The sequence below is a fragment of the Urocitellus parryii genome, chromosome 5 (assembly GCF_045843805.1).
Source record: "Urocitellus parryii isolate mUroPar1 chromosome 5, mUroPar1.hap1, whole genome shotgun sequence".
In the NCBI taxonomy this organism is placed as follows: Eukaryota; Metazoa; Chordata; class Mammalia; order Rodentia; family Sciuridae; genus Urocitellus; species Urocitellus parryii.
Window position 1 is genome coordinate 192929330 of NC_135535.1, and position 138690 is coordinate 193068019.

At 40.7% G+C, this 138690-nt stretch overlaps 2 protein-coding genes and 3 pseudogenes across 3 annotated transcripts; 3 read left to right on the top strand and 2 right to left on the bottom strand.

The window, feature by feature from the left end:
- The first annotated feature begins 23042 nt into the window (after window positions 1-23042).
- Dusp5 (dual specificity phosphatase 5) lies at window positions 23043-35321 on the top strand. The gene is made up of 4 exons (XM_026389196.2): window positions 23043-23436; window positions 27769-27917; window positions 31934-32153; window positions 34915-35321. Exons 1-4 carry the CDS (start codon window positions 23058-23060, stop codon window positions 35319-35321), a joined length of 1155 nt encoding a protein of 384 aa, XP_026244981.2. The 5' UTR covers window positions 23043-23057.
- Window positions 35322-44043: 8722 nt separating this feature from the next.
- LOC113182979 (myosin light polypeptide 6 pseudogene) lies at window positions 44044-45833 on the bottom strand (annotated as a pseudogene).
- Window positions 45834-54587: 8754 nt separating this feature from the next.
- Window positions 54588-55135, top strand: LOC144255101 (citrate synthase-lysine N-methyltransferase CSKMT, mitochondrial pseudogene; annotated as a pseudogene).
- Window positions 55136-70691: 15556 nt separating this feature from the next.
- On the bottom strand, window positions 70692-71608 carry LOC113182980 (DNA-directed RNA polymerase II subunit RPB3 pseudogene; annotated as a pseudogene).
- A 9516-nt stretch (window positions 71609-81124) lies between these two features.
- Smc3 (structural maintenance of chromosomes 3) lies at window positions 81125-113749 on the top strand. Of its 2 annotated transcripts, XM_026389201.2 has the most exons (29): window positions 81125-81256; window positions 82276-82351; window positions 87314-87352; window positions 88999-89066; window positions 90298-90369; window positions 90734-90813; window positions 91078-91156; window positions 92983-93100; window positions 94083-94258; window positions 95009-95089; window positions 95547-95711; window positions 96010-96131; window positions 97109-97322; window positions 100583-100686; window positions 100871-100970; window positions 101388-101548; window positions 101898-102039; window positions 103366-103516; window positions 105893-106045; window positions 106945-107096; window positions 108238-108396; window positions 109103-109210; window positions 109684-109792; window positions 110492-110739; window positions 110828-111040; window positions 111327-111518; window positions 111675-111852; window positions 112724-112830; window positions 113397-113749. In XM_026389201.2, the coding sequence occupies exons 1-29, from the start codon at window positions 81242-81244 to the stop codon at window positions 113466-113468; spliced, it is 3654 nt and encodes a 1217-aa protein (XP_026244986.1). In that variant the 5' UTR covers window positions 81125-81241; the 3' UTR covers window positions 113469-113749. The 2 variants fall into 2 exon arrangements, with proteins under 2 accessions (XP_026244986.1, XP_026244987.1); XM_026389202.2 differs by lacking the exons at window positions 81125-81256; window positions 82276-82351; window positions 87314-87352; ... (1 more) ...; window positions 90298-90369; window positions 90734-90813 and having other exon boundaries at window positions 91106-91167.
- The last annotated feature ends 24941 nt before the right edge of the window (window positions 113750-138690 follow it).

Below are 138690 nucleotides of genomic sequence, written 5' to 3' on the forward strand. Positions count from 1 at the left end.
TGTTCATAATGGTATAATTATGACCAACCCAGATGTCCACCACCTGGAGAAGGAATGAATTGTTAAGTATGTTCCATTCCCATAATTTAACATTACACAGAATTTGAAAATGAATGAATGAGAGACACGTTAGATAAGATAGAAGAATCTTAGAAATAAATGATGCATGAAAAAGCAAGTTTTAAAGGACTACAACACTCTATACCACTTTTTTTTCCTAAAGCTTAACTACAAGCAAAGTTCTACAACACTTTCTAAAAAAAGCATACAAATGGGGCTGGGGTTGTATCTCAGTGGCAGAGCACTTGCCTAGCATATGTGAGGCACTGGGTTCGATTCTTAGCACCACATAAAAATAAACCAACAAAATAAAGGCATGCTGTTCATCTGCAACTATAAATTTTTTTTAAAGGTACAAATGTCTTAAATGTTTTTTAGAGCAAAAAAATAATGAGCATAATGTTTAAGATAGTTATTACCCCACAGGACTAACAGCATATGGGACAGGAGAGGCACCCACAGGTAGGGTCAACAGCTTTAGTCACATTATAGTTTGGGGGCCACATAGTGAATTCCAAGTCTTTGTTCCATTTTTATGTCTTATTAATTCCATATATTATTTTATACTAAAAATATATGGTAAACATTTCTTAAAAAGAAATAACGCATAACTCATGTTCTGAAGGAGATTGCTATCTATTTGGGAAGACAAAAGTACAGACTCCCCGAAAATGCATTTTATATGTCATAACACAAGACAACATCCCTCCTTATGTCTTGTATGTATTTGGGCTCTTAACCGTAAATGACTGAAACCAATTTCAAACTAGTTCAAGCAAAGGTAACAAGCAAATAAATAATGAATCTGGCTTGGGGACTCTAAGGAAACAATGAGCAACTCGCTCTTCACTTTTTTTTTGCTTCCCTCTGTGTGATGGCCTCATTTTTTTTCCTACTGTAAATGGGCAGCCTCCATTTGTGGCAGAAGAGAAGCAGGGACGCAGATAGCCCCAGCCTGGCTTGTATTACTGCAGTTTAGCAGACCCAAAGGACAGAGAGGGACCTTTTTTCCTCCCTTTGCTCCATATACAAAGTCCCAGGCAAGGCTTCTGATTGGCCTGGTTTGAGTCACATGTCTATCCCTGAACCAATCACCGTGGCCAGAAGAAAAGGTATTGTGTGATTGGTGGTTCCACCTGATGTCCTTGACTAGAGACAAGAAGAGCTGTCATCAGAGGAAGGGAGGAAAGGAAAGCTCAGTAGGCAAACATGACAGATGCCTGCTCCAGTGGCTTAGCACAGAGGAGTGGGACAGAATGAGGCTTTGGAAGAGAAGGTCCTAATAGTGACACTAGAAGAGAACCTGGAGCCTTTGGGGAGGGAGAAAGGGAGGCCCCTGCTAGACTCTGGAGGCAGAGGACTTACTATGTAAAGCAGGAATGGCTCTGGGGGAGCCTGGGGGAGCCATTTTAATTGTTCTATGGGCTGGTGTGCTCCAGCATGTGAAAACAAACCAGAGAGGAGGGATTCCCTGGGAATGGAAAAGAGGTTCACAGAAGGCAGAACACAGGATGTTGCGGAAGCCCAGAGGACGCCCCCACACAGGCCTGGGGCTGACTCAAGTGGTTGTCTGGGGCTGAGGAGGGGGCAGACTGGAGGCAGGCTGGGAACAGAACACAGCTCTGGGCCAGGAACTCTTCCTTCTAGAGGGAAGTGTCCAGAAGGATGGTTTCCAGCCGGGCTGATCTGGCTCACCACCCCAGATCACAGTCCTCAGCAATCCCACACTCAGTTGATGTTACAGGGAGATGCCTTTGGTATGGGGACCATGCTGGGGCATATATATATATATATATATATATATATATATATATATATATATATGCTTAAGAGTCCAGGGCTCCTAGCTAGGTGTGGTGACACATGCCAGTAATCCCTGCAACTTGGAAGGCAGAGGCAGGAAGATCACAAATTCAAGGCCAGCCTGGGCAATTTAGCAAGACCCTGTCTCAAAACAATATAACATTTAAGGGCTGGGGATGTGGCTCAAGTGGTAGCGCGCTCACCTGGCTTGCGTGCGGCCTGGGTTCGATCCTCAGCACCACATACAAACAAAGATGTTGTGTCCGCCGAAATCTAAAGAATAAATACTAAAAACATTCTTTTTCTCTCCCTCTCTCTCTCTCTCTCACTCTCTCTTAAAAAAAAAAGTGTTTAAAAAAATATAACATTTAAAAAGGGCTAGGGGCTAGGTATGTAGTTCAGTGATAGAGCATTGTGGCCAGAAGAAAAGGTATTGTGTGATTGGTGGCCTAGCATGTGCAAGGTCCTGGGTTCAAGTCCTAGCACCACAAAGAGAGAGAAATAATCCAGGGCCTTAGAATTTCCCCTGGATTCAAATCCCTGTTCTCTTGCTTAACAAGTATGTGACCTGGGCAACTTGCTTTACTCTGTGTCTCAGCATCCCTATCAATAAAATACCCCTAAGTCAGTAGTAGTAGGACCTACCTGAGGAGCAATATGAAGTTCAAGTGAGACAAAGTTTTCGTGATGTGCGGTTGTCCGTTGAGCTTTGCCATAGTGACAGTCATGATTTCCTGCTTACAGAGTCCTGGAGGTCAGGACTGTGAGCCCTCTGAGAGTGCCAAGAGCCACCAGGAGGCCAAATGATCCCTCATTGAGGACATCCTGCATTATGTTTGAAGCACTTTTCTGTGGTCTTTGCATTCTGCGTGGCTGGTTCCTCATATCCAGGCTTAGGATAAATGTCACCACCCCAAAAAATCCTTCCCTGCCCTTTGTTCCCTTACTCATCCATGACGTTCCTCTCAGCACCTCTGATATTAATTTATGTAATTTGTCCTGTTCACTCCAGCGTAAGCTCACTGAGTATGAACACCTGCATTACTGTCCTATTCCTAGCCTGGCATATGACACATGCTTAAATACTAATGGACTGACTTGTAACTTGCAGGCCTTGCATTTCAAACCAGACTCAGAGAGGTTGAGTGTGTCCAGAGACTATAGACACTGAGCCCTCATATCTCCCATGGTCTTCCTTGCATCTGGCTTCTCAGGGGTCCTGGCTATGATGCCCTCGTTCAGGTGAAGCCTTGGAGATACCCTAGCTGGGTACCACCTTGGACCCCATTCCTTCCTAGGATGTGTACCACCCAGAACCTCTATATAGGGCTGGGGCTAGTCAGCTGGGGCTTGGCTAGAAAATTGATCTTGTCTATATCAATCAATATTTGCAGATAGTGTCCTGCAGATCCACCTCAGGCCTAAGGTGAGGGCAGAGTGCCTTGGCAGGCTGCCACTGGGGAGAGACCTGAGATGACCTGGTGGAGGCAGATTCTACTGGATGCCCTCTTTGGCCAGCTGTGCTAAAACCTCCCCATGTCACTGGGTGCTTTAATGTCTAGATGTCTAACCCTGAATAACGATTTATGATTTCACACTGAAAACTGATAGTCTAGTATGCTGATCAGCGTGACCATCTCCCTAACAGTGTTTTCAGACAGGTCTTTGTCTATAGACCCTCTGCAATAAATCATGAGATGTTTCTTAAAAGAAAAAAAAAAAAAAGCTGATCCCTAGCCAGTCCAGACTTGCTGAATTAGAATCTCTGCAGCGAGTCTGGAGATCTGGATTTTTCTCAAGATTAAATAACTGTCCTGACATTTTCCAACCAGTTATTGGCAAAGGAACATTTGTGCCCAGACAGTTGGGCTCCAGAACCTGTGCTCCTAACTTTCGCCCAGTGGTGCCTCTCAGTTTCCTGCCCTGCTTGGGGACTCTACAAAGGACCCCCTCTCTAACTTCCACCTGCACTCTTCCAGCAAGTGAGGCTGATCCTCCTTCCGATGGCCTTTTCTCTGATTGCATGTGATGAAATCATTGGCAGGTCTGCCTGAATCCTCCAGAAGCTTAGAGGGCAGGAAGTTATTTGGGTCACTTCTGCATCTCTGGAAGCCAGTACATGGCCTGGCCCAGACCCGTGCCAATCCCTGTGGGTTGCAACAAGCTTTAATTAATCCAACCAATATTTCTTGTGCCTACCTCCTGCGTGCCAGGTCCTTTCTAGGCATTTTGGATTCAGTGGTGTCAAATCAGACAAAAAAAATCCCTTCCCTCAAAGAGCTTACATTCTATGTGGGAAATATATGCAATCATAATGGCTTCTGCAAGGCCTACTGGGAAGTAAAGAGGCTTTAAATGTAGAACAGGTAAGAATGCTGTGGGCTGAAGGAATCGGGGAGGGTTTCCTGCAAGAGGCTTCACTGGCACTACCTTCCTGATTGTTGAAATCACCTGAGACAAGGTCAGTGGAGAATGGGCTTTTCTCCCTACAGCCTCACTCCCTGTGGTCAATACTGTGGTCCTGGTGTATCAGGCACAATTCCCTGGTTCATATACCATGATCAGAGTCTGCAGGGAAGGTGTAGGAGTAGGAACAATAAGAGAAGGAGGTGCAGTAGAGTGACTAGCAGAAGTAGTGGTGTCACCTCAAGAAAAATCATTGTTCTGGAATCCAGTCCTGACCTGCTTTTTCTGGTTCGAATTATCTTAAGCAAATGACTTTTCTTATTGAGCCTCAGTGTCTGCATCTGTAAAATGAAAACCATAAGCCCAACCAATGGGATTGTTGTGAGGATTAAATGCTTATCTCAGGTAAAGAAGCAGTCAATCTTTGGAAGCCAGTGTTGCTGTTTTGAGTAGAAAACACACTCAAATAGTCCTCACCCAGGATGAGGGGTGCTCAGAAAATAATCTGAGCACCCCTTTGGGGACATTTGAAGCCCAACCAAGTTTGGTGGACTCCTGGATCTTTGGTTTCCTGCTGGTGATATCTTAAGGAGATAATCTGAGCCTCAATTTCCCTATCCATGAAATGGAATGAAGAGTTCCTTCTAGGGTTATGTAAGGTTTAAAACCACAGATTAAAAAGTCCCAGATTTGGTGCTTCGCATTTAGTAGGTGCCAAATCAACACTTCCATCCCTGTTGGATTTCCCTTCACGCACTGGTCCCTTAAGCAGCTAAGATAACATGATGGGAGTTTCCCTCAGGGTGACAGGATCCTTACTGCACTAGAATTAGCCAGACATTCACTCTCACCTCTAGGCTGATCCTGGAGAAGGCCATCCAGCTCAGGCCCCACCTAGGCCCTTGGGCCAAAGATTTTCTAATTAGAAGACTGTTTTTTGGGGGCTGGGGATGTGGCTCAAGCGGTAGCGCGCTCGCCTGGCATGCGTGTGGCCCGGGTTCGATCCTCAGCACCACATACCAACAAAGATGTTGTGTCCGCCGAGAACTAAAAAATAAATATTAAAAATTCTCTCTCTCTCTCTCTCTCCTCTCTCACTCTCTCTTTAAAAAAAAAAAAAAAAAAAAAAAAAGACTGTTTTTATCCAATTGAAAGAAGACAGGAAATATCTGGAGGCCCTCCAGCCAGCTTATTTCCATGCCCTACAGTGATTCACAGGCCTGATTTAAGTTCCAACTGCAAGCTGGAGTTGCCAGGGTTTCAGCCTCAGCCACTGTCATGGGCTCAAGTCATTACAGCCTGCTGCCCATCTGTAACTCCACCTGTCTATAAAGCCAATGTATCTGTTTCCTATTGCTGCTGTAACAAAAAGACCCCAGACTCGGTGGCTTAAAACAACATGGATACTTTATTTTTATAATTCTGGAGATCAGAAATCCAAAATGAGCTTTACGGGCTAACAGCAAGTATCAGCAGGACTGTGTTCCTTCTGAAGGCTCTGAGGGGAAGCCAGCTCCTTGCCTTTCCCAGTTCTGGAGAATGTCTGATTCCTTGACTAGTGGATCCCCTCCCTTTTCTTTAAAGTCAGCTTAAAATACCTAAAACACTGAAAGATGAATGTAGAAAACACACACACACACACACACACACACAGAATTCTTGGTTTCTGTTCACGGAAGGGGAATCTGAATGCTTACCAGTCAGATCCCCTTGAGCCTAGCCTGTGCTGCTGTGGGAGAGACAGATGGAGAAGCTCAGTACTTCTAGAAGCTCAGGCCCATGAAGGAGCAGTGTGACAAAAGGAAGAAAAAGGTGAGAAGTGGCATGCAAGGCCTTTCTGGTAAGTTCTGCAGAAACTCCACACATCAGAGCTTAGGACCTGGGAACCTAGAGAGGGCTGAGCTGCCCTCTCAAAAAGATATTACCTATGAGGATTGGTTCTTTCTCCAGAGGCTGGGGAAAAAGGACCAGAGAGAGCTCTCAAGGCTCTTTTTGAGAGACAATCCCAGTTAATGCAAGAAATTTTATCTAAAATCTACAAATACCCAAGGATCCCACTTTTGCCCCAAGTAGTTTGCAATATAGTTGTGGGGACAGCAGCAGAATACATAGTGGGGCATCAGAAGGGAGGCAGTTTAGGGAACCGTTTAAAAACTTGGGCTTCAGGGTCAGTAAGCCTAAGTCTGCATCCACACTCTGCCACAGAGTAATGGGCCTCAGTTTCCTTATAAGAATTTTACTTCGGTTTGTATGTGGTGCTGAGGATCCAACCCAGGCCGCACGCATGCCAGGCGAGTGGGCTACCGCTTGAGCCACATCCCCAGCCCCATAAGAATTTTACTTCTGGGACTGGGGTTGGAGCTCAGTGGTAGAGCACTTGCCTAGCACATACGAGGCACTGAGTTTGATCCTCAGCACCATATAAACATAAAAAATAAAACAAAGTATTGCATCCATCTACAGCTAAAAAAAAGAATTTTACTTCCTTCACCAGGCTGCTATAAGGTTTAAAAAAGATAAAAAATGTAAAATGCTTCTTATGAGTCCTACACTCAGGAAGAATTCAATATAGGCAGCTATGATTAAAATACATAGATGTGCCCAGCAGGCACAGTGGCTCACACCTGTAATCCCAGTGGCTTGAGGGGCTGAGACAGGAGAATCATAGCCAGCCTCAGCAACTTCAAGGCACTAAGCAATGCAGTGAGACCCTCACTCTAAATGAAATACAAAATAGGGTTGGTGATGTGGCTCAGTGGTCCCTGGTACCAAAACAATAAAATAAAATATATAGATGTGTCACTGGACAGAACTTGTAGTATTTTTGAGATTCTAGGGGCTAAATGGGAGCTCAATATGGCCAAAGGTGAGGTCTTCATCATAGACAATCCACAAAGCCAGTGCTTGTGCAGGTGAAGTCCCCAGTAGACCACGCTAGGGAGCGGTAAGGCAAAGTCTTACAAAGGTGGTAGGACCCAGAAATGTGTAGTCTAAGAGAGAGGGGAGAGAGAGGGAGAGAGAGAGAGAGAGAGAGAGAGAGAGAGAGAGAGAGAGAGAGAGAGAGAGAGAGAATTCTCAATATTTATTTTCTAGTTCTCGGCGGACACAACATTCTTGTTTGTATGTGGTGCTGAGGATCGAATCCGGGCCGCACGCATGCCAGGCGAGCGCGCTACCGCTTGAGCCACATCCCCAGCCCCGCACCATTTGAGATCAGATGCATAGATCCCACCTGCAGTTTCCTGGAGCTGGACTTCACAATGTGCAGTCAGAGACACCCCTGGTTTGCAGGTCCCTGGGCTGCACAACATGCAGGTTCCTGGACTAGATCCAGGCCTTCTGAATAAGGAGCCCTAAGAATGTGGCCAGACATCTACACAGTGGAGCCCCTGAGAACACTGACTCATTTTGCCTTTCCTCCGTAATTCCACCTCCTATGCTCCTGTGTCTTTCAAGGCCTCTCCACCACCACTGCTGGTGCCACTGACTGCCCACCTCTTTCCCAATGCCCATCCCCCATATGTAACTGCACTTACCTCCTCATACTGTGGGAGTGTGCTGGAGTGTCATCTCTGGCCAGCACAAACTCCCTCCCTTGCATGCTTACATTCTTTTGCCCCTCCAATCTCAGTTCCTGGCAGCCAGTGTGCACTCAGCAGCTGCTCCCTGAAAGTCTCATGCATCAAGTTGGGGTTTCATCTTTCTCCCTCCTCTTCATCCCTCATTACATTAAAAATGCTGAGAAAACAAGGTGTGTAAGCAAACACTTGCTGTGCACCACGGCCAGCCTCCAGCCTCCACTTGGTGACAGGAGATCCTGCTTTGGTGAAGTCCCGACTTCCCATGATGCCTAGCGATTGTGGAAGGCTGGGCCATTCCTGAAGAATCAAGAGGGATAATTTTCTAACAAAGCAAGGTAGTTGTTTTTTTTTTTTTTTTAATGGTTGTTGTTTTGGGTACCAGGGATTTAACTTGGGGGTTCTCTACCACTGAGTCCCAGCCCTATTTTGTATTTTATTTAGAGACAGGGTCTCACTGAGTTGCTTAGCGCCTCACTTTTGCTGAGGCTGGCTTTGAACTAGTGATCCTCCTATCTCAGTCTCCTGAGGCCCTGGAATTACAGGTATGCACCACTGCACCTGGCCACAAAGCAAGGTTTTAACCCGAAGATGGAGTCCTACTTAATAATTGGAAATAATCCTGTCTTCCACTTTCCAGTTCCTGATGTGTGCCCACTCACAGGAAGCCAGTGCCTAGAACCAAGATCAAGGACAGCCTGTTATTCCTCTCCCTGTCTGTGACCTGGAAATTCCACCAGCTCAACATCATCATTGTGCTTAAGCCAATAATCAATGATTTCTTATCCAGTCTAGAGTAAAAACTGAAGTCCTTGGAATGTCTACAGGCTTTTGGCATTCTGCCTCCCCATACCCTAGCCCCCATGCCCTCACTTCTTATCTCTCTGACATCACCTCCACAAGTCTAAGTTTAGACTTGGTTTTCTCAATCCTGCTACTCTTGACATTTTGGAATCCAATAACCCTTTGTAGGAGGGGAGGCTGTGTTGTGCATCAAAGGATGTTGAACAGCATCTCCCATATTTACCCACTGGACACTAGTAGGACACACACCCCTCTGATTCAGTTGTGACAAACAAAAATGTCGCCGGATACTGCCATATGTCCCTGAGGGAGAGAAGAGGCCCCTTGTTGAAGACCATTGTTCCAGACCCCTCTGTTGCAGCCTTGCTGCCCTCTGTACTCTTCTGATCCTATATACAGGTCTTTGCACTTCCTTTCCCTCTGCCTGATATCTGCAGGGGTCTCTGGTCTTCCAGGTATTCGTTCAAATATCATCTGCTCAGCAAGACCTTCCTCATCATACTATTTAAAATGGCAACCAGGCCTGGTGGCACACACCTGTAATTTCAGGATTACAGTCTGAGGCCAACCTCAGCAACATAGCGAGACCCTGTCTCAAAATAAAAAAATTTAAAAAGGGCTGGAAAGGAGCTCAGTGGTAGAAGGCCCTTGGGTACAATCCCTGGTACCACAAACAAACAAACAAACAAACAAACAAACAAACCAAATAAATAAGATAAAATAAAATTGCAATCTATACCAAAAACTCCTAAAATTGCTCCTTGCTAAGTTTTTCTCCATAGCATTTATCACTCTTTAGCATACTGAAGTGGCACCTCCTTTCTCCAAAGAAAAGTCTTAACTTGGCTTCTCCAGAAATCTTCACCATGGCTGATTTTAGGACTGTCAGCAAAAGAGTCTCTGCAAAAGAGTTCAATGTAGATAAACTTCCTATTTTCATGTTGCCCTGTTTTACTTGGCCACTAGCCGGGAACATACCAGCACTCCAGGTGCTGGACACTCTTTTGCTAGTTTTTCACAAATGTATCCAGTATAGTAGTTTGTAGAAATGTCCTCTGGCCTTGAGCTGGGCCTCACAGACATGTCTACATTTTTAAGATAAGTTACCAATTGGCTCCATGGTAACAGCTGGCAGGGGGAGGAAAGAAAGGGAAGAAGAAGCTCTCTCCTTCTCAGGTGCTGTCCTTGAAGGGTTAACTTGCCCAAAACAGTGAAAGAAAAAGCTGCTTTTATGTGAACTTCTGCAGGTTGTGAACTTCTGAGCCCCTCCCCTTACATGCTGGGTATAAAACTCTGAAATTACCTGAACTCTGGGTTCAGGGGATTAATTGATTACAGCAAAAGCTGTGCCCTCTGAACCTGGCTGCAGTCAAATAAACCTGTTTCCTGTGGTGCCTTGCCTCATTTGTCTCTACAACACTACCATAGATCTCACTCATTTTTATCGCCTGTCTATTTCCATAAGAGTGTGAGTGCCTGAAGATGAGCTTTTGTTTATTTGATGTTTTGTTTTGTTCTTCTTGGGCTGCTTGTCTCCTTGGGCACGCAACACCTATTCACTGGGTAGTGAATGAATGGGACAACTCTACCTCCTTCCCACCTTAGAAGCTCCTGGGTCAAGACAGAAGACAAATCCATGTCCTTTCTCCAACCTCCTCACCAGCTAGTTCATGTTGGGTGCTGGGGTAGACTCTTCACTGGGTCTTTGCCACCTCCTATGCTTGTGTTTTCATCTTGAAAACTTCTCAAGAACTGCCCTTCTTGAGAGAAAAGTGCAACATCATGGTGCAGGGGCTTACAGAGCTGCCTACCAGTCCTCCTTTTCCTTCCTTCCTTTCTCACGTCTCTTTTCATGACTGTAGGCATTTTAGGAGTGCAGTGCACCCACATACCCTTGCCCTTTGGTAGAGGAGCCCATGTTTCCGTATACACACAAATAAAGGTTGATATACTTTGGGGATGGGTTTTTCCTTTTGTTTGGCGTGGTTTGGTACATAGGATTAAACTCAGGGGCTCTCTGCTACTGAACAACATTCCCAGCCCTTTTTAATTTTTATTTTTGAGACAATGTCTCACTAAGTTGCTAAGGTTGGTCTGGAACTGGCAATTCTCCTGTTTCAGCCTCCCAAGTTGGCTGGAAGATTACAGCCAGGTGCCACTGCTCCCACCTGACATTATACCAGTAATAATAATAGTTGATCTTTTCTGAGTGTTTACTGAACATAAATTTCATTTCACCCTCCAAACAACTCTTTAGATCAGTTTTATTATTATTGTCACCTCACTTTTACACTGATCTGCAAGAACTCCAGTGTTAGAGACACATACATTCGAGTTTGAAGTAAACAACATGGTCACATTCCAATCTCCCTCTCATTCCTAACTATTGCAATAACTGCCTTTCTCAAAAGTCACGCTTACCAGAGCAATTAGGCAAGAGAAGGAAATAAAAAGGATAAAAATAGTAAAAGAAAAAGTCATACTATCACTACCTGCAGATGATATGATCCTATATTTAGAAGTTAAAAAAAAACACATAAAAACACTCCACCAAAAGACCACTGGGGTTAATAAACAAATTCAGCAAAGTAGCAGGTTACAAAATTAACATATAAAAGTCAATGTTTTCCTATATACCAACAATGAATCTGCCAAGAGAGAAATCAGGAAAACAATTCCATTCACAATAGCTTAAAAAATATATATAAAATGAGGAATAAATCTAACCAAGGAAATGAAAGACCTCTACAATGAAAACAATAGAACAATGAAGAAAAAAAATCAAAGATCTTAGAAAACGGAAAGACCTCCCATGTTCATGGACAGGCAGAATTAATATTGTCAAAATGGTTATACTAGAAGGGTTATGGAAAATCATATTCTTATAAGACAACTCCCTAGGAAAAATGGAGGGACAGTGTGACTTGGGAGGAGGGAGGGGAAATTAGTCAAACATTAAACCTCTCCTGTCAAGAGCCATTTGTGAAATGTGCATGGACCAGATGGGCAAGGAAACCACTGAGTGGGAAAGTCTGGATCTGGGAACTTACAGCAGCATTCCTGCTGGTGAGATGGACCAAATACATGTGAACTCCCACCCAGCTCTGTCAAAGGTCCTGCGCAGCACCGGAGATGGGGTGACCTGCTGCAGCCACACAGACACACAGCCGCTCAGAGATGGGTGTGGTCTGCCAAGATGCCAATCAATCTGTTTGCGGCAAGTCCCCTGCCACACGGAGAAGCAAGACTCTTCCTGCCGAAACCTTATCCCTGCCTTAGATGTACTCCCTTAATTAAAGGACTGGAGCCATTTTCTAGTCATCCTGTTCCAGCTCCTGCATGGGCTGGAAGAAACTATCCGGCGCTCCATCCCTTTTAAAACTATTTCCTGGCTCTGACTCTTATTTCTTCACTATTTCAGACTTTATTTTTTCTCAGGTGGCTTATCCCCTTCTGAGCAGGCAAAATTTACCCTAGCAGGGTGCTGACTGCCCCACAGTACTCTCTCAATACATCCTTTCCCAGTAATAATGAACCCCAAGGGAAAAAGTCAACTTTCACCCCTTCCAGGGTTCATCCCCAGCATCTCCATCAAAAGTAAACATTTACCCCTTCCCAACCACAATGGGTCCTGAAGGAAGAAGGCAGATACTGAAATGCTGGACTCTGGACTTTTACCCTTTCCCATTGCAGATGAGCCTTGGAAGAAGAAAAGCAAATAGTGAAACTCCAGGTAACAATGGATCCCAGAGGAAGGAAGATAAGCAGTGAACACTGAGTGGTGTGCTTTTTTTTTTCCCCAAACTTTTACAACTGCCTTCCTGAGTTAAAATTTTAACCTGCACAACTAGTCCCTGACTGTCCAAACTGCACATCAACAGTGTCCAATGATTAATTCACCCTCATCGTAAACTATAAAACCCAGACTCCTTCTGTAACTGGAGGGTCATTTCCTGTACCCAGAAAATGAGCCCTCCTGTGCCTGACTGACGGACTCCACTGCAGAATAAAGGAAAACTTGTTGATCCGAGGTTTGCTTCCATCATTTGAGGGCCATATGCTTACAATACTACCAAAAGCAGTATACAGATTCAACTCAATCCCCATCAAAGCACCAATGACATCCTTCACAGAACTAGGAAAAAAACAATCTAAATATTCATTTGGAAGAATAAAAGACCCAAAATAGCCAAAGCAACCCTAAGCCAAAAAAGCAATGCTGGGGGCATCACAGTGCCTGGCTTCAAATTGTACTACAGAGCTATAATAACAAAAATTGCATAGTACTGGCATAAAAACAGACACGGAGACCAATGGTACAGCATAGAATACGCAGAGAAAAACACACATTTCCAGTCATCTGATCCTTGACAAAGGTGCCCAAAACGTACATTGGAGAAAATATAGTCTATTTAACAAATGGAGCAAAGTTTGAAATCTTCTAACTCTGGCCCTCGTTGTCCATATGTAGAAGAAAGAAACTAGACCCTTATCTCTCACCTTGCCCATAAGTCAACTCAAAATGGATCAAAGACCTAGGAACTAGACCAGAAACTATGCATACTCCTAGAAGAAAATGTAGGGTCAACACTCGAACATATAGGCACCTGCAATGACTCTCACTAGGACCCCTAAAGCTCAGGAAATAAAGCCAAGAGTTAATAAATGTGAAGGCATCAAATTAAGAAGCTTCTACATAGCAAAGGAAACAATTAAGAATGTGAAAAAATACCTACAAAATGGGAGAAAATCTTTGCTAGCTACTCTTCTGACAGAGGAGTAATATCTTGAATATGTAAATAACTTTAAAAAACTTCATACCAAAAAGTAAAATAACCCAATTAACAAATGGGTAAATGAATTAAATAGACACTTCTCAAAAGAAGAAATACAAATGGACAACAAATACACGAAAAATGTTCAGTATCATTAGCAATTGGGGAAATGCAAATCAAAACCACACTGAGATTTTATCTCACAGCAGTCAGAATGGCAGTTATCAAGAATACAAACAATAATAAATGCAAGAAAGGCTGCAGAGAAAAAGGAACACTCTTACAGTGTTGGGGGGATTGTAAATTAGTACAACCACTATGGAAATCAGTATGGAGGTTCCTCAAAAGACTAGGAATGGAACCACCATATGACCCACTTATACCACTTCTTAGTATTTATCCCAAAGAAATAAAGTCACCAGACTATAATGATACATGAATACCCATGTTTATGGCAGCACGATTCACAGTAGCAAAACTATGGAAACAGCCTAGGTATCCATCAATCGATGAATGGATAAAGAAAACATGCTATATATACACAATGGAGTTTTAGTCAGCCATATAGAATGAAATTATGTCATTTGTAGGAAAATGGATGGTACTTGAGACCATTACGTTAAGTGAAATAAGTCAAACTCAGAAGGTCAAAGGTCTTATGTTTTTTTCTTATATGTGGAAGCTGGAAAAGAGGCACTGGGGTTGTGGCTCAGTGGTACAGCACTTGCCTAGTATGTGTGAGGCACTGGGTTTGGTCCTCAGCAACGCATAAAAATAAATAAATAAAGGTATTGTGTCCATCTACTACAAAAAATATTTTAAAAAGGAAAAGAAAAGTGAGGGAGGGGGCAGGAATCCAATTAAAAGTCAAAGGGAGACCAATAGAGAAAAGGGATCATGGGGTGGGAGGAAGGGAGGAAGTGTTGGGGAGTGATATTGGTCAATTATATTATTATATTGTGTGCATATATAAATATGTAACAATGAATCCCATCATTATGCACAACTATAATACACCCATAAGAAATGGGGAAAGAGACCTGGCACAGTGGCACAGGCCTGAAATCCTAGCAGCTTGGGAGGCTGAGACAGGAGAATTGCTATTTAAAGCCAGCCTCAGCAATGGCGAGGTGCTAAGCAACTCAGTGAGACCCTGTCTCTAAATAAAACACAAAAGAGGGCTTGGGATGTGGCTCAGTGGTCAAGTGCCCCTGAGTTCAATCCCCAATTACCACCTCCCCCCTCCAAAAAAAAATGGGGAAAGAAAAAAATAGCTATGCTCATTATCAGGAAGTCAAACTATAAACAAAATAAATAGGGAGAGCCCTCCCTATGCCCCCAAAGGAACAAACACAGTTAACACTTTTAGACTGGCAGAACTTTTTATATCTAGAGAATGTAAATATATTAAAAGAATGTACACACACACACACACACACACACACACCTGGACATCTTAATTTCCTATGACAGTGCTAGACCTTTAGTTCCACTTAGTTTTTTCACTCTCTAATAATACATTTTGAACTAGACCTTTAAACTTTGCTAAGTTATAAAGAAAGACGTGTTACTAATTAAAACAAATAAAAAAATTTTTTTAAATAAATAAAATTTCATTTGATTGATGCCTCCCTTCTTAGAAAGGAGGATCCCTAATTAGATTGAGATTCTGTCTGTTGAACCTAAGGATGAAGAGATATGAACATAAAGGTATGTGTGTGGGGGGGTTTGGGGATGTGGCTCAAGCGGTACCGTGCTCGCCTGGCATGTGTGCGGCCCGGGTTCGATCCTCAGCACCACATACAAACAAATATGTTGTGTCTGCCGAAAACTAAAAAATAAATATTAAAAAAAAATTCTCTTAAAAAAAAAGGGTATGTGGGGAGGTGGGTTCATAATGTGCTGGCCTGTAGAGCCCCCAAACAGGTGGGACTCCTGCTTGTTCAGGAACTACCTTCATTAATGGGTGTTTGCTTGCTGCTGTTTTTAGTTAGTTGGCTTCAAGCTACCATCTCACTGTCTGAGAAATGAATGGGCTTCCCTACCTGGATCAGAGGTCCTCAAAGCAAAGCTCTCCTGGCAGCCCCAGGTAAACCTAGAGATAAAGGGAGCCAAAGGGCTTCCGTTCTTAGGATCCTTGAGGTATAGGCCCTGTGCCAGGTGCCAAATTCATTGTTGTAGTTCATGCTATCTGCACAACCCTATCAGGTCTCACTGTTCCTTTCTTACTGATGAGAAACTGTGCTCAGAGATGTGAATAACTCATCCAGGATCACACAGCTAGTTAAGAGGTGGAGCTGTATCTGTTATGAGGCCTTAAGGAATCATAGAAGAAGGCTGGAGCAGTTTGAAATCTTCTAACTCTGGCCCTTATTTCACATAAATGAAGCACAGCAGCACACAGTCCCTACAAAGTTGGCTGCAGGCCACACAGCAGGTGTCAGGAATTGGCGGAGGTTCTGGGTTTTCAAATGACATTTGCTTAAAACACCTCCAGGGGAGCTGGGAAAGTGGAGTCAGTTCTGCATCCTGGTGCCCCACAGGCATTGGAATAACTGTCTTCCGGAAGAGGATTTGCCCAGAGCTAAACTGAATTAAGTTGCATGTCAATATGAATCAAGGGTGGGGGACACTAATCTCCACTTCCTCCAAGGAGAAAAGCCCCAGACCTGCCCAAATGGTCTGCTGATGGGGCTGCCCTAAAGGGAGAAGTGAAGTATGGGAAATATCATCAGAAAACTGATCCTTCAAGGTTTTTTGTTTTTTTTTTTCCTTTCTTCAGTGTTGGGAATGGAACCCAGGACCTCTTTAATGCTAAGCAAGTACTGTCCCACCAGCCCTCACTAGTCCCTAGACTCCCATTTCTAATCACAGGGACCATCTTTCTATCTGCAGTCTCCTACATCCCACAATTTGCCAAAGCCACAAATATAGCCATCTCTAAGTCCTTTTTGCTTTAGTCCCTTCTGTTAAAAACACACAAAACCCTCCGCCCAAAGGGGTATAAGCAAGGATGCTCCGTGCAGGATTGATTGTCTTAGTGAAAAATTAGAAATCTTCACAATGTGCTTCAAGAGGGGACCCAGGTAAATACATTCTGCCTAATCTATATCATGGAACAGCCGCCTCCCCCCAAAAGATGGAATGGTACCTGGAAGACAAGGTCACTGAGACCTACTGGTAAATGAAATAACAAAGCAAAACAAGCTGCAGAATGCTGAGCATAATAACAGAAAACTAGAAAAACTGTATACAAAAAGTATCACTTCATAATGAAAAATTTATATCAGGGAATCACTCTCTCTGAATCTCCTGTTCTAAAAAACAAAAAACCAATCCCTTATTATATTCGATGCATTTCTCAGGTCTCATTGTTGGATATGGTCCTACAGGTGGTTGGAACACACTGGAATAACACCAGACTGGAATCCCAGCTCGGCTACCTCCACCCTCCTGCCCTATAACCCCTTAGTCTCCAAATCTGTTACAGGCAAGTATTTTTTTTCTTGTAGTTGTAGATGGACAGCATGCCTTTATTTTATCATCTCTGTGTTACTGTGTGAATAAAATAAGACCAAATACAGGAAGCACTCTGGTGGGAACCTAGGAAATACCTCAATAAATGACAGCTGTTGTGGTTATTGTAACCTGCCCATTCCCTTAACATTTAAGCATAATTTACTTGGAATGTTATTCTGTATTGGAGAACATCACATTTAATGGCTGCTATGTATACTAGTTTCCTTGTCATTCTCTCTCTCTCTCTCTCTCTCTCATTTGGTTGTAGATAGACACGATACCTTCATTTTATTCATTTATTTTTATGTTGGTGATGTGGATCAAACCCAGTGCCTCACAGTGCAAGGCAAGCGCTCCACCACTGAGCTACTACCCCAGTCCACTTTGGCATTCTCTTTAAGAAAAATGTTTTGGCTGCTTCCATTTTTACCTTGTTATAAATAGCTCCGTGATGAACACTGTTGCGGATATGTCTTTACCTCCCCTGAGCTTTGAAGATTTTTCCTTAAGATTATTTCCCAGAAGTGGAATTACTAGGCCAAAGGGTAATCAATATTTTTGCACTTTTGTAATGACATTGCACCAAGCAGGTGTTATTTCTCATACCTAACCTCCCCCACCTTCTTACCATAGCCGGAAGAACTTCCCTGCCCCCACCCCATGGTGGTCTCCTCCTCCCTGGAAATGGGCTATTTCCTACTGCCACTCCCTGCACAGCCAACTCCCCTGTCTCTAGCAGCTACAGAATCTTTGCCCTTCCTCTGCCTGAGAAAATCCTCCTGGGCTTTCAACCCCTACTCTTTCTCCAGCCCTGCTTGAGGTGAGGAAGGAGGTTTTGGGTGACTCTTCCTTCTGCACCCAGCAGATGTCCCAATTTTGTTTATTCCTTGGGCAAACTGTCTTCCTAGGTCCAGCTGAGGTCCAGGCTAGGGAATGTGGCTGCAGAGGTCCGGGAGAGACCGAGCAATAAATAATCAAGTGAAACCAGAAAGGACAGGGGCTTTGGAGCAAGTTCACAAACACAGGAGAGGGATGGGATGGTCACTCAACCTGCGGAACTTTGCTCAGGGGGTGATACTTATTGAATGTCTGATGTGACCATGAGCAAGTCACTATGGTTCTGAGAGGGTCAGTGATTCTCAACAGTCACACTGCAACTGCTGTCTGTACCCCCAAGTGAACACCGTATTTGCTCCATTCTAGGATTCTGGGAAGGGGAGAGAAGGGAGATGGGAAGGTCACAGGGCAAGAAAAGGCATTCTACCTATTTTAGATAAATGAATAAAAAGTGGCAATAGAGATTTGATGGGAATGCAGATCTTTGATTCCTTAGCGTAGTGTTATTTCCTTTATCAGAGATGGCGGGAAGCAATTCTAGATCTGTCTGCAGCTTTGATTTAGGGTCTTAAACCTGAAAAGCAGTTATCTCCCCTCCCCCAAAAAACATTCTTTTCATTTCTTTGCTTTTCCCACAACAAACATGCATTGCTCCCGGAATGAGAAACAAACAGGTAAATACACAAAGGGGACCAAATGCAACCATGGTTAGAGAGGAACCCTGGGTCCACTTTGGGACTGCTCTGGGGCCCTACTTTGTGGGCGCTCTCTGACCCATTCCTACTTACAGGCCAGGAAGAGCCTGGGAAGAGTCTCAGAGGCTCTGAATGAGGCTGCAATGACCAGGGACTACTGTAGGAGTTCCCAGGATATTCTACAGGTCTGTAAACTCCCTGAAACTGTAAGCTGAACTCTGGGCATGCAGTTCCCAAGAGACTTTTATAAAGAAACACACATGGCCTTCCAAAGGATGCTGCAGATTACAATGACAGGGTCAAACAAGAGCCAAGAACACTAAAAACGTCCTTGCCTCCCTTTGAGAATTACCGGTGTGGGTGGGGAGAAATGGATAAGGTCCTGCCTCATGGATTCACAATGTTAATTTTAACTGTTTTTTTTTTCTTTGAGCTTACCCTCACCCCATTCCAAAGCAGTGAGGGGGATAAGTGTGATTATTATGCCATTAAGGCCTTCCAAACTGACACTCTCCTCTTCCTCCTAGACTATAGCCATGAACCTTAGTTCCTAATCCTGTGGACTGTGTGTGTCCACAGCTTTCTGTCTTGCTTCCCTGGTTTATGCTGATACTAACTTTCTCTCTAGGTCCTTCCCAAAGGGTCAGTTGCTCTAAGTCTCATCAAGCACTGAATTCCATTCCGTCAATACTGATCTAGCTCCTGCCATGCGGGTGTTAGGAGGGGGATGCAGACTCTCAGATAAGTACCCCCTTCCCTCAGCAGCTGCAGGCTAATGGCAGGACAGATAACAGGGTCAATCTGGGGGAAGGGGCAGGGGCTAAGATGTGGCTTCTTGGAGGTATAACAGTAGCTGGAGTTGTATGAAGGTTCCTGTACAAAGGAGGGGGGTGCTGGGAAGGAAGGGGAGAAGCAGTATTAGAGATGAGTAAAGACCAACTGGTCAGAACAAGAACCTTTGTTTTCCACTAAGGAATTTGAATTTTATCAGTTAGTGTGTAGGTGGTACCAAAGAGTCTTGAGCAGAGCAGGTGGACTCCACACAGATCTACATCTAAGATCATGTTGCAACTGGGTGTGGACAGCCTGCATGCCTGTAATCCCAGAGATTTAGGAGGCTGAGGCAGGAGGATTGCAAATTCAAGGCCAGTCCGGGCAATCTAGCAAGACTCTCAACAACTTAATGTCTTGAAATTAAAAGAGCTAGGAATGTACCTCAGTGGTATAGTGTCCCTGGGTTCAAGCCCCACTATTAAAAAAATAAATGAATAAATAAAGTTTGAGACTGGGAAACAAAATGCTACTTGTAAGCACAGTCTAGTTGCTGGGGTTGATGGCAGGGAGATTTAATGAGGACCTTTAAATCTTTAACTTAGGCCTTTAATGAGACCTTTTAACTACAGCCATGAGCAGGACCAGCTACATAGTTTGCAAATCCGTAGTGCAAAGAGAAAAATGTAGGGTCTCCTGTACAAAAATTAAGAATTTCAAGAAAGTGATAGCAGAGCATTGGGGGCCCTTTCAAGTACACAGCCCTGTGCAGCTGCACAAGTCATACACCCATGAAGCCAGCCCTGGCCACAGGACCAGAAAGGGCAGGTCAGAAGACAGATGTAGAAAGCAGAGTCCCAGGAATTGGAGATCTGTTGGACATGGGAAGAGAGGGAACAATCAGCAAGACAACCAACAGATGACCTTCCTACATGCTTTATAGATCACTCATCTGCTTGCTGAACATTCGTTTTGGGTGACCATGATCAGCTCTAACTTTTTTTTTTTTTAAGAAAGAGAATTTTTTTTAACATTTATTTTCCAGTTTTCGGTGGACATATTTTTTTTTTAATTTTTTAATTTTTTATTTATTTTTTTTTTAAAGAGAGAGTGAGAGAGGGGAGAGAGAGAGAGAGAGAGAGAGAGAGAGAGAGAGAGAGAGAATTTTTAATATTTATTTTTTAGTTCTCGGTGGACACAACATCTTTGTTGGTATGTGGTGCTGAGGATCGAACCCGGGCCGCACGCATGCCAGGCGAGCGCGCTACCGCTTGAGCCACATCCCCAGCCCAGCTCTCATTTATTAACATGTCTAAAACTCACCCCTCTTCCTCTCTTCTACCACCAGACCTGTTACTGAAGAGCCTGCAACTAAAGGTACCACCATTCACCTTGTCACCCTAGTTAAAAGACGCTAGAGTCACCCTCCCAAGGATGCTTCCCTCCACTGTTCTCTGCCCATCAGGTAATTTACTTGTAAATGTTCTCCCATCCACGTGGCCTCTTCACAACTGTACCACTGCCAAATCCCAGTAGGTCCTTCTTAGTTTAGGCCTAGATTACCTATGAAAGCCTCCTGTCCCTTTCCCTGTCTCAGTCTGGACTCCACCCTCACATCCATATAAAACATTCGTCCTCCACAGCGCTTCTTCAGTGGTGTTCCCAAACACTAACCTGACCAGTTCACTGAATAAATAAGACCCAAAGGATAAGATCCAAGTGCCTTAAATGGTACACAAGGCCCTCTGCCACTTAACCCTGCTTTGTTTTCCAATAAATGCCAGAAACTGCTATGATCTCCCACACACCTTCAGCACACACCCCACAGGTTGGTTTTTCCTTTACCTTAGGCGGTTTTCTCTGCCTGGAATGCCTTACCTTCCCCTTCAGGGCCTGGCTAAGGTCAAATCCTTGGAAGTCTGCCTCAGCCCCCATCTCTGGAGACCTTCTCCATCCCCCATCCTCACTCTACCCCATCCACACAGACTCTGGGTGACCCTCCTCACTGACCACTGAACTGTAAAGAGGCCTGTGTGCAGCTGGCTTCCCCTCTGGGCTGGTGCGTGGGGGAGGGGGGAATAGCTAGAGGAGACAGCAAATCTTGCTCATTGGTGCCTCCAGCACCTAACACAGAGAGTCCATGAGGGTATTCCCCATATGTGTGGTGTTCTGGGCTGAAAGGTCTGGGGTAGGATAGTGCCAGTAACAGAGACAGAACAGGTTGGAAGAGGAGCGGTTTTCAGGGGAGGCTGACACAGATAACCCCAAAGATAAAAAATAAAAATAAAAATAAATACCTCACATCATGTTATCAAGACCCCACAGGCAGAGCTAGGACAGTGCCTTTGACTGAATGCAGCTGTGACCAAGAAGCAATGACAGCTATGCTGGTGTTGGGGTTGACTGCATTTGGTTTCAGAATTTGGTTAATTTTCTTCTAAAAACCCCATTCCCTTATGTCAGCTGTAAACAAGCCCCTCTCTAGAGGAGGAAGGCTGTTTTCCACCAGGTAGCTCCAGCCCAACCAATGATAAAATGGTTGGCGGTGAGCTGGGGGCAGAGATGTACTTCAATCCCATGTGTCCCTGCAGGCAGAGAAGCCCTGTACAGAGACGGCCTTCAATAAATACTTGCAGAGGAGGTGAATCGTGCTCAGTTCCCCAAGAGTGGGGGTGGGAAGCCTGAAGCTCCTGGGGAATGGTGGGGGCAGACAGCCTGGGATTATACTTGATCCACAGATAATCTCCCAAATCCAGAAGCCACCTGGACAGCAGTTTAATGGACTGAGGCCCATCGTTGTATACATGTTGATGTTGCTGCTGAATTCACAACAGGTTTACAGGGACCAGAGAGGGATTCCTCCACACGCCGGTTTATTATTCTCCTTATGGGAGAGGAACAGAGAGCTATCAATCCTTTTGAGAGCAGAATCTATTGGAGAGGATCAACTAATCAATTAATGAATTAATCAGTCTCCCTTTCCCTCTTAACTTTTAGAAAGTTTTATTATGGAAATCTCAAATATACATAAAAAAAGTGGAGAAAACGATATAATGAACCCCCAGTATCCAGCATCCAGCTTCAAGAATCACCAACACTTGCCCGATCTAGAGTCATCCATACCCCATCCCTTGAGGCAGATCTCGGATATCATCTTACATGCTTAAACACTTCGGTCACGACGGGAATCCATTCCGGATTCATCTGGGGGGCAAGGGCCGGTTCCTTGCCCCGCTCAACCCCCCCCCCGCAGGTTCTCAGCCCACGTCTCTAAAACTGAAAGCGGATAGTGGGGCGCCGGCGCCGCCCCCTCCTCTGCTTCCTCCTCTTCCCGCACAGCGTGGGTCATCTCGGTCCTGCGGCTTTCCTGACATCCCACCCGCAGCCCGGGTGATGCGAGAGTGAGTCCCTCCGCGCTACGCCGCGGAGAGAGCCAGGAGGCGCCTTCCACTTCCTCTTTCTCCCTCTGACTAACCCTCGGCGCCCGCCCCGCCCCTGTGGGCGTGACCACGACAGAAGGGGCGGGGAAATACCCATATTTGGCCTTATATGGGCAGCCACGTCACAGGCCGCACACTCATTCACATAAAACGCGGCGCTGCCGGCGGAATCCCCGGCTTCTGGGGCAGCAAGTGGCCGGGCCGGGTGCCGAGCGCGCGGGGCGGGAAAGAGCACTGAGCGGCCCCTCCGGCGCTGGGCTCCTTCGGCCGGCCTCAGCCCCGCGGTGGCCCTCCCGTGCCTAGCCCGCGGGTACCCTGGCCGTGGGCACCGGCGGGGCGCTCGGCGCGGGGCCGCTGGGCAGTGGCGGCATGAAGGTCACGTCGCTCGACGGGCGCCAGCTGCGCAAGATGCTCCGCAAGGAGGCGGCGGCGCGCTGCGTGGTGCTCGACTGCCGGCCCTACCTGGCCTTCGCCGCCTCGAGCGTGCGCGGCTCGCTCAATGTCAACCTCAACTCGGTGGTGCTGCGGCGGGCCCGGGGCGGCGCGGTGTCGGCGCGCTACGTGCTGCCCGACGAGGCGGCTCGCGCGCGGCTGCTGCAGGAAGGCGGCGGCGGCGTGGCGGCAGTGGTAGTGCTGGACCAGGGCAGCCGCCACTGGCAGAAGCTGCGGGAGGAGAGCGCCGCACGCGTAGTGCTCAACTCGCTGCTGGCCTGCCTGCCCGCGGGCCCGCGGGTCTACTTCCTCAAAGGTGAGTGCGGCGGGCAGCCGGGCCCCTGATACCCTACCACAATCCAGCACCGGGATTCCCGGGTCTTGCGTTACCCCTCCTTGCTTGGGGCGCCCTCCGGCATCCTGGACCCGGCAAAGTCAGCCACTTGCGGGACTCTGCACAGTGGGGCTTGACGTGCGCTTGGGAGGGCACCCGCCTCAGAGCTTCCCCCTCTCCACCAGCGTTCTTCGAAAGCGTCTGGCAGCCAGTCTGTCCGCCAGGCTGGGTGAGACTGGTTGTGCTGCGGAGAGGTGCTCCTTAGCAGTTTGGGGGCCTTGAGCTCGTGCAGGGCGCAGGCGCCTTTTCCTGACACTGGGTTCACCGCTCTCGCTGGGGACTGGGCTCCGAGCCTTGCTGATGTATCTAGCATGATCTGCAGGTCGAGACCCTCCCTCCCCCTAGCGTGGCGCCTTGGTGTCCCCCTTCCTCCCTCCTAGACAATTACAGTGCTTTAGGCTGTGTCTTTACCAACCCCTCATGCCTTTTTGACCCTGGTGAGTCCCTCCCCCTTCCTTTCCTTTTTATTTTATTGCTTTTTATTGTTTTCCTCTGGCCTCCTCCCCTCCTGGTCCTAGGCCTTTCTCAAGCCTAATTTGGAGCTGACAGCTTTCCCACCCCTTTGACCTCCTGCCTTCCTGGGGCTGAGATTATCCCTGGGACTGGTCCTGAGCTACTACTACTGGGTGGGAGGCCGCCAGACAGCCAGTGCTGGGGGTTGGGGGCGGGGATGGGGAAGGGAGACAGGCAGTGGTGATGGGGGCAATGTGATGTAGAGGTTCTGTGACCTTTGATTGGAGACCTCCAAGAGCTTCCACCAGGCCTGCCCATTTCACCTGCTGGGAACATAACTCTAGCTTCCTGTTGTGGGTGGGTGATTGACTCTCAAACTCCAGAGCATTGATTTCTGGGTCACTTCCTGTGACTGCTCCTGCCTTGTAACCTCAAATGTATGGGAACCTTGGTTCTGGTGCAGAGATGAGAGCTTAAGTTGGACCGGGCCCCCAAGGTCCTATCAGCCTTATTACTGGACACCTTGGACTGTAACACTGATGTGGTTCCATACTCAGGTGCAACTGAGTTTCAAGGCAACCCAACTTGGGGAATTTCACACACCTCAGAGGCTCGTGGGTAGCTCCCCATCTATTAGCACCTCTTGGTGACTGTCCCTTCTTCCCACTGGGAAGATAACAGAGGTGGATGGTAATCCTCCTCCTTACTGCCCCAGCCCCCTGGGGTGCGGGGGAGTGGAAAATGGCCTTTTCCAGCTCTACAGAGGTCTTACTGTTGGCTCTAAATCGCCTTCTCTTCCTGATGTCATTTTTTGATTTAGTCTTTTTACTTAGCAATGCATATAGGAAAAGCTTCTGCCTCCCCAGCAGCAGTGAAGATGTTCCAGGAACCCTCTTGGTCCTGCCTCTGATCCCCACCCTTCTCCAAGAGGGCTGTGGACTGTTGACCAGTTATTGCTACAGGAAGTAGTCAGCTTGGTGGACTCTGAAAAATTATGTTTAAATTTTTTTTTAATGAAATAACATATCCAGGACAAAATTTAAACAGGTCAAAATTTGAAAATTTCATTGCCTGTGTGATGAAAATTGGGTCTTCCACACACCCTTAAACTCCATTCTACTCCCCAGACAGCCACCAACTATTTCTTATTTGTCATTATTTCCCACAAGTATCTTTTTATTTTAATTTTTTGTAGTTGTAGATGAACAGAATGCCTTTATTTTATTTGTTTTTTATTTTTCTGTGTTGCTGAGGATCAAACCCAGTGCCTCATGTGTGCTCTGCCACTGAGCTACAGCCCCAGCCCTCCCACAAGTATCTTTAAAAAAAAAAATTTATTTTAAATATATTCCCTGTATCTAGATCTTAGACACTTGTCCACATCAGGACATACATGTCCCTTCACTTGTGATGACCCTGACCCTTGATCATCACTGGTGATGGCCAGCAGGTTGCTTCCAGCCTTACTGTTTGAAGCAGTGAGATAGAGGATACCTTTGCCCATATATTCTTGTATGTGCACTATCTTATCTTTCCATAAAATGATAAGAATTACTAGGTCAAATTTGTGTGCATTTGAGATTTCAGTAGAAATTCCTACCCTTATAACACCCTGTACTTCAAACTGTTTTTTTTTTTTTTTTTTTTTTTGCCAGAGGAAAAATTCTTTATCTTGCCTAACTCATGTCTAGATATGAGTTCAGATTTTAACCTGGTGGCGTTCAGATCCTGGGGCAATGCCTTTTATACTCTCTAAACCCCCCTCCAAAACCAAGACTCACTGCAATGAGATGGTGATTGACTGAATTGTGTGGCCAGTGCTTATTTATATATAGTGTCTACTCACTGCCTCTGTTCCTCTGGCAATGTGGTGATGATTGAAAGCAGACTCACTCTGAGGAAGGTTGAAGCCCTAAGAATTGCCATGGCTCTTGCAACGGGAGTGAGGCACCGGAGAGGAATGTTCTGTCTCCACACCTCTGATGGGAGTGGGTGGAAGACCCATCTAATCTCCTGACCCCAGCTTGAAGAGGCAGGGCCCAGTTTATCTGTCCCTCTACTACACTGAGACGCCTTGTCTGCCTGCCTTATTTTGTCAACAGGCAAGCAGGATCTAGCCCACACCCACATCTCTCCAACTGACAGCCAGCTTTTAAATGATCTGTTTGAAGCCCAGACATAGGGTGGCCCAAAGGCTTCTTTTCACCAAGTCTCATCTCTCGAAGTTTTGGAGGGACTAGACCCATCTGGATGCAAATGCTTGCTCCCAATCACTTGTTTTATCTCCTAGAATCAAAGTGTTGAGACCTGGCATGGGAAATGATCAGGTGGTTGACTGACTAGGGACACCTCCTCTGGGGAAGATGTGGGCCAGTGTTAAGTCTGGCACACTCTACCTCCTAGAAGGGAAGGGGGCTGGGGGACATGAGGGAGAGGAAGCTACACCACCAAACCTCTATTTCTGCCCCCCTTTATCCATACTCCAGCTGGGCCTCCTGTCACCATGACAGGGAACATGGTCATTGTGGAGGACCAGAAACTCATCCGGGGAGGTACGGTGGGCTATTTGTTGAAATGACCATGGGAGAGATTCGGGTATACTAAATGGGGGCAGGGGCAGTTCCAGCAAGCTGAGAGGAAGCAGTAATGGCAAGATGACTCATTCTAGGAATTGGCTGCAGCTTCTGGGAGAGAGTTGCAGATTGCCATGTAATCCATTAACCATTTGTTGACTGCAGTGTTGAAAAAAGACAGCACCTCCTCCATTGAGGGTCCATCACAATACCAAAACGCAAAAGAAAAAAGGAGTTTTTTTGGAAATGGCATGATCTCAGAATGCGTATTTAATTCATGATTTGATACTAAGTGAATTCTCTGGGCCATTAAAAGACAAGTGGGCTTTCTAGAGGCTCTCGGAAGTGCCTGAGGTTGCTCTGGTTGGAAATAGAGTTCCTAAGCAAAGCTGGCCTGTTCACCCACTAGCCCTTGGCTTCCTGAGCGGCCCTCGGCCATTTTTCATTTGGTTCTTCCCCACTTGAGTATAATGGCCTTGAGAAGACAAATTTCTGTGACCTAGAGAGAGTGGTTTTTAGCCTAAGTCATCAGTCTGGAGAAGTTTAAATGTAATGCTAAGATTCTTAATGCTCTTAGTCGATGTATCCTTTTGGAGCCTTGGAGAAAGGTTGTGGGGAGGATAATAAATAAGATAGAAAGGGTAGTAGTCACAAAGGAACAGAGACAGGCTTTACTTATGGGGGCTGGGAATTTAGTTCAGAAGTCCTCATTCCTCCCATTTGGCCTAGAAGGTAATTAACTGGATTGATGGCTCTAAATTGGACCTAGGGAAGGGATTGTCAGCAGAGTTCTTAACACCTCGAGGGTGAGAAGGGGCAAGGCTGGTTTACTGTTCTGATTTGAATCCTTGCATGAGTCCCTATTCTCTTATAAATGATAGGGTGCCATCTGTAATCCTGCTTAGAGCAAATGCGCTGGGGAAAAACAGTTTAAAAGAATTTCTTATAAATTAATGAAGTTTTTCATAATCACACCTTCATTTTGAATAAAAAATGAGAAAATAGCTTTTGTTTTTCTGGAAGGGTTTAGTTAATATTTGCCAGATGCCAGATTATTTCTTTCACAGTTTAAGCTGCTTCTGATAGACACAAAAAGTTAATCATTGCCTTTCTGAACTATAGCCTTTTAGGGCTATGTGTGCACACACATGAGCGTGTGTATGCACGCATCCAATTTCTATCCTAAAACATCTGTCTCACTTTTTTGTATGTTCATTTGTTTTCCTAGGGGGATATGAGACCTTCTATTCGGAATATCCTGAGTGTTGTGTAGACGTAAAACCCGTTTCACAAGAGAAGATCGAAAGCGAGAGAGCCCTCATCAGCCAGTGTGGGAAACCAGTGCTAAGCATCAACTACAGGCCAGCTTATGACCAGGTATGTAGCTGCCAGTTCCTGTCTCATTCCTTCCTTCCTCAGCCACCTGACTTCTCTCCCAGCTCAGCAGTAGTGGTTTGTTCTCTGTGAATCAGGGTGCTGGCACCATCCTCTAACTTGGAGAGCCTCTATGGCTTGCCAGTTGGAGTTCCTGTCCAAGAATAAATGGGCATACTTCCAGCAAACAAGCTGACAAGAGCAAGTGAGCCCTGGGATGCTGGATGGCTTCTAGAGAAAAGGGGAAATGAAAGATACTTTGTTAATGGCTGCCTTGGGAGGTTCAGAGAAGCTTAGAAATACTGGCTTAGGTTTCCCTGAAAACATTTCAGAGTTGACTTTCAGGCTTCCTGTGTTCTTTGTAATTGCTGATCATCTGCAGTTTCTATACACCAACCCAGTACTATCAAGGTGTGTCTTGGTGTTTTTAACTGCAGTGGGGTTGGAGGTAGGGGGAAAGGTGGCTGTGCTAGAGAAACCCCTGTTTCGGATGGCTCAGCAGGCTCCCCTGAGGGTCTCTGATGCTTGTAATTCTACAAATTCTGACACCAGAGGAGATCAAGAGACGCTGGGGAGCTTCTGGTTTCTCTAAAGGTGTGGGGGTTTATTTCCTTCAAAGAATTGTGCATTGTAACCACCCATTAAAGGTCGTGGGTTACTTAACATGATGTTGGAAGATGGGGAAAGGCAGAAAAGAATTCAGATTCTGTAGAAACCAGAGCTGAAAACCCACCTTGACTTTTCACCAGAGAGAGGAAGCACTGCTGTAGCTAGTGAGATGACTGATTTACAAAGTCTTGCAGCTGGTTATGGCAGTTTCAGAGTTAGAACCCCCTTTTTTTCTTTCTTCCTCCCAACTTTTTTTTTTTTTTTTTTTGTCCCACAGAACTGGGGATTGGACCAAGGGCCTCACACATGGCTAGGCAAGAGCTCTACCACTGAGCCACACCCCTAGCCCCAGAACCCCATTCTCTTAACTCCCTGTTGTGGTTCCTTTCAGGACCTCCTCCTGTTTTTCACATGCCCCTGGCTACACACCTGGGTAGTGGGAGGAGCTTTTCACACTGTCCTCCCCAACTAAGAACATAGCCAAAGCCTAAGAAGGAAGACTTCTAGATGCCGCCAAAAATGCCAGTTCCCTGTCTGAGTAGAACTCTGCCCCTAGGGACAGACTTCCAAATAGAACCAGGTGACTTGGTCTTGAATGGGATTCTTGGTCAGGAATCCTATTTATTATGTTGGCCAGGTGCCAGGGTTATGACTCAGTTTGTTTTCCTTCATGGAAAATCTTCAGTGTATGATGAACCCTTGGCTTTCAAGTCATGAGCATCCAGCCTAGCTGGATTTCTATTTTTGTTTGTTTGTTTGTTTGGGTTGTATTTTCCCCATTTCTAAGAAAGTGAAAGAGAAATAAAAATTGTCAGAGTGTGTGAAAGCACGCAAGACCTTTGGCCAGGCGAAGGTTGGGGAGGCCCTGATGTGTCTTCAAGATCATCTGGGGAACCCCCATACCACTTCTGCACAGAGGAGTGAGGCGAGGCTGTTAACCTTTGAGGTTTTGAAGGGCCGTTGGTATCTTCCTCTTAAGTGTAAATGGGAGGTTCAGAAAGGGAAAGAAATATAATTTGAGGGGTATTTGTTGGGCTAAGCTCTAGGGGAAGTTGGGTAGGGTTCCAAGCCTGGTGTCCATGTTTTCCAGGCCCTCAGGAAAGGGAGAGACCTAGTCAGCCATCCTGCCTGCTCCGTGTATAGGTGTCCATTGGTGTCTAGCTGGTCAGTTGCTGAGAGAAACTGACCAGATTGTGCCTCTCACTGTTTTCCAAAGAACACTACCATCTTTGCTGTTTTCTGGGTTTCTAATTAGTGGGGAGCTGGGTCCACGGAGTGGGTCCTGTTTAGGCCAGAACCCGGACTGCTGGGATACCCTGACCTCCCAGCATCTGTCCTGTGTCTTCTCCAGGGAGAAAATTCTTATTCTATTTGTTTATTCTTCAGCCTCATGAAAATGCTCTATAATGTATCAGATTCTAATACACCCATTATCCCATTTATGACTTACCCATTATCCCGGAAGGATAGGGATTATTATCCTTGGTTTACAGATAAAGGTTCAGAGGTTAGGGAGGCTTAGAGGTTTTCAGATAAAGGTTCAGAGGTTAAGGAGGCTCAGAGGTTAGGGAGGCTGCCCAAGGTCATACCAGCTAGGAAACGTGGAGCTGGGACTTGATGGAGAAAGAGCTGTTTTACCTGGTGCCCAGGCCCAGATTCTCAGCCTCTGTACCACATTGCCACTGGGAAGGCTGCTTCGAATGTAGGGGAGTTGGGGAGATGTCAAGGAGAGGGTATAAATTCACTTCTCTTTAGAGATAGAGGATATTTTACCTGAAATGCTTGATTTCTCATACTATCACTGTTGAAATGGTCTCAGACAAGGCCTTGAGACTTGGGTTTGGGTTTCAATCCTATCTCTACCATTTGATAAGCTCTGATGTGGGCAAGTTATTTAAACCTATCTGAGCCAGGTGGTGCATACCTGTAATCCCAGCGCCTCTGGAGGCTGAGACAGGAGGATCAAGAGTTCAAAGCCAGCCTCAGCAATGGCAAAGCACTTAGCAACTCAGTGAGACCCTATCTTTAAATGAAATACAAAATAGGGCTGAGAGTGTGGCTCAGTGGTCGAGTGCCCCTGAGTCCAATCTAAGCCTCAAGTCACCCTTCTATAAAATGGGAACAACATTACCTACTTTATAGATTTGTGAAATTGGCACTATATAGGTACATCCAAAGTGTCAAGCCCACATGCCAGCCATTGTAAGTGCTAATAAAAATGCGATTGTTATAATTAACCTTAAGTAAAATCCTCTGTAACTTTCTTCTAAGTGACTGAACTGGCTTTACTGAAACACTCAACTTCTCAGGACAGAAAATGCAGGCACAAAGTGCTGGACAAATTTGAGAATGGCCTATTGCAAACCTCCCTCCTCCCCAGGACACACACATGCCCCTTTCCCTATTATGGGTCGGGCTGAGAGTTTCCATTCCACTCTTATTCCTGGACAGGAAATGGAAAGACAGGAAACGGATGGATGGTATGGGAAAGGCTCCCAAAGACCAACCACAGTCCCTACAGCCAGCCCAGTGTTTCCCTCTGAATCCCCAGGGGCTCCTGTTGTTCCAACTGTCACTGGCTTTTTTGCTTTGTTTGTTTTGTTTTGGCACCTGAGAACCCATACGTGCTCAGATTGCTGGAGTCCCACTAGCTGGAGGTTCATTTCAGGGGTAGATAGTCTCTGGTTCTCACTTAGTCTTGATTCTCCACACCAGAAGCCTGCTGTGTGGGTGATGATGTAAACCCCTCTCACCCACACAGCGCCCGTGTGAAGAAGGTCAGGGGTGGGGGAAACCCCTCTGTGGTCTAACAGTTTTTCTTAGTCTATAGATTCTGGGTAGGTAGTGGTTATTTTCATTTCTAAGAAGCATACTTTTTTGGAGGGTGAGGAGGCTGCATATTTTACCATTTCTGAAACCTGGGTTATTTTAGAATAGACAGTATCTGAGGGTTGATGAAAATACACTCTAAAATGTCTGGGCTATAAAAAAGGGAGCCTACATTGCCAGGGTTGCCCCACAGCTCAAGGCTTGTCCTGGTACTCTTAGGGCAGCTGAAATGTCACCATAGGTCTTTTAGTTGCATTGCTCCTGTTCTTACACTGGGTAGCACAGGAAGGCTGCTGGCATTTCCTATCTCTTTGGATAAGTGCAAAAAATGAAACTCTGGGCCGTGTGGGTTTGGCTGTCATTGAGTCACCCGGCAGTCACGGTGGGTAGAGTTTACCAGGATGGAGGTGCCACCCACACTCTTGGCTGAGCTGCCCTGGCTCTGAACTCTCTCTACCTGGAAACCAGAAAGGGAACCTCCCACCTTAAGAGACAAATAGGTCAGAGTTGTTTATTTTTAATTCTTCCAAATGAGCAGGCTAATCCAATATTTCCTGGTTGTTCTTTGTCTCTGCTTCCAGGGCAGCCCTGTGGAAATCCTTCCCTTCCTCTACCTTGGAAGTGCCTACCATGCATCCAAGTGCGAGTTCCTAGCTAACCTGCACATCACAGCCCTGCTGAATGTCTCCCGGCGGACCTCCGAGGCCTGCACGACCCACCTACACTACAAATGGATCCCAGTGGAAGACAGCCACACGGCCGACATCAGCTCCCACTTTCAAGAAGCAATAGACTTCATTGGTAGGTTGGGTCCTCCCCCTCCATTATTTTGGGAGCCCCTTGGAGCATGCCTTCTTGGTTTTTTGATGTGTTGATGGGGGGACTACCTTCTCTGAGAGAGAAATGCCCTGTGTATGCAACCACCAAGAGTTGACACCAAGAACAGATGCGGCAGAGGGAGGACTTGAGCTGCTATTAATAGGAGCTTTAGTTTGCAAGATAAATGAATTAATATAATTTTATGACTATACTCACTGCTGCTCTTGTTGTTTCAAGTTGGGCGGGAGCAGAGTATGTCCATGCGTAATGCTTCACACGAGGAAAGGGGGAAGCGGGGGCTCCCTAACTGTGTTTGTACGTAGGTTGGGATATTTTTAAAAGCAAACAGAAGGATCGAGAGAGCGCTACTTACGCACTGAGCCTGGAGGGCCCAACAGCTTTCCACAGTTTTGGCAAACAGCTTTGGAGGCAATTTGTTTTGCATTTTCAGCTAATTTTGGATTAAAGATAGCACTTGACTCAAGCTCCATGCTTTGTGCACAGAAAATTTGGCATCTTCTACATCCTTTCTGCATTCCTATGAGGCAGTTATCATTTACTCCATTGTGCAAACCTGAAAACAAGGCCGTGGCCTTCACCCCTCTGCCTGGAAAGAGCTTTGGCCTTGGGGTTTCCAGGCACTTGAGGTTGCCTGGATTGTCCTCCCGTTTGGTGTCTTCTCTTTCTCCCATATCTCTTTCCCTGCGGGTCTGGCCTAACTTTTCTTTTTTTTTTTTTTTTTAATCCCACATTTGCAACACTACTCCCTAACCTTGTGGTCTTAAGAGGACTTCTTTCTTTTTAACATGCATAGTTGTTGGTACTGAGGCTTGATTTTCCTTGTATCATGTTCTAAGGGATGTTGAAGGAGGAAAGACAGGTGTTAGGCACAGCATAATTACTTGGTGCAGATAGCAATTAAAGGGCCCTTCTTCAGCCACATGGTAAGCCCTGTGCTCATCACACACAATTCCTGCTCCATAGGAAACCTTGATGAGAAATTCACCAGAGGCAAAAGGTCAAACCTGTCCTCATTGTCCCCTGAGCCTCCAGGCTGAAATGATCCCTTTAGAGCCTGAGAAGCAGCCAAAATGATGGGTTCTGGGTGGGAAACCCTTGACTTGCTCTCCCGGTCCCTGGGAAGGCTCTGCCCTCCTAGGCCTCTTATTTAATTACCTAGATAGCTGCTGCATGAGGTCATGAAACTCGCCCCCATCCAGCTCACAGAACTGTCCCTCCCAGTCCTGTGTGTATATGGTGTGTGTGTTTGTGTACAGTCACACCACCCCACAGGGTTTCAAAAGTACACAGTGTTTTTTCCCAGACACCTTGCTCTGCTAATGGAAGAGGCTGAGTCTCTCCAGTGGGCCCTGTGCTGAAATGTATGCACCAACCCCTTCCAGATGAAGAGAGTCCTATAGAAGGCAGGCCCCTGAGCTGTAGAGAAGCAGTGCATTCTGGGTCCTTTGCCCACTAAAAGCTGGACTCAAGAGGGGAAATGAGTGGAAGAGCAAAGGAAATGAAGGCCACAACCCTGTAATCCTAGGGAGTTGGGGGTCTCCCCTTTGAACTGATTTATAAGAACTTTTGTTTTTTGAGTTTTTTTTTTGTTGTTGTTGTTGTTTTGAATTGATTGGATTGGGGGTACCTCTCATGAGCTACCTTGGGTATACTTTGGGTTTTTTTGGTTCACATGAGGAATCTGTAGCGTTCCTCCCTGAGCCTTAGATATTTCATCTTCTAGACATTGCAGATTCATTTGCAAACTTCTTGAACTTGGAACAGATGGGCGAGGATGTAAGGGGGGCTCCCCTACCTGCTGCCTTCAAAAATTTTGTTTTTGCCTACTGCAGCCTCACAGAGTGCTAGCTACATTTTACTTCTGTGATGTAATTGTTTCCTCATTAGCTAAAGGGGGAATTCGAAGGACTGTTTTTTGTGGTCTTGTTGATAATGTTCACCTTTTACCCTTTCCCATTTTTAACAGTTGTAGTTCTGTTTTGCTGGGAGGGTTAGAGCAGGAAAGGAGGGGCCCCCTTTTGGTCATATGGAGCTAAAGAATGCTAACTGATGGTGGTAGCTTTATAGCAGTGACTCCCATTGTTGAGCAACATGGAATTTGCAAAAGCCATTTATATCCTCCGTCTAGTAAGCGTCACTTAGCCAGGGCTATAATTAGTGGCCATGTGCTATTTATCGTATGTTTGGTGGTGAGAACCCTAGGAGCTGAGCCAAGCATCCCGCCCTGGCACAGCAAGACAGGGTATCCAGGGAGGCCAGGAGGTCTCTACCAGGATGGGGGCTAGGTTGTCATCATTAGAATCCAACCTGGAGAGAGGCAAAGAATTACTTCTCCGAGTAAGGCTTTGAGCCCGGGAGGCTCTCAGAAAATTTGTGTATATGCAATAAAAATTTGCATGTGCTTTCAAGGATTTTCTAGTTCCTTCTTGAACCCCACCGTTGGAACCCAAGTTAGGATGGAATCCCCAGAAGGGATTCCTCCAGGTCTAGCATCTCCCATGGCAGAATCTGCAGATGTTCTAGGGAACTGGGGAGTAGCTGTGAGGATTAAATACTTCCTACATCTGTCCTCACCAGTAGGGGCTGAAGACTAGCAAACGTCCAGTATGGTACCATGGCTCTGAGCAGGCACGAGGGTGTGATAACTAGGTGACATTACTGTTTAATTCTTGTGTTTCAATTCCAGTTCCCACTCATTCCCAATCTCTTCTTTTCCTTTCAGACTGTGTCAGGGAAAAGGGAGGCAAGGTCCTGGTCCACTGTGAGGCTGGGGTTTCCCGGTCGCCCACCATCTGCATGGCTTACCTCATGAAGACCAAGCAGTTCCGCCTGAAGGAGGCCTTCGATTACATCAAGCAGCGGAGGAGTGTGATCTCACCCAACTTCGGCTTCATGGGCCAGCTCCTGCAGTATGAATCTGAGATCCTGCCTTCCACGCCCAACCCGCAGCCTCTCTCCTGCCAAGGGGAGGCAGCAGGCTCCCCATTTATAGACCATTTGCAGACACTGAGCCCTGACGTGCAGGGCACCTACTGCACATTCCCTACCTCGGTGCTGGCTCCAGTGCCCACCCACTCAACCGTTGCAGAGCTCCACAGGGGCCCTGTGGCCACCGCCACATCCTGCTAAGACTGGGGTGGGGTGCCAGCCCAGCCCCAGAGCAACTGTGATTTTGTTTTTTAAACTCGTGGACATTTCACACCTGTGCAATACTGAAGACCTCTCTCTGTCTCACTGCCCCGGTAAGACACTGAGCGGTTATCAGGTTTGCAGACAAACTTCAGACTGACCTCACAGAGAGGTTCTCGGGACTGAAGGAAGGCCAAGCCATTACGAGAGCACCGTGTGTGCTGACTACTGTACTTCCAGACCCCCTGCCCTCTCAGGACCTCCTAGTCCTTGCACCTCAAAAGTTCGCCTTTTCATTTCAAGCATAGGCAATAAACACCTGCAGCAACAGGAAAGAGAGAAGTTGCTGGACCAGGAGAAAAGGCAGTTAGTTAGGAAGCCAATTCATTTTAAAGGAAGCACAATCTCCATCTTACTTTTTTGAACTTTGACAGTCTCAGTCTCTCTGTTGCTTCGGGTATAAGCTGATCACCGCCTAGTCAGGAAAGTTACCCTGCCGGATTGGTAGGGACACCCTGGATATGCTGATTTGAACCCTGAAATGTTTGTGAGATGCCCTCTGGGTCCAACGGAAACATTTGGTTGAAGTTGCAAGATGTTGACTCTTCTGGGTTTCGTTTTCACTGTGGGTTCTTTCCTGACCTTGGACTCTGGCATGATTCTTCATCATACTTGAACCAGTCTCGTTGCACCTCTCTTAAAACTCTGGTGTCATTCGAAAAGGGTTTTCAGACCATAGACCAAAAATCATCCCTTTGAGGTGGCAGTGGGTGCCTGGAGAAAAAGGGTACCTGCTGTGTCTTCTGGGTCAGTGGCATTGAAAACAGTCCTTTCTCTGCTTGCTGTCCTTCTGTGTGCTCGTGTCTCGTTTCTTGTGACACTTGTTTTCCTCCCAGCCCCTGGGGGTTGTCTTCAAGCTACTGAATTCTGGGATTTGCAGATTGTTGCAATGTGGTACTACTTTTCTGTCTGTAGATTATTTCTCCAGGGGAAAAGGCAATAATTTCTTAAAACCCATGTGAATGTGAAGAAAAGGGGTATGTTACTGGTTGTTATTGTTTTTTTTTTTATAGTGCAAAATAAAAATAGTTAAAGGAAACAGCACTTCTTCATGTTGTTGGTGAGTTGGAGTAAAGTGGGGATACCTTTAGATCGGAGCCAGCCTGCTGCACTGGGTTTCATTTCCAAATAGTAGGGTGAAATGGTGGATATGTAGCTGTAAGTTTTTCACTCATGAGTCTGTGATCGAAACAAGGACACAAAATGCTGCTTTTCATCTGGGGGGCTTCCCTAAGCTAACAGGCACAGGCTTCACAGGGAAGTGGCTGGAGCATCTGTTCACTCTGAGTTCCTCGATCCCATCACCCCAAGATAGTGAATTTGGCTGGAACCTCAGACGCCTCATGTGTGAAATGGAATGAACTGAGCTAGATGAAAGTCCACATAAGCATAAGGCCCTGGATTCCAGCAAACCTGGGTGCCAAGCTGTCCAATCTCCTCCCTCCCTGCCTGACACATGCAACTAAAAAGTCTAGATAGAAGGTGTTGGGATGGAGATGTGAACTACATGAAGTTGTTTGACATTAAGATCCTGCCCCCCAGCCCCTTTTTAACCTTGCAACTAATTCTTCCAGAAAATTTACTCAGTAGTTTCTGGGTAAATCCCACAGTGAGTGGGTTTAAATCCAAGGCAGACTCAATTTGACGTCTAATGTCTTCTGCGTTGGTGGAGAAAGGAGGGAGCAGACTCCCCACAGCACTGCCTATGTCAAGTGTGTCTTGGGGCCTACTTCCCATTCTGGGGTTATAGGGAACTGATTGGGATTTATGCCACCCTAGACAACTGATGCCTGACACCCACCGGGATTCCAGCTGTACCCCTCAATTCAGGAGGACCCAAAGAGGCACTCTGTGTTGTCAAAGGTCAAGATGGTGGCAGAGCCCAGGTTAGCCCGACCTTCTCAAGAGCTCACATCAAAGCCTTGCTTGAAGTCTTGCTCTCTCAAATCACCCTCCACAGGCTACTTGGAAAGCACAGATGAGAAGCCTGCACACGGGGGAGGCTGAATTTCTTTCAGTTGTCTCCCTTATCTGCTTAATCTAAGTGGGGTTCTCATGGTGAGGAGCACTGAACAGGGAATAAGGCGTCTCAAGATCCAGCCCTCCCTTTACCTCTTACTCCAGTGTGTGGGAGCTAATCTCCACCCTTTGTGGACCAGACTTCAGGGCTTGGGATAGCTATGCCTGATCCCTTCTGGTTTCACATCTGTGAGCCTCTAGTCAGTGTCAGGGTATGATCTGCAGCCTGTCCAGGTGCCTAGTGAGTGGGGGTAGGGGGAGCTCAAGCAGGGAGACCCAGACTATAGAAGCCAGGTACAGGCTGGGGTGATAGGCTAAGCCGTGTCCCACTTGCTGACATTTGCCTTATTGCATTAAAGTCTTTCTCTGAAGACTGAGTAAGTCCTCTAAATCAGGCATATGAGAATTGCTCATAAGCCAGTGAGTCACTGGGGGCGGCGGCAGGGTTAAGCCAGTGAACTCCACAGCTGGGGATGGCTCTGGAACTCTCACTCCACTAATATTCTCTTCATTAATTATACCTCCGTTTTTGCCAAGATCAGCTTTACACTGCTTCCAGTGCCAGATAGGGAGTTGAAGCTGGTGGGACTCAATTGAAACATCTCTGTTGATTTCCAGCATCCTCAGGTAGAGATGTGTCTGGGAAAATAGACGCGTCCCCTATTCTATTTCCTGCTGCTTCTGTGCATGAAGCCCTGTGGGTCCATTCTGGCCTCTGAGTTAGGCCTGATTCGGGTGGAAGATGTATAAGAAGCCTCAACCCAGTATCCAGTGTGCTGGCAGAAGTCCTGTGCACCCACTGGTCTCCTTGTGCAGGAACATGGAAAAATGTCTCCCTGACTCTGATACCCCAACCAGCTGTAGCTCCTGAAGTTGCTGGTGGTTTATTTTCTGAACATCATAAAGCTCATGTGCCTGTTTTCCTTTTTGCTCAGGTAACTAGGCAGCTCGGAATTGAACTCTGAGCCCACCCCTGGCTGTTTTATAGGAGCTTCTGACTTGTGTTTTTCGTGTCGACGCCACCTTGTTTATATTGAAGTTTTCCAATTTTATTTCCCCTTCCATTTCCTCAGTGACTTAAATAACAACAACAATGTACCCTTCAAATCCTATTTAAAGATTAAACATAACACAATGTGCTTATGGAATGAGGTGGGTGTAAAAAGAAAAAGAAAGAAGCCCCTGTGTCTCTTCTCACCCCGAGAGATTCATCTATGGGACGGGTTTCCTTTGCTTTCTTAGTGACTGCCAAATTCTGTGTTTCTTTCTGGGATAGATTCTGTCCAGAACTCTACCTCATGGTTGAGGCATTGGGCCCTTGCCTCAGAATCTCTGCCACTGCCCTCTACTTTGACCCTTACCAGTACCCTTTGGGGAACCCTGGCATGGATGGACACATTGCTCAAAGCTATAAGACTGGGATGTGATAGAAGTGATTCCTCTGTCTAGATAACTGTCATCTGTCCATCCAGTAACACTGAGTACCTGCTAAACCTGGGAATCAAGGAGGAGCAAGGGCCACATGGCTCCACCTTCAAGGACTTCATGATTCTGATGACCATTCACTGGACTTTTTGTCCCAGACTGGAGTTGGCCTCCACAGTTGGACCAATGTCCCCTAGGCCCCCTCCACCAGCCAGCTCTTGCCCTAGGTTCCAACTCTGTCCTCTCTTATGTATGTTTTATACCCCAAATCACCAGAATACCAACCTGTGGACATGGCTGTGGTACCTGTGCTAACAGCCCAGACCCTGTCCTACATTACATTACATCTTAGGTGCTCTTCCTTTTTATCAATTCTGTATTTTTTTAATGGATATGGTATTAGTCTTGCCCTTACCTCCACCCCCAGTGGAGTGAAAAAAGTAGCCTCCCCTCCCTTTTTTTTTTTAAAGAAATGAGCTCTTATGAGCCCTATCCCTTTCCCAGCCATTTGGCTAATATAAAAAGTATGCATTAAGTACTTTTATATGCCATAAACCATGGTAGGCAGGTACACAGGCATCATCTCATTTAATTTTCATCAGAGACTTGTGCAGAAGTTTTTATTATCTTTATTATTTATTATCTTTATTTGCAGATGCACAAAACAACCTCAGAGGTACTAACTAAATAACTTTCCCAAGGCCGCGTGGCTAGTAGAGCCAGGATGAAGCTATTTCAATGTTGTTGTACTCTTCTGAACACTGAGGCTTACAATAGGTGCTTCTGTTCATTGGGCTTTGTTGGCAATAAAAAGAGTCCCCTCAGGCCACATTATGGAAAGGGTTTAATACACAGTTACACCCCGTTCTAGCCCTTTAAACATGACATACTCCCTTCTGCCTCAGGACTTTTGCACACACATGTTTCTGCCTGGAATACCTTTTTCCTCTAAATCACCCTTCAACTCATTAATACCCACTGGTCCTTCACTTCACAGCTCCAACTTTGATTCCCCAAGCAAGCCCTCCAAGACTCCTAGACTGGGCCAGATGTCCCTATTAGATCTCTCATAGCTCCCTATGTCTTTCCTTCATATTTTGCCAAAGTTTAAAATTTCACTTGTCTGTGATTATTTTAATGCCCATCTCATCTAGACCATAAGCCCTAAGAGGGCAAGAATTACATTTATTTTATTTTATTTAGTTTTTGTAGTACTTGGGGTTGAATTCATGGGCAGTTACCTCCTAGACCTTTTTATTTTTTATTTTGAGATAGGGTCTCACTAAGTTGACAAGGCTGGCCTGAAACTTGTGATCCCCTGCCTCAGCCTCTGAAGTCCCTGGGATTGCACGAGTGTATGTACCACCATGCAGGGCAGGAATTGCATTGATTTGAAAGTGACTTAGCACAGGTCTGATTTATGCTAGGTGTTCAATAAGAATTGTTGAATGAAGGAGTGAATAAAGAAAAAAAAAACTGAGAATGAACAGCTGTCAGAACCAGAAGCTGCCCTCTCTATCTCAGAGCCCCTGAACCCTCTGCATGTAGTCTCCTTTATCCCAGGGCTACTTGCCAATTAATTACCAAGATCTGGTTAATTACTGCTACCTCATTAGTTAGAATCCACGGCACCACATCATCTTATTGGTCACTGATCAGCTTATGTGTGGGCTGTGTTTGGGTCAGATGAACCAGTTTCTTCTACATCAAAGACCTGCTAGCTCAGACTCCCTAGATGGGGGCTATGGGTAAGGCAGTTTCAGGTAGAAAGGGTGGCCTTCCATACATTTGACTTTCTTACTATGTAAAATGCTCAATTAGTGCCCCTTGCTTGAGTGTCCCATAAGAAAGCTCAGAAAAAAAAAATGTGAAACCTTCTGTATCCATCTTGTTTCCCCTCCAGCAGCACCCCAAGGTGACTTAACTATGGTAACTAATCTTCCTTCTTTCTTTACTTATTGTGCTGGGGTGGAACCTAGGGGCTCGCTCATGCTATGCACATGCTGTACCGCTGAGCTCCAGCTCCAGCCTGGGAACCTAATTTAAAATCCTGGCTTATTGGCAATATCAGGTCAGGTCCTTTTCCTTCTTCCCCACCCCCAACACCCATGCATTCACTTAAAAAGGTTTACAGAAACCAGGAAGCCACCAAATGGGGCTTTAAAAGTAAACCCTTGAAGTATCTGAACACTTTTATTCTGGGCTTTCCAGCAGCTAGGAGAAAATGTGTTGCTTGGGAAGAACAAACCTCCCTGATAATGAAACCTCGGATTCATCACTATGATGAAAAGATGAAAAAATTGATCTCTCACCCAAAAGGAAAGAACAGTGGCCTTAGAATCAGGAAATATGACTGCTGGTGCCAGATCCTAGGGGACATTATTGCTTGAGCCTGAAAGGAGAGATGTCCCCAAAGACAACAGGTATGCATGTGAGGGTGAGTGTGGGGATTATAGGATAAGTGGGAGCTGAGAACAAGTCTCCTAATCCCCACAGATGCCAGGATGGAAGTAATTTCAAAAGGTTCTGTAGTTCTGTCTCCTGCTTCAGAAAAAACACCTCCAAACTTGCCCAGAATTACTGTTTTCTATAGAAAAGCAGGGGAGGGGAGGACAGTCTATTGATCATTTACTATGGCAGGCTCTATTCCAGGTACCTTGCACATGATCTTTCATTTAAGATGTACGAGAACCCTGAAATATGGGTATTGTTAGTCTCATTTTATGGGTGAGAAAAGGAAAAGGTTATCCCTCCTCACCAAGGTCACACAGCTGCAGCCTGAGGGTCAGAGCTAAAATACCTCACTTGAAGTAGATACTCAAGGACATGTGCTTTCCCCTACACTATAATATTTTTCAGGAAAGGAAATTCAAAAGCTTCTCAGTATGTGCCTCCATGTCTACTACACCTCTTATACATAGGTATGAAATCTGTTTATTCTTTTTTTTTTGGTTCTGAGGATGGAACCCAGGAGCACTTAATCACTGAGCCACATCCCCACACCCTTTTTATTTTATTTTTTTTGAGACAGGGTCTTCCTAAGTTGCTTAGGATCTTGCTAAATTGCTGAGGCTGGCTTTGAACTTGTGATCCTCCTGCCTCAGCCTCCCAAGTCACTGGGATTACAGGCATGTGCCACCACACCTGGCAAAATGGGTTTATTCTTTAGAGTGGAATTTCAAATGATCTTGTTATAAAAGTTCATTATCTTTACAAACCTTTGCTTCCCATATTGCATTTAGATTTGGGAGTTGCATTTCAAGTAGAATGTGGACAATGTGGTGTGTTTACAGGTAATGTCCCACGAGGCAATGGAGAAGGGATTAGAGACTGCTGGATCAACAGGATTGGGGAAAGGTAGTAAGAGTTGCTTGAAGAGTCAATGGACTAGCTGAAGTTATGTTAAAGTAGGACACAGAACTCAGAGGGTATATATTCATAACCCTGAGCTGGATGGAATTCTGGCTTTGTCACTTGCTAGGTGAGTGGACATGGATTAATTATTTCATCTAAATCTCAAGTTTTAGTGGGGTATTTATACACCTGTAATCTCAGTAGCTCTGGAATCTGAAGTCTGAGACAAGAGGATTCCAAATCTGAGGCCAGCCTTAGCAACTTAGCAAGACCCTGAATCAAAACATAAAATAAAATAAAAAGGACTGGGATGCAGCTCAGTGGTAGAGCTTGGTACCAAAGAAAGGGAAAGGAAAAAAAAAAAAAAAGAAATCCAACCAGCCCAAACTTGAATCTGCTTTGTGGGTTCAGGTTTGAAGAGTAAATGTGATGGGGAATAATTAGCTAATATGAGGTCAAGGACACAGTAAGTCTTCAGTGAACCGTGGCTGTGATTATTGATTGCAATAACTGCAGCATAGATTGAGGGTGGGTAAATAAAGGGGTTTCTGTTGGGAAGCCTGCAGTGGAGAGGAGTCAGGCTTCAGGGCCTGGCAATGACCCCCCTCTCCCGCATTCCTTTTCTTCTCTTACCTGTCCATTTGTGGGCCTCCTCTGGGCCTCACTCAGAATTGTAGTTCCTGATTTCAGGATTCCTTATGAAATGACCTCCTGGTACCTGTGTCTCCCCTTCAAAACACTCTCACAATGGAAATTAAATAAGGATGCCTGTGATTTTTTTTAGAACAAGCTTTATTGAGGTGTAATTTATATACAATAAAGATTTATCCCTTTTAAGTTTACAGTTAACTGAGTTCTGGCAAATGCTTACATGCAGTAAGGTAACACCACCACAATCAAGATAGAGATGGTTTTCTTTTACCTTAAACATCTCCTTGTGCCCTGTACGTTCACTTCCCTCTCCCTACCCCAGCCTCTGGAAATCACTGATCTGTTTTCCTTTGTTATAATTGAGGCTTTTCTGGAATTCTGTACAAATGGGATCATACAGTATATGGGTTTTTCAGTCTGGTTTTAGATGTTTCTCAGTGTATTAGGGTTGAGAGATTAATAATTCATTCCTTTTTAATGCTGCAATATTATTTCATAGTAGGACATGACCCTGTGGACCTGGACCTGTTTTTTTTTTTTTTTTTTTACAATTTTGCATTAGTATGGATAATCCTGCCATGGATATTCATGGGCATATTTCTGGCCCTATGGTAAGTGAATATCTAATTTTATAAGAAATGACCACACTATTTTTCCAGTGGTTGTACCATTTTGCATTCCTATGAGTAATGAATGAGAGTGCCAGTTGTTCCATATCCTAGCTGGGATTTTTTTTTCCAGTTTAGTCATTCTAGTAGTATTATAATGGGATCTCATTGGATATTTTTTTTAAGTTTGTATTTCATCATTACCAATGGTGTTGTGAATTATTCCACGTGTGTGTAGGCCAGTCACGTATCTTCTTTGGTGAAGTACTGTTGAAAATTTTCTTTAAATAAGTTATGTGTCCTAAGTTTCAAGAGTTATTCCTAGATATATGTCTATCCTTATGCAATTGGTGTTCCATTGAACATATTTCACTGACATATGTCTTATCCTTCTATGTATATCTCCTACATATATTTATCCTTCTACATTTATCATGCTATCTTGATTACTGTAGCTTTGTAATAAATTCTTTGGGGGGGTGGGGCAAAGAGCAAGTTTATTTGATGAACATCATCATCATCATCATCAGCCTAGAAAGCCTCCAGAGCCACACACATATCTCACACAGCATGTGGCATGGGCCTCAGGGATGTGGAGAATGTCCTCAGCCATCCAGCACCATCCAGATGAGCTCTTCATGATTGCTACAAGCACTGCTGTGCTCACGCCCTACCACCGGTGTCTTCACTTCTTCTTATGTCATAGTACCATCAAGGAATCATCACGGGGACCAAAATGGTACCTGTTTTCTTCCTTATTAAATACCCTAAGGCCTTCAGCATAACTCCCATAGATTTCCTAGTCCTTGTTCTTGGCTGCAGTCTACAGTATGGCCTGGAAGCACTCAAATTCTAGCACCTTCACATTCATCTTATCACTCTTGGGGTTCCTCAGAACCTTGAGCACCTTGACATTTGTGGGGTTCTGTGCTAGTCATCATATCCCCATGCTGGCTGCACAGGATCTCGCCATCTCCTCTTTGGTCAAGCAGCTGGAAGGCTTCCTTGACTTCTGTGGTTGAGTCCTTGGTAAGGTCACACCTCTTGACTGCTCAGATGTGCAGGAACTTTTCCTGCAGCAGTGGCCTATACTAAGTTTTTTTTTTTTTTTTTTTTGCACTGGGAATTGAACCTAGGGGGGTTTTATCACTGAACTGTATCCTAAGTCCTTCTTATTTTTTATTTTGAGACAGGGTCTTGCTAAGTTGCTGAGGGTCCTGCTAAGTTGCTGAGGCTGACCTTGAACTTGGGATCCTCCTACCTCAGCCTCCTGAATTGCCAGGATTTCAGGGGTAATTTTTTTTTTTAATTTTTAAAAAAAGTTTTTAAAAATCTGTAGTTGTAGATAGACAGCATACATTTATTTTATTTGTTCATTTTTATGTGGTGCTGAGGATCGAACCCAGTGCCTCCCATGTGTTAGGCAGGCTATCTGCTATTGAGCTACAGCCCCAGCCCCCTGGATGATTAATTTTTACAAGAGGATTTTCCAGATATCCTTCTGTTATTTATTTCTAATTTAATTCTCTGATGGTTAGAGAATATACTTTGTATGATTTCAATCCCTCTAAACTTATTGAGATTTATTTGATGGCCCAAAATATGTTGGTGAATGTTTTATGTGCACATGGAAAATAAATGTGTAATCGGCTGCTTTTGGGTTTGAAATGACATTATGACATTGACATTATGAAATGTCAATTTGGTCAAGTTGACTGATAATGTTGTTCAAGTCTTCTACCTTCTTATTGACTTTCTGTCTACTGTTCTATCAGTTACTGAGTAAAATTGTATTCAACTAAAACTGGAATTTACCGCTTTCAGATCTATCAGTTTTTGCTTTGAATTTCCAAAGTCCCATTAGGACTAGTATGTCCTCTTGAAGAATTGACCCCTTTATTATTATGAAATGTCCCTTTTGGTCCCTGGAAACATTCCTTACTATGTTGTACATATCGCCTATTTATCAATATCGCAACTCTGGCTTTCATTTGATTAGTACTTACATAATATATCTTTTTATTTGACTTTTAACCTGTGTATATTTAGAGTTGTTTTCTTGAAAAGAACATGTGGGAGTGTATTAGTCAGCTTTTTGTTGATGTGACAGAATATCTGAGAAAAAAAAATTTAAAGGAGGAAAGATCCATTTTGGTTCATGGTTTCAGAGGTTTCAGTCCATAGTCATCTGGCTCCATTGCTATGGGCCTTTGGTGAGGCAGAACATTGCTAGGAGCCACAGCAAAAGTATTATGATATATGGCACCTTTGGTTTAGGTGACTGCCAGTTAGCCATTGAGATGATATGATTATGTTAAGCTTTACATTCATATGGAAATTGGACTCCTGCTGTTCACCTGGGGGGGGGGCCTGTTACGGGACTCATGTTACTCATGTTACGGGACTCCCCGGAGAGTTCCCATTGGTTGGGGAAGGATAGTAGGAGGGAATTTCCGGGGGAGGTCTGGGCCCCCAGTTCCGGTGGAGACACACGTGTTGACCAGCTTGTTAGCAGGGCGCACGCAGCGACTGGCAGCCTTTTTAAAAATAAAGCTTTGTTTCCTGCTTGAGCGGCTTGTGTTTCTGTGCCCAGCCGGGTTGCGGCAGAACATCATGGTGGAGAGGGTGTGGTAGAGCAGAGCTACTCACTTCACAGTGGCCAGGAAGCAGAAAGAGAGAGAGGAGCCCCAATAAGGTGGTTCCCAAGTGCACACCCCCCAAGGACCCAATGTGCTCAACCAGGTCCCGCTTCCTACACTTCCCACTCCTCCCAATAGTCCATTCAGCTGTGAACCCATCAATGCATTCATCTATTAATGAGGTGGGAGCCCTCATGATTCAGTCACTTCCCAAAAGCCCCACCTCGACAGTGCTGCATTGAGGACCAAGTCTTCAACGCATGCGTCTTTGGAGGACATTCTAGACCCAGACCATGACAATAGAGCTTGCTTTTCTAATTCAATCTATCTTTAAAAATTGCCTTTAAGGTAACTGCTGATATTGTTGAGTCTCAATCTACCATTTTGCTGTTTGTTTTCTATTTCCCCCCGCTCTGTTTTTAATGCAGTTTTCCCTCTTTACCTGCCTTCTTTTGGATAAATTGAGTGATTTTTTGTTTGCTTGTTTAATAATGTCATATCCAGGGCCGGGTCAGCTCCGTGGATGGGCCTCCTTCTTGGTCTTCTTTTCTTACAGGTGGCTGTGCCCAAGGACAGCTGTGACATGACCTTAAGCTCCTTTTAAAGGGTCCAAGGACATTGGCCTTTATGCCAGAGCAGTAGTCATCATGATGTCTCACATTTATTTGCTCTTTCTATGTGCCAAGCCCCTGGCTAAGCCCTCTGTGAGCTTTTCTTAGTTCTCACTGCCACCTGATGAGGTACCTACAGCCACTACCCCTAAGTACAAAGGAGAAGTGAGAAAATTTAAGTAAATTGTTCAAAGTTGTATGGCAAGATCAGTAAGGGAGCCAAGATTTGGTTCTCATGGTCCGATATCAGGCCCAACTACTCCTAAATACTAGCCCAGGGACATTTTGAGGTGTGTGTTTGTTTTTTTTCCCCCAGGACTAAGGATTGAACTCAGGGGTCCTTGCCACTGAGCCACATCCCAACCCTTTTTTTATTTTTAAATTTTGAGACAGTGGCTCTCTAAGTTGCCCAGGCTGGCCACAAATTTGTGATCCATCTGCCTCAGCCTCCTGAATCACTGGGATTACAGGCATGTGCCACGATGCAGGGCTTGATGTCCTCTTAACACACACATCTCTACTGATGTTATTCACTTAGGTGACTCACTGGGCCTGGGCCTCGTCTCTCCCTGTTCCATTCTGCACATCATCGTATGTGGCCAAAGCACAGGCCCTGATAATCAGTGTGGTTCACAGGCAAGAGCACTGGCTAGGAGTTAGGGGTCTCCGTTCTCATTTGGGCTCTGTGGTTTACTATTCATATCTTTTTTTAAATTTATTTTTTAGTTTTAGGTGGGCACAATATCTTTATTTTATTTTATTTTTTATATAGTGCTGAGGATCAAACAAACCCAGTGCCTCACATGTGCTAGGCGATCGTTCTGCCACTGAGCCACAACCCTAGCTTCACCAGTCATATCTCTTTAGGCATGTTATTTAATATTTCTGGACTTGTAGTTTCTCAATAGGAAGGTAAGGGGATTGAGTTAGATAACCTCAAAGCCTCCTTCAAGTACCAACATCCTGAGTCTGTGAATTAGTGGCCTTGCTGATAGGGAGCTAATAATTACCTAACCTGGCAGGACAGCGAAGATTTATTTACCTTCATAATATTTATCAAAACCACAGAGCTTAGCCGATCACTCTATGCTCATATATCTTCTCTGGCTTCCTGTTTATCCCAAATGTTATCTTTTTAAACTGCCCTTTGGGCTTATAAAATATCCTTTTGTGTTCACTACATATTATTAAGTGACAAAAAGCAGGTTATAAAACTTTGTGTATCCCATTTTATTAACAACAGCAAATGTGCATGCATACTTGTATATATAGTATTTATTGTATTATTATTAATATATAAAAGCATATATGCTATACAAAATAATATTTTAGTGGAAAGATAATATAAAATAAGGGTATATTTATGATGACATTTATGTAATCTGAAAGAATCTACATCAAAATATTAAAATTGATTTTTCTGAATGGTGAAATAATTGATGATTTATGTTTTCTTTCTTATTTCTTTTTTTTTTCTTTCTTTTTTTCTTTTTTTGCTCTGTTTCTGTTTGTCTGAGATGGAGTCTCAATATTGAACTCTTGAGCTCAAAAGATCCTCCTGCCTCTGCCTGTTGATAAACTGGGACTACAGGTGCCACCAGCATGTCCAGCTTTATTTTATTTTTTGACCTTCATAACTTTTGCCCAGAGGAATTGTTCGTATGTTGTTGCTTAGAAATAATGAGCTCAGAAGCCAATAAATAAAATCTCCTTTGGAATCTCTGTGCCCCTTCATTGTCTGTGGCGTCTTCTCCTGGGTGGGCTGCATGTCTTTCAGTCTTAAATAACGAGACCTTAGAGGTGGGTGCTATAGCCACGGGAACAGGACACCCTAATCTCTGGGGGGGCGGTCAGCCCTCCTGCCCCAGCTTTTCATCCTCCCCACTTCCCTCACTCTCATCACTTGCTTTCCTGTGCTTCTTTGTCCTTCCATGTCAATGTGGGCCAACATCTCCCCCAGCGGTTGCTCCCACTTCCAGTTTCCCCCTCTAGGATCAACCTTGAGCACTCCCAGCGTTCATTCATTCCTCGTACATTATGCATAACTCAGAACACTGATGGAATAAGTGTGTTAGAGTCCAGGACTGAGTTTCAAGTTCTGAATCTGCTCTAGGTATTTCAGGATGGAAAATTCTTGGAAAACTGTAAAGATCAGATCAGTGGGAATTGTCATAACCTTGGCCCTAGAACCCCTTGGGGGAAGGATGAGGAGGAGTCAGCTCTAAGGAGCTTGGAGTTGTTAGAGAGGGTAGAGGTTAAACGCAAAGAATGAAGGGAGGAATGAAAGCAGAAATAATGACCTTGGACCCCGGAATGACTAGATTCTGCAGAAGAGGAAGAAGAGTCAAGTATCTCCATGGGGCTCAGGCCCAGGTGACAGAAATTTTGGTGCTGTCACTCCATTTATCAGTCCATCTATTTGTACACACAAAGCATCTGCCACTTAACACCTTTTGTTTATGTTCTTTGGGAGAAAGAGGAAAAGGAAGAAAACAAGTATACACAAAGATCATTTCTGTAGGAGTTAAATGCCATGAAGAAAATAAAACTGTCTTGTGTGTCAGAGAGCGCCTGGGGAGATGACATTGGTGCTGATGTATCATTAGCTGAAACAGAAGTCAAGGCTGGTCTGAGGAGGAAGACTCATGAATTCCCTGGTTCAGTTGCTGATTCAGAGATGCTAAGATTCACCTCCTGGTGAAAGATTTAACCCTTCTTTCAAACTCAACACCATAACCTCTAGCCCAGAAACTTCCAGTGGGTTTCCACTGTCCTCTGGACAAGATCCCAGTTCTTTAGCTTGGCACTGAAGGGCCTTCAAGATCTTGCCCCACCTGCTTATCTGCCTGCCTCTGACCTCAGGGGAACTTTCAACTCTGTGATGGGAGCCTCATTATCTCTCCTTGGGCTGCATCCCTTTGCGTGTGCAGACCTAGGTCCTAGGGACATTTCCTGAGCTCTCTAGTCCACAACTGTCCTGCCCGCCCTCTTAGATTGTTTAAATGTCCTGTGAACAGGCAGCCCCACTAAGGGAGGGGCTGGACCCTCCAAGATCCTCTCTGCTGGATGTCTCTGCACCCTTGCCTACAGAGGCACCTTTAAATGTCTTTAGAGATCAACTATGAAATGAAGACATGCAACTATGTCCTGGATGAAATAAAGAAGAGAAGACAAAATAAGAAGAACCTAGAAAACCAAAGAGTTCTCATGGAGCCAGGAGACATTAGAATTCAGCTAAAGTTAAAAGTGTTCAGAAGCAATCAACAATGGATCCATTCAATCTTCTAGAAGAATGAGCCAGGGAGTTCTAGAATTCTCCCCATCCCTCCATCCTAAAGAGAGGCAGAGTCCTGGGCTCTGGGATGGTGGTGCCATCCCAGAATGACCCACCACCCCTCTCTCCAAGACCTCCTTCCTTGACTTGTCAACATTTCCTCCTTTGAACTAATAAAGCACCTCAGTTTGCCCATGTGAAGTGCAGGACGATGAGGGATAGTCAGTCCCTGTCTTTCCTTGCCCTCCTCCCTCTTCAGGGCTGATTCAATTCTGAGGCTCAGCTTCTGGTTCTTGGAGGCCAGGATGTCGGGGCAGTGGGAGGTTAGGGGAGGGACATGTGATTGTCATGCCGGGTGTTTGGGATGAAAGTCCATACCGTAAACACATATTCATCATGACTCTCCTTCTGCTGGGTCTTTCATCTGGGGAATCTCAAAGCCCTGCACAAACGGTAATTAATTTTCACAACAGCTTCCACAGAAGGATGGTGCCAAGGGCCAGGGGGTGTTTCCCAGCATCCCTCCCCCATCCCTTCCTGCTCACTCCAAGCCACTGCCAGCCCCAAGGGGACAATGCCAGGGGGACAGGATGCTGGGTCCCAGACTCCTTCCCAGGACCTGCCTAGAAGGCTCCAGGGCCAGAAGAGACTCCTCCCAACTAGCCTCCTACCCTTGCCCCCTACCCTGCTCTCCAAGAGGGTGACTAACAATGAACCAGGCAAGAGTGGGAGCATTTCCTGCCTCCAAGGCAGGCTGGGGCAAAATAACCAGTTAGTTGACTCAGCAGGAACCACATGGTTCCAAAAATACAACTGCCTGTGCCTGGTTCCAACCTCCTGCTCCCTTTGCCCTTTGGACACAGTCACCTGCTGCACCTCCTCTCCCCACCCCGGCTGGGGGGTGGGGTGCTTAAAACGATTTTTGCTTTTGATTCTCTTTGTGGAAGAATTATAAGCTAATTGTAGAAAACTTCATAGAAAATACAAAAAAATATAAAAGAAGTATTTTAGTAATTCCATAATTTCATTATTTCCAAAATAACCACTACTGCTATCTTGTATTCCTTTATATTTGTCTCTGTTTTTTTTTTTTTTTGCTTTTCATTTAAATATAATATATACTCATGGTGAAACACAGTTACACACACACACACACACACACACACACACACACACGGGCGCGCGCACGCGGGCACAAATAGAACAGAGGGTTGTAAAGTCAAAAGTCAAAGTCCTGCCTCAATTTCCTACTCCCACCTAGAAGGAAACCACTGTTGAGAGTTTCTTGTGCATTCTTCAACAAATTATCAATTGCATGTACAAGCATGTGTATGCATACTTGCTTGACATGACTGAGGTCATACTGTCTGAATAATTTAGTCTCCACGTGAAAATTTTCTATGCCATTGTAAACATGGGGTTAACTATTTTCCTTGACTGCCTACCATTTTTATCCCATTGATATGCTATAGTTTACTTAACCTTTTCCCTACTGTTGGACAATTTACTCAGGTGAGGGGCAGGAAGAAGGAATTGAGGCTATGAGTGTTGGGAGAAGAAGGAAGCAAGCTAGGCTGTACTGAGTGCCTATGGTGTGCCAGTCACTTTCACAGCTTCTCTATTGCATGTGAGAGAGTTAAGCACTTCCCCATTCTGCAGATGAGGAAACTGAGGTTCACAGAGGTTAAGGAGGAATTTGCTTATAGATTAAAGTATCAGGGTTATAAGCAAGCCCACTGCTGTTCATTTCGTCATGATGTCTTGGAGAAGTCCTAGGGTTTGTGGTTGCACATTGCTTGACTGGGAAGAAGAGAGCCCTTCGTTCATTCATTTGCTCATTCACTCTAATTACATTTATGTGCCAGGCATCACAGACTCGGGTGGAAAAGTCCTAGTCCTTGTCCTCTGAAAGTTTATAGTTGCATGGGGGCAGACATGAAGACAAACTGTCACCACCAGGATTGGGAGAGGGACATGCAAGGGGTCCAAACAGAGCTTCCTCTCCCAGACTCCAAAGGTCAAGGAAGGCTTCCTGAGGAAGGAGGACCTATGCTGAGTCAGTCCTCTGGCACTAGCCAGGAAGTGCCAGGGAGGCTGGCTCGCCTCTGCATCTCTCCTCCCGGGGTCAGTCTGCACCCCACTCACTGGAGGCCTGGGCTTGACTCCTCCCTGTCCTGGGTTTTGCCCCTGGCTTCCAGCCCTTCCCAAAACGACTTTCCAGGTTCCCACAGCAGGAGGAGGGGTGGTGTGCCACTAACTTCTGGGAATATTTTCAAGAAAATATTTCCGGTTTGTTTTCTAGAGGTTCAGGAAATGCTAATCATACTTTTGGGGAAAAATGGGCAGCACCGAGGACGGGTCAAATGCCCCGGGTCTGACGGACAGATTGGGATAGGAATCCTGCTTTCGTTTTTGCTCTGGGATACTGGAAAGTAGCTGCTAAGGGTCGGGGCTCTCAGTGGCGAAATCACAGGGATAGACCCCGACCATCTTAAACACAGAGGGAATCTACTGCAGTAGAATTGGCAGGGGTCCAAGAGGGGATAGTCTTGAGAAAGGGGCAGAAATGAAGGCAGCCATTGAGACCCAGAGCAGTAGGCAGTAGAAGCCATCATTTGACCTAAAAGAGGGGTCAGGAGGTTGCTGAGCTGTAGCTTAAATAGCACAATAAACAGGTTTGCGACCCAATGGGCCACAGGGGCTCAGAAGCCCAGGCATCAAAGAGCATATCTGGCTGAGCCTTGGTCCTAGAAGGTGCAGATTTGCTCTTGGTCCTCCATGGTAGGAGGTGGTGGTGGTGGTGGGGGCTCCATTCCCCCAAGCTTAAACATAAGAGAAGTCCTGTTCCCTGCACAGGGTGCTTTGGGTGCTAGAGAGCCAACACCTCAATGTGTAGAACATGCCCTAACACCTGTGAGTCTTTTAAAATAAAGACAAAAACAATGTCCACCTCAGGGAATTGCTATAAAGACTTAAAAAAAAAAGTGCTTAGCATAGAACCAGATATTCAGTAAAACCACTGTCAACATTTTGGTGTTTCTGACTGATCTGTTTGGTATGTATCAGTTATGGGTCAGTTTTGGTTCTTTGGTTATTACCCCTTCCCACTTTTGAACTGCTGAGATTAGTCTTATATACATAGTGGGTACCTTACCTTGTAGCATATGCATTTCCTTATATTATTACAGATTCTTTGTAATCATCATTCTTACCAGCTATAAAATATCCTGTGAGATTCTGTGGGGGAAAATAGTATGTATTTATAAATTGAACATTTTTTTTTTCAAAAAAGATTTTCAGATTCTGGAATGCTTCTCTGAAATACCCATTGAGGCTCACCTCACATGGTTTAAGCACTTGTTCCTAGGGGTTTTCCCTCAGTTCTGATGCAGGTCAGGAGCACCTGTATGTTTACATCTCCTTTGTGTCTTGACGGGCGGGGGGGGGGGGACTTTTATGCCACCTAGAGCATAAGAGCCCACAGTCCCACTGTCATCCTGAGAACATGATCTGCCCACTACTTTCTCACGTTCCCAATATGCCCAACCACTGATTAGGCTGGGGTGGTTTTTCCTGCCTGTGAAATTACCTGCCATTAGTGCAGTAGAAAGTGCCCCAGCACTGCCTCTTGCCAGCTTGGGACTTGGGGCAATTTTCCGACATTTCTCAACCTCTTCCGTAAAACAAAGACTTGTGTCAACTTTCTGGTATCAAAGAGAGCCATTTAAAGGTAGCTAGCAAGTTTTTCATCTTTCTTCTTCCAGAGTTCCATATTCTTCTCTTCTCCTCCCTGACAGGTCCCCCCACCCCCATCAGCCCCCACCAGTCTCCTTGCACTGGTGTGTCCCCGGCTGAGTTCCAGGAAGTGGTTCTGCCTTAAGACAGTCTCCCTGTAGCAGCTGGACAGTCAGGTGACCCGGTTCCCCACTGGGTGACTAAAAAACCAGTGATGCTGATTATTGGGACTTCCTGGGCAGGGCTGCCAGCCGCTGGTGGGGCTTTAGCAGCAACGATAATTAATATTTTGCAGGGTGTGATTCCAATTGCCTGGCTAAGGAAGGGGTCCCACCCTGTGCAGGGAGCCATGTGGGAACTGCCCTGGTTACATTCCCATGGTAGTGATTGTGCCATGGGCACCTGGGCTTAGCCAGGTGGAGCAGGCAGGAGATGCTCTCAGTCTTGTCTAGGGTTCAGATAGGCAAGCTGGGCAAAACAGATGGCCCTAAATTCATCCTGGGGCTGGAAATTTAGGCCACTAGTGTGAGAATGAACTGACCAGGGCAGAGGGCATCTGATGCAAGAAGGGGAAATGAAAACATCCTTTTGCCAACCCCTATCTTTCCAAGCACCATGAGAACTCAAAAGACTCAGGGGGCTCAGGAGCCTAATTGTGCCCCTTCTTCATTCTGTGAAGAAGAAAACTGAGCTCTAAGGAAAGCGAATTGCTTTAACCCCAAGTTTCTATGAGAACTAGCCAAATGAGGGGAGGCTGGGCTTTTGAAAGCACTATGCAGGACATGGTGCTTTGGATGGGATTTCAGTGACTCAGAAAGACTCTCCCACCTCCAGGTTTTCCTAGTTTGCAGCTCCTGAATTCCTCCTTATTCCTTTAATTCAAGGCTTCCATGTCAATCAGAAGTTACCCTAACAGGAATCACTTTCTACAGCAGTTAGAAGTGGGCTGTGGTACCTCAAGCCTATGCACAGGCCTCTACACCCAGTCCCCATACCCTGTCAGTATTCTAGGGGTGGACTTCTTCCCTGTGGCTGTGGCCCATATGAACAACCTTCTGCAGGGTGGCCAAGGTCAAACACCCCTATGCCCTGGGCACCCTGACTCCCGCCTCCATTTTATGCAGGCTGATGCCCAGAATCTGGGGCCTGTGGCTGCCTCAGGCTCCTTCCAGCTATTGCTGGACAAGGGCACCTGGGATGCTGTTGCACGTGGTGGTCTGCCTGGAGATCACCAGCTGCTATCAGAATGTTTGAGGGTCCTAAGCCCCAAAGGGACCCTAATTCAATTCTCAGATGAGGACCCTGATGTGCGACTGCCCTGCCTAGAGCAAAGATCTCATGGTAGAACTGTGACTGTGCAGGAGTTAGGCCCTTTCAGGGGCATTACCTACTTTGCTTATTTTGTTAAAGGCTCTCATTAAAGATTGTCTTAACCATAGTGTTCTGTTGGAAAGAGCTTCATCTTGGGAATATGCATGGCTGAGCTGGGCATGATGGCACATGCCTGTAATCCCAGTGGTTTTAGAGGCTGAAGCAAGAGGATCTTGACTTCAAAGCCAGACTCAGCAAAGGCAAGGCACTAAGCAATTCAATACAAACTAGGGCTGGGGATGTGGTGCCCATGAATTCAATCCCCAGTACTGCCCCCTCCTCCCCACCAAAAAAAAAGAAACTAGGTGAAAAGTTGAAGAGAAAGACAATGCTTACCCACAAAGCTCCTGAGAAGCAGGAGATGGGAATATTCTACAAAGCAGTTTCTAGAAACAGGAGACTATTATTGGGTACAAAAAACAGGGAGTGGGTGCTTCCTGATATAACCTGTCCTCAGGAATACAAGGGGCATCTTGCTCTTCCTGTTCCCAGCTGAGTCTAGGGATGTTCTAGGGGATATCTGAAGTCCTCTGGGTTCCAAACCCAATCTGAGGGAAGAGGGGAGTAAAGAGCCCATTAACAGTAAAAAACATTCCTGATATTTAAAAATCATAAAGCTGGGCATGGTGGCTCATGCTTGTAATCCCATTCAGGAGCTGAAGCAGGAGGGTTTTCAATTCAGAGCATCAGCAAAAAGCAAGGCACCAAGTAACTTCAGAGAGACCCTGTCTCTAAATAAAAGGCAAAATAGGCCTGGGGGTATGGCTTCCATGTCAATCAGAAGTTACCCTAACAGGAATCATTTTCTACAGCAGTTAGAAGTAGTTTCTGTTCCTTTTCCCCAGAGAGTGATGGAGGGTGGGAAAGAGAGCACACGCAACCTCGGGAGGCAAGAGTTTCCACAAGGCGCCCCAGGCAGGGGGGTTTCAGTTTTCAATGCACTTTTACTACAATCTCCAGGTAGGTAGGGGAGACCTTGGATGACATGCCCATTCAGAAAAGGAGGAACTGGAGGCTCAGAGATGTTCAGTAACTGGTTCAAGGATACATAGCAGGTAGGTTTGAAATCATGGCACTTGGGCTGAGGATGTGGCTCAAGCGGTAGCGCGCTCGCCTGGCATGCGTGCGACCCGGGTTCGATCCTCAGCACCACATACCAACAAAGATGTTGTGTCCGCCAAGAACTAAAAAATAAATATTAAAAAATATTCTCTCTCTCTCTCTCTCAAACCTTAAAAAAAAATAAAAATAAATAAAAGGCCTTTTAAAAAAAAAAAAAAAGAAAAAAAAAAAAAAAAAAGAAATCATGGCACTCGGCTTCCCTCCACAGCTCAACATCAGAGGGTGTGTTAGTATTTTTCCAAGTGGTTTATAAAAAGTATAAAAGTAAGTCCGCATTCAAGTTCCAAGAACATTTGGAGTAATATATTGTACAATGATTGCCTTCTTTCATTTAAGCCTCACAATAGCCCCAGGCATACCATGTGACAGGGGAAATGCTGAAGGCTCCCAGATTTCCTGATTGCCTGCAAAAATTGAGCACCTCCAGGACAAGGAACCTGGTCGTGTCCCTCTCTCTGATCCAGCTTTATCTATGAATGTTTGACGGGTGTTTGCAGGGAGAACCTGCCAGGTCATCCACACTGCATTTTTCAGAGGGGAAGATGGAGGCCTGCAGCAGTTAAGGGGTATGCCTGGATGACAAAATTAAGCCACAGAGCCTGGAATACAGAGCTCTGGATTCCCAGTCTGGTGTCGTTCATTTGACGATGAAAACTGGGCCAATGCACTTCCAGGTAGTACGCTGGGCTCTTGGAATGCAAAGGAGCAGGACAGGGACCAGGGATAAATCTCCTCCCAGGATGCGAGTCGCTCCCTAACACCATCCACAGCCCGATCTAGCAGGTATTCCCAAGACCACCATTAACCAACGCAAACATGGGGCCTCACTGCACTTGCTTCAGATACAAAGCCCCACTGGCAGGAGGTGCCAAAAAAAACTCAGTAATCAAGACAAATATTTTAATGCAAAATCTTAAAAAATTAAGTTGACAAACTATGGCTCACAGGTTTATACCTGTTTGTAATTTTTTTTTTCAAAGACTAAATCCCAGTTCCTATTTTGAGAAGCTCACAGTTTCATCTGAGGAGATAGACCTGAATGGAGGACTTATTTCCTTCTCCCTGGAAATCTGCAGGCAGCAAGCAAGGGTGAGGGGAACCTTCAAAGCCAGGAGGATGCTGTATACATACCCATCTGTATGACACAGCCAGTTTATGGGGGAAACTTGCAGCAGAGTTTGTCAGTGTGGGAGAGACAAGGTCAGGGGTCAGGGGAGGAAGTGGTGAGTGGCTAGGACTCAGAGTCCAGTGGAGGTAGAAGGGCCAGGAGGAGAATGTTCCCCTCAAGATTTTGGACACCACAGACATGGCTAACTACTTTTGGACTGACACTGAAACTGGGAAAATCAGACATAAACCAGGGCGTAGCCCACCTTCCCCTCCCGGCTCAGGAATATATTGAAAACCACACTGAATATATTTGACTGGCTGACCCCTCCATGTGCCTGGGTATTTGCTCACCTCCAGCCCTTGGCCCCCAATCTATGACTGAACCCCATGTAAGGGTAGAAGCCACTCCAATCTAATACTACCTTGGCTGAGCTACTGGAAAGCCAGGGGGAACCATGGGGGACAGAAGCTGTGGAATTCTCCTTTGCTGAGCATATTGTAAGATGCATGTTTAAAGGTATTCTGTATAAGGCACTTAGAAGGGAGCTTGGCATAAAAAAAAATAAAAAAAAAGAGATGGCTGTTATTACTTTACGTTTAATATTAAAGTGCTTTTTATACTTTTTTAAAGTTATGATTTGAAAGAACCTTCTGTGGTTGAAGGACACTGGTTCCTTCCCCACGTTTGTGTTGGTCTTGGGAATACCTGCTATATTAAACTGTGAATGGTATTAGGGAGACTGGTGTCCTGGGAGGAGATTTAATCCAGGAGGACTTCTAGGGAGAGGGTTGGAGACAGAGGTTTTGTTTTGCTTTTAAATGTGTTTTGTAGTTATAGATGGACAGAATGCCTTTATTTCATTTGTTTATTTTTATGTGATGCTGAGATTGAACCCAGTGCCTCACACATACTAGGCAAGGGCTCTGCCACTGAGCTACAGCCCCAGCCCTGAGACACAGTTTAAAGAGTATCGAAAGAAGATGAATGAAGGTACTCCAGATGACACAGCATCTGAAAGATGGAGTAATTTTGCTCACCTTGTATGAGAATCAGCTGATATCACACACACAGTAGTTGGCTCATTAAAAGACTCCATTGACCGGAGGATGATGATGAAGGCAGGGGAGGGGAACAGGGAGAGAAGGAGAGAAAGGGCTTGAGAAGTTGAGACCCCCGTTCTAGAAGGGCTCTGTCTCTGTTCAGCTATGTGAGACCCAGGGGACAATCATGCCCCTCATGACACTTCAAATTTCTTTTCCTGAAAATGATTTAAGCTAATTCCACCTTTGAGAGTCTCTGATTATAATAAAAAAAAATTAACAACAACGATTGCTTATTGTCAAACAACCTTACACCTTCTAAGTAATATGTTTATATTCTTATTCTTATTTATTAACATCTTATTTGATTTTCACAACAACTTCATTAGTATTCCCAGGACATCTATAAGAAAACAGAGTTTAGAGATGTAAAGGAACCTGTCCAAATGGTAGCTCTGGTAAGTAGGGCTTGATTCAGGAAGGCAGAGAAGCTGCCTCCTGGGGACTGGACCTCTCCATGACTGAGATGGATGCTGGCCCCAGTGCCCTGCGACACAATTGTGACAGGAGGCTGCACACTTTTCTGATTTCACTACCCAGACCCCGCCCCCCCACCAACCGCCGCCCACCGCCCACCCCCACCCCCACCTCAGCACAGTGACTTTCCCTACAGGCTGTGTCACTCTTGACAGATGACACTCAAGGAAAAGCTCTGAGGTTGAATCACAGTGACCACTTCCTGTTTCATTTAGGGTCCCCTGTTCTCCAAAGCCTTTACTTGTGCCATGTTGTTTAGTAATAAATACCACAATGATTATGACCCCTGGATGGCTCAGGAGCTTAGTCAGCCCTTCCTCTACCCTTCTGCTACAGGCCAACAGGCTCCAGTCCTAACTTTGGTATCTTTCCACAGCCCTGCTTCAGAGAGCCTGGTGGGAGACCTTGGTTGTCCCAGGGCTGGGTAAGGAGGCAAAAGGACTATCTCTGTCCCTCTAGACTGGTGATGGTGGGCAACTGTTCAAGCCTCAGCCATGTAGTTAGGAGGAGTCATTGACCCTGTGGGCTCCCCATGGGCCTCTACTCATTGGATTTCTTATCTTGGCACATGGGTCAGGATGCTTGAGTAGAAAGACAAATACAAGGGGACTGTGTGTCTTTGGGGGAAACCCCAAATCTCTTCCATTTGCCCAGAAAGGCCATCCTGGAGGCTGACAAACATTGAGCTTGAGAGGCAAGGGAATCATCAACTCGTGGCTGTCTGGGGTGGAGACTTCCCCTGGGAAGATGCAGAGAGCCAGAACCTAGGATGATCAGCGCTTGAATAAGATCTTTAGGAATCTTTGTGGTTCCGTGGTAGAGCGCTCGACTGGCACATGTGAGACACTGAGTTCAATCCTCAGCACCACATAAAAATAAATAAAGTAAAGGTATTATGTCCATCTACAACTTAAAAAAAAATTAAAAGATCTTTAGGAATCTTCAAATGCTAAAGGTTATGGTATCTCTTGCTCACTGCCACCCTATAGATATAAAATAAAATTATCAAAATCCTGAAAACAAGTATAAGGAAGTACAGTAACATTCTGATTTTCCCTAGGAAAAAACAATTTTTTAAACTGGTACTAATCATCAATGTCCTTTTTTCCTGTTTTCTGGTCTTGCACTTTGTTAATGTTATAAGTGCCATCTGGAAAGTCTGTTGAATACGCCAGCAGTAGGAGCAGAGGGTGGACATCACTAGTCCATCAATGTCATTTAACATCAGGAAGATCTTTCTAAGCATTTATATTGTGTAAACCACTGAGTGGGCTGCCCCAGGAAAGACGTGCCTGGTCATTGGTGTGTTCCCAACTGAGACAGAAATTCTTACCATAGGAACAGGATGTGTGGAGTCTGGAGAAGGAATAGATACCCTCTAAAATCCCTTTCAGTCTAAGGAAGCTAGAGTGGGAATTCCAAGGCCTTTGGAAGGAATGTACTCATGAGATTGGATCCAAGTTGGTGGGTCTTTGGGGTCCTGCTGAGAACTACCCCCACAGTGCTGGGCATTAAACCCAGGGCCTCCTACATGCCAGGCAGGTGCTATACCACTGAGTCACCTGTTGGGAACTTTGAGGAGAAGAATTTCCTTTTGCGCCAGAAAGGCAAGTTTAGCCCTGTCCTGGAGGCCTTGGACCAACTCCACCATAGTATGGCACCAGTAATGGACCACCTGGGGGTAAGACTATAGGGCATTTGGGCCATCAATTAGAGCGTTCTGTGTTCAATCTGTTTTGACAATTCCCCTCTTCTGTATTATAAGCTCCTTGGATTTCTCAACTTATTGATCTTATATTCCTGGTGCTGGCCCTCAGTTGGACACACAGGAAGTTGGTCATGGTGTTCATCTCTGGAAAAGGGCCAGGGAATGAGGTTATGGGAGTGGGAAGGAGACTTTCATTTCATGGATCATGAGTATGTATTAGTGACTTACACTACAATAAAAACCTAGGGTTAAAGAGTGTCCTAAGTGGTTCCAGCCAGCCCAACAGGTGATAAGTGATGTGATAGAGAACTGGATGATGTGAGTATGTGATGGTCCTTAGAAAGGGCTTGGGATGTTTTTCTCAAATTTGAATTTACAAATGATTTTCACAACTCTGAAATGTCTGTTTTCTGGTATGGAATTCATCCAAATTCTTACTGTTAAAAGTAGATTTGTGATAAGGACAGGCAGGTATGAAGGCTTTTTCCAAGAGAAGGGTCAGAAAACCACTCTATTTCATTTTGAATACCTGAATCAACAGTCCTGAAAATGACCAAGAGCTGCTGGCAAAAGATTGCATATATTTTCTTTTTTTCTTAAATATTTACTTTTTAGTTTTAGGTGGACACACTATCTTTATTTTATATTTATGTGTTGCTGAGGATCGAACCCAGTGCCTCATGCATGCTAGGAGCACTCTACAACTGAGCCACAACCCCAGCCCCCCCCCACCCCACCCCCCGCATATATGTTTTTAAAGAAAATTAATCAAAATACTTCTTGGTTAAAATCAACTCTTCCAGGGCCAGGGCTGTGGCTCAGTGATAGAGCGCTTGCTTTAGCATGTGTGAGGCACTGAGTTTAATCCCTGGCACCACATAAAAATAAACAAATAAAATAAGGTATTATGTCCATCTACAACTAAAAAATAAATAAATAAATAAAAATTTTTGAAAAAATCAACTATTCCAGATGAGCCATGTACCTTGACATTGGGCAATTAAACAGAGAAGGTAAACTTGTGGATCCAGCTAAATTCTAAATTCCCAGAAGCCTTTCTCAAAGTCTGCAGAGTAGACTTCCCTGGTGCTCAGAAGTGTGCCCTCCACGAGGAAGAGGGAAATTCCACTTCAAGTGACCAATAATGGACCTTTCCTCAGCTTCTCTCACTGACTCTGCAGCAAAACTCAATTCTCTCTGTCATCTGCGTCAACATGGTCTGTTTGACTTTGGGGCATTGCTCAGTACCTCTGGGCCTCAATTTCTTTAACAGTTAATTGGAAATTAAAATCCTTAGTTCTTGAACCTGATGGTGGTGCTATTATATGAATCTATACATGTCAAAAATGCATTAGAACAACATGCCAAAAGAAAAACAATTTTTTGTATGATAATTTTTTTTTTTTTAAATTTCTGGTTTATCTGTTCATTCTTCTGGCATCCAGTGCAAGGCGTGGCTCACAGTATGCATTCAGCAAGTTGTGTATCTGGATGACTGCATATCGAAAGAACAGAGGGCTGACCTGCAGATTGTCAATAGTTGTTCCTTCTTTCCAGTTTTCCTTTCAGTCATTTCAGATAACAGGGCACAGTGCACATGTACACACACATGTGCGCCTGCACGCGTGCACACACATATGTATGTATGTAATACATATGCATATATGCTTACATATGTATATATGCTTTATAAGTGTGTATGTAATCTATTATTTACATGTACATACATACTCACACATTCTGGCAAATTTGCATGAATAAACAAAGGGTACCTTTGGGCACAACAGAAGCCATTTCTTCCAGCTTTTTGCCCAGGCATGGGAGTTAGCTGACTGATTTCCTGTTGCCACATTGATCAAGTGTCTTGTCCATGCTAAGCACTGTTGGGAGTGGCATAGGTCCTGAGTCCAGCTACACATCACTCTGTCCAGTCAACCTGAGCAATGGAAACTAATATTCACCTCAGTGTCCTTGGTTCTCCTATGCTGGGGATTATCCAGTTATGGTATTTACAGAAGCTTATTTCCAATGCTTGGCTGGGAGCTGGAGTGAAGGCAGCCAGCAGAAAATCAGCCAGGGTAGCCAGAGCCTACCAGTATGGCCCCTGGGTCTGGTACTGTGTTAAGCCACCAGCTCCCCAGCCCTAATCATATCCCCAGGGATCAATTTGTTCTAATTAGCCAACAAGAATGGGAATAATGGAATAGGAAGTGGATGTGTTAGTTTCTAAGGCAATTCCTTGAGTTCAGCAGCAGGAAAATTACTGCTGCTGCAGCGCTGGTCTCTCTTTTTTAAAATATTTTGATAGATAATTTTCTTTTGCAAAGGTAAATAATACATCATGAGTTATCAAGCAAGAAAATAAGGGCTGGGGTTGTGGCTCAGTGGTAGAGTGCATGCCTAGCAAATGTGAGGAACTAGGCTCAATTCTCAACACCACATAAATAAATAAATAAACAAACAAATAAAGGCATTGTGCCCATCTACATCTAAAAAAAATTTTTTTTCCCAGTGGAAAATAAGCTGGATGCAATGGGGGCATGCCTATAACCCCAGTAACTCTAGAGGATAAGGCAGTGGAATCAAAAACTCAAGACCAGCCTGGGAAATTTAGTGAGATGCTGTCTCAAGATAAAAGGGGGCTGGGGCTGGGGATATAGCTCAGTGGTAAAGTAGAGCTGGACTTGATCCCCAGTACCAAAACAAAGAAAAAGCAAATATTTGATAAGACTTTTCGATGACATCTAAACCTCCCACAATTCCATCAGCCAGAGGAAACTATTAGTAGCATTTTTTTCTTTCCATGCTTTTTAATTTTTTGTTAAAACAAACAAACAAAAAGCAGTCCTGTCCCGATGCTGAACCTAATATATTTATTTACGAGTATGTATTAATATCATCTCAAATCTATAAATCTTCCACAGGCTGATTTTTGAGGAAAAAAAATGACTGGCATAGTGACCCATGATATGGCCATATGTTTTATTTAACCGATTCAATATTATTGAGCAGTTTCACTAGCATAAGCAGTACTCAAATGAACATCTTAGCAGCTGAGCATCTTTTATTACACCCTTACAATAAAGATCCTGATGGAGACTGTTGGTCCATACCAACAGCCTTTCAAACACTTCCCACCAGTTTATGTTCCCACCCCAGCCGCGTACATTATTCTGACTACAGGCCAACCGTTTTAGTCAGCTCTTTTTGCTTCTCTGACTAAAAGACCTGACGAGAACAATTAGAACCGGAAAAGTTTATTTTGGGGAATATGGTTTCAGAGATATCAGTCCATTGAAGGCTGGCCCCATTCCTTGGGGCCTGAGGTGAGGCAGAAAGAACATCAGGGTGGAGGAGTACGGCAGAGAAAGCAGCTCAGGACATGATCAGAAAGCAGACAGAGACTTCACTCACCAGATTCAAAATATATACCCAAAGCCTGGCCCCAAGGACCCACTCCCTCCAGCCATACCACAGCTGCCTGCCTTCGCTGACCATCCTGTTAATCCCTATCAGGCGGTTAAGTCACTGATTGGGGTAAGGCTCTTGTAACCCATCATTTCACCTCTAAGCCTCCTTGCATTGTCTCACACATGAGCTTTTGGGGGACACCACATCCAAACCATAACACCAACCCTGTGTTTTGTCATTTTTTTCCCCCCTCAGCAGCAGTAGCTTGATCACTTTCCTTTTGAGATTTCTGTCCAAATATGGTCATCCCTCTGTTGGATGGTTCTGTATCCAGGTATTCAACCCAACCACAGATTGAAAAATGTTTTTTAAAAAATCTGTGACTGAACTGAAAGTGTACAGACTTTTTTCTTGTCATATTTCCCAAACCAAATAGTATAACAACTCCCGAACATATTACAAGTGATCTAGTGAGGATTTTAAGTGCATGGAAGGATGTTTGTAGACGACATGCAACTAATGTGTCATTTTATATAAGGGGTTTGATCGTCCATGAATTTTGCTTCCACAGGGGCCCTGGAACCAATCCCCTGTGGATACCAAGGGAGGACTATAGGTAGATTTGGTCTCTGGGCCTCACAAGGCTTTGTGTCAGACAGCTTTTCTTTGCTGTGACAAAGTATCCGAGAAAGCTCAACTTAGGGGAGGAAAGATTTATTTTGACTCACAATTTCAGAGGTTTTAGTGCAGAGTCACTTGGCTGTTGGTTCTGCGCCCACGGTGAGGCACAACATCATGACGGGGAGTGTGTTGTGGAAAAAAAACTGTTCACTTCAAGACAACTGGGAAGCACTGAAAGAGAGAGAACCCACTCTCTTCAACAAGGCCCCACTTCCTGCGGTGCCCACCACCTCCCAATAGCCTATTCAGCGTGAACCTCTCACTAAGGGGTCAGAGTTCTCATGATCCAATCACTTCCCCAAAGCCCCACCTCTGAACATTACTGCACTGGGGAACAAGCCTTCAATACCTTTTGGGGGACATTCCAGACCCAAACCAGCCTCTTCTGCCCAGTCTGGCTGGTTCTGGAGACATCTCTGGATAGCAGTCTCCTGCCAATTTTCCATGCCAGCCAGCAGGTCTTGTCTCACAGAGGACCTGTGATCTTTAATTAGATTACTGCTGACCTACTACTGGCTACATTTCCCCAATCTCATCAGCCTTGTTCACAAATCTTGCCAAGGGTAAATTCTTTCCGGAGAAGATTTCCAGAGATAGCTGGTACCACTCATTTTCTGTTTACAACCCTGGCTTCCGTTTCTGAGGGCGAGGCTCTCCAACTTTGTTTCTGAAGGCAGGGTGGGGAGGAGGGTATTTTATCACAGCTGAAAGTAGCAAATTTGGTCCCTGGGACAAATAGCAGGAAATGTGGGCTCAGATCAAAGGAAGGGTACCCATCAGGGAAGGGGATGTGGGGAGAACAGAGGCCCTGGTCACACACACATTCCTGGGCTCATTGGCCCACATCATTCCAACCTCTGGCAAGAGATGCCTCTCTATTTCTTCAACTCTCCTGTCAACTTCTGTCCCCTTCTCAAAATTCCTGTGACATCAGCAAACTCTCTTGTGCCATGTAAAGCCATATATTTGCAGATTCCAGTGAATAGGAGTAGACATATTTGGGAGTTATTACTCTGTACTCCTCACCTGGCAAGCCACTTTCTATCTCTGGCCTGAGTTTCTTTATCTGCACTTGGTGAGTCTTCAACAGAGCTCTCCACAGTCCTGTCCAGCTGTGGCTGGTGGAAATGTTTTGAGTGAAATCCAGCAGGCTGAGGTATAGGAACTGCACCAAATTTTTCATGGTTTTCTCTATTTCCTTCTCTCCAAAGTCATTCTCTCCTCTGAATTCTACCCTCTATTACTTAAACATTTATTTTTATTAATTGAATAAATCTGCACAGAGTACTTACTATATCCTAAGGCTTGTTTTAAGTCCATTCATGTCGTGAACTTTCACAGCAGCCCCATGAACAAAGTCCTGTGGTAATCATTATTGTATAGAGACATGGGGACATTAAGTATCTTGCATAAGATCACAGGGCTGAGGTCAAATTTGGGCGGTCTGGCTTGAGTCTGCATTCTTTTTTTTTTCCTTAAAAAAAAAGCTTATGTATGTATGTATGTATGTATGTATGTATGTATGTATTTTAGTTGTAGTTGAACGCAATACCTTTATTTTATTTGTTTATTTTTATGTGGTGCTGAGGATTGAACCCAGGGTCTCGCATGTGCAAGACGAGCGCTGTACTGCTAAGCCACACACTGCTGGCTACCCAGCCTCTCCTCAACCCTTGATCCACAGTCCTGTGGCCACAGCTTAAGTTCCTTCTAGACCTAGAGAGCAGAAATCTTGTCTAATTCTGTGAATCCCAGCTCTGATAACAGCCTAGCACACCATTAAACAAACACATGAATGAATGAAAGAATGAATTGCTAATATCTTCTTGATCAGAGCCATAGTTGGGGGACATAATAAACATTCATGGTGCACTTCAAAAGAGGATGATCCTCATGCTAACTCCCGGAGATAGTTACTGTTATTATCCTCATTTTACAGACTAGTTAACTGCAGCAGAAAGAAGTTAAGTAACTTGCCCAAGGTCAGGAACTAGATGTGAATTGAGATCTGCTTGATTCCCAAGCTGCATCAAGAAAGGCAGCAGGAAGTGCCGGAGGGCTGCATTTTTAAGGTTAGAACCAGTTTGACCTTGAACAACCAAACAAAGCAGCAGCAAAGGAGCATTTTCCTGGACAACTACTATTCTCCAGGTTCTGGTGTCAGGGGTTTAGCATAATCATCTCATTTAACTCTCAGAACAATCTTAATTTTACACATCACAGGTTAAGTAGAATTTCCAAAATCCATAGGAAAGAGCTAGGATTCAAAATTAGGTCTAATCCGCAATTTATTATCTTTCCATTCTTCCTAGGCTGCAGTGCCTGTTCTCTCACCTATAGAATTAAGGAGTTGGGTGAAGTGATCACTGAGCTCCTGCTCAGTTGGTCTTCAAACCAGTGTTAATTGTGCGCTTATTGCCTGCAGGCACTGTGCTAAGAACATTATAAGCACTATGCACCTCCATCTTCATAGCACCCACTAGTTAGTTCTAGTATTGCTATTTCCACTTTAAAAATGGGGAAACCAAGAGTCAGACATACTTATATTGTACAAGGTCACACAGCTACTCTGAGGACCAGCCTGAGTTTTTTTTTTTTTTTTTTTAGTTTTCAGTGGACACAACATCTTTATTTTATTTTTATATGGTGCTGAGGATAGAACCCAGCGCCCCACGCATGCCAGGCAAGCCCGCTACCGCTATCCTCAGCCCCCAGCCTGAGTTTTAACAGACATTTATTTATTGGATTCTTAAGCCAAACTCTTGCCCATGACCCCATATGACCTCCAGCAGTCTCTAACAGCTTTGGAGTGTGGACATCCTGTGTTCCTGCAGAACGGGAACAAGGCCGGGAACAAGGCCGGGGTAGACGTGGGATGAGTTCCTCAATGCGTGGGCCCCTCTTCCTTTGGATTTCAGACTCACTTGAGTGAAGTTCTATGAAAGTCAAAGGTGACATTGAATGGATGCTTGGCCAAGGCTCAGAGTCCAGCCCTAGCACTGCGAAGGCTTGACCATTTTCTCTGATCGTTGTCAAGGCAACTGAATCTCTCTGTGGTTTGGTTACTCTCCCTTTTTCCTTCTTGTCTTCCTACTGTTTCAAGAGGACACTTAAGAGACGACAAATCCCTATGGCCTACTCATCAATGATTGAAGGAGATGCTGACTTGAAATAAAAAATAGTTCCCAGGACTTTCAAGGCCTTAACCAGAAAGATTTATGTTCTTTAGACACCTTGAGGGCAAAGCTGTCTGTCTCCTTCACATCTGTACCCTGGCAACTTATAAAGTGCTTAGAATGGAGGAGATGCTCAGCAAATGTTAAATGAATGACCAGGAATTGGAAAGGGCAAAATTTCCCTGTGTTTTGCAGGGAAAACAGGAGTAGAGCAACAAGCTGAGATTTTCAGGGGCAAACAGAATAGAAGTGTATGTGTATGTGTATGTGTGCATGTATTCCCACAGCAAAGGCTCAAAGACCCCTGTGATATATTGACTTGTGACCTTTCTTCCCCATCTCTGTGAACTGGAGCTGCCAATGTAGAGAGCTTGCCCACTCCAGGCTTCTGACCTCAGAAATGTCCCTCATTTTTTTCTCTTTAAAATCATAAAGTAGATATAAAACTTACCATCTTAATATTTTGTTTGTTTTGGGTTCCAATGTTCTTCCTTTTTTTAAAAAATTGGTGCATTATAATTATACACATTAACCAAGATTCATTGTTATTTAACCACTTTAAAATGTACAATTTGATAGTATTGAGTACATTTACATTATTGTGCAACCAATCTTCAAGACTTTTTTCATTATGCAAAGCTGTTTATTTAACATGTGCTTAATGTATTTTTTACCCACCATCTTGGATTTTAGCTACAAATACACAGCCATTGAGTTTTGAACACTTTATTGAATCTTAACATGGCATAGGATGGCATTGATGTTCAATAAATGTTCACTGGATAACTGGTCTTGGTCTATTTTTTATTTCTTACTGCACACTTCCATCTCTTGGTTTAAAAGCTAGTTAAGCTTCATGATACATTCCACAATTATAAGTTCTTATCGACTGCCCTCTAGTGGAAAAAATGAAGAAGTGATACTCAGAACAACTGGTTTTCCTGTCCAGCAGATGTTGAAAATGTACCCCCTCATCTTTTTATTTATTTTAATTAATTTTTGTTGTTAACTCATTGAGCTTCATACAATTCAAAATTATTATCAATACAAAGTCAACCATTCAATCCAATGTATCCAGTTGATGTATTAAACAGTACTTCTCAGACTGGTAAAGAACCAGTTTTCAAAAAAAAAAAATTAATCAATTGCAAACTAATCCATTTGTATGATCAAAATTAATTACTAATAAGTTACATTAAAACACAAAGGTATACAAGATAAAAGAAATAACTTTACTTTTTAACTTGGGATTGAGCCCAAGGCCTCACACATGCCAGGCAAGTACCCTACTACTGAGCTACTTTTTTTTTTTTTTTTTTTTTGGTACCAGAGATTAAACCCAGGGCCACTTAACCACTGAGCCACATCCCGGGCCCTTTATATTTATTTTGAGACAGGGTCTCGCTAAGTTGCTTAGGGCATTGCTAAATGGCTGAGGCTGACTTTGAACTTTTGATCCTCCTGCCTCAGCTTCCTCAGCGCTGGAAGTACAGGCGTGCACCATCACAAAAATCAACAGATAAAATTACAGTTCAATAAATATATTAAGAATAAACATAACCTCAGGTAAAATGAAGCATTTTTTTGTAAAATCTGTACATGTTTATTGAATGTGCATAACATGTAATGAACAGAGACTTGCTGTTATACTCGTAAATTTTTGCTGTTCTATAATCACAACTAAATGAAAAAGTATGAGTAAAATAGTGTTTCCCCACTTTGAGTGCCACATATATCAGTATTCAGGAATTTTAACGGTTGAAAACTCATGTGATTAATTGTTTACCTATCTAATCCCAGCAGAATGGACTACAATACTATTTGCAGGGTACAATGTGATCAAAACTATTTCTGATGTTTTTTAATAAGAGTTTGTAAGAGTTAGTAAAAGTTCTATGTTTTTCTTTTTTGGTTGGGGGGGGGCATGCTAGGAATTGAACCCAGGGCCTTGTGCATGTAAGGCAAGCACAACTGAACTGTATCCCCAGCTCAATTTCTATGTTTTTTTTTTTTTTTTTCAGTAAGAGATGGGAAAAACCAACCCCCAGAGTTTTGTGAGATGAAAGAAGAGATTTAAGCCAATTTCAGGGAGTTAAAAATTTTCACCTTTCACTTTTTTCCAAAATAGAAGCAAACAAATATCTATTTTCAAAATTCATCTTTGATTCTCTGTCAATTGTCCATTCTAACAATTTGTCCTGTATAGTTATAGTTAAATGAAGTTATCTTGGGCTGGGGTTGTGGCTCAGTAGTAGAGTGCTCACCTAGCAAGTGAGGCCCGGGATTCCATCCTCAGCACCACATAAAAGTAAATTAATAAAAAATAGTTGCTGTGTCCAACTACAACAAAAAAATAAAATATTTTTTTAAATGAAGCTATCTTTCAATGAAACCATGGAATATGGATCTTCTTCTTCTTTTTTTTTTTGAGTTCAAACAGCATGTTTATTTGTGGAGGAAGGGGACAGTCAGAGTCTATCCTAAAGGATTACTTTCCAAATTAGGAACACCCAGAAATTTGAGGTGCCAGTAGCCTGGCTCTGGGGAAGGAGCCAGGAGCATTTATCAGCTGCCTAAATGAAGGTTCTAGCACTCAATCCTAACACCAAAAACCTAAGCTCCAGCTGTGAAAATCCCTTCTTTTTGGATGGAAAGGGTATTAACCAGCTGGAATGACCAGGAGGAGTCCAGCTCAGTGGTTCTCAGAGAGGAAGCAGTATGCCCCCTACTGGAGTGCTAGGAAATGGGATGGGAGGGATGTTCTGGGTGCTGGGGAATACCACTGGGAGTTAACAAATAGGGCCAGGCATGCTAACTGTCCAATAAAAACTGTCCTACCCTAAATTCCAGTGGCATCCCTGGTAATCTGCAGCCCCCCTCTGGCTGGCACTGATGGCCTGTCATGAGGCTTGAATAGCAGTCCAGAGACCCCAAACCAGAAGGTGTCAAAGACCTAAAACCCAACTACTATCTGGAATCCCCACTTTTGCTAAAATAGGTGAGCTGAAGCTAGTTTATGGTCAACATATCACTTTGGATCTCGTGGCTTAACTGAGTCTGTAAATCACTTTGCTTCTTCTTTAATCCAGAGAGGGCTGAGAGGACAATGGTTTCAGGGTGCAGAGAACCACAGGACTCCACGTTGTAGTAAAACCTTTCTGGCTTGCCATTGGGGTCATAGGGAGCCTGTGACTCGTCCTCATCCAGCTCTGAGTATTCACTCTTTGGCCATTCCTCAGGCTTGGGGTACACTGTGTGCCTCAGGGCATTGTCGGGATCATATTCAAAAGCCACCCCTGCCGTGGGGTTCCACTTGGCATGCTCCTTGCCAAAGCCCTTTTTGGCATAGGCTCTAAGCCTCAGCTCCTGGCCCTTTCTCAGCTTGACGATGAGGATGTCATCCTGCTCTATGTAGTCGTCTCGGGATGTAACGTGCCGCGTCTGGTCTTCATTGCACCTCACGTCCAGGATGAACTCCACAGAGCACTCGGGGCACAATTCTTCACAGGTGCAGTCCTGGGAGTACTGCAGCTTGTCCTCAATGTCATCACTAGTGAGGGGAATTAGTCCAAGCCTGTGAGCAATGAATTCATCATGAAGGACCGAGGAATTGACATCAATCTGAACCCAGTCAATAGCTATTATGGGCACCTCAGCAATGAAGACCCTCCGAATGGAACTGGCCAATGATGAACTTGACGTTCTCGTCGGTGAGCTGCGTGATCCGCACAGTGGGCTGCTTGGCGTCTGGCATTGCGACCGGCGTCCAGCCGGCCCCCGCGACAGCTGCACCGCCTGGACCTTCTTTTGATATAAATAAATTTTAGGAGTTCTATAAAATCTGTAGGGATTTGGTCATAACATTTTACAGATATAATTAAGATCATCACCACTTCATTGATACCAATTACTAAGTTAAAAGGCATATTATAACAGACTGTAGAAAATGCTCTTCCAAGTTCTCATTTTCATTTTTGCCATTCAATTTTATCTGCCATTGAGATCGTATTGCATTCTTTCTTGCTTAGAAATATAAGATCATTAAAATGCCAAAAATATTGCACAAATATGTCTACCATCAAAACCACATTTATAAAAGGTTGTGACCTTATAAAGTTGGGAGTTTTTACTTTCAAGAAACACTAAGAGTTTTTCTCTTAAAACATTCCTGATAGAATTTTTCCCTTTAGTAAGGATCAGAACTCAGCATGCAACAACAAATGTTTATGATTGGTTTCCATATTATCACATAATAAAGAGAATAATCTCAAATTTAATGCATTTGACTTTGCATAATCAACTATTTTTTACTATGTAACTGGATATTGTTTAGTTCAGCTAACTTTTTTTGGCAAAACTTTCTTGATTAAAGAAGCAGTGTGTTGGTTTACATTTCATTCTAGCTCCATAATCTGGGTAATAACTTTAGAATGTTTTTCTGTCAACGAAGCTGCACATTAGAGCATATTCTTATATCACACTTAAGATCAAATCACATTCCTTTATGATGCAATTATTTATATAGTTTTATACAATTCACAGCTTGTGTTTGTCATCAATGAAATTGAAAAATTCTTCTTCACATATTCACTTGTTCAAATCACATACCAAATTAAGTGTCATGTTAACACTCTGTGTGCATTCAATGACTTGCAATGAAAAATGCTTTGCTAGCTCTATTTGTGAGTTAAAGATAATAAATTTGTCCAACTATTAAAAAAATGATACTGAAGCTACCTTCTTTATCCTGGATGTACTCATAACTTCCAAGGTCTCTGATACTAGTGTCTTTTTCAAAATTTTAGCAACCTAACATGTTAATTTATGAGATACAAGTTACTGTTTATATGTGAAATATTGAACATCTCTATCAATTTTTTATTCTTTATCTTTTGGGGGGTACTGGGGATTGAACTCAGGGGCACTTGATCACTCCAACCCTATTTTGTATTTTATTTAGAGACAGGGTCTCACTGAATTGCTTAGCATCTTGCTTTTGCTGAGGCTGGCTTTTAACTCACAATCCTGCTTCAACCTCCCCAGCCCCACTGGGATTACAGGCATGTGCCACCACACCCAGCCAATTTTTTAAATTCAATATTCTTTCTTTCAAAGTGTTTTTTAGGTTTTAAAGTGTGTGTGTGTGTGTGTGTGTGTGTGTGTGTGTGTGTGTGTGTTAGTTACTGGGAACTGAACTACTCAGGGGCTCTCTACTATTGCATTACATCCCTAGTTGCCAGAATTACAGATGTGTGCTACCTCGCCTGACTTGGGTTTATTTCTTTTTATTTTCTGTGTAAATGCTACCTAAGATCAGTAGTTTTATTAGCTTTTTTAGCTGATACATTATTGCAAATAACACTAGAGTTTTAGCACTTCAGTATCAAGTATGACTACAAAGTTGCATGAAGAATCAGGCTTGTGAGTAAAATTACTGAAAACTCTGGGTTTCGTTTCTTTGGAATCACTTCCATAGCCATCACTTGTTTTGCTGCTGCTATTTATTAACAAAAGTGTGTCTTTCCTGGTTAAGAAAAGTTTACTGAAACCGGGAGCAGTAGTGCACACCTGTAATCCCAGTGGCTCCGGAGGCTGAGGCAGGAGGATCAGTAGTTCAAAACCAGACTCAGCAATTTAGCAAGGCCCTGGCAACTCAGCAAGACCCTGTCTCTAAATAAAATGTAAAAAAGGGTTGGGGATGTAGTTCAATGGTAAAGTGCCCCTGGGTCAATCCCTGGTACAAAAAAAAAAAAAAAAAAAAAGACTGGGGATGTGGCCCAGTGGTTGAGCACTCCTGGGTTTAATCTCTACTATCAAAAAAAGAGAAAAGTCTAGTGAAGTCTGTAATAACATCTGCAAATTAAAGTTAAAAATTATCATAAAAAACTGCTTCCCTAATTTGCTAATATTTTTAAATTATACAGTTTTAGAATTTTTATAGGAATAATTATTTTAATAAGTTAAAAACAACAAACTGTAAAAGGAAATAAGTGCTTTTATTTTCTCTGATTTTTGTATCCCTTCTGTTTATAGTTGACCACTCACCAAAAATTTCATACATTATAGCATGATCCTATTGCCCACACAGCTCATGGACAGCTCCTGAACTGGTCTATGACTTGTTCAATGAGACAAGTTCTCTAATCATGCACTTGAATGTCAAGTTGCATAAAAGTTTCTAAACACTGGCATCAATTCTGTACTGCTCTTCTTGTGAATTCGTAAAAAACAGTTCATGGAGGAATACTTGCCCAAGGTCCACTGGTAAGTGGTGGATCACCTTAGTGTAATGCCTTCTTCATTTCCTACTTCCACCAGAGGATTAAATGAAATTATGCATTGAAAATCTAGATGATTGTTTTTACCAATTTACTGGTGTAAGAGATGCCAGTCACAGAATCTCAGCCTTCACTGTGTTCCTCAGGACATGTCACTGGGGCACCATCAATGAGCACAGACAACTACCGAAGCTCTCCTTTCTCAGTCCTTTCTAACTTGAGAAGAAGCTTCCATTTGAGATCCTTATCTATAGGTCTCCATTTTGTATGCACCCAGAAACTATGCAGAGCAGTCTACACAGGTATACATGGTGACATCATATATGGTGGCTACAGCTTGGCATTCTGAGGTATATTGTATGCATCTCCTCAGAGGTTTCCCAGTGGGATTGATCCCCAGAGCTCACATACAAGTAACTAGTTCAATAGAACATAACTTACTGACTTTTCTCTGTTCCCTGTCTTACTCTTCCTACCCCATCACTTTTGTTCCCTTGGGTCACCTCCCAAATAAACTACTTGCAATCAAATGCTGACCTCAGGCTCCACTTGTGTAAAAAAAAAAAATCAAAATAAGGTCCCCAGGCAGCTGTGAAGAAAGCGAAACATTTCTTCTCTATATTTTGGTGCAGGGGATCTCTCTCAATTATGAGGACTCGTTTTAAACATAAAAAACTTCCATGGGGGGCTGGGGATGTGGCTCAAGCATGCGTGCAGCCCAGGTTCGATCCTCAGCACCACATACAAACAAAGAATGTTGTGTGCGCCGAAAACTAAAAAAAAAAATAAATAAATAAATAAATATTAAAATTCTCTCTCTCTTTAAAAAAATAAAGATGTCGTGTCCACCGAAAACTAAAAAAATAAATATTAAAAAAAAAACTTCCATGGAGTCTTCATCTTCTAGAAATTGTCCTTTTTGGTATTCATGCTTCATTCAATAGATATTTTTTTAAAATCCTGACAAAGTATACAATGACCAAATGGTATTTATTATGACAGTTTTTACTTTTTTATTATATGGCATCTATTACATTATCCTTTTTTGTGTGTTTTGTCTTGGTTTGTTTTTTGAGAGGAAGTCTCACCATGTTGACTGGGTTGGTCTCAATTGATTCTCCTGCCTCAGCTTCCCACGTAGCTGATTCTATAGGGAACTGCACCTGGCATCTATTACCCATCTGAAGAAGTGTTTATATTTCATTTATTACAATAGCATCTATTGAAGATAATATTGTTTGTAGATGTAGAAATAAAAAATATAGGTAAGGTGACATTCAAGTGCATGACTTTAAAAAATATAGGTAAGGTGATGTTATGGTTTGGATCCGAGATGTCCTCAAAAGCTTCTGCTAATGCAGGAATATTCCAAGGTAAAATGATTGCATTATGAGAGCAGCAACCTTATCAGTCCTCAAGTGAGGACTGACTGGGTGGCAACTGTAGGCAGACGGGGCATGGCTGGAGGAGATGGGTCACTGGGGACACTATCCTAGAAGGTACATCTTCTCTTTGGCCCCTTCACCCCTCACTCTTTGTGCTTCCTAACACTCCCATGAGCAGAATAGCTTTCTTTTTTTTTTTTAAAGAGAATTTTTTTAATAGTTTTTTTTTTTTTTTTTTTTAGTTATCGGCAGACACAACATTTTTGTCTGTATGTGGTGCTGAGGATCGAACCCGGGCTGCATGCATGCCAGGCAAGCGCGATACCGCTTGAGCCACATCCCCAGCCCAGAATAGCTTTCTTTACTGGGCCTTTCCTGCATGATGTGCTGCCTCACTTTTGGCTAAATAAATGGAGTCAGCTGCCTTATGGACTCTGAACTGGAGCCTCAAATAAGCTTTTGCTCCTCTGAGTTGATCTTGTCAGGTATTTTTGTCACAGTGATGCTAAAGCTAACTAAAACAGGTGACAATCAAGCAAAGGCCTGAATGAACTAAGGGGTAGGTCTTGGGGGTCTCTGGTAAAAGTGTTTCCAGGCAGTAAGCAAGGAAGTGAAGCCTTTCTTTCATAGTTATGGATTACAAAAACTGGACAAGATATTAGGCAATTGTTTTTTGGATATAATACCACAACCACAAGCAACCAAAGATCAACGAAGTGATGTTAAAATTAAAAATGTATGTGCTTACATCATGTACAATCAGAGAAATAAAAAGTTGTGATCCATTTGTGTAAAAAATAAAATAAAATTAATAATAATAATAATAATAATAACCATGTATGGGCTTCAGGGTTGGAGTGCAGCGTGGTGGTAGAATACTTGGGTAGCATATGCTAGGCCACCACAAACAAAGCAAAACAAAAACTGATGCTTCAAAGGACAGTATCAAGAAAATAAAGATGATTCACAAAAATGGGAGAAAATATTTGCAAATCATGTATCTGTTAAGAGTCTAGTATCAGAATATATAAAGCATCTTACAACATAAAAGATAACTACATAAAAATTATGCAAGGCATTTGATAGCTTCTCCAAAAAAACAATACAAATGAGAATTTGACACAAAGATGTTCAACATAGTTTATCGTAAGGGAAATAAAATCAAAACCACAGTGATATACCATCTTACACCATTAAGATGACAAAAAATAAATAGCACAATAGCAAGTTTTGGCGAGGATGTGGAGAATTGAAATCCTCATCACTCAATAATCATAGTGTAAATATAAAATTATGCAACTCATTTGGATAACAGTTTGACAATTCCTCAAAAAGCTAAATGTAGAATTACAATAACATTGTAATCCCACACCAAGGTGTATGATAAAGAAAAGTGGAAATATATGTCCACATAAAAATTGTACAAGGGTGTTCATAACACTTTATCTATACTAGCTCCCAAATAGCAATAACTCAAGTGCCCATCAACCAATGAATGGATTAGAAAATCTGTAATGGCCACACAATGAAGTTTTGTTCAGCAATAAAAGAACACTAATACATGCTATGATACAAATAAACCTATAAAATGTCATACCAAGTGAAAGAACTAAGACAAAACTGGCCACATATTGTAAGTTTCCATTTATATGGAATATGAAGACATGGGGACATGGCACAAAAGGTGTATTCAGGAAATTATCTTTCCAAGACCAAGTTTTTCCAAGACCATGTTTGTAATTTTCCCCAGTACTGGGGATGGAATCTAGCATTGCTCTACCTCTGAGCTACATCTCTCAGCTCTTTTTATTTTTAATTTTGAGACAAGATTTCCTGAAGTTGCCCAGGCTGGCCTTGAATTTGTGATCCTGAATATCTGGGATTAGAGAGATCAGTCACCATGCCCATTTGCAATGCAAAATTCTTAAGTGAATAGTTTTGATAAATACATAAACCTTGGAACTCAAATTCCTATAATGGTGGGCTGGGGTTGTAGCTAAGTGGTAGAGGGCTTGCCTAGGACATGTGAGGCCCTGGGTTGAATTCTCAGCACTGCATATAAATAAATAAAAAAATAAAGGTCCAACAACAACTAAAAAAAAATAAAAAATAAAAAACCTGTAATGATACAGAACATTATTATCACCCCTAGAAAATTCCCTTATATTCCTTCCCAGTTCCCTGTTAGCCTCCCTGCAATGATCACTTTTCCGATTTTTTTGTCACATATTTTATTCTAAATCCTTCTATAAACAGATACAGAATGTATACATTTGGATAAGACTTCTTACATAATATTAATATAACATTCTAGAGATTTACCCATGTTATTGCATGTATCTGTAGTTTCTTTTTCTTCTTCATGTACAGCTAGCTATATATAGCTTCATGTATAGCTAAATCATAATATATACATAGTCTATATTCTGATTACAAAATGTTACAAATGATTTTTCATTTCCTGCACTCTTTTTATCTTTTATCACTTGGTATTCTCCTACAATATGTCAATAGCTGGCATAAATGAGCCAGGCCCTTTGATAAATACTTGGCTTCTGTGTACTTTTCGTTCCTAAGTATTTACTACTTTCTGCAAACTAATTACTGAGGAAAAGGCAGGAACAAAATAAAGTCCCTTCCTTTTGGATTTGTTAGGTAGTTGTCACCAAGGAGCAGTGGAATGTGAACTAATAACATAAGCAGGGTCATGGGGTTTCTATAAATTGTCTTTAAAACTACAGAATAATCAAGTAACTTGTAGGAAAACAGCAGGTATTCTGACTCTGAGAATAAACAGATGGAAATAAAGAGAACAAATTAAGAAATATGTCAAGAAGGAAAGATTGATGGGACTAACTCCTGACAGGGTCCACAGATCATTGTAAAGTTAGGATTTATAGCCATAGGCTTCTCAATATAAATCAGAAGGGCAATTTCTTTAGTAGTCCAGGCACACTAAGAGAAAGTTTGCCTGGTCATTGATCCCCAAAATCTGCATTAACAAAGGTCTGACTTGTAGAGGAAGTTTCCCTGAATGGGATGACAGCCATGACAGTACCAGAATGGGCAAATAGGGTCAAAAACTCTCCAGCCCAACATGGAGGACATAAGTTTCTTTTGTAGTTCTCTGCTTGGAGAATAAGTCACTCCTTCTCTTTTCGGAATGTTCTTTGCTTGAGCCTCATTTTCACTTATAATAAAAATTTCTGGCTTGGTTTGCCACCTCTGACTAAAGTTTTTTTCCTCAAGTCACAAGAACAAAGCCCAGGAGTTCTGGCTCTTCATTTGCCTGTGACAGATTTATATTCTCATCCAGAGGAAACAATAAATACATAAATACAAATAAGATAACAGCATTAAGTTCTCAAAATCATCTTTGATATCTTACATTTCACCTACCTTCTTTTCTGCCTTTATAAATGTTGCGACGGGCAAAAGGTGTGACTTATGCAGTCCAGGGGGAGAAATAAAGAATGTCCACATGCTTCTGCCCTTTTCAATGCTTTAGTCACTCAAATCACTCAATACAATTTCAATCTATAGGTTCTTAATCAAGAAAACGACAATCCTTAATGCTTGGCACTGCAATAGACATAATCAATTCACAGCAAAGAATTCTAAATTAATTAATTCTAAACACTGCAAACACACTTAATCATGATAGGCTAATGACAGACATTCCCTCTGTGTGCTAAGTTCAAGTGTCAGATCAAAAGTCTCAAGCCTTAGGCTTTAAGTACAGCAGATGCACACTCACTCAGACCATAAGGATCAGGTCAAGGAACCAATGCAGGCTTCTCCAGGGGTGGTCAGCTCCACCTGCTGAGGAGGCTGTTCTAGGGAGAAGTTGCTGTTCTCACCAGGGCCAAGATGTGGCTGTAGAGTTTGAGAGAGGTGAGAAAATGCAGAGGTTCAAGCAGAGAAGAAGAGTTGGGATGTCAGTCCAGGTCCTCATCAGGCTCTCCAGCTTGTGTGCATCAGTATTGGCTGGCTGAATGTTCATTTGCTCTATTATTTATACTAACTCTAGGGGCTTTTGACCCCCCTTTCAGTCCTTATCAGCTACCACCAGATTTCTCAGTAACATCATTTACCCTGGAGTTAAAACATCTGGTCTGGTGGTCCCCATCCCAATCTTTTCACCTTTCCCTCTTAGCAGGCAAGGACAGCCTGCCAGAGGCTTCACACTGAATTTATCAGGGTGGGGGGAATTGACTTGTTTGTGTCTGAGAACCATACTGGAGGGCTCCATTAGTGTGCCTGGTGATGGAGTTGTTTAGGATCAGGCCTAAGGCCATCCTCACATATCCTCATTTTGAAGACTAGGAATTGGAGGCTTAAAACTTTAAATAACATGTCAAAAATCCCACAAACTGACAGGATTAAAAGACAAAATAAAATGTTTACACAGGATGTTTTATTTTGGAACTTTTTTTTTTTTTTTTTTTTGCCAAGGGCTGGAAAGGATTTGATTTGAGCTTCAAATAAAGGTTACTAGCGGAGATACTAACAGAGGTGGAAGCTAATAATAGCTCAATCTAGAAATAAAAGTGGGCCAGAACTGCCTCAAGCAACTGAATGGGTGGTCAAGACCAACTTGGTTAGTTTTCACAACAGGGTAGGTTTTTTCCTTTTCCTTCTCTTTCCAGCATGTTATTTTAGGGCTGTCCAGAAATCCAATTTCTAAACAAGTAATTAGTTTTTCTATCAAGACTTAAGATCTTCACTAGTACCTATTCTCTTTTAGGCTGTTAAAAATAAAAACAAGAGCTGAGGCTGTAGCTCAGTAGTAGAGTGCCCACCTCGCACTCGTGAGGCGCTGGGTTCCATCTTTAGCACCATATAAAAATAAATAAAGCTATTGTGTCCATCTACAACTAAAACATTAAAAACAAAACAAAAACCCCAGCGTTTAACCTAAATCTTTCTGTTGTCACTGTACTGGTCCTTTCTAGATTTATAGTACAAGGCAAGGCAGCAACAATTCCCTGGGTATTAATTATCACATTTACTGAAACAAAATTTGCTAGCACTGGCCAGTCCTTTAGGGGCTGTCCTGCGAGGGGGCCTTTCTGGGGGAGTCTGGGGACCATGGGCGTTTCTAGAGCCAGAAAGAATAATGGAACTGCAGAAATTCCACACACAGAACAGCATATATTCCGCACTCAGAACTCCAGCATTCACCTACATTCATAAGGTTGGAGAACTGGCTTGGGCTTCAAGGGTCCGCTTTTTTAAACAAACCGGGACCACGTGACCTCCAATGCGCTTTGCTATTGGCCCTCGGAGTCTCACACTTGGCTTTGGCGCCGAACCCTTACCCTCTCGGGGACGCGACCATTGGCTACACAAAAGGAGAGAATATAGCCAACCTCCGATCAAGACTTCTTGGAATGAAACTTCCAACGGAGTTACAGGAAATATTCAGATTCGAATTTCAAAATTCAATGGTAGTCACCTAAGAGGGTGGTATAATACTGTGATTTTTCCAAAAAGAGAGAGCGGGCCTGAAACTGACTCCCCCTATACTCGGTGGGATTCTGAGAGTGGTTCCGTCCCAGGCGCGGGCACCGCCTCCAAGGGCGCCGCCATTTTGTTTGGCTGGAGGGGAGCGAGCGGCGCTTTGGGGGAGGGGTCTCGGAGGCTCCTCACCTGACTGACCCAGCAGTCTCCGGTTGCTGCTCTGGTGGGGGGAGACCCTCTCCCGGGTAGGGGCGCGGAGCCATGTACATAAAGCAGGTAAGGCCTGCGAGACCCTCCCACCCTCCCACGGGCGGGTGAGGACCACTCCTTGAGGCGGGGGTGTCGCCGATGGCCCCGCGGCCTCTTCTCTCTCCCTCTGAGGTGTACCAGAGCGAGTGGAGGAGGAAGGGACCCCATCTCCGCCGAGAAATGGGGCGCCTCTCTTCAGCCCGGGCCTCCCCGCGGGGTGCTCATCTGGGAGGCAGGATCTCCAAGAGGTGTGGAGGGGGCGGCCGGCGCGCAGCTGGAAGGGGCCGGGCCTTTCCGGGCGGCGCTGGGCCGCGGCGGAGGCGGCGGGCGCCAGAGGCTGTGCTGCCGGGGATGGCCGGGCACCGGCCGTTTGCGGGAGGTGTGTGGCTAGGTGGCCTCCCGGGCCGCCCCTTGAGGCGCCGGCTGGAGTGCCAGCTGTGATCAGGGGGTTTTCCCGGCAGGATTTATGAGCAGTGAAAGGGATCCTCCTCCCCGGATCCTCCCCCGAGCGCCTCTTCATTCACTTGTTTACTTCTGTCAAAATGTTCTTCCCGCGCGCGCGTCAGTCCACTGCAAAGATGAGCCCCTGCACGCAGTTTTGGGGACGTGTTTCTATTGGATACGCCTCACTCCAAGCACTCCTCCTTGGAACGCTGACCCCTTTGGGCTGGCGATTGTGTCTCGAAGGAGCTCTCCCTGGTCGCGGAGAGCTGGGACCTGCCGGCCGTGGATGGACTTTTACTGTTGCGCTACGGTGTTCAGTGTTCCCATTAACTTTGTACGGTGCACTTGATTTTGAGAGTTTCTTAACAGGTTACTGACTATAACTACTAAAAAATCAACACTGAGTTGGCGGAGCTCACTGACCTAAGGACGGTGTTTAGCCGATTTTTAATTTCCACGTTCCAAAATTTTTTTTCTTACGTGAATTTGAAAGTTTTCTATCTTGCATTAAATGAAAAACAAGAAGGGAAAGAAATGTAAAAGAAAGGTGGTGATTTAGAAGTTCTTTTTGTGTGTTCTCAAAAGTATCTCTTATTTACTAGGTGATTATCCAGGGTTTTCGAAGTTACAGAGATCAAACAATTGTAGATCCCTTCAGTTCAAAACATAATGTTATTGGTAAGTGCTCCTCATTTACTAGATCAGGTTATAGAGATGTATGTATGTGTTGTTCATCTGTTGTCTTTGAATGTTAAACCAATTTTGTATGTCTGTTTCTCTTGAAATTATTTTTGAGTGGGTATCAAGGGATTGAACCCAGGGTGCTTTATCACTGAACCACATCCTCACCCGTTTTTATTATTGAAACAGGGTCTTAATAAATTGCTAGGGCTTTGCTAAATTGTTGAGGCTGACCTTGACTTGTGATTCTCCTGTCTCAGCCTACTGAACCTCTAGGATAACAGGCCTATGCCATCTTGCAGGCTACTTTTGTCTTTTGTTCATACTGATGAATTACTTGTTTTATAAATTTAAAAGTATTTGGATAAGTCAGTTGTAAGTTACTCATTTGGAAGACTGGAGATGTAGCTCAGTGGTAGAGTGCTTGCCTATTGTGTATATGTGAGGCCCTGGGTTTGATCCCCCAGCATTACAAAAAAGTACTCATTTTTACTTGATACTCTTAGTATGTGTGAGATAGTGTTCTAATAGCTTTAAGTTTATAGTGAAGGACACTTAACTTAGCATTTGATTTGTATTCTTGATTTATCACCTCTTAGTTTAAGTGCTCACTATTGCTTTGTTTTAAAGGTGTTGATTATTTATTTTTTTCATTATCAGTGCTTAAGACCACGTAGCTTGTGCGGAAGAGCAGCATAAATTTTGGAGTGTTAATAGAATGTGGTTCATATCTCAGTTCTGGCACATAACTCTTTTTCAAACTAGTTATTTGAGAAGTTTTAGTTTTCTCATTTATAAAGTGAATATACCTGTCTCACAGGGCTATTGGTAAAATGAAATGTGAGGATAAAAGAAAAATGGTGGTTGCCATAACAATATTTAATTGTAGATTCTTCAGATTATAATGTTCAGATTGCTATTACAATCTAATAGCTTTAAGTTTCTGGCATTCTGGCATTCTGCTGGATTGTTTAAACAAAAGATTAAATGAGTACTTTTGGACTCTTGAAAAATCAGACTGCTATGCTGTTGACACAGTTCTGCAGTATAGTGTTCTCATTACTAGGTATATTAGTTTGCTAGGGCAGCAAAATAGAGCGGAGGTTTAAATAACAGATTTACTTTCTTACAGTTCTATAGGTTAGAAGTTGGTGATTGTGATTAGATTCTAGTGATGATTCCCTCCTGGCTTGTAGACTGACATTTTTCTGTGTGCTTCCATGGCCCCCACCCTCATGACTTCATCTAACTCTTATCTTGAAAAGGCCTCCATCTCTAAATGCCATCTTATTGGGGTTTAAGGTGTCAACATGAATTTTAGTTGCACACAACTCAGTTTATAGTGCAAGCGAGGCTTATAAAAATCAGTAAAATGGAAATATTGAATACCAGTATTCATAGAAGACTCCCTTAAGACAATCATACTTTACTTTTTTATAAAATAATAAAAACCAGGCATCTGTAGTCTGCTAGTCTGCGCATGTGTAGTCTTAGCTTGGGAGACTAAGGAGGGAGGATTGCTTGAACACACAAGTTTGAGAGCAACCTGGGCAACATTTGAGATCTCATCTCAAATAAAATTGAAGACAAGTTATTCTTAGCCTTGATACATCAATTGCAATCTCATAGTTGAGATTAAAGAAAACATTTTTCTTTTTGTGCTGTAGCTACTAAAGACTGTTAATTTGATGTGCCTTAAAACAGTAGTTTTATTGTACTGGGGTTTTGCTTACATTTTTTTACAGGTGCTTTTGATTTTCTTCAATCAGAAAATCTAAAGAAATGGAGAAAAAAATAACAGTTACTAGATTAATATTATTTCTTTAATTTAGCAAGTTAATAAATATCAATGTTTTAGTTGTAAAATTTTATAAATGATCTGTAAAGTGATGACCATTATCTAGAATGATTATATTATTTATCTGTAAGGTCTGATATATCAAATGTCTTAGATGTTAGTTATTAGGCAGCTATTTTGCAGCTTTGATTGCAATGTTAGGATTGATAGTCTAAAAATTTTTCTTTGCTTTGTTTTAACTAAAACTTAAGGTGACTATTGGTTAGACATGTTTCAAAACAGGTACCTTAATAATGTAAGAAAGACCAAAAGTAGTATGTATTGAGATTGACATTAAACAAACTACCTGGGGAGAGCAAACCACTTTGATTGTTTAATGCCTTTGACCCTTAAAAAAAATTCAAAAGCAAGTATCTCTTATGCTGATGTTTGAATGTTTGATAGATATATATATATATATATATATATATATATATATACACACACACACACACACACACACACACACCAGGTACAGCCAGCCTTCCCTATCTGCTTGTTCCTAGTCCTCAAAGTCAACCAAATGTAGCTTGAAAATATTAGAGAAAATTTTCTCTGTTGAACAGGTGCAGGCCTTTTCTTGTCATTAATCCCTAAAGAATACATTTTAACTTTACATTGCATTTACTGGCAAAAGTTACAACAAAAGGATTGTTTTGGTTATATACAAATACTGTTTCTATTTTATATAATGGACTTGTGTATCCTTGGATTTTGGTATGAGAGAGGGGGAGAAAGAGGTGTATATATAGAGAGAGGTCCTGAAATCAGTTTCTTGTGGATATGAGGGATGAGTGTATACACCTTTTTAAGGTAGTGTTTTTTCCCCCTTGCCTTTTAACAAAAAATTCTTGTTAATATAGGATATTATAAGAAAGCCTAAAAGGTAAAGGAAGAAAAATTGAAATTCTACCCAAAGATAATCACTCCACCCCCATATATTAGAGATTGGACCACCGGCATCACACTTACTATAGGCAAGTGCTCCACCACTGAGCTATACCCTACCCCTTTTTTCCCTGCCCAGGGCTGAGGGCCTAACCCAGGGCCTTGAGCATGCTAGGTAAGTGTTCTGCCACTTAGCTAAATCCTCCAGTCTTCCCTGAACCCGTTTTACTTTATTTTGAGACAGGGTCTTACTATGTTGCCCAGGCTGGCCTGGAACTGTTAATCCTCCTGCCTCAGCCTCATGATAGCTGGGATTATAGTTAACCTATACTTGTATTAGCCCTTGTTTCCTAGAAAAAAGGAAACAGGCTAGCTTAGCTGCTAAGGCTTTTATGGGAGTTGTGGTCTGAGTGCGGGAATGAGGGGAAAAACTGGACACAGCTTTATAAAGAAGACACTATTGGATTTGATTATGTTGGATAACATCTAGCCAGACATTATGGACTCAACATGTTTTAGAAAGGTCAGATGGAAGAAGGTAGTAAAGAGATTTGAGAGATTTGATAGGTGGTGCCTGCCTTTCACTGGTCAAAGTTTACTGTGTAGAATATTAATTCCTCTATGCTTTTGGATTGTGTTGCTCTGGCAACTCACCCACCTGAAGCAGTCAAGGAGTTAAATCCTCCTTTGAATCTTCACAGGCCTGACCTGCATGCACTTCCAGCATAGTCTGAAACAACCAAAGGTATTAGGAGACTGAACTTTTGTCAGCCAAGGCGTAGGCTGTCGCATGTAAATCTGAAGGCACATATAAACTGGGTCTGCCTCATTATCCCTCAAGTTTTTGTGTAAATCTGTAAGCATGACTTTTTAAATAAAAATGGATTCATGTAATATGTTGGCATTCTGCTTTTTCCCTCTTCAGAATAAATCTTGTATATCTTTCCTTATCATTGAATAATCAACATCCTTTAAAATGGCTAAATGGTGTTTCATCTGTGAGTAGGAATAATTCTTACAGGAAAATTTAAAAATTTTCAGTTATTTGTGGATGGATTGTTCTAAACTGTACTCGTTTAATGATAAATTCTTTTTGACCTTTAGGTAGAAATAATTTCAAGTTTATAGAAAATTTGTCTCATTAAGAACAGTAAAGATTCTTGTATCCCAGCATGTTGGGAAACTGAGGCAGGAGGATTAAAGTTCAAAGCCAGCCTCAGCAATTTAGTGAGGCCTAAGCAATTTAGCAAGACCCTATCTCAAAATTAAAAAAAAAAAAAAAAAAAAAAGAGGTTGTGGGGATGTGGCTCAGTGGTTAAGCACTCCTAGGTTTAATCCCTGGTACCAATTAAAAAAAAAGAACCAGTAAAGAGAATACTCACGTATTTTCCCTTACCTGGATCCATCTATTAACATTTTCTGTTTGTTTACCTTATCATTTGCCCTTGCTCTTGTGATTTTTTTTTTTTTTTCCTTTGTGGTTTGGGGGATTGAACCCAGGGCCTTGCACATGTAAGGCAAGCGCTCTACCAACTGAGCTATATCCCCAGCCCTCTTCTACTTTCTTTTTATTTTTTACTTACTCTTACACTTTCTATATACATTTTTTTTCCCCAGGATGTTATGGTCCATATTGAGGGAGATTGAGATAGTTATTCATGACTCTTCAACACCAAATTTTTCACAAAACAAACTTTTCACAAAAGCAGGTGACTTATAATAATCTATATTTTTATGGTTCTGTGAGACTACAGATGATATATAGGGTTGATCATATATGTATGATATGAGATATAGGGTTGATTGTATATAGTGTGATATGAGACTGCTTGCAAATTTTAAATGATTAAGTATTTTAGGATATTACTAATAAGTAAATCTTAAATTAAAAATAACATTTATTATTAAAATAAAATTGTACGTACATTGTTATGATTATAAATTATGAATGCCGGTAATGTATTTAGTTATTTTTATTAATTTTAAACTTTGAAAAAGGGCAAAATGATTAAAATTCAATATCTTTAAAAAAGTTGAGTCTGAAGTTTATATAAAATTGCACTTATTTGTTGGTTACAGCTGTTTTGTTAATTGATTACTTTTGTTTCCTGTCACATTTAATATCAAATATAAGATGTTTTAGAAAATTGTATTAAAATTTTATTATCACATTTAATAGTTTTGATGTTATTGGTTTTTATATGAAATAATTTGTACTTTTGAAATTTTTATAGTGGGAAGAAATGGATCCGGAAAAAGTAACTTTTTTTATGGTAGGTATTGTTTTTTTTGGATGCTGAATATGTTAAGACTTAGATATCTTAAGGTAGTTTATTAAAATTGCTGGTTTTCTGAGATTATGCCAGTATTAAAAGAAATACTTTATACATGGTTGCAGTTTAGAAGTTTAGAGTATAAAGAACTGGGTTCTACTGTACCAAGTGAGTAATTAGCTATGTGAGACTTAACAAAATACCCCCTCAAATTTCTTTTCACCATAAAAATGGAGACATTTATCTTAGATGGGTTGTGAGGATCAAATGAGATAACATATATGAAAATACCTTTTGGACTTTAATACAGTGTATAAATGCACATATAGAATGTATCTAAATGCAGAATGGTTGTTATTATTGTTTTGAAAAATGGTTCATCATTCTTCACCTTTATTTTCTAAACCAATAGTTTTTATAAAGGATGGAAGGATATAAAAACTTGAGACTCAAAGACGGTTTTCAGTTTGAAGGTAGTAAATGGAGCTTTGAAGGTAAAATGTTTTAAGTCATGCCTCCATTAACAAATCCTTTGAGGAGGAAAAAAATACTAAAATGTTTTAACAGAATCAGACTGTATAAGGAGTGGGTTGGGAAAATTTTGTTCCTTAGTTGAAGAGTAACTGTGCACACAAATCCGCAGAGTACATTATCCTGTATAATTTATAATGATTGTAATTTGGAGATGGCAAGAGAGTAGATTAGAGTGGAAATGTATATTTCAGAATCCCAGTGAGATGAAGGCAGTTTGAATCCACCTCTCAACCCAGGTTATTGAGAGAGAGCCAATCTCCATTCCAAGCACACACATTAATGCATGAGTGCTCCCTCAATCCCCTACTCTTATAATACTCTCATAGAATGTCACTGATCTCTTTTGTGGACCAGATCAGGATAGCTGAGTAAAGTAGAGTTGTCCAGGTTTTTACTCACGTGTGAAAGGTAGGAATGGCTCCTTCTGACATAAGGAAAGGGTAGTACAAGCAGTGCAGTAAAAGTTGGGAATCTGAAACATATCCCTGTATTTCCTTAATTTTGAGAAAGATGTTGCACTGTCACATTGCATCTACTATGATGTCAGTAGGCAGTAGGATTTTTTCAACCTGGTTGTAGTCTTACGGGACCACTATTATGTATGTGATTTGTTCTTGTACAGTGCATGACTGTGTAACATTAGTCTAACCCATCAAGCATATACTTTGATCAAGAAGTAGACCTTAGTTCTGCTTGACTATTTTCTTATACTTTAGTGTTTTCTCTTATTTTCTTACCTTACATATTTCAGTGAAAACTTCTTAATATTTTTGTCATATCATTTTCTTTTTTTAAAAAAATGTTTTTCTAGTTGTTGATAGACCTTTATTTTATTTATTTATATGTGGTGCTGAGAATTGAACCCTGTGCCTCACACATGCTAGGCAAGTGCTCTACTGCTGAGCTACAGTCCCAGTCCTGTCATATCATTTTCTGCCTAATATCTAAGCAAACTTTCTGCAATCATTTTGTCTATATAAAGCAGGTATTTTATTTTATAAGCAGTATTCATTACCTGACATAGTATCCTATTAAGGAAGGTATAAGAAGTTATGAATAAGTCATGAATCCTCTTTTATACTGTACTAGTACTTGTGTTTTTGTATTTCCAGCAATTCAATTTGTTCTTAGTGATGAATTTAGTCATCTTCGTCCAGAACAGCGGTTGGCTTTGTTGCATGTGAGTAAGACTACTTTAAGACATTGTTGATACTATATATTTTTAAAAATATGTTATCGATCCTGGTTAAGAAAATTATTTGTTCAAGTTTCAGAAACTTTGTGAACATGACATAGTCTCTCAAGTATGCTATTCTGTGAAATTTAGTCTACTGTATCAATGCCAAATAAAGACCTAATTTTTATACAACAGTTAAAATAAAATTGTAGAATTTGCCTATAGACAGATTTGTCTTCCACATAAATTTCTGTAAGGATATGATTTGGTAAAATTCTGGAGGCAAGTTAGGACATTTATAATGCAGAACCAGAAGTTAATTGAGAGCACAGAAGATCAACCATTGTGTACTAAATAAAAGCCATATTTGTATATAAGATAGTAACATTTTCCAATGTGAAAAGCATTTAATACGGTAATGCAAGTTGTTCAAGTATATCATTAGGATTAAAAAAAATCATTTAAAAAAGCTATAATAGAACAACACTACAGTTTATCTTTCTGGTTTAAATATTGCTTATAATTAATTTAAGATGAGAAAATGAGATCCCTCAATATATTTTTTATCAGAGTTTCACAATAGGAAGTTCTTTTTGATTAGCCGTTATTTTCTTTCTTCATTTTGAATTTGTAGCACAGTAATCAGGACCAATACCCTATAGAGAAAATTTTAAGTTTCTCATATTTTTCATATTGGCATTAAAAGAATAAATTATTATTCTTCATTGTATTGAATCACTGGATATTCATAGTTTCTAGACACAGAAATTATCTGGATTTGGTATATAATTGTATCATAGATTAATATAATTGTGACACGTTAAATGTGTATATTTCTGAAACAGACTTAAAAGTACATAGAATATATCAGATGTTTAAAAAACATCACATGATTTCTTAGTGTTCCTTTCGAGTATTAATGTGAAACTATAAGAAGAGCCTCAGGGTATATTTGATATTAGCAAATGGGTAAAATTAGGTGGCGGGGGCTTTGGAGTAGTGTAGTTTAATAAAATGGTCTGCAGTATAAAACCTAAGAATGTCTAACTTTGCTATTCTTTGCATAGTTCTGGTTTTGTATCCTGATCCAGTGTGTGTACTACTTTGGCCAGAGGGATATGCATGCTAGTCTGAGAAATTTTTCTTCATTGATTAAGGCTTGTTACCATAAGATTTTAAAAGTGTTTAAAGGAAATGCAAATACGATTTTTAATGAAAGTTTTCTCATATTTAGGAGGGTACTGGTCCTCGGGTTATTTCTGCTTTTGTGGAAATTATTTTTGACAATTCGGACAACCGGTTACCAGTAAGTACCTGTTTCTTTAAGTAATAATGTTGAGAGTTATTTTGGTATAACTAACTTTTTTATACTTTGAAACATTTATACCTTTGATAATTTAGTGTATACTAAAATTATATATAATTATACAGTTTACTGATTTTTGTCTTTAAATTATAATGAGCATTCTAGTCTGGTAAACATTGAATGGGACTGTGCAAGCTGCTATGAAAAACATCTTTTCTCTTGAGAGTTTAGAGCATCATCTTTAGTGAGATAATTGAAATTTTAAAATAAACAGTCATGGTCAAGGTCTTTAAAATGATCTTATATAAAGAGTTTCCTACTTTACTATTAAACTAACTTTGGGCTTTCACACTTTTTTTCTTAGATTGATAAAGAGGAAGTTTCACTTCGAAGAGTCATTGGTGCCAAAAAAGATCAGTATTTCTTAGATAAGAAAATGGTCACGTAAGCGTTGTTCTTTACATTTACAGTTTCTTTATAAGAGAAAGTGTCCTTGCCATTTTTGAGGCATATACTTGGCTCATGTTCAGCAAATCAGTATAGTATGAACTTGAGAATAAGAAGATCCTCTGAGACTAATAAAATAGTTTAATGATGAGTCTGTACTTCCTGATGCTTTTTAACCCAGGAGTTAGTCTCCTCATTTTTTGCTTATTGTGGGTGCTTTAAAATAATTTATCTGAAAATAATTACAGTGTTTTTCAACAGGAAAAATGATGTGATGAACCTCCTTGAAAGTGCTGGTTTTTCTCGAAGCAATCCTTATTATATTGTTAAACAAGGAAAGGTAAAAAAATTGTATGTCCTTTTTTTAAATAGAAAAAATTTTTCTGAGACTCTTTCCCCTTGAATGATGAATTTGGTTTATTGGTTCTAATTGTTAAGGTAAAGCAAAAAAATGGATCCAGCTGCCTTTAGTTTTCATTGATTTATTTTGCATTGAAGTTAGAATTTTTCATGGCAAAAAAGTACCAAATAGATCCATTACATATTTGGATAGGAGCATTTTAGCTAACGAAGTGGATTTTGTTTTCTTGGTAACCTGTATTTTTACCTAATGATATTCAGTGTACTGAAAGATGATATTGACTTGTAGAAGTTACAATTTAAGAATGAATTCTATGACAATTGCATTAAAAGTACTTTCAAAAAACTACTTTGTTTATCAAAGAATTAAAAACTATATTACCAGAAATCTATCATAATGCTACATATTAGTTTACTTGAAAGAGATAGTATTTTTTAGCAACTAAATTAAAGATATCAGTGGATTGTTCTTGTCTCATAATTTTAATCTATATCTAAATACTTTCTTTTTCTCAGAACTGATCAGTCAGTAAGTTTTTTGTTGTACTTCTACAGGATTTTTTTTTTAATGTATATATTTCATACTTTTTTTTTTGCTAGTGGGGATTGAATTTAGGAGCACTCAACCATTGAGCCACATCCCCAGCCCGGTTTTGTATTTTATTTAGAGACAGATTCTCATTGAGTTGCTTGGCTCCTAGCTTTTGCTGAGGCTGGCTTTGAACTTGCAATTCTCCTGCCTTAGCCTCCTGAGCCTTTGAGATTACAGGCGTACGTGCACCACCACACCTGGCTGATGTATACTTTTGATAGATATATTTTCTTAGTCCAGAGCCTGTTCTTTTTTTATGTAAGTGTGTATTTTTTTAATTGTTGTTGTTGTTATTGTTTTGGATTCCCCCCCCCCCCCAGGGATTGAACCCAAGGGCACTTAACCACTGAGTCATGTCTCCAGCCCTTTATCATTATTATTATTATTATTATTATTATTGTTATTGTTATTGTTATTATTTATTGAGGAATGAACTCGGGTGCTCAACCACTGACCATATCCCCATTCCTTTTTGTATTTTATTTAGAGACAGGGTCTCACCGAGTTGCTTAGCACCTTGCTAAATTGCTGAAGCTGGCTTTGAATTTGAAATCCTCCTGCCTCAGCCTCCTGAGCTACTGGGATTATAGGCGTGTGCCACTGTGCCTGGAATCTTTTTATTTTTTATTTTGAGACATGGTTTTGCTTATTTGTTGAGGCTGGCTTTGAACTTGCAGTCCTCCTGCCTCAGCCTCCTGAGTTGCTGGGATTACAGGTGTGCAAAACTGTAGTCAGCTTATTTTTTTTTTAATACAGTGATAGCATTTTTGACTTATAGTGATGTTTACTATGTTAAGTCACATAGTAGTTAGACTGTACCATTCTCTCTATATTTAAAGTACACCATTTTTATTGAACTTATAAATATCACTTTTTTTAAACAAATGTCAATGATGATTTCCCTTTGTAAAAAATACTTTTTGTTCCTTGAAAATGAAGTCATCTTTTATAATTTATTATAATGACTAAGAAAAATTGGTGGTGTTTCATTTGTAAGTTATTCATAAAGGAGGCTTACAAATGTATCAAATTTTATTTGTTAAATTTCCTTTATGTAAAGGAGATATAGATATGCTGGTATATGTACGATATAAATTACATTGGCTGAATCATAATTTACAAACTCAGCATGTGAATATATGTGTGAAGAACTCTTTAAGGTAAAGTTCTTAAAGTTGATAGCTACCTAGTGATTCTTCTTCTAAAATTTTTAGATCAATCAAATGGCAACAGCACCAGATTCTCAGAGACTAAAACTATTAAGAGAAGTAGCTGGTACTAGAGTATATGATGAACGAAAAGAAGAAAGCATCTCCTTAATGAAAGAAACTGGTAAAATTAATGTGATATCGCTTTATTTCTTTTTGTTGCAGATTATTTTGTCATTGTGTTGTTACAGTTAATAAGTTATGTCTGTTCTCAAGACATGTTGTGTGATAATTTGCCTATATACTGAATGGAGACAAAATTAGTTTGAGACAGTTTAAAGTTTTAAGATTTTCAGTAATTCATTAATTTTGAATAAGGAAACATCAGGATTAGAACTGTAGGGCCTTTGTAAGTCAACTACTTTGACTCTTCCTTCCTTGCTGCTGTTAGTGAGGACAACAAATTTGAATGCATACTCCCCTCTGAAATACTGGAGTACCATTGGCATTAGGTTTTAAATTGTTCAGGAACAAATAAATGTAGAACTTTGAGCTTGAAATCTTCATTATTATAGTACATATATTATGAAACCCTCTTTTGCTTTTCAAGTGCTGTGTTGTTATATTGTGTCTTAGAGTTTGACAATCCTGGGTTCAGAATCCTATAATTAACTTACATTATGACTTTAAACTTGATCTCTCTGGTCCAAATCTTCCCCATCTATAAAATTTTGTTTTGTAGATCATGGGGCAAGTAGAAGAACAGGTAGTTCTATGACTGGAATATAGTATGTACTCAATATATGGTAGCTACAGATAATGCTCTTAATGAAAAATGAGAATTAGTAACACTAGTGATGTTAGGTTTTTTTTGTTTGTTTGTTTTTTATTTTTAATGTTATGGGACAGTATGTTGACTTTAAAATAAAGCTTCAATGGAGGAATGGAGGCCCTTATTATATTGTGATATAAAAATCGCTGTTACATTGTGTAAATTTGGTTTCTGCCTTTCATAAAAACATCTTAATTGCCATTTAAGTATCTTAGATTTCAAAGAAACAATGTTATAGTTCTTAAGAATAAATTCATGGTGTATTTGAGAAGTGATATTATATAACATTTTTATTTAATGCCCTCACTTTCTCCCCATTTTTTTTTTTTTAAAGAGGGCAAACGGGAAAAAATCAATGAGTTGTTAAAATACATTGAAGAAAGATTACATACTTTAGAGGAAGAAAAGGAAGAACTAGCTCAGTATCAGAAGTGGGATAAAATGAGACGAGCCTTGGAATATACCATTTACAATCAGGAACTTAATGAGACTCGGGCTAAACTTGATGAGGTAAAATATTTATCTTTGGTAGTCAGATGATTTTATGTATTTTTATTTTAATGAATATGTTAAACTCAACCTGTATTTATACTTTTCAGTGATTTTAATAGAAACTTTAAAATATTAGAAACTTCTTAATGAATTAATCAGTTATCAATTTTTCTTTTGTTGTGATTTAGTTTACTATAAGGAAAATGCCTAGACCCATATTGTCTTTACTGGAGTTGTATCTGAAATATAAAATGGTGATTTCAGGAAAACCAGATAAGAGAAAAGCCAACTTTAAAGCTTGTAAACTTTTTATTTGCATTTTAGAATGTATTTTGCAAATTTGTATTGCTGATTTTTTTTTTAACAAAAATTGTTTTAGGTAATCCTTGAGTTTTCTTCTACTTGAAGAAAAATATTAAAAATTTTTTTGTAAAAATTTTGAAGTGAGGGGCTGGGGATGTGGCTCAAGCGGTAGCGCGCTTGCCTGGCATGCGTGCGGCCCGGGTTCGATCCTCAGCACCACATACCAACAAAGATGTTGTGTCCGCCAAGAACTAAAAAATAAATATTAAAAATTCTCTCTCTCTCTCTCTCTCTCTCTCTCTCTCTCTCTCCTCTCACTCTCTCTTTAAAAAAAAAATCGTATTTAAAAAAAAATTTTGAAGTGAATGGTTACTTTATTTTAGTAGATACTGAAAATTTTACTAGAAGTTATAAAATTTTAGATAAATATGAGTTGGAAGTGGTGACTTTTTTGCTTTTTTCCAGCTTTCTGCTAAGCGAGAAACTAGTGGAGAAAAATCAAGACAATTACGAGATGCCCAACAGGATGCAAGAGATAAAATGGAGGTAAGATTATGGACAAGGTTTATATATATATATATATATATATATATATATATATATATATATTTTAATTTTTTTATTTATTTATTTTTTGCAGTACTTGAACTTGAACCCAGGGGTATTCTACCACTGAGCTACATTTCAGTCCTTTTTGTTTCTTATTTTGAGACAAGTTATTAAGTTGTTCATACTGGCCTCAGATTTATAACCCTCCATTTCAGCCTCCCAAGTAGTTGGGTTTACAAGTATGTGCTACTATGCCTGGTTACTTAGATTTTTTTTAATCACAAAAATTCTTTTGTACCAGAACTGTGGAATGGTAACCATAAGGGGAATTGGAAAGACAGGGTGATACTAAAAGCATAAGTGAAAGAAAAAGAATGGATAGAATTAATGGCGTTATAGTTTTGCTGTTGTACTTCTGATTGCCTAACTCATTTGTTTGATACTTTTTGGATAGGATATTGAGCGTCAAGTTAGAGAGTTGAAAACAAAAATTTCAGCTATGAAAGAAGAAAAAGAACAGCTCAGTGCTGAAAGACAAGAGCAGATCAAGCAGAGGACTAAACTGGAGCTTAAAGCTAAGGATTTACAAGATGAATTAGCTGGCAATAGTGAACAAAGGGTAAGTCAAAATGCTAAAAATGAAAGACATGAATGTTCAGGTTAGTAAGAATTGTAGAATAGTTCTGTAATGGGATTATATCCTTGAATGTTTTATAAAAGATTTGCCACATTATCAAGTAGCATATTATAAGTACTATCTTTTTTTTTTTTTTCATTTCAAAAAATTAGTCTTATGTTCTAGGATTGGTTTTCTCGTGAGCCCCCCGCCCCCAGAAAACATTTTATGCTAGATTTATAAAAGTTAAGCAAAATTTTTTAAACAAATTACATTTATACTTATCTTGCTTTATTTACAGAAACGTTTATTAAAAGAGAGGCAGAAATTGCTTGAAAAGATAGAAGAAAAGCAGAAAGAACTGGCAGAAACAGAACCTAAATTCAACAGCGTAAAAGAAAAAGAAGAGCGAGGAATTGCTAGGTTTGGAAATTTTTAGCAGCATTTAATTTTGTACCTAGTTTCTGTGTAAAATATACATTGCTATGGGTTAAGAGGGGATTGGCACAGTAATTAAGAGCAAAAGTTAACTGTTTTCCTGAAAGTAATAATAGCTAATGTTAAACAACTCCTTTGGTTCAAGTGTTATTGTACATACTGCCTACATTATTTCTACTCAAAAATGGTGTAACTGACTTTAATTCTACTTTAAATTCAGTGAACTTTGGGCTTTGAGAGATTTAATATCTTATTCAAGATGACATAACTAAATGTTAGGCTTTTTAAAACAAGCTTTTTTTTTTTTTTTTAATCCAAATTGCATTGTTTTCATTCTGCATCTTCTTTTTTCACTTAATGCTGTTTTAACTTTTGGTATCTGTCTATAAATTGGACTTGATAGCATTTGCTAATGTCACATGATTTAGTGTCTAATGTTTTTACACATTCATTTTAGTGAGTTGTCTATTTATATCCTTTGTTCATTTTTCTTTCTTTTTTTTTGTTTTGTAGGAATGTTTTCTATAATCTGGACACTGATATTCAATATGTTAAAAATGTTTTCTCTTTTAGAATATCTTTATTACAATAGAGTTGAAGATGTTTATGTAGCTAAATGTAATTGTGGTTTTTTTTTTTGTTTTTTTTTAAGTTTCTAAAATAGCACTATAATTCTCTAGATTAACTGACTAACCCAGACCTGGAATGAATACTGAGTGCCTGAAATTCTTAAAGTATGGGCTATTTACCTAACTAGAATTGTTATTTCAAAGTTATGTTAATATAACTAGCTAGTCCAAGGTACTTTATTATATAGTAATTGCTTTTTACACTTAATTTCTTTTTTAATGTAATTTTTAAAAATGGATTATTTCTTCTGAGTATGCTTGATGTTATAGATTATAATTAAACTTGGTTATTTCCTATTCTCATTTTTCAACTTATTCTCATATCTTGTGTAGATTGGCTCAAGCCACCCAGGAAAGAACGGATCTTTATGCAAAGCAGGGTCGAGGGAGCCAGTTTACATCAAAAGAAGAAAGGGATAAGTGGATTAAAAAGGAACTCAAGTCTTTAGATCAGGCTATTAATGATAAGAAAAGACAAATTGCGGCTATCCATAAGGATTTGGAAGACACTGAGGCAAACAAAGAAAAAAATCTGGAGCAATATAATGTAAGAACTTTTGTAATGGCTTTGAGAAGACATAAATGGCTTCAGAAGACATAAACATACAGTTTTATCTACTTGGTTTTATTTTTAGACAACTTTGTTTACTATTAAAATACATAAAATATACTTATTTAGAAATTGGTCAGTACAGTTTAATATATATGTAGCAGAATTTCCCCTCCTTCTTTCTTTCCTTTTAATTGAATCCAGGGGCACTTTGCCATTGACATCCCTAGCCCTTTTAAAAATTTTTTATTTAATAAAGATCTCATTAAGTTGCTGAGGCTCAGAATTTGTGGTCCTCCTGCCTCAGCCTCCCAAGTTGCTGGGATTACAGGCGTAAGCTGCCATACCTGGCTTTTTTTTTTTTTTTTAAGGATATTTTGTTCATGTCATACCTATTCATGGGGATTAGGTATGTTTAAAGTATGTTTTTATAGATTGGTAGCGTATATCTAATCTACCCTTGATTTTAACATGATAAAGTCTAAAACAACTTGAGTAACTTGGAGTTTTTTCCATTATTTAAATTCTAATAATTTTCTGCCATAACTTGTTATTTTTTGGTTAGTTAAAACAGTGATATTTTATAGACATTTTCAAAATGAACTTAGCATTATTTACTATGTATATTTAGCTCCTCCCTTTCTTAAAAATAGAAGTAGAAGGTAGAATATTTCCAGAGTAAGGAAGATGTCATGTTATTTGAAATGAGAAATTGGGGATAAATGCTTTCTTAAGTGATATGCATAGCTGTGTGCAGGTGTGTAGAAGTTGATGGGATTGATGAGAAAGGAGTATGTAAGACAGTATAGGGTGAGAAGGGGTGGTACAATCTGCACCAGTTGGTTTATTAGTTAGTTTATCAAAAAAGCTCACTAAAAGTATAAAATTTTAAAATATGTGTATGTATATGGATATATGTTTGTAATACACCCACATATATTTATCTTTTTTTTTTTTTTTTTTTGGGTGGGGGACTTACTGGGGATTGAACTCAAGGACACTCAACCACTGAGCCACATCCCCAGCCCTATTTTGTATTTTATTTAGAGACAGGGTCTCACTGAGTTGCTTAGTGCCTCACTTTTGCTGAGGCTGGCTTTGAATTCTCGATCCTCCTGCCTCAGCCTCCTGAGCCAATGGGATTACAGGCATGTGCCACCGCGCCTGGCACATATATCTTAAGCAGTTTATTTTAAGCAGATCAGTGTCCATTAATGTACCAGTCTTTTGGTAAAAGGCCCAAGAATGTTTCTTCTGAATCTGACTGACTGGAATTAATTTCCAGGAGATTTTCTCATATGACCACACATGTAAACATATTTTCTGTTAAAGTTGAATGATGACCGGGTCCAGGATTCCATCTAGGATCATATGTTTGATTTAGTTGTCATTTCCCTCTACCTGCTCTAAACCAGTTCAGTTCCTCAATCTTCCCTTGATTTTTTTTTTTTTTTTTTTTTTTTGGTAACTTGACATTTATGTTAAATTCAGTTTTTAGTGACTTGCCTTGAATGTGTCCAAAACCTGTCACATTTAAAAAAACAAACATCTTTTTTCTTTGTACTCACTCACATAATTACACAGCCAAAACAAAAGTAAATACAAGTGATTCTAGGAAGGAACAATGTAATGGTTGGGAAAAGTGACAAGAAGTAATACATTGTAGCTCAATGGCTTTGCAAGTCTTATGTGTTCTTGTGGGCTTTAGTCAGAATACTTTATAAAGAAAATAGAAAACACTGTTTAAGCTAGGTAATCGTTTATGTGGAAATTAGTGTGGTTTCAGTTGTTATAGCCACACATACTTTACTGAAACAAAATGAATTCTGTCTTGATTTTATGGAACCACCAACATTAGCAGATCCCATTTTTGAAAGAGTGATGATAAATCAAGATTTTCCATTGAGCGGCTTTATTTATTCTCTTTTATGCTTGAAGTTTATTATTTTCCAGTATTTCAGCTACACCTAGTGTTATCAGAATGACCACTTATGAAGATAAAGTGTGTCTTTTATTCTGGATAGATAAGAATTTGCAGTACATTAGCACTATGTAAAATATCCATTTGTTTTCTGGATTAATTTTTCTACAATTTTTTTAAAATTTATTTATTCTGATTAGGTATATATGACAGCAGAATGCATTTTGATTCATTGTACACATTGTACATTGATTCATTTCTCTGGTTGTATACAATGTAGCATCACATCATATGTGCAGTCATGCATGTACCTGGGGTAAGGATGTCCATCTCATTCCACCATCTTTCCTGTCCCCACCCCCTTTGTCCAATCAGAGTTCCTCCATTCTTCCCATCCACCCCCAGCTTTTCTGCTATATTTTTAACACCTGGGGCTGAGGATATGGCTCAGTGGTGGAGTGTTTGCCTAGTATGCATAAGGCCCTGGATTCGATCCCCAGAACTACACATGCAGAAAAATTTCATCAGTCCACCTGGCAGTGGTACATGCCTATAATCTCATCAGCTCAAAAGCCTGAGGCAGTAGGACTATAAGTTTGAGCCCAACCTTAGCAAATTTAGCTAGACTATCTCAGAATTTTAAGGGGCTGGAAATGTTGCTCATGAGTAGAGTGACCTGGGTCTAATCCCTACTACCAAAAAAAAAAAAAAAAAAAAACCTGCTGTATGAAAAAATGTCTTGGGTAGTTTTGTCATGGTTTTGTTTGTCTCATTTACTCTGTGTATCTTAAAATAAATTTAGACTTTTTTACTGATTTTAATGGTATCTTGGTCTCACTAACTGATGTGGAGGAGAAACTCTTTGATAGCTGTGAATAAGCTACAATAATGTTTCTTATTTTTTCCTAGGCTTTATTATTATTTTTTATTCTAAAATTCTGGAGTGAACATTACAGAAGTAGTAAGGTTTAGGTTATTAATGACAAATTAATTTCTTTTTAGCAATATTTTCTAGGATAATCCATTTTGTGGTTTATGTTTTCTTGTTCTGTACTCTGCCAACTCCTTTTAAAAATCAAAATTTGATTTTTCAGTAGCTTCAATGAGGTATAACTGATATACAATAAATTGTACATACTTTAAAAAGTACATTACCTGTAAAGTCATCATCACATTTAAGATAGTGAATATGTTTGTCACTGAGAAATGTTTCTCATTCCCCTTGTTAATTCCTCCTTCCATTAGCTTTTGGAACCAGTGATCTACTTTCATAATGTCACTATGGATTATCACTATGAAATTGAATTTTAAATTTGAATTGTTTTTATTTCCATAGAAACTGGATCAGGATCTCAATGAAGTCAAAGCTCGAGTAGAAGAACTGGACAGAAAATATTATGAAGTAAAAAATAAGAAAGATGAATTACAAAGTGAAAGAAAGTTAGTATAGACTAAAAAAAGCCTAATTTTTTTTTTTTTTTTTAGTAATGTTGATTATGGATTGTTACGTGGTCTTTATGTTATAAATTAACTAAGTTTAATTTGAGTATTTTATTCTAAAGTGTATATTGTAAGTGCATCTTATGTGTTTAAAATTAAAGGTCATCTAATTTTTATTAATTAGTTACTTGTGGAGAGAGGAAAATGCAGAACAGCAAGCACTTGCTGCTAAAAGAGAAGATCTTGAAAAGAAGCAGCAACTTCTTAGAGCAGCAACAGGAAAGGTAGGCAAGTTCTTTGCATTACCCAAGTAGTTGAGCCAGTCATCATTGCAAGAATTTAGTAGCTTTCAAGCTGTAGGTCTTAAGTTCTAGGTAATAAATAGGAAAATAGAGTCCAAATCACTTATCCTATAAATGTGAAACAATAGAGAATATATAATTATCCTGATGGTATACCAACCATGTTATTAATGATAGCACTTTTGATTTTTAGGCAAACAACCCATTTTTTCACCCTAGTGTCACAGAGCAGACCCATAATATAAAGTGTTTAGTTGACATATTTTAAGGGGATGATGTGCTTGGTGAGGAGAATGTTTACTCTCTGGTATATATTTAAATGTATGATGTAATGGGCTTCTTACCATCAGGAAAGCCATTGGTGATACTGATGTTTTTCACTGTTTAAACAATTTATAGGCCATTTTAAATGGAATAGATAGTATAAACAAAGTGTTGGACCATTTTCGTCGAAAAGGAATAAACCAACATGTACAAAATGGCTATCATGGCATTGTGATGAATAACTTTGAGTGTGAGCCAGCCTTTTACACATGTGTGGAAGTCACTGCTGGAAACAGGTGAAATTTTTTTGCTTGATATTGAGGGTTTGGGGAGGTAAGAGGGAATAAGGATAACCTAAGAAACAACTCTTCATAGTTTTTGTATAATATGTCTTCCATTATCTCATATCCTTGAGGTTCCTTATTTAACTTTAAAGAAGTAGGTGCCAAGTATTTGTTTCTAATTGTATGAAGTAGAACTTTCCCTATTTTGGGCTCCCCTTCCTGTATTGGAATATTCTACTTAATCTTTTTCAGTACAGTGGAATTACATGGAAAAACTGAATTGTTTGATGCTTAAATGTTTATAATATTTTGAAATCTAGCAGTAAAGATGTGTCTTTTCTTTTTTATTGTTTGTATGTAGGTTATTTTATCACATTGTTGATTCAGATGAAGTCAGCACAAAGATTTTAATGGAGTTTAATAAAATGAATCTTCCTGGAGAGGTCACTTTTCTCCCTCTTAACAAGTTAGATGTCAGGGATACTGCCTATCCTGAAACCAATGTAAGTCAACATATGTTAAGGTCTCTTTTATTAAGTTACCTTTATTGTAGATTCTTCTTATTACATATTAGTGCCTGGGTACTATACATGGAGATTCAGTAGCCTAGAGCAAAGTTACTGTTTGGTGGGATTGAGGAGAACAGAGATTATAGCCAAGACTTATGAAACAAATCATTGCAGATATGTAAATCTTCAGGGTGACAATAATAAAATTATGGAATTGGGGAAAAATTCCTGAGGACTGTCATTTAAAGGGAATTTTAAAAAGTTTTCTGGTTATGCTTTTAATATATTTTATAAATTAAATGAAAAGTGGCTAGGAAGATGATAAAGTCTGAAAGCATAGTATCACTAATTAGCACAGTTTAAGTGGATTAAAAATATTCTTCAGACATCATTCTTGAAAAAAATGTTATTACTTTGAGGTCCTTGTCCTCAGAATGTTGATAATAATAGCAGCTCTTAAGTATTGTGGAGGAAAATTGAGTTTTAAAAACATGTATGAGTGAAGCAAAAGACACATAAGAATGGAAGTGTGGTTACATTTATACAACATACACAATCTGAACTTAGGTAATAGAATTAGAAAGATATGCAAGGAAGTGATTAGCACAAAGTCGTGATAATGGTTACCTCTAGCAGGTAATTACTGTGGCTTCTGGACTGTCAACAGTGTTCTGTTTCTTGTGTATGATGGTTATATTAGTGTTCTCTTTATAATTTAAGCTTAATATGTACATATTACATTTTTTTTATATGTAGGATATATTTCATAATTCAGAAAAATCTATAAAAATCCTTTTCAGATAGTTTAGGAAAGAGGAAAAAATGAAAATACATGACATCTGCAGATACTACATGAATTACTTTGCATGTATTAACTTATTTAGTCTATTATTTCAAAGTTTTATATGTAAGTAATTGTTATCCAAGGAAATTAAGCAATTTATCCCAGCACACATCTGATAAGTGGCAGAACTAAGATTTGAATTTGGGCAGCCTGACTCTAGAGCTATTAAGCTTTTTATCACCATGTGCTCTACTATTGAAAACTTTGAGGATTAAATATCCAGGATATTTCATTTTATTATTATTATTATTTTTTTGTGGTGCTAGGAATTGAACAGCAGCCCAGATTTGCTGCCAGTACACTATATTCCCAGCCCTCTAGATTTTAGTAGGATGATTGTTTCAATATCTTCAATAAAAAAACTGGTAGTTTTGGAGTATATTTGTGTTTGTATTTATAAAGATATAATTCTGCAAACAGTTTTTAATTAGCTGTGTTGTTACCTCTTTGCTTATTAATGAAATATTCATTTTTAGGATGCTATTCCTATGATCAGTAAACTGAGGTACAATCCTAGATTTGACAAAGCTTTCAAACATGTATTTGGAAAGACACTTATTTGTCGAAGCATGGAAGTTTCAACCCAACTGGCACGTGCTTTCACTATGGACTGCATTACTTTGGAAGGTTTGTAATAGTAATTCTTAACTTTGAACAAATAAATCTAATAAATAATTTTAACACATATAACAAGCTGTATAATAATATATCTCTTGAGCTGTATGCATGCCTGATGAGTATATCTTGGATAGTAATTAAAAGTTTCAAGAGTATTTAAAAACCCATGTCCGATTTTTTTTATCATTTTTTAAACAGTGGGTTCAAGTGAGAATGTAATCAGGCTGCCCTTGATATTGATTTTTTTTTTCTTTTTTTTTAATGTATAAACATTTGGTTCTTAACCTTTTTTGCACTGTGGGCTCCTTTGGCTCTTTGAAGCTTATGAATCCTTTCTCAAAAGAATTTAAATGCATAAAGTAAAATACTTTGGATCACAAAGGAAACCCATTATATTGGTATGTATCACAATATTTTAAAAATATGATATAGTAATGCATTATTAAATGTATTAAAGACAAGATTTAGCAAAGTCTTTTGTAACTACGATTTTGAAACACAGATGCATGTAAACAAAATTTTGAGATCTGTGACAAGCATAATTTTACATGAAAATAATTTTGCTTCTCTTGATAACAAAGTTATGAGTACTTACAATACCATAGTTATTCATTACAGAAGGAAGTATTAAATTAAAAAAAAAAGATGTACATTTTTTCCCCACCCAAGTCACAGGTCTGAATGTTATCTGTGGAATGCAGGTTAAGAACTCTTGGTATGTTATTTGACTTCATTGTTTCATTTTTTAATTTTTCTTTATAATTTGTTGGAGAAAAGAAAGACAACATTCCTATTCCCAGTTTTGTTCTTGTTGCTGCTGAACCAACTGAGAATAAGTTGTAAGCATCTTGGTTCTTCATCACTAAAACTTAAGCCTGTATTTTCATAAATAAGAGCATTTTCCATTGTAACCACCTTATATCATTCTTACACCTAAGAAATTGAACATTAATAACATCTAAAAAGTAACCACATTCAAGTGATGTCATTTGAATTGTTTTTCCTGTTCAGGATTCAATCAAGGATACATGCAATGTCTTCTCTTTAGATTCTTTAAATATAAGACAGTTCTTCTGTTCCCTTCTCTTAGCCCACTACCCCCTGAAATTGACTTAGAGAGTGATCCATTTTCTAAATTTATTTTATAGTTTCCTTATGGTTAAATTCAGGTTAAACTTTCTTGGTATGAATGCTTACATGAGTGATGTGTACCTCTTACTGTATCATTTACTATGTCCTACTCTTGCTGATGCTAAGTTTAATCACTAGCAGATCTCTCAGCTAACAGTAAAGGGGCATTTCCCCTTTGTAACTAAGTCATATATGCAGTTGTTCTTTAAAACTGAGTATTAGGTTCCCTAACAACTTTTTAAGCATTCTTTGGTGACTCTTGCCTAAACTATTTATTACACTTGGGGTTTTGAAATGGCAATTCTTAGATTCTTTCATTGCCTCTATACATATTAACTGTTAGCTTTCTGTAAAAAAGAGTGCTATATGTTTATTTATTTTTGGCACTGGGGATTGAACTCAGGAAATCAACCACCAGCCACAACCCTAGCCCTATTTTGTATTTTGAGACAGAGTCTAAACACTGAGTTGCTTAGGGCCTCACTGAGTTGCAGAGGCTGGCTTTGCTTTTTTTTTTTTTTTTTTTTTTTTTAAGAGAGAGTGAGAGAGAGGAGAGAGAGAGAGAGAGAGAATTTTTAATATTTATTTTTTAGTTCTCGGCGGACACAACATCTTTGTTGGTATGTGGTGCTGAGGATCGAACCCGGGCTGCACGCATGCCAGGCGCGCTACCGCTTGAGCCACATCCCCAGCCTTTTTTTTTTTTTTTTAAATCTTTTTTTTTTTTTAAAGAGAGAGAGAGATTTTTCAATATTTATTTTCTAGTTCTCGGCAGACACAACATTCTTGTTGGTATGTGGTGCTGAGGATCGAACCCGGGCTGCACGCATGCCAGGCGAGCGCGCTACCGCTTGAGCCACATCCCCAGCCCGCAGAGGCTGGCTTTGAACTCATGATCCTTCTGCCTCAGCTTCCCGAGCCACTGGGATTACAGGCATGCACCACAGTGCCCAGCTACTTATTTATTTTTAAGTATCACTATACTCACGGATTTTTTAAATTCAATATTATTACATTGCTATTATTTTTGATGCTTTGATTTTTTCCAAACTAGTTCTTAGTGTCATATTGATATGTCCTCATTAGTCTTTAGCACTTTTGCTTTCTGCTAGATGTTAAGGCTTATCTAGAACATACATTTTTAATTCTCATTGTGTAATTTAAAGCCTTTGATAAGTATTTGATTATAAGTCAGTTTATCATTGAATAAAATTGTTATACAGAATCACTACCTTTATCATGTTTTGTTTATAGGTGACCAAGTCAGTCATCGGGGTGCTCTAACTGGAGGTTATTATGACACAAGGAAGTCTCGACTTGAATTACAAAAAGATGTTAGAAAAGCAGAAGAAGAACTGGGTGAGCTGGAAGCAAAGCTCAATGAAAACCTGCGCAGAAATATTGAAAATATCTTTTTATTTTGTGTTTAATGGTGGACACGGTGGAGAAAACTACATTTTGATTGTAGCTAATCTTTTACATGTTGGGTGTAATATATATATAATGTGTTTTACTTTGGCTTTTATTTAAGCAGAAGAGCTTATGTTTGTCTCTTTAGCTTCTGAAGACTAAGGGAAAAAAAACCTAAAAAGAACTTTTTATTTTTATATTGATTCTTTGCTTAACTATTAAGTAGCTAATACCAGTGTGTTTACTTTTGAAGGAAAAGAATCTTAGGAACACCAATCAGGCAAAGAGGAAACCAAGGATTAGTCACTGAATTGTGGGACAAAACCTGGGTGGTGTTTCAAGGAGACGGGTTGGAGGTATGGGTAATGCCCTATAATGTATGGATGTCAGTATGTCAGGAATGAAAAATGTCCATTAGAACTTACTATCTGAGGTCATTTGGTGCAAACACAGATTTAATATTAATGGAGGAAATGGCCATGAAATAGGCAAATCTGAGTAACCATGGTTGTTCTTTGAAATAAAAATTGTGCAACATGGAGAGTGGCTAATTCAGCACATAACTGAAATAGTTCTGCCATATGCATTTTCTTAAAAACAAACAGTGCTTTGGAAATACAGGAATACTTGATGTGTGCTTCCTAGTTTCTCATACAATATGAAGAATTCAGGTACTTGAGCATTGAGAATAGTTATTTGTTACTACTACAAGGACATTTTAAGTAAAACTTTTTTTTTTTTTTTAAACTGAATTTATAGCTTTTGTGCCATCAGTGTAAACAGCAACACAAAACAACAGTTGAGCTTTTTAGCTTTAACATAGCCAAGATTTACATTTCATACTTTTAGAACATGTGACATATAACCTGGTAAGAATTTTCCTTAGCCTTGTATATGGATTAATAATGAAATTGATCAGTTGATGAATCAAATGCAGCAGATAGAAACCCAACAAAGGAAATTTAAAGCATCCAGAGACAGCATATTATCAGAAATGAAGATGTTGAAAGAGAAGCGGCAGCAGTCAGAGAAGACCTTTATGCCTAAGGTCTGTTAAGTATGTCTTTTATTATAGATTTGTTTTTATTATATAGAATTGGGGTGATAGCTTGGGGATGTAGCTCAGTAGTACGGCACCTATCCAATGTATGTAAGGCCCTGGGTTCAACTCTGGCATGGCAAATAACAAAACTAAAAGGATCCTTGTGATTATATAGAATTGGGGGTGAATAATGTATTATATGGGTTATCATTGAATCTCATATATTCCATTTTTATTTGAACCCATACTTCTAGACATTTACATCTCTCTCTACAGTACTTAAATTCATATGTACCCAGAATCTTTTATTGTAGATTGCATTCAGGCTGCACACCTTAATTGGATAAACAGACATTTTGAGATATGGCATAATAGTGCTGTCTGATAATTGGTATTTAATTTGTCGGTATCCATTTTTGTCTAGAAAGCATTATGAAACTATTTGAATACTTGACTGTATGATGTCCAGATTATATTAAAATGAGTAGAAGCAGACTTATACAAAGAATAGTTCATTATTGTATCTTAAACTTGAAGCAATTTGGGCAAGAACTTTTTATTTAGAATCTCAGTAGTACTGAGATTAAAAAAAAAAAAAAAAAAAAGAAAGAAAGAAATGCTCACAGTTACACTCTTCCAAAACATTCTTTTTGTTCCTATGGATACTTCTGAAAAGTTTTGTATAGTTTAACCATAAAATATGGTTGTCCCTCCCTCACAGAGTAAATGTTTTTCTTTTCTTTTCTAAATATTAGATTTAATTAGTACAGGGGTTTGGGTATGTAGTTCAGTAGTGGAATGCTTGCCTGGTATGCTTGTAACCCTGAGTTCATTTACTCAATACCATTGAAAGGAAAAAGGAAGGGAAAAAACAATACAAAAAAGAAAAAGTACAGTTGCTCCTTGGTTTATGATGGGATTGTGTCTTGATAAACCTATCAGAAGTTGAAAATATCCCAAGGAAAAATGCATTTAATACACCTAACCTACAGAACATTATAACTTAGCAACACATTATAGCACCTAATATTTAATTGGGTTGTGATTCTTTTAGTTGGCTTTAATGTCATGTAGATTTTTTCTAGTTTTTCATTATTAGTAATAATGGTTAATACCTTTATTAAGAAATGGATAATTTGTCATGTAGCAACGTAGCTTACAAAGTTTGGAAGCAAGTTTGCATGCTATGGAGTCCACCAGAGAATCACTGAAAGCGGAACTAGGAACTGATTTGCTTTCTCAACTTAGTCTGGAAGATCAGAAAAGGGTAGATGCACTGAATGATGAAATTCGTCAACTCCAGCAGGCAAGTACACTTGATGGGGGAAAAAAAATTCGCTCATAATGAGCTGTTATGAAAATTGCCTTTCTTGCCAAATAAAAGAATATGAAGGGGAATTACTGGAGAATGAAATTGGCCAAATTATTTTATGTGCACATATGTATATGTACAATGGTTACTGCTATCATTATAATGATAATGAACCAATGGAGTATGAAAGAAAAGAATATTGAGAAAATACAAAAATGAGACTTGGGCCTTAATACTCATAGGAGTAAGTAAGGTTTTAATTAGGTGTTTCTAAGCCATTTTGGGTATGTTAGGATTATATAAGAAATCTTCACTTTGTTATTTAATGCACATTTATCATTAGTACCATTGAGCTACTTAAATCAAATATAAACACTGATCGGACCAACTTTATATATTCAATAATATTGTCTTGAATAACATTTGATGTTTTTATGCATAATTATAAACAACACTGAGACCAAAAAATAAAAAGCAAGAAAATAAAATTTCTCGGCACCATGTCTTTTAAAAACCAGGCACCAAATTAAGCATTCTCTTGAACAGATGAGAAAGAAAATTTTTAAAATATAGAATTTCTTGAAAAGGTTTAAAATATAGAACTCTGTTTGAGCTCATTTCAACACAATGGTGCAGATAATAAAAATGTCTGAAGTATTACTGCTTAGGTAGAAAACTAATTTTTCTTTCTTAATTTTAGGAAAACAGACAATTACTAAATGAAAGAATTAAATTAGAAGGTATTATTACTCGAGTAGAAACTTATCTCAATGAAAATTTGAGGAAACGCTTGGACCAAGTAGAACAGGTAATTTGCTCTTTTTTGAGGATTCTGTGGTGACAATAAAAGTGGTTATATGAGAGAGGATGTGATTGAAAGCATGGGCTTTTAGGATAGACAGCTATCTGCACACTAGCCCTGGGTTGGAATTCTGGCACTCCTACCTGATGTGTGATTTTTGGCAAGTCATTTAATATTTATTTTCTGTTTCCTTTTGTGTAAAATAGTAGGTTCTGCTTCATATAATTAACTGTCTTGGTATATTCTACACGCTCAGTAAATGTTAGCTAGTGTTTCCTCATTAAAGTCATGTTGAGCAATTTTCTATTAATTATATCATTACTTTGTTTTGCTTTTAGTATACTGTTAAGTATTTGCAATCATATGAACTCTTTGTAGAAACTAGAGAATAACTATAGCAACTAATGGCAGTCAACATTTTGAGACTAACAAAATTCATATTTTATGGTTTAACACTCAGAGGTTCTTTTCTGTTGTAGGAACTCAATGAACTGAGAGAGACAGAAGGGGGTACTGTTCTCACTGCCACAACATCAGAACTTGAAGCCATTAATAAAAGAGTCAAAGATACTATGGCACGATCAGAAGGTGAATTTGTATATAGTAAAAAATATTATGGTATTATGTTAAATTTAGCTTAGTTTATAAAATGCTTGTGATAAGAATAACATCCAAATAGGCAGAAGCATGTAGTAATAATTTTTTTCCATCATCATAAGCAATTAATAGTGAATAGAGTTTAGTAGGTTAAATACAAATAGAAACTTTTTTGTTGGGATAGATTTCTGATGATATTAAGAGAGACTGTAATCATTTATTTAGTTAACAAAAGATGAAATTCCTGAATCAAATTTCTTAATAGTTACTGAGAAGAAAGTAATTTTTTTAGCTATTTGTAAATATGAACATTAAATAATCAAAACTATGAAATGGAAAGTTTCATGATCATTTTTTCAAAAAATATTTTTAGTTGTAGATGGACACGATACCTTTATTTTATTTATTTATTGTTATGATGTGCTGAGGATTGAACCCAGTGCCTCACATGTCTTAGGCAAGTGCTCCACCACTGAGTTCCAACCCCAACCCTTATGATTATTCTTGAGTAACTCATGTATTTTGTCCAGACTTAAGTGGTATGTGCATTTTCACAGCAAAATTTAAGCAAACTCTGAAAAAGGTTAAAATGTATTTATTTTGGAAGATTTGCTCATTTTAAAAATCTTGCTGAAATAGCACTGTGTGTCTAATAGTCTAAAGGCAAATTTTGTTTCTTTCCCATCTTAGATTTGGACAATTCCATTGATAAAACAGAAGCTGGAATTAAGGAGCTTCAGAAGAGTATGGAGCGTTGGAAAAATATGGAAAAAGAACACATGGATGCTATAAATCATGATACTAAAGAACTGGAAAAGATGACAAATCGACAAGGCATGCTATTGAAAAAGAAAGAAGAATGTATGAAGAAAATTCGAGAACTTGGATCACTTCCTCAGGAAGCATTTGAAAAGTATCAGACACTGAGCCTCAAACAAGTAAATCAACAAGGATTTAAATTTGAAGTTTCATTGCAGATTTCCCTGTAGTATGTGAACTTATTTACATATTTTCTTTTCTTTGTAGTTATTTCGAAAACTCGAACAGTGCAACACTGAGTTAAAGAAGTACAGCCATGTTAACAAAAAAGCTTTAGATCAGTTTGTAAATTTTTCTGAGCAGAAAGAAAAGTTAATAAAGCGTCAAGAAGAGTTGGATAGGGGGTACAAATCAATTATGGAACTGATGAATGTACTCGAACTTCGAAAATATGAAGCTATTCAGTTAACTTTCAAACAGGTATGTTCTGCTTATTGTTTAAAAAATGCAAGATGAAAACTTCATCTGTTACTCAGTAAGGTTAATCTAATATACTTGAATAAATCTGGTATATAAGTTGCTAACTTGTAGTAATTTGGATGTTTTTATGTAACTCTGAGAAGAATCTTTATCTCTTGTTCTTAATATAAAAAAATATTCCCAATACTTTTAAATACTTGTCTTTGTTTTAAGCAGTAGTATATATAATTCCTTTTAAGCAAAATTTATATTTGAATTGACACTTTTTTTTTTTTTTTTTTTTAAGGTATCCAAGAACTTCAGTGAAGTATTCCAGAAGTTAGTACCTGGCGGCAAAGCTACTTTGGTGATGAAGAAAGGAGATGTGGAAGGCAGTCAGTCTCAGGATGAAGGAGAAGGGAGTGGTGAAAGTGAGAGGGGTTCTGGGTCACAGAGCAGTGTTCCATCAGTTGACCAGTTCACAGGAGTTGGAATTAGGGTAAAATACTTGTATCTTTTATTTTATTCACTACAATATCATAGAATTTATAGAATCTTTTGCACATCTAAATTATACTTCATATGCAATTTAATTTAAGAAGTGATAATGATTCTATTACCCTCTGGGATATTAACTCTTAATATGTTTTCCTAGGTGTCGTTTACAGGAAAACAAGGTGAAATGAGGGAAATGCAACAGCTTTCAGGTGGACAGAAATCCTTAGTAGCCCTTGCTCTGATTTTTGCCATTCAGAAATGTGACCCAGCTCCTTTTTACTTGTTTGATGAAATTGACCAAGCTCTGGATGCTCAACACCGAAAGGCTGTGTCAGGTACAGTTTTGGTTTTGTGCTTAAAATGAGAACTTGCTTAAAGGTGATACCTTACCTCTTTTATTACTATGTTTTCTTGTTGCCGGAGATATTTGGGGCAAGTAGATTGTATAAACTAGGTAAACAAGATAATTTGTCTTTAATAGTTTTTTAGAAGTTTGGTATTTGACTATTTTTCAAGGTTTAGTTATGTGAGAAATAGATATACTATTTTGAATTAAATGAAAATTACTTTAATTAAATTTTATTAAAATCTGCTTTGTTTACTCAGCATTAAAATAGTACCTGTCAAACAGTTTTGTGCTCAAAAGTCTAATTCTTAAAAGTCCAAAAGGTTTTTGGGGGGGTAGTGGATAGCAGAAGAAAGATGGTATGTATGTGTGTATAAGAAAACCATTAGAAGATTTTTTTATAGTAAACAACTGTTTCTGTAGCTTTAAGATACTGGGTTTAAAGCTTTGTTCCTAATTGAAGAAGTTAAATTGGTAGTTTCTGCAGTTGTGTGCAAGGAAAATAAAAAACACAGGCTGAGCCAGGCAGAGCCAGGCATGGTGGTGCATGCCTGCTGTCCTAGTGGCTCAGGAGGCTGAGGCAGGAGGATGTGAGTTCAAAGCCAGCCTCAGCAACTTAGTGAGGCCCTAAGCAACTCAACGAGACCCTGTCTCTAAAAAAAAAAAAAAAAAAAAGAGGGCTGGGGATTTAGCTCAGTTGTTGAGTGTTCCTGGGTTCAATTGTCATTACCAAAGGGGGGGAAAAAGGGCTGTTCTGACAGTTTTGAATTTTAGATAAGAGTAAAAATATCTTTTTTTTTTTTTTTTTAATTTTTAGATCTCCTGAGAAAAGGGATTTATTAAATTATTTCTTTTTACAGATATGATTATGGAACTTGCTGTACATGCTCAATTTATTACAACTACTTTTAGGCCTGAACTGCTTGAGTCAGCTGACAAATTCTATGGTGTCAAGTTCAGAAACAAGGTAAATTTTTTGTTGTTGTTAATAAGCATTGAATTTGTTGAATTCTGATTTTATGTTAAATTGTGAAAGAAGACAAATAATTACTAATCTGTCTTTGTAAATACATTTTTCCCAAATATGTATGAAGTTTAGCAGATATTTTGTAGCATTTATTGTTTGAATTTTCTTTATTCTTATTGATATCAAAAGACAATATCTTCCTGTCAGGTCTACTCAATGCTTCTTGAAAGCACAGCCTTTAACAATTAGTTCTATTTGGCTGTCCCACTCACACCTTTTCCTAGTTGTCCTCCAGTCTTAAGATTCTTTGATGAAATAGTAAATAATTTAAACTGAACAAAAGGAAGTTCAGGATGATAGGCATAATTACTAATCTATATCTTCAGAGCATTAAATGTATAATATTTTTAGACCCACCTATTGAATAATCACTATTATAAATATTTAACAATGCTTTAGAATCATTTGACACAGGGACTAGGCTGTGTATTGTAAACATTACCTTAAACAGTGCAAACACTGATAATAATTGTTTAAGATGTAATGTTTTAAACATTGTTCTGCAGGTTAGTCATATTGATGTGATCACAGCAGAGATGGCCAAGGACTTTGTTGAAGATGATACTACACATGGTTAATTGAAAAATATTGCCCACAGATTTGGAAGATGTATATAATATGGTTCTCAAACCCAGGAACTGTAAATTTAAGCTAAATATTGGTCTTTATTGTTGTCAGACTTAGAACACACATAGTCCTTTTTTATTCTGTCTTTGTATTTTATAAGATATTCTGTAATGTTACATTTCTACTAATAGTTAAAAAATTTTGTTTCTCACACAGCTTTTTGTAAAGTGCCCTGCTTCTCCTATTTTAAATCTTTTGAAACATTCTAAATATTCTTTTCTAATTGTCAGTTATACTGCATCTTTTTTTATAGCCTCAATTAAATGATTGGCTTTATGACTTTGTGTTTTATGTGGCTTTTTATTTGTCATTTTACTGATTAGAAACCAGTTTTTCTTGGCTGGGTTTGGTGGTACACACCTGGAATCCCAGTTCCTCAGGAGGCTGAGGCAGGTGGGTTACAACCTGGTGAGACCCTGACTCACAAAATAAAAAGGGCTGAGGATGTATCTTAATAGTAGAGCACCCCTGGTTTCAATCCCCTGTAGCACACACACACAACTGTAATAAAAATAATTTAAACATGTACTTTTTATTTTGCCTAAGAAAGTGTCACTTTTGTTATGTACTTCCATATTTTTTAAAATTTTCATCAGTGAGTTTCTGTCTCATTGTGTACTTGAACCATGGGGAACTTTTAAAAATATAACACTATTGGATGTTGAATCAAAATCTTAAATGGTTGGGATTCTAGTTATTGCTATTTCTAAAGTTCCTCATAGTGATTTTGACCTTCAGTGATGATTAGAGCCCCCTGCTTCAACTTGGTATAATGAGTTCTTTAAAAATTATTATTTTTTAGATGGCAGTGTATTTAATAGAACTTGTGTGCTTAAAGTAGTTCTAAGTGAAGGAACACTAGTGCCAAAAAAATGAGCCTTATAATTTCCTTGTTTTTCTGGCTAATAGCTTTAGAAGGTTTTATTACTGAAATTGCCCCCCCCCCCCCAGGGTGGTCTTTAGGGATTTTTATCTTTTTTTTTTTTTTTAAGAGAGAGTGAGAGAGGAGAGAGAGAGAGAGAGAGAATTTTTTAATATTTATTTTTTTTTAGTTCTCGGCGGACACAACATCTTTGTTGGTATGTGGTGCTGAGGATCGAACCCGGCCGCTCACATGCCAGGCAAGCGAGCTACCGCTTGAGCCACATCCCCAGCCCCAGGGATTTTTATCTTATTAAATGACTTTCTTGAGACATAATTGGTTCACCATAAGATTCACCCATGTGATCTATGTGCAGTTCAGTATTTTAAGTATAGTCATAGAATTCTGCAGCCATTTCTGAAATTTAATTTTAGAACATTTTTACTCCAAAATAAAACCCCGAGCTAGGCACTGTGCACACAGCTGTAATCCCAGCAACTCAGGAGGCCAAGGCAGGAGGATCACAAGTTTGAAGCTAGCCTAGCAACTTTAGTGAGGCTCTGTCTCAAAAAGGATTGGGGGGATGTGGTTCAGTGGTTAAACACCTCAGATTCAACCCCCAGTGCCAAAAACAACAACAGCAACAAAAGGAATCCCTGTGCCTGTTACTAGTCAACTCCCTCCTTTTAGCTCCTGGCAACCAAATTGACTTTGTTTTGTACTATAGATTTGTCTGTTTTGGTCATTTCATATAAATGGAAGCATATGATATATGTTCGTTTGTGACTGGTTTCTTTTACTTTGCAGAGTGTTTTCAAGGTTATCCGTGTTGTAGTGTGTGTGAATTTTTGTTGCTGGATGATGTTATATGAATATGTACTATGGTTTTTTTTTTTAATTCATTTATCAGTTGGACACTTGGATTGTTTCTCTCTTTTTGCTATTATAAATAATGCTACAGTGAATATTGGGAACAAATTATCATGTGGGCATGTTTTCATATCACTTAGATATGTATCTAGAAATGGAATTATTGGTTCATATGGTAACATTTTGAGGAATTGTCAAAACTTTTCCCTTTTATATTCATTCATATAATAAATTCACGAGAGTTAGGATTTTCCCACATCCCCACCAAACTTCCTTTTATATATGTTTTTTATCATAGCTATTTTTGTGAGTGTGGAGTGGTATCTAGTGCCTTTAACTTATATTTTCCCGATGACAATGATGTTAAGTATCTTCATGTGTTTGTCATTAGTGTATCTTCTTTGTTAAAATATCTACTCATATGTTTTGCCCATTTTTAATTGTTTTTTGTATTCTTATAGAATTTTTAGTTCTTTGTATATTCTGGATACAAGCCCCTTATCAGGTATCTAAATTTTTGTCCCAGCCTGTGACTTCTTTTTTTCAAATTCTTACAATGGTGCCTTTTGAAGCACATTTAAAAAAAAAAAACAGAAAAAACACAACAATTCATTTTAACTTAATCATATTTGTAAAGGCCCTATCTCCAATTATAGTCACATTTAGAGGTATTGGGAGTTAGGCCTTAAACATGTGAATTTGGTGAAGGGACACACAATTCAGTCCCTAATAACTGCTATCGTATGTTTGTCACCCAATATTGCTCTCAACTAACTCTAGATTTTATTCAGATTTCACTAACACTTTTAGTAATGCCCTTTTTCTCTTCTAGGATTCGCAAAGGCTACTACATTATATTTGCCATGTATCCTCTGGTCTGTGACAGTTTATCTGTGTCTTTGTTTTTTATTCCTTGACAATTTTGAGAAGTACTTTTCAGATATTTGTAGAATGTTCCTCAATTTGGGTTTGTCTCATAGTTTCTTAGGATTAAATAATACCACAGAAATTAAGTATCCTCATAATTTCAAATTAACAGTATGTATTATTAACATGCTTTATCACTGATGATATTATCTTGATCACCTCCTCAATATTATGTTTGCTAAATTTTGCCATTTTTGCACTTTTCCTCCCTTTCTCTGTTCTGTTCTTTGAAAGTATATCACTAAGTGCAGTTTACACTGAGGGTATCCTGTGACTTTGGAAAGTGCTTTTATTAGTTGTAGTAGCTTTTTTGATAGTCTGAAATTTTCAGACAGTCTTGTCATATGCAGAGTTTTATTTGTTCTTTTCCAACATATTTTCCTTTTCTTATTGACCCCACCCAACCTCACCCTTGCCAAGAATTTATAATCTATAGGAGAGTTTGTTAGGACCTACCCATACGTTAGTAAAAACTAGAAATACCCTAAAAGAGGCACATTAAAAATAAAATACTATTAAGACTTCAGATCGAATTATAAGTGTGCATTCACTTTGTATTTTCATTTTGATAAGCTTATTTAAATATTTAGTGTATTATTATGCTCTGTAACTTTGCTATAATATAACCGATCTTCTAAAAAAGAAAATTTGGTATATAGGTTGAGCATCTGTTATCAACAAATCCAAAATGCTCCAAAATTTGATACCTTGTTGAGTATCCAAAAAGATTGCAGATTTTTGAGACTTTTGGATTTTCAGATAGGGGTGCTCAGTAAGGTAGATCTGTACAAATATTCCAAAATCCAAAAACTATCTGCAACAGTTCCTATCCTAAGCATTGCAGATAAGGGATACTCAGTCTGCATATGTTCTGAGATACCATTAAAAAGGGTTATATAACTATAATACCTTTCTGATATTCCTAATGTTTCTGATGCATCTACCCAGGAGATTTATCAAGAGTTACTAAATAACTATGTAGCTTGAACTGGTGTATGGTATATGACCTATTGCTTAGCTATAATCCTAACCCTCCAATAATACAGAAATTGAGCCTAAAATTGACCAACCCTTTTTACACATAAAACTTTGGAGATTTGTGACTATTTTCTCAAGATTGACTCCCAGCAGTCAGTATGTTGTTGTTATTTTTAAATATTTTTTAGTTGTAGATGGACACACTATTTTTATTTGTTTATTTTTATGTGGTGCTGGGGATGGAACCCAGGGTCTCATGCTTGCAAGGCAAGCATTCTACCACTGAGCTACAACCCCAGCCCAGCAATCAGTATGGTGTATGGTATTTATATCTTTTTAAAAATGTAAAACTAGATTATGGTATAAGTGTGTTAGGGCTCTTTTTAAAGTAATTTTCTTAGGAGATTATAAAAATAATGGTCTTACTATGAATAGTATCAATCATAATATAAAAGTGGAAGCTGGCTGGGCATGGTGGTGCATGCTGATAATCCCAGTGGCTCAGGAGGCTGAGGCAGGAGGTTTGCAAGTTCAAAGTCAGCCTCAGAAAAAGAGAGGTGCTAAGCACTCCTGCCTCTAAATAAAATACAAAATAGGGCTAGGATCTGGCTCAGTGGTCAAGTGCCCCTGAGTTCAATTCCTGGTACCCACCGCCCCCCCCCCAAAAAAATGTGGAAGCTGACTTTTGAAGTAGTGTTTCTTCTTTCTTGAGGGGTACTAAAGATTGAACCCAGGGACACTCAGCCACCAAGCTACATCCCCAGCCCTTTTTCATTTTGAGACAGGGCCTCCCTAAATTGCTGAAGCTTATTTTGAATTTATGATCCTCCTGCTTTAGTCTTTCAAGTCATTGGGGTTACAGGTATGTGCCACCATGCCCAGGTCTTTCCTTTCTGAAGTATTAATAACAAACCTGTTTTTTAAAATATTTAATTCTTAAGAGGAGTTTTTCTACTAATAACTAAAGGTAGAGAATTAGCTCTTTCACTTACCTCAAAGGAAGACTCTCAGTGTTCAGGAGGAGAAAAATAGTAAGATTTCACTTTCCCCTAGAAAATGGTTTTCTCAGGGCCTAACATGGAGATGTTGGGGTGCCTGCCACAGAGATGAAGTGTTTCAACAATTTACTTTGGTAGAAACGATGTTCTTTGTCTTTTACTGTCATATGTCTTTGTCCTAGAACACTAATAAATAATCCAGGTTTGTACGTTTATTCTGAGTCTGATATGTTAAGCTTTGAAAATGTAATTGAAACCAGTTGCACATTAATGCAGTTAAAAATTATAACAGCAGATTGTTAACTTACTGCCTGTACATTAGGAGGATCTTCCTTGGGTTTTTTTTTTTTTTAATTTTTACTTTAAAATGATAATGTAAGAGCTGGGTACAGTGGTACATGGCTGTAATCCCAGCAGCTTGGGAGGCTAAGGCAGAAGGATTGTGAATTCAAAGTCAGTCTCAGCAACTCAGTGAGACCCTATCTATAAATACTATACAAAGAAGGGCTGGGGATGTGGCTTAGTGGTTGAGTTCAATTCTTGGTACCAATAAACAAACAAATAAATAAGATAATGTTTTTAGGTAGAAGTTATCCTCTTTTGTGTGAGGATTAAGCAATAGGGATGTTTTTACTCCTTTGTTTTCATACTTCTTTTCAGGAAAAACAGGTAGTTACTTTCTTCTGTGAAAAGTAATACAAAAATTTATTTCAGTACTCCATTGCTCAGAAGTGTCAGAATTGTTTATGGTCTTTATTTTGATCATATTAAATAATTCTTAAAGGGGGTTGATTGTGAGTTAACATTTCTAGAAGGAAATTAATTTTGACAAGAGCTCAGATTTTTGCAAAGCATGTCCTCTTAAATATGGCTTTCTTGTTTACACTTTGTCCAAGCTAAAAATATCAAGACCTTGCAGTTAAGATATATTTAGATCTAGCGATAACAGTTTTTTTAGTTTAATATTTTTAATTTTACAGATGAGGAAATTTGAAGCCCAGATTAGACGAGTAACCGAGTGAGTAAGTGAGCACACTCAGAAAATAACAGAGCCAGAACCAATCCTGACTTTCCTGCTTCACTAGAGCAGACTTTTTAATACATTAGCTCTTTATTTCTCTCCTGTTGACTATGAAAATGGGGGTGATGTATCATATTTGTAATTAATTGATCCTACATATTACACAGAAACACACTTTAAGGGCACAAGGCACTGCCGTCCTTAGTTTTCTTTGCCTGTTTTCCTCTTGCTCTCCTATTTTCTTTAAACCTCACCTATTTAGGTACACTGTGGTCACTTGCTCCATGTCCTAGGGGGACTGGGTTACTGCTGGCTGCCAGTCTCCTTCATGGAAGATGCCAATGTTGCTCCATAAATCTGCCATCATGTGGCACTCAGTCTCCCCTTAGAGACAGAGAGTCTCCTGGGTGTAAGATCCCTTGTGGCAGCCAGTAATTGCATAGGGCTATGAGGCAGCATGGATATTAGGTTTGCAAAAAGAGCATGGATATATTTACTCTCTCAAGTCATCACATGGGTTGATATCAATCAGTGTATTGCAAAGAGACAGCATCTGAATGGTAGCTTTTATGGATTCTTATGTAGTTCAGATCGGTGCCTGGCAAATTGTCAAACACATCAAAAGGTGTGGTAATAGCAAGCCCTGCTTTGCCTCATAGATTCAACCATTAAAAATAATGGTCATAAAGACTGAAAACAAGGAAGTGTACATATAAAGTGTGAAGAAAACACAAAACCACAATAGAAAAATTGAACTTGAAGGACATGGGTTTAAGGCCCAGTCATTTGGAATTAAGGTTATAGAGGAAGTTAACATGTAATGTAGTAACAGTTCATGCCACTTCTAAGACCTTTGCTGGGAGATTTTCAGACACAGGAGCCTCATACCACCTCAGGATTAGCAACCATGACTGCAAAGATTGGTAAGATTGAGGCTTTTTTCAATCTTGTGTATGATGCTTTTTCTCCCAGTGTTGTAAATCCCCTACTATTTCTTTTTTTTTTTTTCAGAACCACTAGAGGGGGCCCTTGAAACATGCCAGCTCCCCAATTTTTCAGTCTAGTTTTTCAAACTCTGTAGAGTTCCAGGAGCAGTGAGAAGGTCAAGGTGTGATATTCTTGAGATTTCTCTGTTGCAACAGTTTATAAACTCAGTGGTAACCACTTGCAGCTCAGTTTTAAATTGGACACTTCTGGCCAAAGGTCCCTAGTGCTTTGCAACAGTTTGTACTACCATACAGAAAGCTACACAACGGCTGTTCAGTGGGATCTTGTTAACACAGTGACAACCCTTTCTTGCAGCAACCCTACTTGTTTGACCCCAGAGCAGTATTTTCTGCCAGTGCCTTCTTAATCCTTGCTTAAACCCAGGAGAATTTGTTCTAGTTTTTCTTATCTACCATTTCTGTCTGTAACCTGGCGTTTCTTAAAATGGCTTTACCTCTTCAGCTGACTTTCAGTTTATTATTTCTAGGTCCTCTGCCCAATGGAACTCTTGAATCTGAATTGGGGTCTCCTGTGTTTTCTCAGAGTGGTGGGAATTCTTGATTTTTTTTTTTTAAATCAAAAATCTTATTAGAATCCCTGTAGCCTTGGAGAAAAGCACTCATCCTCTTTAGGATTGTTCCAGAAGTTCAGTTTCTGTGCTGTTTGAGAATAAAGGGCTCATCCCCACTGTGAGGAGGTGTGTAGGAGCATGTGTGTATGTCCATGCCTCATAACCCTGCCTCAGCTGTGTTCACATATCTGCAAATACTACCTTTGAGCATGGCTTTGTGATGGGCGGGAATGTAAGGTACAAATACATAAGTTACATGATGTTTCATTTCTGACAATGTCTTTGATCTCAGTTGTGAGGTTAGTGCTTAGAAGAACCCCCATAAAGAGAAATTACTAAAGCTTGGTGCCAAAGAGGCCTTTCCAGTGACTTTCCCTTTGTTTTTTCCATCTATCCTCTGCCCTTGGCTAGATAGAAGAAAAAGACATTTATTTGATTGCAAGTGATTTCTTGATCCCATGGGGCAAAACTATGAGGATTAGTCTTTGCTGTGTGTTGAAATATCTTGTGTGAATGACTTAATCACAACCAGATAGGTCCTTTAATCATCTCACTTAAAGGCAGCAACTTTGAAATGGTGGTAGTAACCCCAGGATCCTCAAAAGGAAACTGTTTACTTGAAAATGAGGCAATTTGCCTAAAAATTCCTGTTGGAAAGTGGTGGGACTGATAGCAGACCCCTGGCTTATTCTGCTCCAGACTCCCCAGGTGCCATTTTCAATTCAAAATGAAGTTAGTGCCAACACTTACAGATGGAGTGGCCATAAGGACATGTGTAGGATGCCCCTGATCCAGTTGTTTTCTAAGCTGTCCGTGAATCTGGGGGTATGTGTCGGGTTTTTATCTTTCCTGCTCTTAACTGCCCTCATCTTGAAGGAGGCCATGCCACGGAAGTAGAGGCTTTAGCAAGATGGTGGGGTGTGGAAACTCTTTCAGGTGGTACCTGAGAAGGAGTCCCTTCTTGCTCTGCAGGGCTCTTGTGCATCTTTGCTAGTAAGTTGCTGACCAAGTACCATTAATTCTGCTGTTGCCTAGTAGTTAACTTTTAACTCTATTCACCTCCCCTAGCCTGATCTCTTTCTTCAGTCTAAAAGGAGACACACTGCCACTATCCTGTGCCCTTCCCTGAGCCTGCCACAGAAAGCTCAGCTTTCCTTGAGGAGCCTGTGCCCAGTTCTTCTCCATCTTGCAGCTCTGAAGAACATAACTGGGATCCTGCCCCCCTCTCCTTTTTCTCCTTCACTACTCAAATCCATTTAACTGTGCCTTACTTTGTAGTTAGATATGTAAAGGGTTTTAGGAAGAAACTTGGGGCATTTGAGGTAGGTAGGCATTGACCAGGTAGGTCTGGGAGCTGACAGAATCAAGAGTAATTCCAGGTTGCCAGGCTGTTAGACACATGAGTGCAGGGGCAGGATGAAAACTTGATTAGTACTACAAGGCTGAACCCTGAGATTGCAGTAAGCATGCCCCATTTTGGCGTCCTCTGGAATCTACTCTTATTCCAACAGAGTCCAAAGAAAGAGCAGTGGCAGACTCTCATCTAATCAAACCTGTGCTTTTACCCCACCGTTCTTTCCCTCTTACTTTAAAAACAAAACCAAACCCTTCTCATTATAGAGTAGAATGTTCCTTTAAAACCTTCTACCTTGTAAGTTCTATGTGTGTCAGAACCATATTTGTCTATTTTTTGGTTCGTTGTTTTTGTCATTTTTGTTTAGTGAGTTTTTGCTGAATGAATAATGAATGATAACAATAGCTGGCACTGTGTACCAGGCTCCATGCCGAGTGTTTGATATTCTTGAAGCAAACAAGTCTCACAACAGCCCTGAAAGAGAGGACCTGTTGTTTTCCCCGTCTTCCAAAGCAAAGACCCAGCCAAGAGGTTATTACCCACTATGGCTGTACAGCTCTAAGAAGTAAAGGCTAGAATCCAAGGCAGGGCTTCTCTAGCTCTGTTCTCCATAGAACAAGGTGTATCCCCATTACTAAGGGAGCCTTACAGGTGGGCTAGCTTCTATCACCCCCCAGGTTGCTGTTCCCTTCAATGGATTTCCCCTACACTGTTCCTGTCTTTGCCATGGTTCTCTTTAGCTGGGTTCTACCCATAGAGCAATGGGGAGCAAGTAATTAGAGAGAAATACTGTGTGGGCCCAATTTACCTTGCTGTAGAGATGCACTCAGTGTCTACATAAGATTCTGGAATTGCTTCACCAGGATGTGAGAAATGTATGCAGGACCTAATGTGCCTTCGTAGCAAGCCAGAGGGTCTTAACCTCTGTTACCTCTTGGACTTATCATCAGATTACCTAGAGCAGTCAGTGAAATATGTTTTTTCCGGTCTTTCCCTCAGCAGGTTTGGGGCAGGGGCCAGGAAGGCCATAGGTGAGGCCTGCTCACCAGGGAAATCTAAAAGTAAGGTCAGTCCTCCTGAAATCTTTGGCCTTTGGAACAAAGGATGTCTGTGAACCTGGAAGAAATCCTTCTTAGTGATTTCCAGAGAGCTTTGTTAAAGCCAGACCAAATCAGTGGTTGTATCCTCTAGTCTAGCCAGTGTGAGACTTGTGACCAGGGAAAACCCCACTGGCCACTGCTCAGCAGTCAGAATCCAGGCCTGGTATAGGAACTGCCTTCATTCTTGGACCAGAGAAGTAGGTCCCTTTAGTTTTGCACCTGCCATATTTATCCACCTCCTTTAAAACACTTCATAACAGTAAGTTTTCTAGAACCTTCAGCTGCAACCCCAACCTCTGAAACCTTTTACCTCCTGAGGAATTTTCTGATGTCTCTCATTCTTGAAACCCTTTTGATGTACATCAGGTTTTCTCTCCCACCTCCTCACTTAAGTTCAGGAAAAGGGATCAGTGAGCTGGCTTGGCTGCCGCTGGCTTCACCACTGTTGTTCAGTAGTCATGCTGTTGCTAAGCCATCATGCCGTTGCCATTCCTTCTGCACCCCCAATTCACTCACCTCCAGCCTCCTACACACCCACGCTTTACCAGCACCCTAAGTGTCATCCACTCAGGATGGAGGTGCACTTCCCCAACCAGCTCTACCTTCCTCACTATCCCGTGGCCTGTCATCCACAGTTGCCTCAATCTTCCTCTCAATTTCCACTCTCAAGAGCCCTCCTAACTCTGACCTCCTGAAATGTAAGCTCTGAACTGAAGCATAATTTTCATAAAGTTGAAAACATGATTTTTGTACAAACCAAAAGGAGCAGTCTAACTTGTTAATTTCATGGATCAGACCAGCAGGATGACAAGAGTCCCTTAGGGCAATAAAACTAACCTTTGAGACAAACCCACATAAATACAGTTATCTCATACTAGACAAAGGCACCAAAAACATGTTATAAGAGAAAAGGTAGCCTCTTTGACAAATGGTGCTGGGAAAACTGGAAATCCATATGCAGCAAAATGAAATTAAGTCCCCACCTCTCACTAAGCACAAAACTCAAAGTAGATCAAGGACCTAGGAATTAAACCAGAGACTCTGCATCTAATAGAAGAAAAAGTAGGCCCTAATCTTCATCATGTGGGATTAGGCCCCAACTTCCTTAACAAGATTCCTAATGCACAAGAAATAAAATCAAGAATAAATGGGATGGGTTCAAACTGAAAAGCTTCTTCTCAGCAAAAGAAACAATCAGTGAGGTGACGAGAGAGCCTATAGAATGGGAATAATTTTGCTACACGCACATCAGATCAAGCACTAATCTCCAGGATATATAAAGAACTTGAAAAGCTTAACACCAAAAAACCAAATAACCCAATTAATAAATGGGCCAAGGAACTGAATAGACACTTCTCAGAAGAAGATAGACAATCGATCAACAAATATATGAAAAAATGTTCATCAGTTCAAAATCTCTAGCAATTAGAGAAATGCAAGTTAAAAAGATTTCATCTCACTCCAGTCAGAGTGGCAGCTATTAAGAATACAAACAACAATTGGTGTTGGCAAAGATGTGGGGGAAAAAAGCACACTCTAACATTGCTGGTGGGACTGCAAATTGGTGGAACTAATCTGGAGAGCAGTATGGGGATTTCTCAGAAAACTTGGAATGAAACCACCATTTGACTCGGCTATCCCCTTCTTCAGTTTGTACCCCAAAGACAAAATCAGCATACTACAGTGACACAGCCACATCAATGTTTATAGCAGCACAATTCACAATAGCTAAATTGTGGAACCAACCAAGATGCCCTTCAATAGATGAATGGATAAAGAAACTGTGGTATGTCTACACAATGGAATATTACTCAGCATTAAAAGAGAATAAAATCATGGCATTTGCAGGTAAATGGATGGAGTTGGAGAATATCATGCTAAGTGAAGTTAGCCAATCCCAAAAAAACAAATGCTGAATGTTTTCTCTGATAAGTGGATGCTGATCCATAATAGGGATGGGGGGGAGCATGGGAGGAATGGAGGAACTTTGGTTAGGGCAAAGGGGAGGGGAGGGTAAGAGAGTGGGCATGGGGGTAGGAAAGATGGTGGAATGAGATGAAGATCATTACCCTAGGTACATGGATGAAGACACAAATGGTGTGACTCTGCTTTGCGTACAACCAGAGAAATGAAAAATTGTGCTCCATTTGTGTACTATGAATTGAAATGCATTCTGCTATCATCTATAACAAATTAGAACAAACTAATTAAAAAAACTGTAACCTTTGGGTTATCTTTTCTCTCTTGCAAGAATCACTTCCAGGGCTAGAGTTGTGGCTCAGTTGCCTAGCATATGTGAGGCCCTGGGTTCGATTCTCAGCACCACATATAAATAAATGAATAAAATAAATGTCCATCAACATCTAAAAAAAAATGACTTCCAATTTACTAATCCTCTATACTCTGTAAGTTAAAGTCTCATTTTACAGAGTTGAGTCCTAATCAGTAGAAAAGACAGGGCCAAACAGTTAACTCTTTCCTAGAGTCGGGTGACCCTTAGGGGGCCTGTTGATCCATGCCCTCAGGTGGCTTTGAAAGAGTATCTGGTGCACTTGTTGCCTTGCTTCCAAGTAATGGATACATTTTCTGACTCTTCACTTCAATCCTCTGAAGTGTGGCCCTGAGGAAAGAAGCTCATGGACTCTCAGGTTTGGAAGGGTACAGAGCAGCTCAGGTCAAGTCTAGTTGGGTAGGTGTGGGGATGGTGCAAGGAGCAGGTGGTGTGGAGGAGAACAGGTCTCACTGTAGAAATGAGTAGGTAGACTTGGGGGGATGACTGGTTTTATTGAATTATTTGGTGAGGATCTGGGATATAAAAACCTATGAATTTGGTGCGACGATTAACCAATTTCCCAGGTGAGGAAACTGAAGCTTAGATTAGGAACAGTTCCAGATTCCAAACTAAGTGTTGAACAAAGGCCAGAGTTCATCTGGGCCTGTCTCCTGAGCCAGTAGTGTGCAGAAGCCCTGAGTGGGAGGCAGAGGTGACACTGTGTGTGCATATGAGTGCACATACACTGGGTGGGAGGTAGAGGTGACACTGTGTGTGTGTGTGTACGCGCATACACTGGGTGGGAGGTAGGAAGTGACCTCCTCCAGCAGCAGGTGCAGAGCCCCCGCCTGGTGCAGAGGCCACATCTAAACAAAGCCAACTGCAGGATTCCACGCATCCCCTCTGCAGGGCTGTCATTCCTGTCCTTCCTCAGCACCAGCCTTCTTAGACCCCAGAGAATGAGCTCAGACGATGGGGACCACAGCAACAAAGGCAGCTGGCTGTGCCTTCAGCAGATTCATACTCGGCTTCAACATTGTTCCCAGGAAGGGTGGGTCCCTGCTTCCTGTGGACTGGAAGGAGGAGGAGGAGGCAATGGGGGCTCTGGGGACTCTGGGTTTGTAACAGAATCAGAGGCTCTGAGGGTGACAGCTGCTGTAGGAGGAGGGGGCTTGGATGGGTGAAGAAAGACTGGGCTGGGATTTGTCCCCTCCCATCATCCTCAAGGCAGCTCTCCAGGAGCGCTGGGACCCTCATTCCAAAAAGTCTCTAATGTCACCAGTGCGGTCTCTCAGGGCATGTTACCATACAGGAGGAGAGGCCCCATCAAAGGAGGCAGTTCATGTCGACTCTGGAGATGAGAATGGGTTTTGAACCCCAGCCCTGACACTTTTGCATCATGTGGTTTTGGTCAAGTTTGTTAACCTCTGTCTCCATTTCCACTCTTCAAACTGAGACCATGTGAATGCATCATCGGAGGCGGCTCAGGAAGGGAGAGGGAGCACTTTGCACACAGGGGTTGCTCCATGAGAATGAGGCTGCATATTTTGTGCCAGTTGATGTCCAAGTTAATGTCATAACATTTGAGATCAGAAACAGTTTAAAGAAAAGCTTTTTAGGGCTGGGGATGTGGCTCAAGCGGTAGCGCGCTCGTCTGGCATGCGTGCGGCCCGGGTTCGATCCTCAGCACCACATACCAACAAAGATGTTGTGTCTGCCAAGAACTAAAAAATAAAATATTAAAAATTCTCTCTCTCCTCTCTCTCTTTAAAAAAAAAAAAAAAAAAAAAAAAAAAAAAAAAAAAAAAAAGAAAAGCTTTTTAAAAATCCAGGCTGAGGTAGGAAGATTGCTTGAGTAAAAAAGAGAAAGAGAAAGAAAAGAAAGAAAAAGAGGGCAGAAGGAAGGAAAAAGAAGAGTGTGCTGACAAAGTGTATAAGATCCAGGGGAGTGTGTTCTTACGCCGGAAAGTACTCAATAGACAGCTGCTCTGGATGGAGAATTATCATACACATATCTATTTTTGTGTAACAAATGACATCAAAACTCAGGCTAAAACAACCTCCATTTAACTATATCTTACAATCTGTGGGTCAGGAGTCCATACAGGTAGTTTCAATGGTGGTTACCTATGAGGGACTGAGCTACAGGTGGACTGAAGCATCCAAGATGGCATCACTCCTGTCTGGTACATTGTTACTGGTGACTAGAAGGCTAGGCCCAGATGGTACTGTCAGCCAAACGCCCACAAGTGATTTCTCTGGCATGGAGGTCTCAGGGTGACTGGACTTCATACAAGGATTACAAGAAAGAGTTACAAGAAAGAGTGACAACAAATGGCCAAGGTGGAAGCTGCTAGGCTTCTAGTGACCTAGTTTTGAAAGGCCCAGATCTTCATTTCCACATCATTCAATTTGTAAAGCAAGTTGCTAAGCTCAGCCTCGCTCCATAGGGAAGAGGAATTGGGCCCCACTTCTCCATGGAGGAACTGCTAAGATTTATACTACAACTATCCTCAAAAAGGGTCCTGCAAAGTATTTCTCTAGAACTTTTCCAGTGGCATCTTGGGGGAGTAGAAAGAGTCCTGGATTAGCCACTCAGAAACCCGAGTTCGAGTGCAGCCACTGTCACTTTGAGCTCCATTATATTCAGGGCGCTTTATCTGAAGCTGGGACCATGAAGGGTGACAAGATAGTATTCCTGCGCTCTGGGTCTCAGCCTGGATCTGCTTCTAATGTGCTGGCCTCAAGTAAGTCATGCCCTTTTTCAACACCTATTCCCCTGTGAGCAGAATGAGGAGAAGGTTGGGTTTGCTGACCACAGCTTTTTCCCAACACCAGCCTCCCATGGGGCTGACTGGAACTACTGGGGAAACGCCTACCTGGCTCACATCAACTTTCCAGTAAGTTCTAAAGTGCCTCTCATTTTTAGCAAAAGAATTGAAAAACAGTTTTCCAAAGCTCATCTAGGAAGAGGTGGGCTGTCTGTTTACAAATAAATTCACAGCTTTCCCAGAACTCAAGAACAGGAATGGGTATACTTAGAAGGGAATGCCTGGCCCTTTCTCAGAACCCACAGGCATAAAAACCCACTTCTCTGTGAACTCCAGTGTGTGAGGGACTTGGAATTGCACTTCTGGCTAACTCAGAGTATAAAGGAGTAGAGGCCTGGGCCAATCATCTCTCTAAAGAGTGTTCTAGACTGATCTCCTTACCTGTAGAGGTCCCCAGAGCAGGCAAGCAGTCCATGTGAGGGTCTCCGGAGAGCCCAGTGGACCATGAAGGTCCCAGCCTCTGCCCTGCAAGACCACCCTGGAGTCTCCATTCCTCTTGGTGTTTATGGGCTAGGCTGGGGAGGGAGTGAGGCAGGAGGCTCTCTACCCGTGGAGAAGGTGGGGGAAGGTGGGCAAGGAGTATTCTGGCCTGCAGCCAGGGCTGTGGGATTTACAATTATCCTGGGGCCTGTAAATAATTCAAGCAGCTTTTTTTATTTTGAGGCCATGAGTAATTGAGCCAACTATATGCTACCTCCCACAGCCCAGCCATGCCTCCTCCCACTCGCACCCACCCACAACTCACCTACACCTGTTATTCATGCACACACCTGCCCACAAATCATTTAGAGATGTACCTTGTCGAGGGAGTCTGTGTTCTATGCTAGGTATATGCTAGGTGCTTTTCATACACCCTCAATTAATTCTAACAAGAATTATTTAAGGTGGGCCCTATTACCTCATTTTGTTGATGAAGAAACTGACTAAGCCCAAGGGGAGATAAATTAACTTTTCTAAAGATCCACACCTAAGGTAGCAGTAAAAGAACTTGGGGCCCTGAACCTTTTCTACCAGCTCAGGTCCTTCCCCAGGCTCAGAGCCACTCGGCTAGACCTTGCCTAACTTCATCTCTTTTAATAGGGAAATTGGATATTGGACTTAAAAATGACTATACATTATAAAATAAAAGTTGATAAATTCAACTGCATTAAAAATAAAACAAAACCTACCTGGCTCAAAAGTACACCATAAACAAAAACCCAACAAAATGGGGGTGAGGGGAAATGGTTAGTATTCACTGATTTTAAGACAAAATGCTCATCTCCATAATATATATAGTGAGTTCCTAATCATTTGTAACAAAAAGAATAAAACCTAACAAAAAATAGGGAAAACATGAAGACTATTCTCAGAAAAAGAAATACAAATGGATCTTAAACCAGTGTAGTTGCTCAACTTAAAATAATAATACAAATTTAAGCATTCTGACATTTATATCCCACAAATGACTCAATTCCACATTATTCACATAAACCCTACAGACGACTCAAGTTAATTTTTAAAATGGGCAAAGGTTTTTGACAGACATTTCACAAAGCCAATACACATTGAAAGTCTTCAGATAATGTAAATGGAAACCAAGAGCTACCAGGACACACCCACCAGTGTGCCTAAAAGACTCATGATCCAGTAGTCTTTTTTATTATTATTTCTTTCAAACATGACAATATGATCCAGTAGTCTTATCCACCGTTTTGCTTTCCAGAGTTTCAGTGACCTGCAGCGAACCACAGTCCAAAAATATGACACGGGAGCTGGGGTTGTGGATCAGCAGTAGAGCGCTTGCCTAGCACATTTGAGGCCCTGGGTTTGATCCTCAGCACCACATAAAAATAAACAAAATAAAGGTATTGTATCCAACTACAACTAAAAAGTAAATATTAAAAAATATGACATGGAAAATGCCAGAAATAAGTAATTTCTAAATTTTAAAGTGTGCGTTGTTCTGTGTAGTATGATGAATTTTCTCACTCCCCCACCATGTGTATAATCGGTTTGTCCAGGTTTCCACACCGTACACACTACCTCCATTAGTCACTTAATGGCAGTTCCTGTTATCAGATCAACTAACTGGCACAGTATATCAGTGCTTGTGTTCAATAACTCTTTTTTTAAAAAAATTTTTTTAGGTATAGATGGACATAATACCTTTCTTTCTTTCTTTCTTTCTTTCTTTCTTTCTTTCTTTCTTTCTTTCTTTCTTTCTTTCTTTCTTCTCTTTCTTTCTTTCTTTCTTTCTTTCTTTCTTTCTTTCTTTCTTTCTTTCTTTCTTTCTTTCTTTCTTTCTTTCTATGTGGTGCTGGGGATCAAACCCAAGTGCCTCACACATGCTAGGCAAGTGCTTTACCACTGAGCTTCAACTACATTATTTTAATGGCCCCAAAGCACAAGAGTAGTGATGCTGGCAATTTGGATGTGCCAAAGAAAAGCTGTAAGTGCTTCCTTCGAGTGAAAAGGTGAAACTTCTCAATTCAATAAGGACATTTAAAAAGAATCATATATTGAGGTTGCTAAGATCTATGATAAGAACAAATCTCTCTGTGAAATTGTGAAGAAGGAAAAAGAAATTTGTGCTAGTTTTGCTGTCACACTTTAAACTGCAAAAGTTATATTGACAATGTGTGATGATTATTTAAGATGGAAAAGGCATTACATTTGTGGGTGAAAGAGAGAAATAGAAAATGTGTTCCAATTGATGGCACAAAAAAGCATTGAGCCTCACTTCCTCTCATTGCTTGGGTGTCATGTCAGTCATTTCACGTCAGCACCAGAAGGATGAACACAGTACAACTAGATATTTGAGATATATATATAATTTTCACATAACCTTTATTACAGTAATTGTTATCATTTTTCCATTTTATTATGAATTATTGCTAATCTCTCAATTTATAAATTCAACTTTATCATAAGTATGTGTAGGGAAAATATAGTACATCTAGGATATGGTATTTTCCTATGATTTCAGGCACCCACTGAGTCTTGGGTCACATCCAGGGGAAGCTTTTTGGGCAATGAGGGAGGCCTTGTCCAGTACCTAACAGAGTCCAGAGGCTGGGAGCACCAGGAGTGGGCAGAGAGCAAGAGCTTTAACCCTGAGCTGGATCACCAAGCTGTGTGGGGTCCTCCTATCACTGCCTCCAAGCAGAGGTTCCTCATGAAGGCCAAACATTGTTATTGCTACACTTTATGGGGGTCATAAAGGAAGCCAACGTCTGTTGGTGAGATGCAGAATTCTGGGTTGGCTTTCCTTTTGCTTGGTAGAAGCTGGACAAGCTACTCTTGGAGAGGAGCAAGTCACCCTTTAGCAGCTTCTGCCAGGGTTGCAGCTTGTGAGGCCTGGGCTCACCCCAGACCCTTTGTTTCATCTCCTTCACTGACTCCCATGGCCAAAGACATGAGCTCTGACTGGACAGGCATCTCCTGCTGCCTGTGCCCTCCCAGGGAGAGAGGACCCTCTGAGGGCATCTTTCTGTTGATGCCTTTCAGATGTTCAGAGACCAGAAAGGATCACAGCCTCCAAGGTCAGACTGGCCTGAACTTGAACCCTGGTACATGTGTGCCCTATGCAAAGTCCCTCTCCCCAGACCTCAGTTACTTCACTTGTAACCTGAAGCCGGCTGCAGCCATCCAGGGGGCCTGGATCTTCATTCTTAGCTGTTCTTGGTGTCTAATGATTTGAAAGCCATTGTTTCTTCTGGCTTTGTGTGATTATTTCTAGCAAGAGGATAAGTTTGTCTCTATTACTCCATCTTGAGCAAATGTTGAACTCTATTTTTTATTTTTTGAATTTTTTGACAAGATTTCTAGTTGGTTCTCTTTCATTACTTACCTGTTCCTTTTTTTTTTTTTTTTTTTTGGACTCTTTGTATTTTGTTCATGGAGCCTTTTTGTTCCTTCGTTTGCATGACCTAAACAGAGTATTTTTTAAATATATCTTTATTTGTTTTATTTATTTTTATGTGGTGCTGAGGATCGAACCCAGTACCTCATAAGTATGAGGCAAGCGCTCTACCACTGAGCTATAACCCTAGACCCCTAAACAGAGGTTTTAAAAATTTTTTTGTCAGATAAACTTGTTATTTTAACTTTATCTGTATTAAATGTTCTTTCTTGTTTGATTCCATTGGCTTTCTTCATTGGGTTAGATTTCTTCATAGGCTTGAAAGTTTTTGGCTTTCAAGTTCATGTTGGGTAATCCAGGAAGATGTTCGTTGCGCTTTTGAACAAAGATTAAGTTTTTTTTTTTTTCATATTTTATCTACTGTGCTTAGAGTAGCAGTTGTGCCTCAAAGCATGAACTTACAAAGAAATCTTTGAAGTCCCACATTCTAGAGTAGGTGCTGTCAGAAAGAGCCAGGCTCTCAGCAGGCCAAAGCTGTCATTCTGAATCCCAGTTCTGCTGTGTGATTTTTGTCCAGGTTTTTGAACTTCTTTGGGTCTCAGTTCTCTGGTCCCCCAAATGGGCACAATGATAACTTTGCAGAGTGTTTGTGAGGATTAAGTGAAAGTGCCTGGCAGGGCTTCCCAAATGTTGTTGACTTTGTAATTGAAACTATGATTGATTCTCCCAGGCAGCATGAATGAAGGAGAGGAAGTTGATACTCTGCCAACAGGTGCAGAGGGGGCTGCTGGGCTTTTAAAACAAATGGACTCATGACTGTTTACATTTAGCACCGAGTGGTCCCTTAATCCAATTCTGTCTGTGTGTTCTCAGAGGGGAGTGGGCAGAACAGAGGTGGGGAATGTGTGCTATTTCTGGAGCCAGAAAGGGACAAAACCAGCAGCAGGAGTGGCCTTCCTGGTGCTGATCAGTTGTCATGACTCTGGAAATCTGCAGACATTAACGAGGCAAGACCTACAGCTTTCTCAACCAGGGGGAGAGTCACAGGCTCCTGTTATTCAGCTCCAGACAGCTAGAGGTAATAATAGGCTGCGGCCCTTTTGAGGCTCAGGCATGGGAGGTGGGGAGCTAGAGCTAGTTTGTGACAGATGTCTTAGCTGAGCTCTAGTGAAGATCAAAGGAGGCTTCTACCAGCATTTTTTTTTTTTTTTTTTTTTTTACATTCCTAGGTCTTGATGTCATTTGAACTTGAGTCCTTCCAAACCCAGGATCCGGCAAGGTAGATTTGTCCCCACTTCCCAGTCTATCCACATTTCTTCTGTGGTTATCTGCACCCCCTATGTTTCTCCTCAGCTCCCTCCTGTCTCAGAAGTCACCAGGCAGCTGCTCAATGGTTGTCACTTGAATTATTGACTCTCCTTTCTTGTTCAGGATCTCCCTTATGACCAATACACAGTTCACACAGACATTAGAGGGAAAATTAAGGCAGGAGAGAAAGAACTCAATGAAAGCAGGTGACTATGTTCAAAGAAACTTCACATGGGGAAATCTTTTGGATCCACTGAAACCCTACAAAGCAAGGAGGGCATAATACTTATTTTACTTTATTAACCAGAGTCATAGAATTAGTAATAAACTCAAGTTAGTCTGATTTTAATCACAAGATATTTAAAATTATGCTGTGGTACGTGCCTATAATCCCAGCTACTCAGTACCCTGAGGCAGGAGGATCACAAGTTCAAGGTCAGTCTGGGCAATATAGCAAGATCCTATCTCAACTAAAATAAAAAAGGGCTGGGGGTGTAGCTTAGCAATGGAGTGTTTGCCTATTATGTAGGAGGTACCAGTTTGATGCTCTGTACTGAAAAAAAAAATTGAAATTATAGAAAAAATAAAATCGCATGGTTCAGCTACTTTAAAAGAATTGGCTAATAATCTGTTTTATTAATTATAACCCCACCAGCCCTAAAGGAATTTTCGTCCTGTGTTTTTATTCCACTCACTATCATCCTAAACAACACAAAATGACTGTTATTTGTCAAATGTATGTTTGTAGTGAGCACTATGTAGAACATTTCATCTGTTTTCTCTCATTTAATCAGCACAACATGCCAATATGGTAGATGTTAATAGCTTTGTTTTCTAGGTAAGACCAAAAGAAATTCAAGTAGATTGTCACTTAACACTCTCACGTAATCCTTTTCTTAAGTTCGCGCATAATGTTCATGATTATCATTTTTCATTGCTGCATACTAGTCTTCCTTCTAATCACTTAATTTCTTTTGCTTTGTTAGGTGTGATGACTAAAAGATATGTGGGCAATAATATTCATTCATTTTTTTGAACAGATATTTAGTTAGCACCTGCTCTTCTGGGAGGTGCTGTGTTATACCCAGGAATACAATGGTGAGCAAGACAAAAACTCTTCACTTCCCACAGCAGCTCACAGACTCCTAGAGATGCAACCAGCAAGCACCAATTACAAGACAGGGTAGTATTAGGGACAGTCCTGGATCTTGTGGCGACACAGGAAGCTGCCCCATCCCAAATATGTCAGAAGAACAGCTGCCAATTAAGACCAAGGGCAATCTCTGCAGGAGGAGTAGGATTATTTAAATAGCTGCCAATTTACCAGACACAGAAACCACTGATAATCATCAAACAAAAGCCACCTAAGACACTTCATTGGAATGTGAGACTCTGAGATCCCAGGAGTTGACACATTAGGATTTGGAGACCCAAGCCATTTTCTTTCTATAGTCACTCTGTCAAAGATTTGTTGGTCATTTCCTAGTCCAAAGAAGGCCAAAGCAGGTTTCATGCTTTTATTGTCCTGGGGATGATGATGGTGATGGAGGTGGCCATGGTGGAGATGGTGCTGGTTTTGACGGCTCTCATTAACTAAGCTTCTCTCCTGTGGTAGGTACTTTTGAAATGTTATTTCATTGATCTCTGCAACAGCCCTAGAAGGTGGAATTTTTACCTTAAGGACTTCAGGTTGGAATCTAAACCAGAGAGTTTAGTTAACTTGCTCAGGTTCAGCCTGCCAATAAACACAGGAGGAGCTAATTGTCCAGCTGTGAGAATCATACCATTTAAACTTTTAAGAGCAGTGGAAGAGACTGCTTGCTTTTTCTTCAAAGTGCTAGTGGTGGGTTCTCATGTTTAGTCTATATGTGACTTGTCATTTTATTTTATTACCTTTTAAAATATTTTTTACTTGTCGATGAAACTTTATTTTATTTAATTATTATATGCAGTGCTAAGAATAGAACCCAGTGCCTCACACCTGCTAGGTAAGCATTCTCCCACTAAGCTACAACCCCAGCCCCTGCCCTGTCATTTTAAATAAAGGATTTGAGGTCTCTTATAATAAAAGCATTCCATGTGCCTTAAAATTTAAAAATAGGTACTACTGAGTAGGAATAAAAACTAATAGACTAACTGTAAGGCTTAACTCATTTGCTGAGATTACTCAGAGTCCTGAGATTCCTGGTGCCATGATTCAAATGGAGGTATTACAAAAAGCTGCATATTTTCCCAGCAACTAATTTAGAAAATATTTTTTCATGATGAAACTAAATTATATAAATAACAGTACTCTCAAACAAAAATACAGAAAATATTTAGGGACAAACTCTGAAGAAATGTTTATGGGAATTCTAACATAATGTGCCAAGGAGTTGTTAAGTCCAATATTATGGCACTAAGCATCTGATAAATGATTCAAGTGAGTCATAAATAAGAAAAATAGAATATAATAGGCAATTTTGGTTCTAAATATGGCCACTCATAAAACTAATTAGGAATCCATTGGGTGTCACAACCTTAGGTAGTATGAGGGCAGTATCTGGTTCCAAGTGCCACCTTCTGGCTTGATGGGCTGTCCACCTGATTCCAGGTCCCTGGTGCCTCTGGGCTGTGAGTCTGGGATTTGGTGTCAGTGTGGCGATTGGTTTGGCTCTGACCTCCCTTCTAGTATCTAGTATTTTCTGTAGTGAAATTTTTGCTTTGATCTGCAGGAATGTCAAGTGTTTTATTTGCTAAAGTCATTAAAAGCTCTGAGGAAAACTTTAAAACACTCCCAAGAGTCATAAAGTAGACTTGGGCAGAGAAAAAGACATCCCTTGTTCTCTGACATGAGAACTTCCACATCATAAAGATTGGATTTCCCCCAAGGTAACATATAATTTTAATGAAATTCTACTAAAAATACCACACCCGCCTCCAGAAGTTGATTGTGAAGTTCATGTGAAAAAAATAAACATGCAAAAATAGCCACAGAGTCCCCCCAAAAAGAGCTGTGAGAAGGGACGAGGCTTGTCAGATAATAAATGAGATCATACAGTCCACAATTTAAAATGGCAAATGAGCAGACTATTAGCATAAAATAGAAGGTCCAGAATTAGACCTAAGTACACATGGAAATTGAGCATATGATAAAGCTGCTATCTCAAATCTTGAAGCTGGTCCTTTTAACAAGTGGTGTTAGGACAACTGGGAGCCATTTGGAGGAAGATAAAATTGGATCCTTGCCTCACACTCTACATCAGAACACACTCCCAGTGGATCAGACATCTTAGTGTATAAAATGAAATCATAGAGGCACCAGAAAGGAAATAGGAGAATTTAAAACATAATCTCAATGTGGGGAAACTTCTAACTCTGACTCAAAATCCAGATGCAACAACAACAACAACAAAAAAGTTTGATAAATTTCACTACATCAAAATAAAGCAGCATTGCTCATCGTGAAAAACACGGTGAGCAAAGTCAAAAGACAAATAATAAACCAAGGGGAAATATTTTCCATCTCTTTCAGAGACAAAGGTCTAATCTCCCTCGTACATAAAAAGCTCATAAAATCGAGAGAAAAAGGGACCAAAAGATCCAACATGAAAAGGGCAAAAGAGAGAATTCATTGAAGAAAGATAAACAATTGTCTTTAAAACCTTTGTGTGTGTGTGTGTGTGTATGTGTATGTGTGTGAAGAAAGAAGAAAAAAGAATATGTGTGAATGGGAAGGGGGGAGAAGGAGAGAGAGAGATGGGAGAATAGGAGGAGAAAGAGAAAGATCATGGGAAATAAAAGAAAAATGAGAAAGAAAAGAAAAAAGAAAAAGAGGAGAGAGAGGAAAAAAGGGTAGTAAGTTCTTTATCAGAAGAAATCAACTAATAAATTTAGAAGGATTGATACAATAGAAAACCCTTGTTTGTAATAAGTGACTCTGGCAATGATCATTAATGAACACTAAAACCATTGGGTAAATTATTACTGACTATTTACATGGTCTCAAAGTATAAGCACAAAGATTACTTTTAATTACAAAGGGAAAGAGACGACTTCTGCTTCAAATAAGCAAGACAATTTAGCGTTACCAGTAATGGGACACATTACTGGTAATTTGGAAAATGTACAATATCACCTATATAGTTTTCTTGATAAAAAAAAAACTAAATTTTATAATGAGGAAATGATAAAACAAATCCAGAATATGAATTCTATAAAACAACTCACTTGGACTCTTCAAAAAAACTAACTCTCCCTCAAAAAACAAAACAAAAAAACTCAAACCAAAACCAACCAACCACAACCACAACAACAACAACAACAACAATCCCCCCAAACAAACAAAACAAAAACAAGCAAGAGAAAAAAAAAAGAGGGATACTATTTAGACACAACGGAAATTTGTATATGAACAGAAAATTGTGTTGTTAAATCAATGTTAAACTCTTGGGTGTCTTGATGGTGTTATAGAGGAGGATATCTTTGTTATTTAGAGGTGAACTGTCCAGGATATCTACAATTTACTCTCAAGTAGCTCAGAAAAAAATTACTTGTTGGAATTCTTGAAGCTCAATGCAAAACACACGTCTTAAAAGACTCTTGTTTAATGATGATCTTCACGTTTAAAAACCCTAATCTTTATTGTTAAATGTTGGGAAGTTTCTAAGGACACTGAATTGTCATGAAAATCATCCTGGTTGAAATGGTTCTGCAGGCAATAAACACCTCGCAATGGAGAGACTGTAACTTGTCCAAGATTATGGACGGAAAGAAAAGATTAGAACATGAGGAAAGAATGTAGTTTTATTATCCATGCCTGAGACTATGTGAGACTTCTTTGATCCTTTTTCTTTCTTTGATTTTTAAAGGGAACTTTTCATTAAAGTGTTAAATACATTCAGAAAAGGGCACATAAATGTATAGCCTGGTGAATCCCCACAAAGGAACACACCCATGAAACCACACCCTATTTAAGAGGAAGGACATTCCAGCAACCGGAAACCTCCCCAGAGCTGAGCTTAAAATTCAGCCCCAGGATCACCAGTGCCTGCTTTTTTCTCTTTATGTGTACTTGCTACATTTATTTAAAATTTTTCAGCAAACATTTTTTGAATACCTTTCTGTGTGTCAAACACCCGGAAATGCTTGTTGCATTCCATAGTATTCTGTCCTTCATGCTCAGTATGCACCTGCCGGACCCAAGGCTGGGAATAAGTTCACATCTTTTTCAGTTAAAGAATAGAGGCTTGGCAGACTTCTGAGATCCAC

Excerpts from the sequence above, each read along its gene's own strand:
- Smc3 (XM_026389201.2), top strand. Across the intron at positions 111,519-111,674 it reads TCACAGGAGTTGGAATTAGG|GTGTCGTTTACAGGAAAACA; the intron begins GTAAAATACTTG and ends ATGTTTTCCTAG. Across the intron at positions 112,831-113,396 it reads GTGTCAAGTTCAGAAACAAG|GTTAGTCATATTGATGTGAT; the intron begins GTAAATTTTTTG and ends ATTGTTCTGCAG.
- Dusp5 (XM_026389196.2), top strand. The coding sequence starts at position 23,058 with ATGAAGGTCACGTCGCTCGACGGGCGCCAGCTGCGCAAGATGCTCCGC. Across the intron at positions 23,437-27,768 it reads GCGGGTCTACTTCCTCAAAG|GGGGATATGAGACCTTCTAT; the intron begins GTGAGTGCGGCG and ends TTGTTTTCCTAG. Across the intron at positions 27,918-31,933 it reads ACAGGCCAGCTTATGACCAG|GGCAGCCCTGTGGAAATCCT; the intron begins GTATGTAGCTGC and ends CTCTGCTTCCAG.